The following is a 127,876-nucleotide window of genomic DNA, read 5'->3' as shown; positions in this document are numbered from 1 at the left end:
GAAAGTAAAGTGTTTTCTTGAATGCTGTGAGCTACTCTAGCAAATTAACTGAACCCGAGGAGGGGTTTGTGGGAAGCTCTTGACTTATAGTCAATAGGTCAGAAGCATAGGTGACAACCTAGACTTGCAATTGGCATCTGAACTGGGGAGGGGGACAGTCTTATCGCACTGAGGACTTAGCCTGTGGGATCTGATGGTATCTCTGGGCAGACAGTGTCAAAATTGAAATAAACTGTATGACAGCTGGTGTCACAAAAGTGTAGGTTTTCTAACACAAAAACACAAACACAGAGATACCACTAATGGAGCTCCATCAGCCTCCTGCCCCCAGAATCGTTCTATGAATAAAACAATTCTCCATGTGTTAAGCAACTATTCTTTTTTTGATAGTTGATTTGAAATACTATTTGATATACCTCTCCATTTCTGACATATTTCTAAGTTGAGAAGGGTTAAGAGAAGAAGAAAGAGATAGAAGGTAGAGAAAGGTGTCTATTCTTGTCTAAGATGTAAGTTCCCAAACAGCAGAAATCATGACTGGTACTTCTGTACAGCACCTAGGTTATTTTTTTAAGATTTATTTATTTATTTATTTATAAGAGACACACAGAGAGAGGCAGCGATATAGGCAGAGGGAGAAGCAAGCTCCTCACGGGGAGCCCAATGCGGGACTCAATCCCTGATCTAAGGATCACACCCTGAGCTGAAGGCAGACGCTCAACCACTGAGCCACCCAGGCGACCCGCACCTAGATTATTGAGTTGAATAATTTGGATAACACAAATGAAAAACACCTATGTCAATACAATATCATGATGCCTTCAAAAAATCTAAACTGTAATTAGGTTGATAGAAGGTACCTTTTTTTTTTTTTAACAAAGCAGAAGTTGTAATATGAGCTATGGAATAAATCAGATTTGACACATACACCCAAATAATAATGGCTAAAAATGCCATGCTCTGTTACATCCTTTAATCCACACATCATCCTTTATATGAGTACCTTTACTATTCCCATTTTACAGCTGAGGAAACTGGGCCACAGAACTGTTAGTAAGTGTCCCAACTAGTAAGCTGGGATTTGTATCCAAGCAGCCAGGCTCTTTGCTCTTAAATATTCACTGTACTACCACACATCACACAAGTAGATATACATAATGCATAACATGCATTACATACGTGGATGGGTGTACATATAGACACCTATACATGGAAAATGTACCTATATATCCGTACACACACACACACACACACACACACACACACATAGAGCAAGAAAAAGAGAACCTGAAGGTAGAACCTAAAATCAAGGAATATCATCTTTCTCTGATTTATCCTCCATCTTCTAGGTATAATAGTAATAAGTGCCAATGAAAAGAATTAACATATCACCTAATAAATTAGCATCAGAGTTCCAGAATAAACTATTTCCAGTACTTTGCTTTTTTAAAGATGAAAGACAACTTTGGTGCACACGTACACATGCAACTTGACACAATCAATGAAATGAAGAAAACTGTATCATAATTTACATTGCAGGGCAGCCCGGGTGGCTCAGCAGTTTAGCGCCTGCCTTTGGCCCAGGGCGTGATCCTAAAGACCTGGGGTCGAGTCCCACGCCGGGCTCCCTGCATGGAGCCTGCTTCTCCCTCTGCCTGTGTCTCTGCCTCTCTCTCTCTCTCTTTATGTCTATCATGAATAAATAAATAAAATCTTAAAAAAAAAAAAAATTTCAATTGCAGAAAAATGAATTGAAATCAACCCGCTATTTATCTCCCAGATTATGTCAGACTTTCGCGTGTAAATGGTCTGATCACATGAAAAACACTTGGTGTCGTAAAGGGAGAGAATGAACTGATGGAGAAAACGAAGGTTTTCTTTGGGTAATTACAGGCCGGAGCTTCCAAAGGGCACCAGTCTTAGTCTGCTCTCTAGCGGGCACACTGCACATTTCTGTTCTCTGACCATCTTTTGTTTTCTCTCACCGAGTCTGAGCGTTCATGCACGGTCCCTTAGAACCCGGACAGTGTCCAGAGTCGCCCCCAGTGAAGGGAAACTTGAAAAGCTTCAGCATCTGGGTCGCTTTGCGGAGGGACCCGGACATAGGAGGCCGAGCCCTAGACTGAAGGGCAGGGACCCGGAGCGTAGCCTGCAGCCAGGCCGCGGGTATCCAAACTCAGGTTTCACTTTTTTGGGGGGGTGTAGGGGGGATAAGCATAGATCCCCAAAACATTTAGGTTGCTCCACGAACGTTTCAGCTCCACGGAGCTGCCTTCTATACGGTGACTGAAACGGGATAATTCCGCCACCTTGTGCCCAAAAAGAAAAGATTGCTCGGGGCCCCGTCGTTCATTTCCACGCTAGCTTCTTCCTCCAACCTCACCCTCCTAGACTTCCCTGCCTCCAAGTACCTACCTTGATTTGCAGCTAGAGTCGACCTGCTGTTAAAAATCCAGCGAGTTGGGACAGTATATCTGATTCTGTTTGACTTGACATTCAGCTCCGTTGAAAAACATTTGACTACGTTTTACAAAGTTCCATGGGGATCAAAAGGAGAGAAGAGATGCTCCCAGCCCTTGTTGAGACGATGATTCAGTCAAGGAGAAAGGCGTTCAAAAGACACAAGGCGACTGTGGTAAATTCAATGGCAAAAATCTAAGTAAAGAGATTATAGGAGTTCTGAGGAAAGAGATGAACTCTAGCTGAAGGTAAGAGCAAACATAGAGTAAAATCCATTTTCCTTAAGGTATTATGAATTCAGAGGGGCTGCAGAAGTTCCAACAGGTAAAGGAGGGCCTGAGAGTCAGTAACCTTAAATGATGCTATACATATTTTAGAATTTGAGAAAGATCACTCCACAGGATGGGGAAGTGGTGGTGAGTGAGAGGCCTGGCAGCAGCGGTGGGAGTGGGGCGGGATTCCAAGGCAGGAGACCAGCTGTAAGAGGATCCAAGAACTATTGCTGTAGTCTAGAAGACACATTATATTGTCTCTCTTTTATTTTAAGATTTTATTTTATTCATGAAAGACACAGAGAAAAGCAGAGATATAGCAGAGGGAGAAGCAGGCTCCCTGTGGGAAGCCGGATGCAGGATCACGACCTGAGCCAAAGGTAGAGGCTTAACCACTGAGTCACCCAGGTGCCCTGCATGGTCTCTTCACTCAGTCTTTTGGACCTGCTTTGAACTAAGTAGGTACTCAAGGTGGCAACAGTTTCAAAAACACTATGATGCTTTCACAGAAGCCCAGGTTTCAAAACCAGCTTCCAAAAAAGGTAAACCCTGCTAGTCAAGATATTGATACCTGGAATCACAGCTGTTAAAATATAATACTAGGGGACCCCTGGGTGGCTCAGCGGTTCAGCGTCTGCCTTCAGCCCAGGGCGTGATCCCGGAGTCCTGGGATCGAGTCCCACGTCAGGCTCCCTGCATGGAGCCTGCTTCTCCCTCTGCCTGTGTCTCTGCCTCTCTCTCTCTCTCTGTGTGTCTCTCATGAATAAATAAATAAAATCTTAAAAAATATATGTATGTAATACTAGGGGCATCTGAGTGGCTCAGTCAGTTAAGTATCCAACTCTTGATTTCGGCTCAAGTCATGATCTCAGGGTTGTGAGACTGAGCCCCAAGTTGGGCTTGGCATCCAGTGTGGAGTCCTCTGGAGATTCTCTCCCTCCACCCCTCCTTCCATTCTTTTTCTCTCTCAAATAATAAATAAATAAATAAATAAATAAATAAATAAATATTTCATCTATTGATGAACATTTAGGTTGCTTCCATGTCCTGGCTATTATAATAGTGCTGTGATAAACATAGGGTGTTTATATCTTTTCCAATTAGTGTTTTCATTTTCTTTGGGTAAATGCCCAGTGGTGGAATTATTGAATCATACAGTATTTCTATTTTTCATATAATATTAGATGTCCCAGAGGAAAAGGAGAAGAAATAGATGGGACTGAACAAAAGTCATGGAAAGGGGAATTGGGAACAGAGAGGGAAGCAGGGAATAAAGACTTACAAAAAATTTGCTGAGGAAATCTGCAAAGGAAGAAAACTAAACTCCAATGTAATCTCAAAGCCAGAAACCCAGATGAAAAAAAAAACTAAAAATGATAAGTGGATTAACACAATATCTACAAGAAAATCTACATGAACGTATGCAGTTTTGACTTTACATTAAAAGGACTAGAACTGCAAGTGGACTGTTTTATTGAATGGACAATACTTTATAAATTTATGAGGATAGTGTAGAATAGCATATATGCTCCATATTTAGAAATACAGCTCTTGCTATATTTAATATTAAATAGATCATTATTATGTTAGGTTAATTAGCAATAGAATTTAAACAATTTTAATTTTACAATTTTTATTTAAAACAGTAAGATAGAGAAGCCTCTGAAAGATCTCAGAGAAACAAAGAAAAGATTAAAATGTAATGAAAACTGCTAATGAAAATAAGAACATAACACTGTGTAAAATGGAAGATAATAATGAAAACCGTTTTATGAATATAAATTCAAACATTTCTATGAAGCAGTCCTTTCTGGAAACATACACATCCTGAAAAATCTTAAAACCTGAATATATCACTAACCATGAAAGAAATTGGAAAATGTTATCAAAGAATTACATCCCCAAAAATCCTCATTGCCAAATGGCGCTACTAGTAGTCTCATACTTTCAATGAGAAGATAATTGGCATGATACATGCACTGTGCACTGTTTTGGAAGTAATGAAAAAGATGGAAAGCTGCCCACTTCCTTTTATAAAGCTAAGATGACCTTGATATTAACCCCTTAAAAAGATGAACAGAATAAGAAACTGTAAGACAGACATGACTTATGAACACAAATTGGAAAAATCCAAGCAAATTTAATTGCGAAAGTGCTTAAGATTTTTTTTTTTTTTGCCTTTTTAAATTTGAGTATAGTTGACACACAATGTTACATTAGTTTCAGGTGTACAACGTAGTGATTTGAGAAGTTTATACATTATGCTATGCTCATCACCAGCAAACCTACCATCTGTCCTGCTACATCATTATTACAATATCATTGACTATATTCCTTATGCTGTGCCTTTATTCCCATGACTTATTCATTCTATAACTGGAAGCCTGTATCTCCCACTCCCCTTCACCCATTTTGCACTCCCTCCACCCAAGTCTTCCCTGGTAAATATCAGTTTGTTCTTTTATTTATAGGTCTGATTCTGCTTTTTGTTTGTTTACTCATTTGAGTTTTTTTTTCTTTTTACATTCCACTTATGAGTGGAATCATGTGGTGTTTATCTTCTTCAGTCTACCTTATTTAGCTTTATATAATACTCTAGGTCCATTCATGTTGTCTCAAATGGTACAATCTCATCCTTTTTTGATGGCTGTGTAATATTCAACTGTGTGTGTGTGTGTGTGTGTGTGTATCTATATAGATATACCACATTTTCCTTATTCATTCATCTATTGATGAACATTTAGTTTGCTTCCATGTCCTGGCTATTATAATAGTGCTGTGATAAACTTAGGGTGTTTGTATCTTTTCCAATTAGTGTTTTCATTTTCTTCGGGTAAATGTTCAGTGGTGGAATTATTGAATCATATAGTATTTCTATTTTTCATTTTTTGAGGAACCTTGATAGAGTTTTCCACAGTGACTGTACCAATTTACATTGCTACAGTGTGTGAAAGTTCCTTTTTCTCCACATCCTCACCAACACTTGTTATTTCTTGTCATTTTGAGTTTAGCCATTCTAACTGATGTAAGATGATATTTCATTGTGGCTTTGATTTCTGCTTCCCTGATGATGAACATATTCTCATGTGTCTCTCATCTTATGTCTTCTTTAGGAAAGTGTCCATTCAGGTCTTCTGCCCATTTTTTATTGTATTATTTGTTCGTTTGTTTTTTATGTTGAGTTGTGTAAGTTCTTTATAAATTTTGGATACTGCTCCTTATTGGATATATCATTTGCAAATGTATTGTCCCATTCAGTAGGTTCTTTTTTTGTTTTGTTGATAGTTTCCTTTCCTGTGCAAAAGCTTTTTATTTTGATGCAGCAAAAGTACTTTTTATCATTAGTTTCAGAGGCAGAATTTAGTGATTCATCAGTTGCATATAACACCCAGTACTCATTATATCAAGTGCCCTTATTTTTTTAATTTAATTTAATTTAATTTTTTTTTTAAGATTTTATTTATTTATTCATAGAGACACACACAGAGAGAGAGAGAGGCAGAGACACAGGCAGAGGGAGAAGCAGGCTCCACGCAGAGAGCCTGACGTGGGACTCCATCCAGGGTCTCCAGGATCACACCCTGGGCTGCAGGTGGCGCTAAACTGCTGAGCCACCAGGGCTGCCCTAATTTAATTTAATTTTATTCATGAGAGACACACAGAGAGAGGTAGAGACATAGGCATAAGGGATTCAATCCCAGGACCCAGGATATCTATCACGACCTGAGCCTAAAGCAGACACTCAACCAGTGAGCCACCCGGTTGCCCCCTTCAAGTACCCTTAAAGAATTACTCAGTATGACCAAAAAGAATTTATTTTGGAAGTACAAAAATACTTCTTTAAATAATATTATAATATTAAAATATTAATATTTAATATTATAAAATCTAATTCTGCATCACATCAGTAGCTCCACTCTCATGAAAAAACAATGACATTTTTATTCTATTCAACAAATATTTGCATTCAGTTGAGTTCAGTTCAGATCTGTTAGTCAATAGATACTGTCATGGGTGCTGAGGATGCCGTCACAGAACTTATATTCCAATGAAAGGAAGACAAGCAGTATACATATGAAAAGAAAAAATAAATTATGTTAGATAGTGATAAATGTTGTAGAAAGGATAAAACAGGGGAGGGTGCTAGGAATTGCCATTTTAAATTGGATGATCTGCACTGAAGTGACATTCAGGCAAAATCAAGAAAGTGGAGAAAGCTTACTATGCAGATATGAAGGACAGAAGCTTCCCAAGCAGAATTAACAGCAAGTATACAGGCCCTGAGGTAGTATCCTGCCAGGTATACTGAGGAAAGCAAATATCGTTTGGGTGGATGTGCAAATGGGTAATGGTAGTAGGAGAGCAAGTCAAAGCAGTAGAAGCATAAGACAGAGTCTTATAAACTAAAGAATGAGATAGAAATCTAGTTAGAGATTATGGACAGAAAGTGTAACTCTGACTACTATGGCAGAGAACAGAATGTAGTCTGGTAAAAGTAGAAGCAGGTCAAGTCTGAAGGCTGTTCTAATAATCTAGATGAGGGGTGTGGTGAGAAATGGTCAGATTCTGTGTGTGCAATGAAGTAAACAGAATTTACTGACAACTGGGTATGAGTTCTTTTTCTTTAATTTTTTTTAATTTTTATTTATTTATGATAGTCACAGAGAGAGAGAGAGAGAGGCAGAGACATAGGCAGAGGGAGAAGCAGGCTCCATGCACCCGGAGCCTGATGTGGGATTCGATCCCGGGTCTCCAGGATCGCGCCCTGGGCCAAAGGCAAGCGCCAAACCACTGCGCCACCCAGGGATCCCTGGGTATGAGTTCTTAAAGAAAAAGAACACAAGTGACTTTAAATCTTTGGATTGGGAAACTGAAAAAAGAGCAAAATGCTATTCTCAAATACTCAACACTAATTTCTGATTTTCAAATTACTAGTAAACAAGGAAAACCAGGAAGTAGTATACTTCTAAATATGATAAAGAATGTGTATTTTAAAAACCAATAACTTTATAAATAATGAAATACCAGTGGCATTCAGATTTCATTTTTATTTATTTATTTATTTATTTTTAGATTTAATTTTTAAAACCAAACAGTTTATAATGGAGAAAAATCCAGAAAATACTAAATATCTTTCATAAGTAAATTGAACAAATTATGGTAGAGTTCCATAATGAAATTTTTTAATTTTGAAATATTTTATACTGTGATAAAAGCACACATTAAGTTAACAAAACAGGATACCAAAGAGAATACAAAGTCTGATACCAGTTTTCTTAAAATGTATATAAATATATGGCTGCAAAAAGGACTAGTGGGAAAATGGGTCAATGCATCTGTGATTTTTCCTTTACATTTTTTCTATATTCTTTGTAGATTTATGTATTGAATTTTTCTTTTATTTTTTAAAGTTTTTATTTATTTATTTGACAGAGAGAAAGAGTGCACAAGCAGGGGGAGGGGCAGAGGGAGGAGGGAGTGAGACAGTCTCAAGCAAATTCCACATTTATGCATAACATGAAGCAGGGCTTGATCCCATGCCCCCGAGATCATAACCTGAGCTAGAATCAAGAGTCAGACGCCAACCAACTGAGCCACCCAGGCACCCTGAGTTTTTTTCTTTTATGGAATTTTTTCTTATATGATTAGGAAAACTATAAACATTATTTTGACTAAGAAACACATGCAAATTGATATAAGGCTGACTCTCACATGCTTTTAGTAAGTGAGAGTTGAACAAGCAAGCGAGAGTAAACTGAAATAATAAAGTCTCATCTACTCAAAACTACATCATCCCTGTAAGACCAAAAGTTGGAGCGTCAGAGTGGACTCATTTCCATTAGCTACAAGGAGGCCTGGGGAGGCCTGAGGGGGACTTTTGCACCCATATTCTCTATCCTCAATCTCTCACCTAAAACATGTTTGCCAATCAAGGGACCTTCCTTAGAAGGGATTCATTCCTTTTAATAATCTGGTTCTCTGTGAAGAGAGAACTCCAACACTAAACAGGTCATGAAAGCCAACTCCGAAGGACAACACTACAGACTCACGGATTATTGTTTACAAATTCTGGTAACTGAAATTTCTGTTAATGGGATAGTCTCATAGAATCCAAACCTTTGGGAAACATAAAGTAGCAAACACATCTCAGATCAGCCCATTGTGACCTTTTGCTCCTTTTGCACTTTCAACTTTTGCTTCTTTGGTTCCTTCTTTGTTTCCTTATTACAGTTTCTGTTCTCTTTTACAGAGACATAGGTTGCAGTCATATCCTGTTAGAATGACTGATTTGCACGTGACCTGATGGCCTGCCATAGCTCTAAAGCCACCAGACTATTTTCCATGTGGCGGTGAATGTGGGAAGCCACAGCTACACACCGGGAACAACTTCTGTTTCACAATAGCTTGTCTATAGTTCCGTGTTTGAAGAATGTCTTCTAAATTGACTTGAAATCATACTTTCATCATTTGTTGATAGAGATAATCCACAATTGAAAGCATTCCTGCAATGCCAGACTAATACAGAGTACAGAGGAAGATCTGGACTGACCACAGATTTAGAGGAGACCTAGAAACTGATTCGGGGGTCACTGGGAAGATGTCCATGTTGGTGATTTCAAACTTTGGTTGTGTTTGAATCACTTGAGGAATATGTTAAAAATGAAAATCCTTAGGCCTTATATCCATCGCCTTATATCACAAATATTATTCTATCTACTCGCTAATGCAGTGTTTCTAAGGTTGACTTTAGACCATTGACTCAGAATCACTTCTTTGCTAAAAATACAGCAGCTTTTCTCACATAATACATCTAGGGTGTCAGCGTATATGGAAGTACCTCAAAAAAAAAAAAGGAAGTACCTCATTCTTTTTAAATGGTCATTTCAATACTGGTATTTACCGTCATTTTTTTAGCCAAACACTATTGATGAACATGTCCATAGTTTTTAGTTAATCATTATTAAAACCAGTGTTACAGTAAACATCTTTGATTGTGTATCTTTGGGCAGAGCAGGAAGGTAAATTCTAGCAGTGCCAAGCCTATTTTAGTATCAGAGATACAAAGATGTGATAACCAAGTTGCATATGCCTAAAATCCAATTTTTAGAGCAAGTAGGTAAATACTGCACTTTACAGAAATTTGCCTCTGCACACTTCATCCCATATGCAATATGCTCTGGGGCAGTTAATTCCAACACTGGTAGTAGAGTAGGTCCAGAGAAATCATTTGAAGATCTTTAAAATAAAACAGAACGTCTGGAGCCCCATCTCCAAAGATTCTGGTTCCAGTCTCAGGTGGATGCCAGGAATCCATAGTTAAGGGAAACTTCCAGGCAATACTAATGTACAACCTACAATGTACAAGGTTTGAGAATCAAGTCTACAGTTGAAAACCAGAAAAGAGTCACTAGATGGCAACCTCACTCACTTTTTTTTTTTTAGCACTAATACAAAATTCAGCAGAACACTTGAGAGTCTTTTTTCTTCTCATTCATGTTTAAATTTGCAGACATCTCCTTATAGGAAGTTTTTTTTTTAATATACAGGCAAAAGCCTCTCTTTTATAATGCTCAAACCCCATTACTTTTGAATTCCATAATCAAAACACAAAACCTCTTTTGTTTGAATAATTCCCCTGGAAACTTGTAATCCAGCTTTCATTTGCACACATCTCTCCTATAAAACCTTGAATTTCCTGCTTCTGAAGATAATAGCTGGAATTTATCTTAATGAAAAATATCTCTTTTCATTCCTACTAATGTCTGGATCTCATTAGAGCCAAAGACCAGCTGTACTCTGTTTTGTGAGGCTTAAGCCCCAAACAATTCACATTCTCTTTCTAACTCAGCCTATAAATATGCATAGATTCCTGAAAGGAATGACCTGAGAGGTCATTTAGTCCAGTGCTCACCTAAAGCAGAATCACTCTCTTTTATCCCAGATAGCTGGTCATTTTGCGATCACTTAAATACTTACACTAACAGGGAACTCACTATCTTGCACTTCTGGTTCTTGGCAGAATGATTTATTCTTTTTCACATGGCATCTTTCATGTCTTCTACCCTTTTCCTCAACAAATTAAACACTTTTCAATAACCTTTCATGTGACTCATCACCATGCTTGTGTCTCCAATTAGTTAGGCACAATGCCCACAGATCATCCACACATCTCAGCATACAATGTGACAATTACCTCCCTTATTCTGGCCACTTCCTCCTGTTAATATAGATTCTGTAGCATCTACAAGATGCTATGCCAGTGCTCGGCTCAAAATGCAAGCTGAATTAATACTGTTTTCCTTTGTTTTTTAAATTTCTAATCACATAAGCACTACGCTCTTTCCATTTGTTGTTTGCTTCATGCTTGCTCCATAAGAACCAATACTAGATCAGCACTGCCCTTTATATTATGTTATATAACTTATTTTCTGAATCAAAATACATAGTGTAATATTTATGATAATGTTTTATCAACATTTTTTGAATCTTGATTTTATGATCCTGTATATTAACTGTCCCTGCCATTTTTTTGAGATGCAAATGTCAAGGAGCAAGAATTTCCTGTCCCCTTCAAAGGTCCTTCTAGCTGCACTAGGAATCAATCATATTGACAGCAGAAAGTCAAATTGAATTTTGTATGTATGGGGAATCCACACAGATGTGGAAATTCCAGAGATAGTCAGGTAACAAGAGATATGGGGGTAGGGATCTGGGACTTCAAAGGGAAGGAATGCAATTCACGAAAAGATAAAAAAAGAGTAAATGTTTGGTAAACAAATGTTTGCTGGGCCACTCAGAAACAGTGAGACATAGAAGACTTTGATCAAACAGGTGTAGCTAGGCTCCCCTCTGTCCACCCTGCCTAGTTCATAACAAAATGTAGTTATCTATGGTGATAGCTCTCTTCCTGAAGCAGGTCCTTTATCTCAATTCTTTTTAGGCAGTTGAAGAGGAAGTAAAGAGCTTTTCCTGAACCTGCTGGGTCTGGATTACATTTTAATTTAAAATAATCTTTGTGCCAATGTGGCCCATCTTGGGGCCACCTGCCCTTGGCCCCTTTACAAACATACTATTGTCTTTTAACATTTATCTCAGTTGTTTGTAAGAATTTCAAACAAGGTGGAAGCTAAGACAGTGCCCTGTTGCATGCTAATGTTGGTTCCCCTGTGCTCCTCAGCATTTTTTAAACCCATAAGACCAGTAATACTATTAAAATTAGGATGGAGGGATCCCTGGGTGGCGCAGCAGTTTGGCGCCTGCCTTTGGCCCAGGGCGCGATCCTGGAGACCCGGGATCGAATCCCACATCAGGCTCCCGGTGCATGGAGCCTGCTTCTCCCTCCGCCTGTGTCTCTGCCTCTCTCTCTCTCTCTCTGTGACTATCATAAATAAATAAATAATAATAATAATAATAAAAATTAGGATGGAAAAAAATTAGAATGGCAAAATCAGAATAGTGACAAAACTATGCAAAAAATGGTGATAATGTAGATTTAAAAGATAATAATATCCTCTTTCAAAAAAAAATCCTCTTTCACCATTTTTTTTCCAAAATCATATGGGAAGTCCTTACTAATACAATAAAGCAAAAAGGGGGAAAAGATGTGTATACACACACACACACACACACACACATACACACACACATATATATGTGTGTATATATATATATATATATATATACACACATGGCATCTTTCATGTCTTCTACCCTTTTCTTCATCAAATTAAACACTTTTGGAAGAAAGAAATAAAAAACTTTCTTAAAGATTTTATTTATTTGGCAGAGGGAGAGAATGCACACTGGAAAGGCTATAAGATTGAGGGTTATACCACCACTGGTATGGTGTCAGAGAAAGGTAAGAAGGAAGCTGAGACTTTTGTTTCAGCCAGCCTGTGAGGAACTTCCCCTGCAGTATCCTGGAGACCAAAATGGGAATATATAGATCCACTCCCATCCAGCACCTCTCTACTGAAGTGATGTCAGAGAACATCTAGTGGAGGGTTAGGACTTTCACCACTAACTAGTGCTAATGATGCCACCTATCTATGGTGCCAGTGGAGACCACATGGGAGGCCAGAAATCCCATTGCCTAGAGTAATGTGGAGCCACAGACACACAAGCACTAGATGTTAACAGAACCCATTGGGAAACATGGGCATCAACTCCACCTGACCCTGGTTAAAGTGGAGTCATAGAAAGTCAACAAAACAGAAGTTAAATGAGATACAGAGTCTCATAATTTATTATCAAAATATCCAGGACTCAACTGAAAATCACTCATCATACAAAGAAACAGGAAGATCTTGAATTGAATGAAAAAAGAAAATCAATAGATGCAATATTGAATTGACAAAGATGTTAGCATTACCTAAAAAATAACCTTAAAGCAGCCATCATAAAATGCTTCAATGAGTAATCTATAAACATATTCCAAACAAATAAAAGATGGAAAGTCTCAGAAAACAAATAGAATATAAAGAAACAAATGGAAATTTTAGAACTGAAAAATATAGTAGCTGAAATAAAAAACTCAATAGAATGGAAGAGACAAACAAAAGAATCAATAAACTAGAAGATAGGACAATAGAAATTACCCAGTCTCAATGCAAAGAGAAAATAGACTAAAACAAAAACAAAACAAAACAACCAGAGTCTCAAGGACCAGTGGGAATATAATAAAAGAGCTAACATTTGTGTCATGGAAGTGGAAGAAGGAGATGAAAAAGAGGGCAGGGCTGGAAAAGTACTTAAAGAAATAATGGCTGAAAACTTTTCAAATTTAGTAAACGACAAAATCCACAAATTCCAAACGCTGAGTGAACTCCCAACAGGATAAACCCACAAAACACACAGCAAGCTAGAAAGATCATATAAGTACCTCTTTTCTACGTGAACAGAGCGAAAGAGTCTGATGTACCCAGCAGCCTAATTCTTTAGACTAAGGTCAGTATAAACTTCCTAATTAATGGAGCATTCTGTCATCAGAATTTGAATCTGTCATCAAAATGTAATTCCATTTGTCTAAGAGCGAATCTTTCAAGCAAGGTAATTTTTGGAAAGCCTAAAAAGACAGACAGTGAGGTCTTCTTGTGCCTTGGTTGTTTTTGTCTGTTTGGCAATCAAATGCTTAAATATGCAACAGAATTCTATCTGAGATTGCTTTCACTGTAATATAGTAGTATGGTAGCAAGTTTCTAGAGAAGGAGTCCTGTAACTACCAGCCACTCCTAGGTATTGAGGGCTATCAATACTTAGAAAAACTTAAAAATTGTGACTAGCTGAATTGTTGTAGGTCATTCACATCATGGTTAAAGAAGGGGAAATATTGTAGTCATTTTTCATCACCCTTGAATAGAGTGTGCCAATTTGTGCCATCATTCATATTATACCAAGTTATGTCAATCTCTGTCTACTGTCTTGGTGAATAATTTTCTTGCCATGAAGAAATGGCATTCTCATCTCATAGTCTGATATGGCATACGAATTAATTTTGAAAGATTTTATGATCCAGATTTGAATAAAAGATGAAAACCATATGATCATCTCACTCAATGCAGAAAAGCATTTGACAAAGTACAATATCTATTCATTATTTAAAAGCTCTAAATAAAGTATGATTAGAGAGAACATATTTCAACATAATAAAAGCCATATGTGAAAAGCCCACAGCTAATATCATTCATAGTGGTGAAAACTGAGAATTCTTCTAAGATCAGGAACAAGGCAAGGATGTCCATAGGGCACTTGGGTGGCTCAGTTGATTGGGCATCTGACTCTTGATTTTAGCACAGTCATGATCTCAGTGTCCTGGGATCAAGCCCTGCCTCAGGCTCCATGCTCAGTGGGGAGTCTGTTTGGGATTTCTCTCTTCCTCTCCCACTGCCCCTCTTCCTACTCAAATGCTCTCTCTCTCTCACACACACACTCTCACTCTCTCTCTCTTAAATAAATAAATAAATAAATCTTTTTAAAAAAGTAAAATGTCCACTCTCACTTTTATTCAACGTACTGGAAGTCCTAGCCACAGCAATCAGACAAGCAAAGAAATAAAAGGAATCCAATTTGGTAAGAAACAAGTAAAATTTTCACTATTTGTAGATGGCATAATACTATAAATAGAAAACCCTAAAGACTCCACCAAAAAAAACTACTAGAACTAATGAATGAAATCAGTAATGTTGAAGGATACAAAATTGATATACAGAAATTTTTTGCATTTCCATACACTAATAATGAAGTAGCAGAAAAAGAAATGAAGAGAACAATCCACTTACAATTGCACCAAAAAAGAATAAAATCCCTAGGAATAAGCTTAACCAAGGAGGTGAAAGATGGGTGCTCTGGAAAATATAAAACACTGATGAAAGAAATTGAAGATGACACAAACAAATGGAAAGATATTCCATGCTCATGGATTGGAAGAATCAATATTGTTAAAATGTCCATTCTACCCAAAACTATCTACAGATTTAATATAATCTTTATTAAAAGACCAGCAGCATCTTTCACAGAACTAGAACAAGAAATCCTAAAATTTGTATGGAACCAGAAAGAAATCTTGAGAAAGAACAAAATTGAAGGTTCACCATCTCAGATTTCAAGATATACTACAAAACTATAATAATCAAAACAATATGGTACCAACAAAAAAACAGACCATAAATCAATGAGACAGAATAAAGAGCCCAGAAATAAACCCACACATATATGGTCAATTAATTTATGACAAAGGAGGCAAGAATATACGATGAGGAAGAGACAATCTCTTCAACAAATGGTCCTAAGAAAATTATACAATTACATATAAAAGAATGAATCTGGATCATTTCCTTATACCATACACAAAAATAAACTCAAAATGGATTAAAGACCTAAATGTAAGAAGTGAAACCATAAAACTACTAGAAGAGATTATAGGCAATAATTTCTTTGACATTGGCCTTTGCAACATTTTTCTGGATATGCTTTCTAAGGCGAGGGAAACATAAGCAAAAATAAACTATTGGGACTACACCAAGATAAAAAGCTTTTGCATAGCAAAGGAAACCATCAACAAAACAAAAAGATAACCTACTGAATGGGAGAAGATATTTGCAAGTTATGTATCTGATTAACATATCCAGGTTAATATCCAAAATATATAAACAACTCATATAATGTGCCACCAAAAGAACCCACCCAAATAATCCCATTAAAAATGGGCAGAGGACTTGAGTAGACATTTTTCCAAGGAAGGCATACAGATAGCCAAAAGACACATAAAAAGGATGCTCAACATCAGTAACCACAATGAGATATTACTTTACACTCATCAGAACAGTTAGAATCAAAAAGACAAGAAATAACAAGTGTTGATGAGGAGGTGGAGAAAAAGAACCCTCATGCTCTGTTGACAGGAATGTAAATTGGTACCACCACTGTGGAAATCAGAATGGAGTTTTCTCAAAAAATTAAAAACAGAATCACCATATGATTCAGTAACTCCATTACTGAGTGAGTATTTACCCAAAGAATATGAAAACACTAACTTGAAAAGATATATGCACTCCTGTGCTTTTTCCAGCACTATTTACAAAAGCCAAGATATGGAAGCAACCCAAGTGTTAGATATATGGAAAAGATATTGATAAATATATGGATGTGATATACACATACAATGGAATATTACTCAGCCATAAAATAGAATGAGATCTTGCCATTTGTGACAACATGGGTGGACGTAGAGGGTATTATACTATGTGAGATAAGTCAGACAAAGAAAGACATAATTCACTCATATGTGGTATTTTAGAAACAAAACAAATGAACAAAGATAAAAGGTAAAACAAACAAATAAACAAACAAGAAACAACAGACTGACATACAGAGAGCAAACTAGTGGTTACCAGGCAGGAAGTGGCTGAGAGGATAGGTAAAATAGATAAAGAGGATTAAGCACTGTGTTGAGCACTGAGTCATGTTTAGAAACGTTGAATCATTATGTTATACATCTGAAACTACTAGAAAATTTTGTTATTATACTTCAATTAGTAATTTTTTAATTAAAAAAAAGTAGAGTAGTATGAATTTCATTCATTTATTCAACAAATATCTATTGAGAACCACAAAGATAGCAAGCACTGAGGGTAAGCAAAGAATCCTGTCTTTGGGAGCTTAAGATCTAGGGTAGATAGATACAGGCCATAAATAAATAAATTAAAATATTTGGTATGCTACATAGCGCCAAAATACTAAATTGGGAAGGAAGGTTAAGAATGTGTGGAAAGGGCTAATGGTTTTACATAGGCTGGCAAGGAAAATTCTCAACGAAAAAGTAACTTTTCACTAAAAAGATGAAGGAAGTGAGGAAGTAAGCCAAGATGATTTCAGGTGAAAGAACACTGCTGGCAGAGGGAACAGCACATGCAAAACCAGGATTGTGCTTGCCTAACATGTTTAAGGAATGTCAAGTATGACATATATGGCTGGTGAAGAGAGAGTAATCAGAGTAAGAGAGGAGGTCAGGGATATAATGAAGTTGGGGCAGGAAAGTGCCAATCTATGACATTGTATAGGTCATAGGAAGTACTTTGGCTTTCACTGAGTGGAATGGAAAGTCATCCTCAGTGTTTGAGCAGCAAAGCACCATCATTCATATCTACATTTTAAAAGGGCCATTTGACTCTCCAGTAGAGACTGGTGAAAAGCTAGAAGAAGTGCGACAGCTTCTGGGAAGCTATTGGGACAATCTAGACAAGAGGTGATGGTGGCTTGGAGTAGCAGTGAAATATTTGGATCCAGGGTCTATTCTGAAAGTAGAGAGGACAGAATTTGCTGGTTGATAGGATCTGGAGGATGAAAGGCAGAGGAGACTAAGCAATGATTCCAAGGCCTTCAGTTAGAGCAACGGAAAAAAGGAGCTGTACTTTTGAGATGAAATATTCTGTTGGAAGAGCAGGTTTGGAAGTAGTGACTATTAGAAGACAAGTCTGAAGTGTCTGTGGCAGAAGTGGTTTATGTCCTTCATCTGTCCTTGTGTCCACTCCATTGCACACCTGCCCAACTTCCATTTCCAGAAATGTATGTCTTTGCCTGAGGACAATCTTTTGCCACAGGAGTCTGCTTTACCACCAAAAGTGGCTGGATGTGCTAGGGAATTAATATCCTCCAGAAGCAGTGGCAAGCAGTAACCAACAGGATCTGGGGTATGAATACCTCAGTTCCCTTACCGGGCAGCTAGAATAAGTGAGGCTTGTGTTTCACTCTGGTCCCCAGAATTCTCCCAGCATTCCATTTGCCTAGAGGGTAGCTGGTTTGATAACAAATCCTTTATTGGATTTCTTCACTTCTTTGTCTCACTTCCCCATTTCTTTACCTCTATCTCCCCTCCTCCAAAATAAAACCTACTAACAAAAATATAACAACAGAAAAAATCTGCTAATACTTGAATCCTTTCTGGTTCAGCCAAAATGAAGACAATACCTATTTGACCATGAAAAGTCCATGTCATGGCAGCAGATGGACACTCATCTCTAAGATTTGTGGAAGAATCAGCCTAGGGATATAAATTTGGACGTTATCAGCATATGAACAGTTTGAAAGTCATAAGAGTAGATGAAATCATTAAGAGAGTAAGTAAAATTGGAAAAGCAGTCTAAGAATGAGTTGGAACCTTTGGTCACACTAAAGTTTAGAGGTAGGAGAACTGAGGAGGAATCAGCAAAAAATCCCAAGAAGTAGCAGCCAGGGAGGTCAGAAAAAATCTAGGCAAATGAAGAAAGTATATCCAGGATTTAATAGTATTGATTCTGGGGTCTCACTAAAGATCAAAAGAATCGGGGTCTCTGTCAGCTCACGCAGGAAGTTTGCATTTTTGAAGGCTTATCAGATATTCCTTAAGCATAATAAGGTTCAAGAAATATTGAATCTTAGAAACACCTATCTTCTCTTTCTTCAAGGGGATGGGCGGGGGAGTTTGGTGTAGGTAGCATGGCACAGATAGGTTTTTATTCTTGGTAAGTTCACAACATTATAGGTGGGCATTTATAATTGACTTCTCAAGAGCTCATCCTGCTACTTAAGCATATTGTGTCCTTGTAATTAGAGGATATATATATATATATATATATATATACATATATATATATATACACATACAATTTTGAGTTAGCTAAATATGGATCTTTTTCTCTGTAGTTGAGGTTATCCTGAGTTGATAATCTTAGTTGCTAGGGGTTTCACATTCCTGAACTAGATCATTTACCAAAAAAAGGTGTATAGAAAATCTGCTTCTTTTTAAGACGTGAAATCAGATCAGCTAACTTCAGTTCTACAGATAATTTTTTGCAATATGACTAATAATTATACTAATAAGACTGATTTTTTAAATTATTAGTATTTACACATCCAAGTGAAAACTCCTTGAAATAATCTTCTTTAGAAGCCATATGCTACATTTCTGAAAATCTTTAGAAGTTCCTTCCATATCCATGACAACTACATTTGACTAACATCTTCATTTTTTAAAAGTCTTGATTTTAGAATCATTAATACTTGTACTAATAATAGTTAACACCTTTTCATGATTTCCTGTAAACTGAATGTGTGGCCCAAGATTCATATGTTGAGACTTAACTCCCAATAGAATGGTGAGTCCTTTGGGATGTAATTTGGTCATGGACATGGAGCCCTCATGATGAAGAATTTGTGCCTTTAAAAATGAGAGCCCAGATGCCCTTTCCCACATGTGAAGTTATAGGAAGAAGGCTGTCTATAAACCAGAAAGCATGTTGTCACCAGACACTAAATCTGCTGGTGCCTTGACTTTGGACTTCCCATCCTCCAGAACTGTGATAAATATTTGTTGCTTAGCCACCCAGTCAATGGTACTTTTGTTATAGCAGTCTAAAGAGATGAGGTCAATGATTCTCGTAAACCGACTCTATAGAGTAGTCTTAAGAGGGTTTGTAATAAAATGTTTTAAGTTTAATAGATAAACAAAACTACTTGTAGAATAAAAATCTCAAATGGCATGTTGTTATTAGTAGAATAAAAAAAAACCTATAGAGTTCCCCAAAGAGATAAAGGCAGTTACATAATTTGCAAAGCCTAATACAAATGAAAATGCAGGGCCTCTTATTCAGAAAGCAGAGGATAGGTGTTGTTCAAGGTATTATGTTATAAAGCTGCTCAAGCACATCCTTCCTATCTTACCAGCCTTCACTTACAGAAAACAAGGTCAAAGATAATCATTAATTTAAAGATGGCATCAGCAGAAAATTATCCAAGTTGGGTTCCTTCTGAATATGGTGTCTGTGTGGCAGCACAGGCCACTCACTCATGGAGACAACCTGCCCATGGAGCCAGCCCTGCGGAGATCATTGTTATTTAGATCCTACCAATTTCCACTGATGCACATACAAGTTACAGACTTTGTCTTTAAATTTTTAGTCTTTGTTTCCTCATAATAAAAGAATAAGAAGATTCAGGGTGTCAAGAAGAGGTCCCAGTTAGGGCAACAAAAGCAAGACCTCTATGATGGGGTGAGAGGCAGGGAACTACCTGGAGAAAGCACCTTTCAGGCTGGCTTACTGCGGCAGGCCAGGAAGTTCAAGACATGGAAGTTTATTTTACCCCAAGGTTCCAATTAAACAATAACATTTCCTCTGTTGGTGGGATTCAGCGAACATCCTAAAGGTCACTTTATACAAAATTTCATGGAAACACAGTGGGACAAACCTAGCATCACCCCTACCCACTTCCTATGCTTCCTGTGGCTGTCATGTCTAATTCAATAGACAACCACAAAATACTGGCTATTAAACAACGTAAGGTTAATTTATATTTTCATCATGTTCTAGAGCTCTGCTAAAATACACATGAGTGATTTAAAGAAGTATACCAGCTCTGAACCAAAGTTTCTTTAATTCCGTGATACAGTGCAGTTTCCTATTAGTGCTCTTATCTTTTCAATGATAGTTTTCTCCCTGGGGAAAAACAAAACAAAACAAAACACTTAGTCTTTTTGCATCTCCTGTATCTTATTATAGCACTAAGCATGGGACTAATTACAGATTGAATAGAGTTTAGCTCTATTCTCATAGCTGGAGAAAAATGTGTAGAAACTATATATAAATGTTCTCTTCTCCCCTCCTCCCTAAATGCAGCCAATGTTAAAAGTAAATCTCGAGGTGCCTGAGTTGCTCAGTTAGTTAAGCATCCAACTCTTGATTTTGGCTCAGGTCATGATCTCAGGGTTGTGAGATTGAGCCCCACATTAGGCTCTGCAATGGACATGCAGTATGCTTAAGATTCTCTCTCTGTCTCTCCCTCTGCTCCTCCCCTACAAACCTCTTCCCTTGCTCTTTCTCTCCAAAAATAAATAAATAAGAAAATGAAGAAATAACTAAGTAAATAAATAAATATAAATCTTACCCTTGATGCACTTTCCTGACTACTACAGTACGAGATAATTTACAGTGTTACTCAAATCTGATATATTCCAATGGTGAAAGTATTAGAGTGAGGTTACTATATTTCTAATCCATCAATTTCCAGCCCTACTTATGATACATCATAGATTTACTTGAATCGTTTGGAGATATTTTCTGAAATTCTTGAAAGAGTTTCAAAACAAAACAAATTTTATTTTAATTGATATGAACTACTTAATAGTTTTAGGAAAAAGTGAGGATATCATAAAATAGATTTTTAAGATATCAGGTATTCTTTCCACTTCCAGAATTCTTCTGGAATTTGCTCGTATTATATGAACATTGAGTTGAGTATATGTCAGCTATACTGCCTCACAACTTAGGTCTAAACAATAGGGAACAATATTTTTTTGTGTGAGGAAAACAACAATTACTAAAGTAACATTTATAAAATATAACATTTTAGAATGACCTTGAGGAAGAAACTCTTAGGCCAATGAGCTGAACTTTCCATGAAGCTTCTCAGACAAAAGAGAAGACAAGTTAGTGAAGGAAGAAATTAGAACAGTAAGAACTAAAATTTCCCCAAAGTGAGCATGAGGTAAAAGATTTTCCAGTCACAATGAAAATAGAATTTGCTGACAAGGTCATGATCACATCAGACAGCTCACAACTGGGAACAAGGAATTTGCAAAAAAACAAAACAAAACAAAACATTATTTATCTTTAACTACACTACTTGGAATATTTCCAACTACATCTGGGAAATGCCTGCCTGCCCTTGACCATTATATTGCTAAATTTTCCTTCGTATATCTCTCATTCATTTACCATACTGATGGCACCTTGAGGGTAATAAGGAGTTTACTGACTGAGGTAGCTAACATAGTAAAAAAACTCATAGAAACAGATTAATGGGGGTTTGCCAGAGGCCAGGGGGACATGTAGAGTTGCTCTTTGATGGGTATAAAGTTTCAGTTATGAAAAGTAAGTTCTAGACATCTGCTGTAGAACATTGTGCCTATAGTTATCAACACTATATTACACACTTAAAAATTTGTTTAAAAGAGTAGATCTCATATTAAATGTTCTTTCTTACAATTTTTGTTAAAGGTAGTAAGGAAGCATTCAACTGCATTTAATTCTAGCCATATTTTGCTCCTTTAGCTGATATAATTGATTCAGATATTCATCATTGGCAAGGCATTCCTTATTAAATGAACTAGAACATCTGTGCTCCTAATTTAATGCAAACCCCAATGCCTTTCTGATCTTTGGGGCCTAGCATTATTTTTGAGAAGTCCAACTGGGTATTTATAACATAATCTGATAACACACATTCTTTTATTTAATTCAGTGCAAGAAACCTTCCCTGTCAACCAAAAGACTTTATTCACAATACAATGAATGATTTTGGGTCCATCACTGACAGTGGGAAATGGCCTGTTCATTGAGGGAGGATTCTATTGTTTCAAGATAGTAAATGGAACACGGTTGATTTCTACTCATTTCCCAAGAATGACATTGATTTGCAGCAAGATCTCTGAAGAATCATTTCTCTACCATTAGAAGACATAGCTCCTTCCTAAGGCTAGGAAAACACAGGCTGCCTGGTTCCTTTGTAGATAATAGATTTTTGGACTTCCCTGGACTGATGGCATTCGTGTAGATAGTGTTTAAAACTGCACAAAACACAATTTAATGCCTTTAAGGCAGCTGGAAGGAGCTGAAACACACTTTCTACAGACTATGCAGCCTTAAAGGGTCTGGTACAATCAAATGAACTCCATAACCCAAATAAAGTTTAGGGTTTACAAGGCCTAACCTCTTCCGGTGCTACTTTCAAGGAAATACGATCAATCGTTGTGGCTTCTAAATAATACAGGCTTAAGGAATTATATTATTGAAAGAGTGCTAGATAGCCTATTAGAGCCACATTTCTGTAGCATTTTACACAAGATTGAAAAAGAGCAGATTATTCATCTCAGAGAATTCAATTTCTTGATGACACCAAAGATATTCAAAAGTCAAAACTAGGTAGGTGTCATTCAAATCCTCACTGCTTCTTTAGACCAGTGTCAAAGGGAACTCAATTCATAATCCACATCAGTATTTTTAAATTCCTTTTTCCCATTTCTCTTCATACGTTTCTTTTCTTCCATAGCTCTCCCCACCCCGTCTCTCTTGCCATGCTCCCCTTAACGTTTTCCCTAAAGTCCACTGACTTATTAGATCCTTTTATTCTGTCTCTTCTCATTTTCTTCCATACATAGTAAATTTGAACTTTTATTTATTTATTTTTAAGATTTTATTTATTTATTCATGAGAAACACACAGAGAGAGGTAGAGACCTAGGCAGAGGGAGAAGCATCAGGAAGCCAGATGCAGTACCCAATCCCAGGACCCTGGGATCATCCTCTGAGCCAAAGGTAAACACTCAACCACTGAGCCACTCAGGTGTCTTTTAATTCACAACGTCTCCTCATCCATACTTTCTCCTGTTTTTTGCCTTCCCAATACCCTGGTCTACGTCAGTGTTTCTCAACCTTCTCTTTATTATTGCTTCCTCCAAGGAGACTTTTAGATATACTTTTTCCTAATTCCTTCCCATGAAATTTTAAAGTTATAGATATACCAGATACTTGCTTACATGTTATATCTGTATGTATATATAATATAATAATATAATATCTGTGCTTTATATATGTAAGTATATATAAAATATATTCTTTTATAGGTATTTTATATATATAACATATATAGATATTTTAATAGATATATTTATATCTCTATATAGATATTTAAATATTTAATATCTTATAGATATTTTATATATATATAATATGCCTATAGGGAGGCTTCATATATACAGCATGACTTTTTTCACCCCTCCAAGAACTAATCCTCCCCTTTGGGAACAATATCAATATCATCACAGCTGAGAATGCATGGTCTACAACACAGGTGGGACAGAAAAGAGGAGCAGAAACTGATGGGCAGTTAGTGCCAATCAACTGCAAGTTCTTTTGTGAAAATCCCAATCTACTCCCTTTTTGCCTATTTTTTAGTCACTTGAGTGTACCACTCTAGCGATGCCTGTTTTAGGCAAAACTGTATAATCTGGCCTTCCTTCTTAGCTTCTGTCTTCTTTTGTTTTCCCTGGGTAACTAGTGCCCTGCAACATTTCATTCAAAAATCATTCTTATTCCTGCACCCAATATATGCCTAGGCATTTGGAATCTCACCTCGTATCTATCTCTGGGATAATTTTTGCATGTTATAGACTAATCCTGCAGAGTTGATATATTACTCCTCTGGAAATCATTTGCATTTCCCTCAAAAAGGAAACTATCTTCCCCACAGGTATTAAGTTTTACTAGTGGTTCAGACACCATAGAAAGCAGGCAGGGAGATGGTCTGAAATAAAAGTTTTCTCTAAATATCCCTAAAATCATAAAAGAATAAATCATTCAGGTGACACCTACTCTGACTCTTCACAATACTCAGGATAACTCTCTTACCCATCATTGTTCTCTCCAACAGTATTACCTCTTCTTCTAGACTGGAAGCTTGTAAGGGAAGGGAGAGCATTGTTAATGTCTTTGTAGTCACTATACCATCTAATGTGGTATGTTGCATACTGCTGTCACTCAATGAAGCCAAACTGAATGCCAATTCCATGTATTTCTCATTTTAAGAAGTAGTCCTGCCTGATTTCTGGTCCTCAACCTCTCTCTCTTCTCCTCAGCTAAAAAAACATAATCCCTATTTCTATCTTCTCCATATGCCTAATTAAGATTTCTATGAGAGTCAGCAATATGGTGGCTACACTTTTAAAACTTATTTTTACCTCCAACACATAGGAAACATTACATTTCACATCCTAACCCAAACCACTTACAAATACATACACAGATACACACACACACACACACACACACACACAGAAGTTTCACAAAACAATGTAATGTGGGATGTACCCTGCTAATTTCTATTTTATTTCTTAACATCATAGTTGTGACCCACTAAATCATTCCCAAGACCTAGAGTTGACTGTAATCTGAAGTTTGAAGAACAGCGGGTAGAGGTTGAGAATACCTAAGAGGTTTGAAGTCAGAATTTGAAATGAGTCCAAATTTGGCCACTTTGATGTTAAACAAGTGATTTAGCCTCTATAGGCTTCAGTGTCCTCTCTTTAAGATAGAAGTAACAGTAGTACTTACCTAGAAAGACTGTTGTGGGAGATTAAATAATGCATCCAAGGTCCTTTATTCAGCATAAGACATACAGTAAATGTTAATTCTTAGCTCTTATCATTCACTCTGAAATCTTTTGAGAAACTAGGAAAAAGAAGTTATATGAATGTAAAATATAATACTTGTGTTTCACTCACTATGTCCTTAACTATGTTCCATAATTGTTTTAAAGATGTATTTATGTATTTTAGAGAGAGAGAGAGAGAGAGAGAGAAAGAGCATGTGGGCAGGAGGAGGGGCAAAGGAAGAAGGAGAGAATTCTCAAGCAGACCCTCACTGAATGAGAAGCCCAAAGAGGACTCAATCCCAGGACCCTAAGATCATGACTTGAGCTGAAACTAAGAGTCAGACACCCACATGACTAAGCCACGTAGGCGCCCTTGTTCTATAATTTTATGCCTTTAATTTCATTCAGTAATTTTATGTGTTTTAAATCTTATCTTCTCAGCCATGTTATAACTATAGTTTTTCTCCTACTACATGTCACATTACTCCAGAGCTGAGATTCAAGTACTATTAAAGTTCTTATCCAGCTACTTTTTTGCAAATGATTTTTATAACATGTAAAGGAAAATGATAATATAAAATAGATTAGGGAGAGGGAGAAATAGTAAATTACTTGCAACTTTGCACTATATCTCCAACAATGGCTGAAATTTACCTTAAAAGAAGACTTAGTTTTCATTACTGTAGTATGGAACTTTTCCCAAACAGTAACTTAAAATAAATATGAGAGCCCCAAATCATAGAATCATGGTATTTTTGAGAAGTGCCACTTAGAGTGAAAATGTCTTATGAAAACAAGTACTCTCCACTTGCTTTGCCCTCATAAATCAGGATGCGGTATTCCAAACTGATGTAGGAAAACAGTGAAAACCAGTTTCTGTAGATTACAAAACCTTATATTACTATGCTCAAAGGTATAGTAATTTAGTAATTTAGTAATATAGTAATTTCAAGATTACTTCCTAAGGGAAGAATATGATACTGTATTATACCAAAAATGCATTTTTATGAAAGCATTTTATACAAATAATAATAATAAAACAGTAAAATAAAGCTGATTTAAACAATGACAGAAAGAGTAAAAATCAATAATTATTCATTGAACATCTCAACTAAAAACTGTAGAGGATTAAAATTAAATTTTTGAAGTTACTGCCAATGTTCTTATGATCTTCTCTTTTACAGAGAGCAACTCCTTGCTCTTCGTGCACATGTAAACTTCATTATTGAGTTAAATAAAATGTTGACACAAAATGAGAGACATCACAGAGGAATATATGGTTGATTGAACAGGAGAGGGAAAGATGCTCTGGGTGAAATTATGAAGGGAGAGCTTTCTAGAGTGAAGTTTAAGACTTGACACCAATTGCCTTCCACAATCATCCTTGTGGAAAAGGACTAGCACCATCTACCTAAACCCCTGCTGGAAGGAGTTTGTTAAAGTGTTGAGTATGTTGCATTCGCTATGAACTCAACCCTTGTCTAGACCTAGGACATAATATGACAATGAAATGTTTGAAAATTCTGATAACTTCTGTAGTATACAAATTGGAGAAGAATCATATATTTTATAGTTGGTGGATGCCACTGTGGCATCCATTTAGGATCCACATAATTCCCTCCCTTTTTAAATATAGTAGTTGTGTATTTCGGATTTGAGGTTAGACACATGTTAAAATACGACACTGTCTTTCCTGCTGGATAGCTCAGAACACCCAGTTATAATTATGTAAACACTGAAAAAAAGTTAGAGGAAGTAAGAGGTTTACATATTAAAATGAACACTAGCATTACCAATGGTACGCAAATATAATTTAAATCTATTCTAAGTAAAAGCTCAAGATTTATTCCAATCATTTCTGCCAAATTTTGCTCTCACTTTGTGCTAGAATTTTTTGAGTAGAAATGTCCCAAAGAAAGATTTGTGTTTTATATTATCCAGGAAGATTATTTCTATTAATAATTGTCCCCTGGTGACATCTAGAGCCTTGACCACAGTAATGAGGACAATGGGACTAGTGACTAAGCATTATTATATTGATTTTTCAATTTATCCTCCTTTGATCAAGTTTTCAGGGAATTTCCTGAGGTTAACAACCACAGCAGCCCACCAAAGAGGAAATGATTTGGAAAAATAACAAACCCAATGCTAGGGAGGATAATTTGCAGTTAAATATAGTATGTATGTATCTATAATTACTCTGAAACATCCTTAAAAATATCAATAGCTAGATAAACTAATCAATTAATCAACTAACAACTAACAATTTTTGGCCTTGGAGTAAATAAAAAGCCTTTCAATTTTCTTTTTAATTTAGTTATTTACTTTAGAGACTAGAGTACAACTATAGATGAAGAAGAAACATCAACCCTTTGAAGGTTTAAGCAAACAATTTCTGTGTGTGCCTAATGTGAGTCCACACCAAGAGAATCAACCAGGTGTTCTGGGCAAGAGGTCTTGTATTCACACAGCAGATGCCCTAAAAAGATAGCAGATATATTTTCCTCTAATTGAACATAAAGATATATCACAATTGTGCTCTTTAAAATTTAAAACCTAGAAAGATGAGTTGACGATAAACTCAATATTAACCAAAGGTTAGAAATGTGTTAAAAGACAACAAATTATCTTAGTCCATTAAATATATCCTCTAGTCAGATAATATTTGTATCTTCATGGGCTGGAAAACCAATTGCATTAAGAAGAATGAAGGCAATGCGTTGCTCTCTTTGTAAAAAAGAAGATCATAAGAACAGTGGCAGTGACTTCAAAAATTTAAAGAGCTAATATGAGTTAGTAGAGCTAATATGAATTGTCTATTTTATATAGAGGGCAGCCATTATAAATGGAAATTAGAAGACAGATTTTAGCTCAATAGAGAGAAGAATTTTTTAATTAGAGTAGAACTGGTCTCATAATAGTGAATTCCTCCACAAGTCTATAGGTTTAAGCTAGGAATGCATGCCTCAGGGAATACCAGAGTGGTGATGGAAAATTAAATCAGAAATGCTAAGGATCTGAAATTCTAAGCATGAAAAAATTTTATATTCCAAGTCTCAATAAATTCTGTGAACACAATCTAAAACTTTTAACTCAAGTGAACTTGCTGGAACTCACAGAAATGGACAAAATTTAATACAGGATTATGGGAGAGTCGAAGTCTCATAGGAAATTGAAAATACTTTTTTTTTTTTTGCCAGTTTCTGGATTTGAAATGTTTTTAATCAAAAAGAAAGTGCTGAATATGAGCATGATTGTATTTACTGGTTGGTTTATTTCAAAAGGTATGTTATTCTGTCATTTTTTTGAAATCTAAAAATACCCTGGTCCTTGAATTAATAAAATATTTTATTTAGACACAACAGTGAAGGAACTTGTAGGCTTCACTTTGGTGTAAAAAAACAAAACATTCTGCTTTTGCCAGTTTCAAAATACGGAAAATTGTAAGCAGCGCTCTTGGTCGGGCTAATCATAAGACTCAGTGTTTCTATTTTTCCCCTTCTCTGCACACTGCTTAGACTTGTTGCTTTCCTTTGCTAAATATAGCTGGCTTCCTGCTATTTTCACAGCCGACTGGAGAATTTCATTAGGAAGGTGGAAAGCTAACACTCACTCTGATGAATAAAATGGTCAGCTGATATCGCTCCTTGCTCCAGTGGAAAAATTTACAACAAATAGAGGTGCTGAGAGACAGAATGGAGTTTCATTAAAATGGCCAATTAGCACAATAAGCAAAAGGCAAAAGGTGACAGCCTTCTTCCCACTGTTTTCCCTTATCAGGCAGGTGTTAAAAGCTCTAGTTGAGAGAATGAAAGGGGATGGTCTTCTCTTGCTTAAACCTGGCCTCAAGGATTGATTTCATGCCAAAGCCTTATAAAATATGACTAGCTATCACTCTTCCCTGACTCTATGAATGAAGTTCAGTGAGTCTCGCCTCAACAGAACAACTCTGCAAATTTTCAGGGACTTCTTGTTGCCTACAGAATAAAGCCTACACCCCCAAATCAGACTTCAAGGTCCAGATATATCTTTCTAACCATACCTGCATTTCTCTCCGACATCAACCCTTTACTCCAAACAAAGTATTCTGTACACTTTTTCCCAAACATATCTTTACATCTTACTCATCTTTGTCTCCAATGCTAATCTCATTTATCCCATCTATCCCAATGTACCAAAGTTTGGCTCATATCTCTCAATCTCATCTCTGATTATCCTCCAACTAGAATTCACTGGTCCCTCTATTATTACTTATATATCACGCTCTAACCCAGTGTCCTGACTCTTTTTAACTGACATGGATCATTGATCTAAAGAGCTGAAATTTCTAACTGCTGCCCACTATCATTTGTTATGTTCAGGGTTAAAAGTGAAACTATCCCTCAAGATTTAACAATTACCAACCATAAGATCCTGCATGTAAATTAAATGTCCTCACAGAAATATTGAATTTGCATCCAATTCCTTTTCCCCATCTTATCTAAAGTGGTAGACTACTTTATTAGATTTTATTTCTATTAAAAAATAATACATTATCGTTTTTTAATTATAGAATTGTATATAGCTCATTATAATAGGATCCCATTCTCTGCCTGGCCACAAAAGCTGAGTTCACAGATTATGAACTCTTTATATCAATACATAGAGATTTACTTAATACTTTGTAAAAATCCCATAGTAGTTCATCATATGAATATAAAACTAATTGATCAATCTTCTCCTAAAGGAAATAGAGGGGTTTTCTCCCAGTTTTTTTATTATAAGTAGTGCTTTATGAGCAATTTGTTCACATATTCTTGGAAATTATGGAAATTATCTCTGGGATAAATTACCTAGAAGTGAAATTACTGGCTCATAGGGTTTTCTGCATTTTTAATTTAGAGAGATCTTGCCAAATTATACTTTAAAAACAATACTAACAGACACTGCAACCAATAACTCATAAGTTCTTTTGGTACTTAATTGGTTGAAATGACTAAGTCATAAACTTTTCTTATGACTTAAAAATATTAATGTACCATATTTTTTTAACTTGCCACATAATTTTTTCAGGAAAATCATTTTTAAAGGGTCAATTTTTATTTGCATGTAACCAATACATCATATTTTCATATACATAACTCAATTTTTATTAAACTTCCTTTATATAAAGTGTGTATTTTAACTGCTACATGCTTTTTTTTTCAGAAACACTAAATATCCTCTCATTCACTGGCAGTTTTTTTTTTTAAGATTTTATTTATTTATTCATAAAAGACAGAGAGAGAGAGAGAGAGAGGCAGAGACACAGGCAGAGGGAGAAGCAGGCTCTATGCAGGGAGCCCGACATGGGACTCGATCCCAGGTCTCCAGGATCACACCCTGGGCCAAAGGCAGGCGCTAAACCACTGAGCCACCCAAGGATTCCCTCACTGGCAGTTTTGATGACAATAGTTGGTCTCCACATTGAGAAATGAATATAGTTAAAAGCTCAATGCATAACATAAAAATGAAAACTCGTGTTAACACCTTGTCTAGGGCCACAACAGTTATTCAAGGAGTCAACCGCTTCATCTGCACAAATTATTGTTGCATCAAAACACAAAACAAGTATGATTCTGAAGACCCTGAAAACAAGCTCTATAACTTATGAGACATTAACCACTGCTTAATGCTACTATTGATGTTAAATTTTCATACTGAATTCATTGATTCTTTTCAAAAAACACTGATTTTTCTAGTAATATTTTAAAAAGCTATCTTAGGTCTTTAACCCTCAGAGAACTGGTATATTTAGGCAACTAACCAAAAAAGTAATCAGGAGCATGTAATTTTGTCCACAGTCTCCAAAGGGTTAAGGTGCAGAAATTGTCTAATACCTGTTGTATAAGGCACCCTATTCCACTTTTTTCTTAAAAGAAACTTTCTTTGGTTTCTTGTAATTTTTCAGTGAGTCTATCCTTTGTTTCTTCCATTTTCTCTGTAAGGAGCTCCTTCGTCTCTTCTTCTCTTTCTCTGTAAGGACTCCTTCCAGGAGTCTTGTAGATACTCCTTAACAGGAGACAGTGTTGACATGTATCCCCAACTACACAAATAATTCACAGTGCAGGAGGTTCTTTCCAAAGTCACAGTATATCGGGCAGGTGTTGCAATCTTAAACAAGGAATATGCTGTTAGTGCATTACTACTCTGGGAATTTTTCAGAATGTTTACTACACTGTCAGGTAACCCAAGATGTTCTAGAAAAGGAATGACATTCACTCCATCTTAGGGTATTTACGCCACAGCCATTTCTCGCTGCACAGACTGAAAGACAGCTCTTCTGATGTCACCACAGAGTGACCTGATCGAGCATGGGTTGGGGGCCAGAACTCACAGGGCTCAGGCAGACGCTCCCCCCACCCAGGCCAGTACCCCAGGGCCTGCTAGCCAATGCACCACATAATTAAGAAGAAAGATATTAAGAAGAAAGATTTGGTTCTTATAGTCTAGGAACACATGACGTTAATTCTAAACCCATGTAGAAGTGTCAAGGAGCTTGTTGGTAAAAGTCTAAGAACATTAATTTGAAGTTGTTTTTGAAGACTTGTGAAAAAACTGAGTTTCCTTAATGATTAAAATATGAATAGGGCTTGGTTCTTGTTAGGAGAAGGAAGAAGAGAATATAAGTCTTTTTATTGTCAAAGGGAGATTAAAAGTCAATGAAATAAATAGAATATTACCATCCTGCAACCCTAATGAATTAGTAGATCTAGACAATGTTCATCAATCCCTGTTAACCTCACAAGACACTCAGATAGTATGTACCTCTTGATAAAAATACACAAAACCACCTATGAAATACTCTTGAACAAAAAGTCAAATCTGCATCTGATCAAGATTTAAAGTCTAGTCTCATCACTAATTCACAGAAAACACAGGAACATATTAGACAATACCACAAAGATGTAATCAGCAAAAATCAGAAAAATGACCTATTTTTAAAAACAAACCACATAGAGGGAGAGAAGAGAGAGAAAAAGAACATATACATAAAAAGAGACTTACAGAGGTGTATGGGCAGCATTTGGATCCTGACTCAAACAAACTGTAAAAATAAAATAAAATAAAATAAAATATAAGACACCTGGGAAAAATCTAATATTGACCAGATAATTTTTTAAAATCTTTTATTTATTTATTTTAGAGAGAGAGAAAAACAGGGAGCACTCAAGCAGGGAAGTGGGGTGGGAAAGGAAGAGGGAAAGAATCCCAAGCAGGTTCCATGCCTAGTGTAGAGCTTGATGCAGGACTTGATGTCACCACTCTGAGATCATGACCAGAGCTGAAATCAAGAGTTGGATGCTTAACCAACTAAGTCACCCAGGTATTCCTAATATTAACTAGACAATTCAGGAAATTAATAAAGTATTGTTATCTTCAGGTATTATAACGGTATTGTGGTTATTTTTTGAAGTCTTTGTTTTTTAGAAATACACAGTGAAATATTTAAAAACAAAATTATATGATGCTGGTATGTACTTCAAAATACCCTGGGTAGGAGAAAAAGTGGACTGAGGTATAGAAAAAGTAAAATTGGCTAAAAGTTGTTAATTGTTTAATCTGGTTTAGATGTACATGGACGTTCATTGTATTATCTTCTATTTTCTATATCTGAAATTCTCCACAAACATTCAAAAATCAAAAAGGTTTGCATTAAGATGTTTTTGGAATGTTCCTTTGTAACTATTAATATCCCTTTAAAATAGAATAGCTTTAGGAAATTTGAAGGCTCCCACATAATAGCCACAAGCTCACTCAATACCCAGAGACTTGCTTCCAAGCCTTTTGCCTGTGATTTTAGACGAGAGCAAGAACAGGAGCCAGATGGTATGGAAAACATACTTACATGTGGGTTCATGAACCAAATGAAAGCTATAATTTAAGGGAAAGAACCAACAGTCTTCTTTAGCTTTAAAAATGTTTTTGAACTCAGAAAGGGGCATGTATAGCACTCCAACACAAACGTGTAATCTTTGGCCCAGACAAATGGATGCTCTTGTAGACAATGACAATGTAGAATTTGTCATCTCTTTCACATGGAATTGCTTCAGTTACACCATCTCACCACATCCTTCCTTAGGGGGTCCTCTTTTTCCTCTTTTACTTAATGTACTTTCCACCCCCCCCCCAACCTATACCAAAGGAAAGAAAACATTATTTTCCTTGCCGAACAATTTAAACATATCACAAGAAATCACTCTTTAAATATATAATACATTGGATTGCTTCTGACCAGTCTTATTAATGAAGTCTTTTAGCAGTCAAAGCCCAGACTGACTAGTTTATTGGAAGGCTGAAAATAGTACTTCTCTATAAGGTTACTAGTAGTAACCCTGCTTCCACAGTTTCTTGGTTTATTTTTCAATTTAATCTTAACACTGAGTGACCTTCAAATGTACCCTTAATTTCCATTTGGTCATCATATTACTTCCTCAACTTCTCTATTTCATTAAGTGTATGTAGAGTTCACTAAGAAGTCTTAGAGCCCAAAAAGTATGTTATAAATCTGTGAAAATTACCAACATATTCCAAAGATAGGGATAGGGCCAGGGAAGGTAACCAGGAGTAGTACATGCTAGTCTAATGAAAGAATCTTCCCACAAAGTAATTTAAAGTCTCTACTTTCTTTTAGGCATTTTAATACATATTTGTGCCTATTGGTGAATGAAGTGAAAAAATTATTTCAAACAGTACAAAATTTTTAAAAATTCTAAATTTACTTAATTATCTATGTTATTTTGTATACCACTACCTGCTTATTCCCCTTACATAACAATCTATCAATTTTTTCCCCTGTTCAAGAATCTATATTATCTGAGGAATTTGGAATATATGCTAAGACATTACAAGTGCTAAGAAAATCAGCAGGAAAGGCAACTGCTTCATACAGCTTTTCCTAAACTTACCTGTGTGTGATGTTCCCTCCTGGGAAGATGGAATAGTCATACTTTTCCCTACTCTTTCCAATAAAGACAAATAAAAATTGGGAGCATTGTATATTAAGCATAAGAATACTGGAAGGAGGAAAGAAATAGGCATACCTGCGAGGGACCTTGGGGTCTGAGAAACAACATGGTGATAAGTTTCCTGCATTTTTTTGGTCTCAATATACTAGAATTGGAGCTGAAGAAACCGGCAACCCCAAAATGCCAGTGGACAGACTAATAAGCCCCAACTAAACCTCTTTCTCTCTAACCAAAGGCTAGAGAAAAATAGCAGTCTATCAGAACAGAAAGCTTTCAGACAATAACTGCTCTACTACAACCAAATCCTACAGACAAGTGACACCCCACTCCTACCCACACCAGCAAAGACTGAGCGAGAAGGCTAAACTTCTACCCTTGAAACACTGTAACAAGGCACAGGAATGCTTCCATGAGAGAGATGTCAGAAAAAGCCAATTAGGGAGCCAGAGCTTTCATCCCCATTGGCCTATAAAGAACTCCTACATACTCCTTCCTGTGGTGTCAGTGGGACTCTGTGGGGAATCTAGACTTTCACCTCTACCCAGCAGTAATGAAACACTCTTCTTTTGCCCTGATAGAGTGGCACCAGAGGAAGCCTTGCGGAGAATCAAGATGTCCACTTCTGTCCAGTGGCAATGAAGCCATCAATGATGTTCTCTAAAAACTGCATGAAGAATCAGAACTTCCCAGCAGTAAAGGGGAGCCCCCAACACTTTTCAGAGCCTTCTTTTTATTATATATATTATTATATGTTATAGCATCCAATGAAAGCCATGTGGGGAACCTGAGTTTCTATTTCTACCTGGCAGTAACAGGCAAAGTTTTCTTCTGCTAGAAAAAAAGCCAGGTAGCAATCAAAAACTTTAAAAAGCTAATTAAAACAGAAGATTTGAAAAAGACTCAGTCTCAATATACAGTTTCTTTTTTTTTTTTAAGATTTTATTTACTTATTCATGAGAGAGAGAGAGAGTGAAGCAGAGACACAGGCAGAGGGAGAAGCAGGCTCCATGCAGGGAGCCTGATGTTGTGGGGCTCGATCCCGGGTCTCCAGGATCACACCCCAGGCTGCAGGCGGTGCTAAACCGCTGTGCCACTAGTGCTGCCCCTCAATATAGAGTTTTCAATTAAAAATCACTCATTATGCTAAGAAACAGGAAGATCTCAAACTTAATGTAAAAATATAATCAACAGATACTAACGCCAGGATAATAGAGACATTAGAATTATCTGACAAAGATTTTAAAGCAGCCATAACACAGATGCTTCAATGAGCAATTGCAACACTATTGAAATAAATGGGGAAAAAAAATAAAGCCTCAGCAAAGAAGTAAAAAAAAGAACCAAATGGAGGCACCTGGGTGGCTCAGTGGTTGAACATCTGCCTTTGGCTCAGGTCCTGATCCCAGGATCCTGGGTCAAGCCCTGCATTGGGCTTCTTGCAGGGAGCCTACTCTCCCTCTGCCTATGTTTCTGCCTCTCGCTCTGTGTCTCTTGTGTACACAATGAAATAAATAAATAAAATCTTAAAGGAAAAAGAAAGAAAAGAACCAAATGAAATTTTATTTTTTTTTAATTTTTATTTATTTATGATAGTCACAGAGAGATAGAGAGAGAGGCAGAGACACAGGCAGAGGGAGAAGCAGGCTCCATGCACCGGGAGCCCAACGTGGCATTCGATCCCGGGTCTCCAGGATCGCGCCCTGGGCCAAAGGCAGGCGCCAAACCACTGCGCCACCCAGGGATCCCCCAAATGAAATTTTAAAATTGAAAAATACAATCACCCAGATTAAAAGCCTCAGTGAATGGGCTCAAAAATAGAGTGAAGAAGGCAGAGAAAAGAATCAGTGTACTGGAAGATAGACTAATATAAATTATTCATTTTTAACAACAAAAAGAAAATAGATAAATACATACATGCATACATATGGTCTCAGGGAACAGTGGAGCTATGCCAAAAGTTCTAACATTTGTGTCCACAGAGTCTCAGAAGGGGAGGAGAAATGAATCAATATTAAAAAGTACTTGAACAAATAATGGCTAACCCCCAAATTTGGCCAAAGACATAAACCTAGATTCAAGAAGCTAAAGGAGTTCCACACACGATAAACTCAAAGGAATCCACACCAAGCCATATAATAATTAAACTTCTGAAAACTATTTTCAAGTTTTTAATTCTAGTTAATTATCTTACAGTATAATGTTAGTTTTAGGTGTAGAATTTAGTGATTCATCACTTACTTGAAAAAAAGGGGAAAAAAATAGAGAACTATAGAGAACACACTCCCAGAGGGGAGGTGGGTGGAGGATGAGTGAAACAAGTGATGAAGGAGAAAGAGTGCACTCGAGATCAGCACCACATTTTGTATGGAAGTCCTGAATCACTACATTGTACACCAAATTCTAATATTACACTATATATTAACCAACTGGAATTAAAATAAAAACTTTAAAAAATAACTTCTGGAAACTAAAGAAAAGACAAAGAGAAAATATTAAAGGCATTCAGAGAGAAAAAATATCATTTCCATGTAAGGGAAAAACAACTCTAATGGTAGATGATTTCTCATCAGAATTCATGGGCACTGTATTTTTCAAGGCTTGGAAGAAAGTAACTGTTAGGCGGCCCAGGTGGCTCAGCGGTTTAGCGCCACTTTCAGCCCAGGGTGTGTGATCCTGGAGCCCTGGGGTCGAGTCCCACGTTGGGCTCCCTGCATGGAGCCTGCTTCTCCCTCTGCCTGTGTCTCTGCCTCTCGCTCTCTCTCTGTGTGAATAAATAAATAAATAAATAAATCTTTGAGAAAAAAAAAAGAAAAGAAAAGAAAAAGAAAGATCCTTGAGGAGCAAAGAGGAAATCAAGATCCTCTTACAAAAAGGAAAAGAGAAAAACTAAGAGGATTTGTTGCCAGAAGACATACTCTAAAATAATGACTAAAGCTCTCTAAGCAGAAAAAGAACAATAAAAGAAGAAATCTTGAGATATCAAGAAGGAAGAATGAGGGGCGCCTGGGTGGCTCAGTTGGTTAAGTGTCTGCCTTTGGCTCAGTCATGAGGTCTGATTCTCCATCTTCATCTGCTTCTTCTCTGGTCTGTGTGTATGCTCTTTTTCTCTCTCAAGTAAATAAATCTTTAAAAAAAAAAAAGAAGAATGGGTACAGTAAGTAAAAATATGGGGTAAATATAATTGACTTATGCTCCCCTCACAATTTCTTTTTTTTTTTTTTATTTTTTTTATTTATGATAGTCACAGAGAGAGAGAGAGAGGCAGAGACACAGGCGGAGGAAGAAGCAGGCTCCATGCACCGGGAGCCTGATGTGGGATTCGATCCCGGGTCTCCAGGATCGCGTCCCGGGCCAAAGGCAGGCGCCAAACCGCTGCGCCACCCAGGGATCCCTCCCCTCACAATTTCTAAGTCATGTTTGATGATTGAAGCAGAAATTATGCTTCCACTGAAGATTTCTACCTAACATTAAAAAAAAAAAATTAACACCAATTCTATACAATCTCTTCCAGAAACCAGAAAACATTTCCTAATTCATTACAGACAAAGACAGTACAAAAAAAGAGAGTCATAATCCCTCATGAATAGAGATGCAGAAGTCTTTAACAAAAGATTAGAATAGTATACAGGCAAATAATAATATTTTAAACAGGGAAAGTTATTTGAAATTTTTAAATGGTTTCTGCATATGTTGGATTATGGAATCAGAAGGGTAGACTTGATTAGTCTTTCTACTTTACACTTAATTCAACTAAAATGGCAAAAAATTAATGACTTGCCTAAAGTCAACTGACAAATTGAGGCTGAGATCAGGGTCAGAAGCCAAATCCATAATTTTTCAGGCTAGAGCTGTGTTTCACAATATCAGACTCCCTCTGGTGTCCCTATAAAACAACAAGTTGGAGGAAAATCCTCACCAGCCTCAGGAAGTGGCATTGGGCAGGGAAGAAGGGGTGACACAGCCATGACTCAGAAATGACTGGAGCCTGGAGGGCAGGGAAACCCACCCCTCAGGTGAGGCAATAAGCCACATCCTTGACTATTTAGAAGAGTTCCCCTACTACCTTCCTCAGGAATTTTTCCTTGGCCTAAACTTGTCATTTTTGGTTGAAGCCAAATACCTTTCTGAGAATTTTAACTAGATACCCTTTCCTTGACTTCTTGACCTGCAAGTGTTTCTTAGTTCTCACATTTTGAGATGCCTCTGTGCACCCTGGAGAAGGTAATCCTTTCAGGATATTGACACTATTTACAGGAATAAAGGTCAGGTTAATAATAATGACATAACAAAGATAAAGTGAAGAAAATGACTGAGAAGGATCTAGCACTTGAGGACTTACTCTCTGGCAGGAATTATGCCAAGCTCCTTACATGGATATTTAATTCTCACAACACCCATGAGGTAGGTGCAATTATCATCATCTTGCAGACAGGGAAACTAAGTCTTAGAGAGGCTGAGCAATTTGCCTAAAGTCACAAAGCCTGTAAGTGGCAGAATGCAGATTTGAAGCCAGATGTTCTGGCTCCAGACACTCAAAGTACTCGCTCTGCTGGGTGTAACACCTTTTGGTCATCCAAAAAGTAAATTCTTCTTGAGAGAGTGAACAACTAGTGGCCCTTATTAGGTACAACTACTCCTAGCATTACTAATACTAATAATCATCTTTAAGGAGATAAGGGAAGACTGGAAAGTTAATTCTCAAATGGTTAGAAGTGACCATCTTTGGTTGGGAAATGACCAAGGAGGAGAATAATGGTAAGAACAGAGATACTAAGAAAAAAAGAATCTGATGAAATGATTGGATTTCTAAAGTCATGCTCGCTAGGAGCACAGGCCATTTGAGTATTAAACAGGATGTTTCCAAAGGCATCTTGGATAAGTTTACTTATTTTTTTCTATCTTAAAAGATTCCAAATTATTTTTATCATGAACAAATAGTTGCTAAAGGTTCTACTATATACCTATGGTTAACTTAGGAAAAATAAGGTACAAGATACTAGTAAGAACATGTGGTTCAGAATTAGAAATCCCTGGGTTCAAATCCCAGTTCTGTCCTTTACTTAGCCTATCTGAACCTCAATTTTCATTATCAGTATAATGAAGATATTCATACCAAACTTTATGAGGTTATTTGGATAAAATCAAGTAATGTACATTAAGTGACAAAACTTTGATTTAAGTTAAAAATGAGCAAAAAAAATCTGGGCAACTAACCAAAAAAAAAAAAAAAAAAAGGATTTTAAAAAGGAAGAAAGGAAGAATTAACTGAGGGAATCCTTATAATCATTCATTCAATTCTCTGACAAGTCCATTAACATAATATATGTCATATATCACCAAAAACAATAGTGGGACAACCTTCATCTTCTTTAACACTGACTGTTCAGCACACTCCCTTATTTTCCCAAAATGTGTATTTTGTATGCTATGACTATCTCCTGGTAAACACTAGGAAGTAAAGAACAGTCCTGCCAAAAATAAAGAACAGTCAAGTGTTCTTTTCATCTTGATTCTATCAATGAAAAATGAAGAATTTTTCTCTTTCAGGGAAAAAAATAGCTTCTTTTCAAAAGTACTAGGGAAAAAGGGAAATAAAGTGGTTGTGAATCTTATTTTGATCAAGCACACCTGCTTAGATAGCTTATCTAAATCTTATCTTTCACACTTTGCTGTATCTGAGCTCCCCAACACAACCTACACACACAAAAAGGAATGTATCTATCTTCCATTGATATAATTTCAGAAAAAAAATAAGAAACACTTAGGTCACTTACCAAAAGAACTCAGAATCATTGTTGGGTTGTTTTTGTTTTTAAGTAAACTAATCTCTTGCACAAGTCATCACTTTGTTTTGGTCACATCTTAAAGGATACAGAATGGTAAAAACTACCTTCTCCTCTAGGACTTGAATTGTATTATAGGAAAAATAAACTAGGAGCAGGGGCATTTCCTTTCTCATGCTCAGTTTTTTTAACTGATGGTGAGATCTTGCTTGGCCTAAACTCTTTCCAAAGAAGACAGAGAGCCACCCACATAAAAAAATTTAAAAAAAAAAGAAAAAGGAAAAAGAAAAATCTAACAATTTAAAATTCTTACCTCTCTTTTCCTCATTCAAGCTTAAAATATTACCAGTTTTAATTTCGGTGCTCTGCCTGGTTATTAAATCACAAACCACACTGGCTGGTGAGAAACAAAGAAAGAAAAGATCCATTATTCCAGTCAGACCAGACAGTCACACAAATAGCTCTGTAAAAGTCAACTAAATTATGATTTTCACTCCCTCCTGAGTCGGAAGGGAAAGTTTCTAACTATCCAACTATGCAAGTTCAGGGTAGGAATTATTAACTAAACAAGTAAACAGAGCTTATTTGAAAGAGATAAAAGATCAGCAGAGAAAGTATAGTTGGTTAGGAATGATTTGCCAACTTTTCCTCTTCCAGTGAAAATGCAGTACAGAGCCCAGAGAGCCTGGGATCAAATCGGATTCCCAGACTTGTCTCCTACCCCACATTGTTGCACACCACAGAACACCACACTCTCATTCTGCTCAACTTTGCTTTTACCATGTCTTTCCTTCTGCCTTGCCCTCCTCCCTCATCCCATCTGCTCTCTATGCCTTCTCATTCCTTCCCTGAGAAATTCCCCACTCTCACCCTCTTTCAGCCACAAAGGACATCTCTCTTTCTCCAGTTCTTCCAAAGTATTTTATATTTCTATTATATCACTTACCCTCAGTCTTCCTTCTGAATGTTAGCTGCGGGGCATTTTCCCTATAGACTGTAGAAAAGTCTGAGAACAATGAAATCTGTCTTTTCTCATCCATCAATTCCCTCATATGCTTTGAACATGAATAGTATTGTGTATTTTAAGTTTTCTAATGTTTGTTCTTTTTTGGGGGAGGAGGGGACAGAGAAAGAGAGAGGATTCCTGCTTCCATAATGTTTTCAATCTTGTTTAAAGCACATAAATGCAGAAAAGGCTAATTAATAGTATAAGGGAAGTGCCAAATGGGCTTCCAGACAGATTTATACATACCACACAAACCTTTATTTGTACAAAAGCAAAAGCAAGCATCCCATTGTTAATAAAGGAGTTATTGCTAACAACCCAGGAAGTTCTTAAAGAATCACATAAAAGGCAGTTTTATCTGTTTTTCATTATTTCTCTTTTTTACTTTTTTAGTAGACAGGATTTGGATAGGGAGATGAAGAATGGGACAGCATGTGAGGGAACATGCAAAGAAGATAAGGAATGGGGAGTCAGAGTACATCAGTCTACCCAGAGTGAAGGGTTTACTTAGCGGGGAGTGGTGCTATTTCTCCTGAGGAAACACCCAGAAAGGTCAAAAACAGATTTCTGTCCCCAGTCCTCCCACCCCTGTATGCATGTACACACACACAAACACCTACACCAATAACCTTCCCACAGTCAATACCTCTTCCTTCCAAATGTAAATACCTCCAGGAGGTTTACACATACTGCTCATTTAGTAAAGTGGTTACATCTAATGTGTGTTCTTTTATTAGTAAACTAGGTTTCCTCCCTTCTTCCCCTTACATCACATACTTTTAAAACCAAGAATAAGGCTGGGATAGGAAAGATTAGATGAGAAGGAAATTGCAGTTGCAAGTGACAGGCAGAGGAAGTAAGTAAGGAGGAAGACCCTGGTGTGAGGAACAAAGATATAGGAGGTCAGAGATGTATGGTCCAGATTTCCCTGAACTTCAGTCCAGAAGGAAAAGAGCTAGAAGACCCAGATAAGTTTCATGAAGAGATGGAGACCTCCTAAAGCAGAAGAAACAATTGCCTGGCTTTTCAGGGAACAAACCAAGAAGACATAAAGACTCATCTGGGAAATATGACGTCCACAAAGATGCTCTCTCAGAAGTGACAGAAATGTGATAGTGTGCTGTTATTGGGCAGACAGACTGACCAATTAGCACTTGCAGTCCTTCCCTGGCTCTCAAGTGTATCAGAGAAATCAAGAAACTCCCCTTGATTTTGTCCTCTGCTGGGCCCAGAGTAGGGTCAGAGGAGATAGTTATTCAGAGGACTGGAAGTCTTGCCAAAGGACAGCCATAGTTAATGAGGATACCTATATCCTGTATCTCCTACATACATCCAAGAGACATAGGACTCTAGGACTTATCCAAGATGTGGACTACACAGATGACATGGCAGAGATTCAAGGGACTTATAATGTCAGCAAGAGCCAAGGTAAGGCCACATCAGCCAATGAAGACCACTGGGTCCTGATCCAGCTGAGAGAATAGGTCACAGATTCACCGGCTACATATTTTTTCAGCAGAGGACAACAGGATGTTTAGCATCCACCCCAATGCCTGAGTGGACAGTGCAAGAAATATAGAGAGTAGGGATACCTCCTTTGCTTTAACTAGTCCTGTAGCCAACTATAAATGATGTTATGTGAGAAAAGACCTACTCTTGCTGATCGAGGGAATTCACATATGTTAGTGTGATCTGTGTGAGAGTGTGTCAGTATAGACTTTCAGATGTCTGACTTTCTGACAAATAAATGGATCTCCTAAAAAGAAACTTGTTCCTAGTTCTCAAGTCAGAGATTCTCAGTTAATGACACATGTGAGGTTCAGAGGCACCCCTAACCGCTGGTCTATTACCAAACAAAGACAGAATCCACTCAAGTGGCTATGTATCCAGACCCAATCAGGGTCTGTTAAGTTCACTGTAGTGCCACATTTTGTTATGTCAGTCACTTAATAGTCTGACCCAGCATTTTGCCCAAGTTGCCCCAACTAGCCCTGAGAACTTGTATCACCTTCTCAAAGATAGCAAGATATTGCATAAATAAAAAAGTATTTAAGGAAAGGAAACATGAACTGAGAGTGCTATAGGTAAATTAAAGATCAAGGCCATCATTTCTGTAGGCTAGAAAAAAATCATAGTGTTGGCAAGTATATTCTCCTCGCCTTCAAGTAGGACCCAGATCATTATCCTCCCATCAAACAAAAGCAAAAGCAAACAAACAAACAAAAACATTCTTTTAAGCAACAGCCCCCAAAATGCAAATTTTACCAAAGATTTAATACATAATATTCAGAAGTTGATATTATATACCACACATCAAAAAAGCATAATGGAAATCCCCACTAAACATTTCTATTTTCCTATCAATTCCTTGTCAGATGCCAAGTTCAGGTGTTTTCCCAACCTCAGTCTTTCCACTAGACAGTCTTTAAAACTTCCTCTAGAGTTTCAACTCTGTCCTTAAACTTGCAAACCTAATCAGAAAAATGAAATCCTAAATCCTAAAATGAGCCTAGTGGTAATTGAGCAAGAATCGGTTGCTCTTTCATCATGGTCTCAGAGATTTCTTCCCCATCCCTCCACTCCAAATAGGTTGTGAAAATGTTCACCCCAAAGTCATGGATTTATCCACTTTTATTAAAAGTAGATTAGAATAAATAAATAAATACATACATACATACATACATAAATACATAAATAAAGATTAGATACTGTATAGATTTATAGTTGTATTACAAGTACATGGTTGGGAAGATCCAGGTTTATAACTTAGATACAGAATTAAAATTAGCTAAGTGATTATATTTTATCACCTGCCTATTTCCTGACTAATGCCACACAGATCCTTCTTGCTGGGCCATATACACCCACTACCCTGTACTAAAACCACATTGAATAGGTGAGCACAGTTGTAGATACTCAAGAGCCATTTCTAGTACGGTCTATCCTCTAACTGCAACATTGATTATTTTCACATATACATTCTTCCAGTCTGTATCACATTTTCATTTAAGTCCATTTTAAAGATGAAAATATGATCCAGTACTTAACGAATGTCTTATTGTCTCATCAGAGTCCAAATTAGAAGCTCTATAGAGAAAAACAGAATTTAGGTAATTTATTAGTAATATTATCATTTTCTGATGTGGGGTATTCTTAAAAGTTTCTGGGTTTTGCTCTCAGACAAAGCTAAATTTGAATATGGCTTTTGTCACTTGTTATTTTTTGATCTTGGATTCACAGGTCTCAGAGTTACAAAAAATAATAATAAAACTTATTATTATTTAGAAGAATAACAATAACAATGGTGTTACAATAAAGTGTGTGAAGATTTTTGTGAAGATTAAAGGGATGATGAATTTAAATTTCTTAGCCCAGTGTCTGGTGCAGGTAAGTCAGTATGTGTTAGCTTTTATGAGCCAGGTACTGGGCTAAGCATTTAATGTGTATTATTGTATTTAATCCAGACAGAAACCCTGGGAATTTGGCATTACTACTACCCCATTTTAATTAATGAGGAAGCTAAGGTTTAAAAGATTAAGTAAAATAAACAAACAAACAAACAAATAAATAAAGATTAACTTATCTGGGATTGATTATTAATAAATAATGAAGAGGAAATTTGATGCCAAATGAAATAGGGATAATAATTCATACCTTGTGGTATTGTTGTCAAGATTAAATTAGCAAATCCTATAAAATGGAAAATAGAGTAGTCGTTCAATACATTTTCATTTTCTTTCCCTTTCTGCCTTTTCATAATCCCTGTATTTCACATTCTATTCCATTAAGTAAGAAATTATTCACGTATTCTCTAGTATTGCTACCTTTGAAAACATTATCAACTTTTACCAAGGGATGACTGGGCGTCTCAGTGGTTAAACATCTGCCTTCAGCCCAGGGCGTGATCCTGGAGACCTGGGATCAGGTTCTGCATCAGGCTCCCTGCATGGAACCTGCTTCTCCCTCTGCCTGTGTCTTGGCCTCTGTGTGTGTGTGTGTATGTGTGTGTGTGTGTGTGTGTCTCATGAATAAATAAATAAAATCTAAAAAAAACTTTTGGCAAAAAGTTTTTTTTAGTTGGACTATTCATATTCTCATATAGAGCATGTCAGTATGTATCTACAGCATTGTCAGTAGATAACACACCAAAATAAATGCAAACCTTGAAGTTTACCATTTCCTTATTGTCAGAATAGATATTCAGATAGTAAGCCAAGTAGCAATTTACTCAGATTCAATACATTTCTAATGATCACTAAGTAATTCACAGATTTTAAAAAAATATATTATCAAGAAGATTGATTTATTATTTAGGATTATTTTTTAAAGGCTCACTTTCCTTTTTTTAAAGATTTTATTTATTTATTCATGAGAGACACACAGAGGAGGCAGGGACACAGGCAGAGAGAGAAGCAGGCTCCTTGTGTGGAGTCTGATGTGGGACTCTATCCCAGGATCCTAGGATCACAACCTGAGCAAAAGGCAGATGCTTAACCACTGAGCCACCCAGGTGACTGGCTCATTTTCCTTTTTAACTGTCCTAAAATCCAATTTTCATCTTCCCCCAGATCCCAGGTAAATCCTAGCCTATTTAAATTCTCTTCTCTTGGAGAATCTTCCTTGTCTGAGGTCAATCCCTATTCATAAGTCTACAATGGTTCCCTGCCACCTACTAAATTAATTACAAAATCTTTAGTCCAACATTCAGAGCCATCTATGATCTTACTCATATACTCAAAATGAATATTTCTGCCTTAATCTCACTCCCTGTTATGTGTATCCCACCTTGTATCAAACTATTTCCTCAAACATCCATTCACTGTATTTACTCATGGTATTTTCTTTATCTACAATGTCTTCTTTCCCCATCCCCTTTTTCTATATTTTCCATATCTTCTCCATAAACATTTTGCACATTTTTATTAGCTTTATTCCTTAGTATTTGATAACTTTTGTTGCCACCTTGAACTGTATCTTTTTTTTTCTAATATATTTTCAAATAGATTATTCTTGGATTAAAAAACATTATTGATTTTCATGTCAGTCTTACCTCTAACAAGTGTTCCAAACTCTTATTAGGTCTTTCTGCAATTTCCTACAGAGTATATATTATTTTTAAGATACATTTTTTCAAAAAATAATAATAGCAAACTATTAATAGTAACATACTATTAATACATACAGGAACTATTCTAAATGCTTCTTGTGAGTAAACTCATTTAAATTTACTGAAGTAAATTTTTATTTTTAATCCTGGTTCACAAATGAAGACACAGACATACACAAAAATGAAATAATTTGCAAGAAACCCCAAACCAGGAAGTAAGGAGATTGGGATTCAAAGTCAGTCAAGCTCAAGAGTCCACATTCTTAACTTTAGGACGTATTGGTTGCTTTTATAAAAAATATCCAGGGAATCAGAGAGACTTGGGTGTAGGTAGGTCCTGGGTTTTCTAATTTGGGAAGGCCGCTAGCTCCTCATGCTTCAATTTACTCCTCAGGAACATGAAATGAACAATAAGGACTCTTCAAAGTCTCAATAAGAATTCTTCTAAGGACTCAATAAGAAAGTATGTGATAGCATTTTGTACACACTGTAGCATAAAAATAGTAGCTATGGTGCCATTGTTCCCTTCTCTCCCCAAAGAGTTTTTTTCATCTTTTTCTGTTGAAATCCCACCTATTTGACTCTGAACTCCCAAGAACTCAACTTTTCTCTTGGTAGTTGTCATGTACCTTCCTGCCAACCAGCTATTTGGTACCAATCTAATCTTCCTGATAGACTGTAATCTCCTGGGGGACAGGAACTACACCCCATTTATTTTGGTTTCCCCACAACAGTACTGCCTTGTCTTTTACATAGAATCTGCTCAGCAAATATTTGTTGAAAGAGTTTTTAAATTCACTGGTTGTAAAAAATATAAATACATCTGAGTCTGATTAGTATGAGCTTATTTACAAAACCACGTGATCATCTCAGAACTACAAATTTTTGGCAAGAAAATCAGCTTACTTTGATTTTATACATTTGTAGGTATATATGGTCCAATTACTACAATCCTTTGTATGCTCTACAAATTACAAATTATACAAACTAGCTTCTAGTTTTAAAAAAAAAAAAAGTCCTTCGTTATTTTATGTGAAAATAGATTAATCACAGTGACCTGCCTTGTTTCATTCACTAAGACAGTGGCATTAGTGGAGGGAAATAAAAACAGGGAAGCTATGTTGAAATCATTGTGAGAGGAAGAGAAGCTGTCTCTCTGAGTGGTGCAGCCTGCACTGCATCACGCCCAAAGAGGTTGATTCATTTCCTCCCTTCTCCTCCATCACCTCGAAAGCCTTTTCTCCTTTCTCCACCTCTTCCTGAACCCCTCCACCCTCGCCACTGATTCAGTGAATCACAGAGAGATCACCAAACCAACCAGGAAGAAAATCTAAAGTAGATTTTGGGTTTTTTTTTGGTTTAATTAGAGGAAAATAAAGAGAACTCTTCATTGGGAGGTTTCTATAATTATTAGGAGAGTTGATTGTGATAATTTTTAAAATCTTTTTACCAAGGTATATATACTATAAAGTGCACAAATCATAGTGTGCAATGCAATGAATTTTCACATATATATGCAGGGGTATGTATGTACGTAAACCACATAATCCCATCCAGATCAGAAGATAAAATACTTCCAACACCTTTCCATGCCCCTTCTCAGTCAATAAACACCATCTGCTTCCACAGAGGTAACTATTCTGACTTTTCTCACCATTTGTTTTCCCTGTTCTTGAACTTTTTGTCATTGGACATGTCATGTCATGCCATCTAGCATATATACTTTTCTGTCTGACTTCTTTCACTCAGCATCATGTCTATGAGATTCATTCATATTGTTTACAGTAGCAGGCTCTTTTAATTACTATTTATTATTCCACTCTATGGATTTTATGAATAAAGTTGCTATTATGAATGCAGTGCTATAAATATTCCTGCATGTCTTTTGGTAGCTATAATTGAAGTATCCTTTTACCTGATCTTCCTACTTCTGCTTCTCTACTTCAGTTGTTACCATTCCAAGAATCTCCCTAAGTCAACTCAAACCCTGGCTCCCCACAGAACTCTCAGAGGATCCCCTGCTGTCTATAGAGTTTGTTACAATTCCAAACCAAGCTTTCAAGGATCTCCATGATTTGGACACATCCTACCTCTCCAGGCTTATTTCCTGTCAAATTTCAAGATTTATTACCCTCCCATAGTCTCCAGTCAAAACACACAGCTCACTAATTTTCCACACACACCCTGAACTTTTGTTTAAGAATTTACCAATCCCTCCCGATTCAGAAAGTATTTTCTCACCAATTATAAATTAAGAATAAATATTTGAATCTTCAAAAATTGTTTGCCTCACATTGTTTTAAAGACATCTTCCTGATATGATGTTATGGAGAGGTTATAAAAAATAACAAAACTTAAATGGAATTTTCCATCCAGTTTGGAAGAAGGTAGGAGTATATACCTAGGACAATTTTGTATGGATTTTAAGGTTAGAGATTTTGAGGAATAGTGATTCTGTCACTTTCTAATTTATAATTAAGTAATAAAGAAGCTGTACATCATAGAAGCTAAGAGTAAGAACTAGGGAACCAGATTGTCTGGGTTCAAATCCCAGCTCTGTCACTTTCTAGCTGTAAGACTTGGGCACATTGCCAACCAAACTGTGCCACAGCTTCCTTATCAGTAAAATGGTGATTAGAATAGTACCTTCTTCAGAGAGCTGTTGAAGGTTTCAAAGAATTAACATATGTAAAGCACTGCATCTGACACCTCTTAAGTAATATGTATAACTCAGCTAACTTAATGAGATTATTACATATCAACAACTACTATATTACTAACCTTGTTAACAGAATGCTATTATTCTTGGGGATTTGAAGTCTTGATAGACAAGGAAAATATTGAAGGAAATCAACCTAGCAATATTTTTTGAGAAGGATCCTTCCAGGTGGAGAAAAAATTCTGTAGAGACAGAATAGTGGACTCAGAAGTACCAGTGGTTTGAACAGAGTATAACCAGTGAAATATGCCAACAGTATCAGGGGGCCCGTAGAACAAGAGTTACCAGTGTTCAAGGTGAATTCATGATTCAGAATAGGCATCTCTGAGAGTACTTGTTTCTTTCTGACTAATGGAGCTGCCCATTGTGCAAAGGGCATTGTGCAAAGGTGGTACCTAGCAATTCACACTGATGCCATCTGTGTATCTTGAGACCCATTATCAACTTTAGAGCTTAATCATCTCAGGAGAATAGGGGTCCCTGTGAGCAACATCCAAAGTATCCCAAAGTAATTTATATCTTCTGAAGACAAGTTACAAGTTACTAAGAAAGAGGTTACAGGTTAGTGTTAAGTATAAGTATAATGATTCTTTTTGTATTAGTTTATTGCCATCTCACAGATAAGTAAACTGAGGCAAAAACAAGTTAAATTAGTTGCCTATGACCAAATAGCTCAGAAGAAGCAAAAATTTGATATAAATCTACAAACTTGAATCCAAGACCTGTGTAATTCCAACGCAAAGAGAAAAATTTTTAATATTTTGGTCAGCAGGGATTTGTTACTAGTAACTTTCAACAGAGTAAATGCAGTGGAACAATAAGTTCAGATAAGAAATTCTTCAGTTTTAGATTCAGTAAAACAAAAAAAGGAGCAGAGATCTCAGGGACTATTCTTTCGGTGGCCAATAAGAAATGGAATGTGGAGGAGGAGGAGGTACAAGAGTAACCTTTGCCTTGTCTTTCATGGAAACCTAATTATCTGATGAGAAGGAACAGAACAGGCATCTCAGTGTTGAGGAATGGAGGTGGTGGTGGTTACTGAAGCCTCTAGGTAGCTTTATGTTCCTATTGTCACAATTTTGCCCTTAGAATCCTTCTAGGTTCCATTACTCCCTCTGTGTCTCTACTTCACCAATTTTCCCCTTCTGCAGAATCATTTTTAACACTCAAAAGTTAGGAGTTGGGCAGCCCAACTGCTTCTCCCTCTGCCTATGTCTCTGCCTCTCTCTCTCTCTCTGTGTCTCTCATGGATAAATAAATTTTAAAATCATAAAAAAAGAAAGAAAAACCCTTTAAAATAAGTTATGAGTTGAGTTGATAAAGAGAAAAGATTTGAAATCTCATTTTTAAAAAATCATGACACCTGTGTTTTCTACTTAAGGGTTGGAAATTTTCTCCATAAGCCCTGCTATAACATTTGCTTTAAAAAAATGTTAAAATATATAAACCACATCTTCTTTATCCATTCATGTGGTTTATGTATACAATGGAATATTATTCAGCCATTAGAAATGACAAATACCCACCATTTGCTTCAACGTGGATGGAACTGGAGGGTATTATGCTGAGTGAAATAAGTCAATCGGAGAAGGACAAACATTATATGGTCTCATTTATTTGGGGAATATAAATAATAGTGAAAGGGAATAAAGGGGAAAGGAGAAAAAATAAGTGGGAAATATCAGAAAGGGAGACAGAACATGGAAGACTCCTAACTCTGGGAAACGAACAAGGGGTGGTGGAAGGGGAGGAGGGCGGGGATGGGGGTGACTGGGTGGCAGGCACTGAGGTGGGCACTTGACGGAATGAGCACTAGATATTATTCTGTATGTTGGCAAATTGAACACCAATAAAAAATAAATTTATTATTAAAAGTAATAATAAAAATAAAAACATTTTATCAAAACAAAACAATAAAAATAAATTAAAAATAAAAAATATTAAAATAAAACTTCCTTTTTAGATATCTAAGGCACTATATTTATTCTTAACTTGAATCATCACTTGAAACATTAATCAATCTGCTTAGTAGATCTGTGTTAAATGTTGTGTAGAGCTCATGGTTGTCTTGGATAAAAACACTAACACTGACTGAAAAGGGAGAAAGACACCTAAACAGAGACACCACACAAACTAAATACCCTCTGATTTATACTGTATTGAAGACAAGTGGTAAGAGCATTTTGTGTGGTGGTGAGTGAAGCAAGTTGAGGACATTTCATTTCAATCAGTTGCTTCTGGGTAGAGAAGGCATCATTACCCCCTCTCCTTGATTTGGCAGGAAACACTTCAAGGAGGGAAGGAAGAGTCAGAAAAAACTCATCCAAGGAATAAAGTGTCACTTACAATAAAGTTTCAAGAAGACAGAAGACAATAATTATTTTGTAGAATGGGAACTCTAAGATTGCTTCAGGAAGCAAAGGGGTTGGGTACATTTTATGTGGGGACATCACCTCTCTGAGGGCTCTAATTCCTCTTGTATTCACTGCTTCTACTCCAGGGCTTTATCTCTTTTAGGATATTGGCATTTTCTGAGTAAATTAATCCATTTCCATTTTCCATTATGCCATACTCTGTTCCTGGGTGAGACTACTCTTACTGTATTTCATATTAAAGAATGACAATTTCAGGCTAAGTTAAAATCTCTCTCTTGAATGACCATTTTCCGTATACATACAGGCAACATCTGTTTTATAATTTTCTATTGTTAACTTCCATTTTTATGCATTCAAACACTCTCTTCCCAACTATGTTAAGTTCAGTGAAGCCAAAGAGCAATAATTGTGCTTCTTGGCTGAATCCCCATAATATCTGCTCTATGAATGTTGCATATAATAAATGTTGGTAGCATAGATGTACAAATCCAATTGCCATATTTGTATCTTTCAATGGAAACCCTAATATTTTGCATTCTATTTTTATGAATATTGCTGTTCTCCATATTTCAATCTATTGTTCAGAAAAACAGGCTACACTGAAATGAAATTTACCAAAGGAGGGAGTTCAGTACGTAGAAGTAAAATTGTCCTTCTTATTTTTGGTTAAGACATAAAAGTATGTGTGCATAATTAGGACATATGTAGTATGGAAAATGCTTCAAGTTCCTTTTACAAAGATATTTTTTCCACTGAGAAAAGAAAATGTGTAATCTAATTTCAAAACAGAGAAGTTGAGATCTGCTGGAAGGGAGCATTCATTATTGCAAAATTCACTACCTCTTCAGGATGTCCTGCTATAGAGAGGTGACCAGGAAGTATAGACTCCAAGCCATAAATATTCTCAGAGAACTATGGAGCATCTGCTTTTAATTTGTGCTTGGGTGGCTTATACATCAGACAGGAAAACATCCCTGGTTTTAAGAGGTTTGAATAGATGCCATAGAGTAAGTCCCCATTTCCGAGTGTTTGTTGTCATTTTGGTTAGTGAACTCCACCTACCAAAACAAAAATGAACACAGTGTTTCAGAGGCTCCCCTTCAGCTTTAACATTTAAAGAAAGAAAAAGGGTAGCAAACCTTTTTGCCTGCTCTCTTACACAGATATGTTTTCAACAAATGATCTCAAAAAACATTTTCAACACTTTATATATGTAAACTCTGTAGTTTTTATATATTTATTTAAGTCTGGAGTTGACTTAATTTTTGTTTTGTTGTCTCCTTGTCCTGCTGTGGTTATTGTTGCATTCTAGATCTTTGCCAGATTTGTATTTAACTACCTTAGCTGATTAATGTTCCATTTGATCATTTTTATGATTAAATGCGATGTTTTAATAGCCTAAGAAATGGGGGTAGTTATGTTTGGATCTAAATATAGGTAGAAGTTGCCACTTAAATGAGAAAATTTCACTTACATTATGAGAGGTCGACCACACAAATTCTCTGCAGGTATCAAATTGTTTTCTTCTTGCACAGCAGGTTAACCAATAATTTTGTATAACAATTTCTCAACATGTAGCTTGTGTGAAAAATATCTTTCTAAAAAATAACTGTAATTAACATGTCCTGACCTATGTATATTTTGTATGATTTCCACAAAATATGTCACTTTCTCTAGTCCAGAGAACTCTTTTCAACAGTTCTCTGAAGATTTTGACCTTTATTAACTCTTTATTATCAGAGAACAGTCTTTTATACTGAACTTTTTGGGTTTTTATTTTATATTTATTTTTTTAATTTGCCTTTATTAAAGTTCAATTTGCCAACATAGAGTATAATACCAAGTGCTCATCCCATCAAGTGCTCTCCTCAGTGCCTGTCAGCCAGTTACCCCAACCCCCCACCTGCCTCCCCTTCTGCAACCCTTTGTTTCCCAGAGTTAGTGGAGTCACTCATGGTTTGTCTCCCTCTCTAATTTTTCCCACTCAGTTCCCCTCCTTTCCCCTATAATCCCATTCACTATTTATTATATTCCCTGTATGAGTGAAATCATATAATGATTGTCCTTCTCGGATTGTCTTACTTCATTCACCATAATAACCTCCAGTTCCATCCACATGGAAGAAAAGGGTGGGTATTCATCGTTTCTGATGGCTGAGTAATATTCCATTGTATACATAAACCACATCTTCTTTATCCATTCATCTTTCGATGGACACCGAGGCTCCTTCCACAGTTTGGATACTGTGGACATTGCTGCTATAGACATTGGGGCTGCAGGTGTCCTGCCATTTCACTGCATCTCTATCTTTGGGGTAAATCCCCAGTAGTGCAATTGCTGGGTCCTAGGGTAGCTCTATTTTTAACTTCTTGAGGAACCTCCACACAGTTTCCAGAGTGGCTGTTACAGTTCACATTCCTATCAAAAGTGCAAAAGGGTTCCCCTTTCTCCACATCCTCTCCAACATTTGTTGTTTCCTGTCTTTTTAATTTTCACGATTCTCACTGGTGTGAGGTGCGATCTCATTGTGGTTTTGATTTGTATTTCCCTGAAGGCAAGTGATGAAAAGCGTTTTCTCATGTGCTTGTTGGCCATGTGTATGTCTTCTTTGGAGAAGTGTCTGTTCATGTCTTTTGCCCATTTCATGATTGGATTGTTTGTTTCTTAGGTGTTGAGTTTAATAAGTTCTTTATAGATCTTGGATACTAGCTCTTTATCTGATATGTCATATGCAAATATCCTCTCCCATTCTGTAGGTTGTCTTTTAGTTTTGTTGACTGTTTCTTTTGCTGTACAGAAGCTTTTTATCCTGATTAAGTCCCAAGAGTTCATTTTTGCTTCTGTTTCCCTTGCTTTCATAGATGTATCTTGCAAGAAGTTGCTGTGGCCAAGTTCAAAAAGGGTTTTGCCTGTGTTCTCCTCAAGATTTTGATGGATTCTTGTCTCACACTTAGATCTTTCAACTATTTTGATTTATCTTTGTGTATGGTGAAAGAGAGTGGTCTAGTTTCATTCTTCTGCCTGTGGATGTCCAATTTTCTCAGCACCATTTATTGAATAAACTCCTTTTTCCAGTGGCTATTCTTTCCCGCTTTGTTGAATATTAGTTGACCATAGAGTTGAGGGGCCATTTCTGGGTTCTCTATTCTGTTCCATTGATCTATATATCTGTTTTTGTGCCAGGACCACACTGTCTTGATGATCACAGCTTTGTAATACAGCTTGAAATCTGGCATTGTGATGCCCCCGGCTCTGATTTTCTTTTTCAATATTCCCCTGGCTATTTGGGGTCTTTTCTGATTCCATACAAATATTAAAATTATTTGTTCCACTCTGTAAAGAAAGTCCATGGTATTTGGTTAGGATTGCATTGTATGTGTAAATTGTCCTGGGTAGCATAGATATTTTCACAATATTTGTTCTTCCAATCCATGAGCATAGAACGTTTTTCCATATCTTTGTGTCTTCCTCAATTTCTTTCAGAAGTGTTCTGTAATTTTTAGGGTATAGATCCTTTACCTCTTTGGTTAGGTTTATTCCTAGGTATCTTTTAAAAAAGATTATATTTATTTATTCATGAGAGACAGAAAGAGAGGCAGAGACATAGGCAGAGGGAGAAGCAGACTCCTCACAGGGAGCCTGATGTGGGACTTGAACCCGAACTGAGATCATACCCTGAGTCAAAGGCAGATGCTCAACCACTGAGCCACCCAGGTGTCGCTATTCCTAGGTATCTTATGCTTTTGGGTGCAATTGTAAATGGGATTGACTCCTTAATTTCTCTTTCTTTAGTCTCAGTGTATAGAAATGCCACTGATTTCTGGGCAATGATTTTGTATCCTGCCACATTGCTGAATTGCTATATGAGTTCTAGCCATCTTGGGGTGGAGTCTCTTGGGTTTTCTATATACAGTATCATGTCATCTGCAAAGAGGGGGAGTTTGACTTCTTCTTTGCTAATTTGAATTCCTTTTCTTTCTTTTTGTTGTCTGATTGCTGAGGTTAGGACTTCTAGTACTATGTTGAATAACAGTGGTGAGAGTGAACACCCCTGTCATGTTCCTGATCATAGGGGAAAGTTCTCAGTTTTTCCTCATTGAGAATGATATTCGCTGTGGGCTTTCATAAATGTCTTCTATGATATTGAGAAATGTTCCCTCTATCCCTACACTTTGACGAGTTTTCATCAGGAATGGATGCTGTATTTTGTCAAATGTTTTCTCTGCATCTAATGAGAGGATCATATCGTTCTTGTTTTTTCTCTTGTTGATGTGAACTATCACATTGATTGCTTTACGAGTGTATCCTGTATCCTGGGGATAAATCCCACTTGGTCATGGTGAATAATCCTCTTAATGTACCGTTGGATCCTATTGGCTAGTATCTTGGTAAGAATTTTTGCCTCCGTGTTCATCAGGGATATTGGTCTATAATTCTCCTTTTTTGGTGAGATCTTTGTCTGGTTTTGGAATCAAGGTAATGCTGGACTCATAAAATGAGTTTCCATATCTTTTATCCTTCAAAACAGCTTTAGTAGAATAGATATTGTTTCTTCTTTAAACATTTGATAAAATTCCCCTGGGAAGCCATCTGGCCCTGGACTTTTGTGTCTTGGGAGGTTTTTGATGACTGCTTCAATTTCCTCCTGGTTATTGGCTGTTCAGGTTTTCTATTTCTTCCTGTTCCAGTTTTGGTAGTTTGTGGTTTTCCAGAAATGCGTCCATTTCTTCTAGATTGCCTAATTTGTTGGCATATAGCTACTTATAATACGTTTTCAAAATCATTTGTATTTCCTTGGTAATGGTTATGACTCTCCTCTTTCATTCATGATTTTATTAATTTGAGTCTTTTTCATATTTAATAAGGCTGGCTAATGGTTTATTTACCTTATTAATTCTTTCAAAGAACCGACTCCTGGTTTTGTTAATCTGTTCCACAGTTCTGTTCTCTATTTCATTGAGTTCTGCTCAAATCTTTATTATTTCTCTTCTGTTTGGTGTAGGTTTCACTTGCTGTTCTTTCTCCAATTCCATTAACTGTGAGTTTAGCTTGTGTATTTGATTTTTTTCCCAATTTTTTGAGGGAGGCTTGTATTGTGATGTATTTCCTTTTTAGGACTGCTTTTGCTGTATCCCAAAGATTTTGAACGGTTGTATCTTCATTGTCATTAGTTTCCATGAATCTTTTTAATTTCCTGGTTGACCCTTTCATCTTTTAATAGGATGCTCTTTAACCTCCACATGTTTGAGTTTCTTCCAAATTTCTTTTTGTGATTGATTTCTTCTGTGATTTCTAGTTTCAAAGCATTGTGGTCTAAAAATATGCAGAGGACAATCCCAATCTTTTGGTACCGGGTGAGACCTGATCTGTGACCCAGTATGTGTTCTATTCTGGAGAAAGTTTCAAGTGCACTTGAGAAGAATGTGTATTCTGTTGCATTCAGATGGAATGTTCTGTATATATCTGTCACATATATTTGGTCCAGTGTATCTTTTAAGGCCCTAGTTTCTTTGGTGATGTTCTGCTTAGAACATCTGTCATTTGCAGAAAGTGCCGTGGTGAAGTCTCCTACTATTAGTGTATTATTATCTAAGTATCTCTTTACTTTGGTTATTAATTGATTGATATACTTGGCAGCTCCCACATTAGGGGCATAAATATTCATGATTGTTAGGTCTTCTTGTTGGATAGACCCTTTAAGTATGATATTGTGTCCCTCTTCATCTCTTACTACAGTCTTTGGGATAAACTTTAATTTATCTGATATGAGGATTGCTATCCCAGCTTTTTTTTGAGGATCATTTGAATGGAAAATGTAAGTGTCCTTAGGTCTCAAATGAGTCTCTTGTAGACAGCAAATAGATGCATTTTTATCCAGTCCAATATGCTGTGTCTCTTGATGGGATCATTTAACCCATTCACTTTTGAGTAACTATTGAAAGATCTTAATTTACTGTCATCATATTACCTATTTAGTCCTTGTTTTGTGGATTGTGTCTTTGGGCACTCTCTTTTTTTTTTTACAGGGTCCTCCTTAATATTTCTTACAGAGTTTGTTTGGTGGTCACATATTCTTTCAGTTTCTGCCTATCCTGGAAGCTCTTTATCTCTCCTTCTATTCCGAATGAGAGCCTTGCTGGATAAAGTATTCTTGGCTACACTTCTCATTTAGTACCCTGAATATATCCTGCCAGCCCTTTCTGGCCTGCCAGACCTCTGTGGAGAGAGGTTTGCTGTTAATCTGATATTTCTCCCCATATAAATTAAGAATATCTTGTCTCTTGCTGCTTTAATAATTTTCTCTTTATCTTTGAAATTCGCAAGCTTCACTATTAAATGTTGAAGTGTTGATGGTTTTCAATGATTTGGGGGGGGGGGGGTCCTCTCTATCTCCTGGATCTGAATGCCTGTTTCCTTCCCAAGATTTCGGAAGTTCTCAGCTATAATTTGTTCAAAATACATTGTAGTCCTCTCTTTCTCTCTCTCTCTCTCTCTCTCTCTCAGCCTCTTCTGTAATCCCAATTAGACATATATTCTTCCTTCTCAAGCTATCATTTATTTCTCTAAGCCTTTCCTCGTGGACTCTTAATTATTTTTCTCTTTTTCCTCAGCTTCCTTCCTTACCATCAACTTGAATTCTATGTCACTCACTCTCTCTTCCACCTCAGTAACCCTAGCCATTAGAACATCCAGTTTGTATTGCATCTCATTTAATCTGTTTTTAATTTTGACCTGATTAGATCTCAATTCTGCAGTAACAAAGTCTCAAGAGTCCTTTATGCTTTTTTCCAGAGCCACCAGTAGCTTTATAATTGTACTTCTGAATTGAATTACTGACATCGTATTAAAATCCAAATTCCGTAACTCTGTGGCAGAGAGTACTGTTTCTGGTTCTTTCTTTTGTGGTGAATTCTTCCTTCTAGTCATTTTGTCCAGTGCAGAGTGGCTGTATGAGCTAACTGGGTCAAAAATATCAACCACAACCTAAGTAAAATACACCCTAGATGTTTCTGAAGAGGTCAGAGATCAGAAAGTAAAACAAAAAGAACAGAACAAAACAAAACAAAAGGACCACTAAAGTGAAAAACAAATTTTAAAACAAAGTAGTAAAAATAAAAAGCCAAAAACCAAAAACAAAGAAGAAAAAAGGAAAAGAAAAAAAAGTAAAGAAAAGAGGAAAAAGAGAAAAAAAAATGGGAGGGTGATGATAGTGATGAGGAAGTGGTAGTGGAGAGAGAATGTAGTCTACCTGAGGGGTCCTGGAGAGTGATCCTATTGGTTCTGAGTGTATTAAGTTCTGTACGTAAGAAGATGCTCAGTCCCAAATTTATATAAACCAGCAATACTTGTAGAAACCCCAACATTGACCACCAAAACACAAACAAGATAAAAGAAGGGGGCAGAATGGGAATGAAGAGAGAATATAATCTCACGGAATGAACCAACACGGTATTCCACTTGGTTCTGGGATGTATGTTGGTCGTGTGTTAGAAGGTACTAACTTCCACCATTGAAGAAGCAAAATGAGGCAGAAAAAAACAAAAAACAAAAACCCATGTCTCGTATATCTACCAAAATAAAATTGAATACATCGAAGGAAATTTAGAAGTGAAAAAAAAATCTAAGACATGTAATTGAAGAAATATGAAAGTCATTAAGGAAAAAACTTAAAAATGAAGAGCTGGTAAAATATTATAGTTTAGGTTGAAAAGAAAAATATTAGAAATTTTTAGTCTGATATAAAAATGAATCATAATGGGAAAAGAAAAGAAAAAAGGACCCTATAGTTCAATGTACTATTTTCCCTCAGTCCAGGAGCTTTCCAGTGCTGCTTGTTCAGTAAACTTGCTTTTCCCTTGTATTTCCAGCTGGTCTTCTGGAGGAGGGGTCTGCTGTGCTGATTCTCAGGTGTCTGTGCCTGGGTGGAGATACCCCACTCCTGCCAACTGCTGGGCTCAGTGGGAGCTGTTTATCCTGTGAAGCCTCTGTTCCCTAGAAGTCCCGCCTCTCGCAGGTACAAGGTGAAAGGAAGAGGAAAAAATAAAAATGGCAGTGGCCAGATTTCCAGCCCTGGAGTCGAGCTCCCCACAAGTAACTAACCGCAGTCTCCTAGTCCGCACTGGCCTAGATGCCCCTGGGGGCCAGCATGGATTCACTGATCTACACAATTTGAGGGTGCCCAGCGGCAGGAGAGTTCTCGTTGTTCTGTGCCCTCCCTGCTTCTGCCTGTCCTAGGGGGAAAGCAGGATCGCCAGCTTGTCCACCTGGGTGCCCTGGAATCCAGGGCCCTGTGCTACTGGACCTACACTCCCAGGGACCTTCCTGAAGGGAAATGGGCAGAGTCCCCTCCATCCGTTGCCAGGCTCTAGTGTACAGGCCACTCTGGAGCTGGTCCACCTAACTGACCGGCTTCTCCCAAATGTCCTGAGGGCTGCGGCACTTCAGCCCTTCACCAAGATCCGCCTGTGGTTTGTGGTGTGCTTTCCCCTGGTCACCTCTCCTCCTATAGTGACTCTGGGAATCTGGAGGCTTCACTGCCCCTCCTGCGATTCTGCCCAATTTCCCTAAGTGCTTTTCTGTCTGGGAAAACTCCAGCGCAGATTTTTAAAGTTCCCATTCCTCTGGGGCTGGGCTTTCCTGTCCCGGAGGGTCTTGCCACCTGGCCTTAGCCCGGCTCCTCATGGAGCCCCTTCCCCACTTTATTTGTTTTCACTTATTTTTTGCCTTCCTACCTTGTTAGAAATGAAACCCCTTCTCTCTGTAGTGTTCTGGCTGTTCTCTCTTTAAATCTCAGGTCGTATTTGTAGGTGTTCAGGATGTTTTGAAAGTCATCTAGGAAAGTTTGTGGGGCCAGGTAAGTTGAGGACCCTACTCCTCCACCACCTTGCCCCCCCCCCCACTAACTTTTTGGGGTTTTATTCATTGACTATACTTAGTAATACCTACCAAAGATTCATTAGACTCACTGCATATGCTTAGATGGGTAGAAAATAAAAATGATGCATAACAATTCTAGTCTTCAGAAAGCCTTGTACGGTACAGAGACAAAACTAACATCTATGGAAACATTACAGGACTAGTGATTTCTAAACGATGCAAAAACAAAAATTTTTCAATAGGAAACTGGAAAACAAAAATATTCATGTGATCTGGGGACAAAAAGAGTCTTGGGAGAGTTTGGACTTGATCTGGTCTTTAAACAATGGAGGAGTAGGGTGGCTAAAGGGAAGCTGAAAGATATTTGCTCCAGATGTGAAAGTAGAGAACAAGAAATAGATTTACTGTATCAGAAACAGTGAAAGGCAAAGTTGAAGAGATGAGGGCTTATTCAGGTTCCTGAGAAACTTCTCTGAAAGCTCTTTTATTGCCTGTTTTAACCTCTTTACTCTTGCTGGAGGATCTCCATATTTTTTTCATTAGGGCAACAAATAGCTCTCAATGCCTACATGAGAAAGCAAAATGACAGAGCATTTGGGCTTCCCATATAGTTACTAAACAATGTACATTTTGGAAGTATATTAGTGCCTTCCTCCCTTGTCTAGTCTTTCAGGTGCACTCTGTTTAAGAAAGAAAGAAAAGAAAGGTGGATACATTTGCATGATTAATGATGATGGCCAACCTTTATTTCAGAGATATTTCAGAGATGCTAAGGATAATACCACAGGATGTAGGAGGCATGGTTATGAAGTCGTGGGAGTGATTCTTTCCTAAGCACAGCATAATGTAAAACTTTAGTTGGTTTTGTCACCTTCAAAGTTATCCCCTTGAAAGGCTGTGTGAGTATTCCAATGATGCTTCCATTCTTCAAGTCATTTTTAGAGCCCTTCTCTTTGAACTATTCCAGGAGCCTGTAATGAAATTTTAAAAGGATCTTCTTTCCCAGAGGCAAACCCTCTACCCTTACCTCCTGCTCTCTGCATCTACATCTGGCTCACCTTGCACCCAAATTAATACATCTTCCCTTATTTTGTCTCTAGTTTCTGCTCTGTTCCTTCTTATCTATTAGTTCCTTTCCTGGGTCAGGAAATGCAGGATGGGGCAGAGGATACATGGCCTGACTCTGAGGAGGTATTCTAAATTAGCAAGAAGAGAATGAAGTGAAATAGAAAGAACTCAGAGACATGAGAAAACTAAAAAAAAGGCATAATCTTTACAACCACCACAACCCAAAAATACTTTAGCAATGGATGGGCAGCTAGGGTAGTGTGGGAAATGGGTAGAACATATCAATATCAAACAACACAGGGAAAGCAGCACAAGCACTAGAACTTGTAGTGGGAAGTAATTAGCATTATAAACCAAATGTGATAACAAATATTCATAAGGGAATATTCAGATTCTCAACTGACTCCTAATGTATCAGGTCAATTTCTATCCACTTCCTCTGAAGTCAGTCTATCTCCACCAAACTCCTTTCTAGTTTTGGGGAATGCAGAATTGGAAAATGGAGACTACTGCAGAACCTGAGAAGCAAGAGGAAGGGAAAGACCTGGCAAGAGAGAAAACTGAAGTGAGTAAGTGAAAATCTGGAGTGTCAAAGAGTATGAGATGTGAAAGAATGAGGATCCAAAAAATATACCAAACAGTCCATATGTTGTGTGCATTTTAATGCTTTTCAAGATATGCAATTAAAATCAGATACCTTTTAAACATGTTTGGGTGAGAACTCTGCTTCCTGAACAGAATACCACCCTAAGACTGGACCACATGCGAGGGCTTCAATAAGGTTACAGAAGCAGACACAAGCACTGCATCACACTAGGCCTGTGGGCTCGGAGGTATTCACCTGTGCCCTTCCACAGGGCAGGGATGCAAGGGCTGTGGCTGCTGATCTGGTATGGAAATGGACACTATGTCCTGTCTATGAAAGCTGACCGCTGATCAGAATGCTGAGTAGGCAAATGTCTCAGATGCTGTGACATCTATGGAAGTCCCAGGGCAGGACCTAGGACTAGAAATTACAACATCAATGGTACTCAGTCACCTCCTTCTCTTCTTTAGTGAGCTCACTCAGCCTTGAGGGGGGAAAAATGCATGTGCACCTATGCCTGCTTTCTAATCCTTTCATCATGCTTAACCCAAACCACCTTTTCTGCTCATAGGAGAAATAAATGGAATTTGTTATACTCAATAAGCTTGGAGGTAGAGGGCTTTACACTTTCCACTGCTCCACAAATGAATGGATATTAATGGAGTTTGCGAAGCTGTCCTGTAAAAGCAGACAATTGAGGCAAAATACAAATTTTCTGTTTGTGACTAGAACAAAAACAAAACAGTATGATGTGCTATGTTCTCTTGGGTTTTCTTTTCTTTTCTTTTTTTTCTCATCTGCACTTGCAAATTTTATGTTAACCCTGCAAGAATCCAAATATCCACAGTTCTTTACAGAACGTACTGTCTTCAAACAAACATCGGCTCTACTATTTATAGCTGATTGCTTCAGCACTTGCTTGTCTTGTCTGTTTCCCAAAAGCCTCTTGCCATAAACAAAGCAGATTGAAGATAGATTTTCTGTGCATCTTAAAACATCCCTTTATTTTTTCAAATGCTGATAAAATTGAGCCATTCTGGGAATTTACATCATGAATGTCACAGCAGTTGAAGCACTAAACATGTGACTCACTGTGATATCATTTCTCTTATTTTTTTTTATCATTTCTCTTAGTTACCCCTCACTAACTTTGTTAACTTCTACTAAAGTGTTCTTGGTCAAAGATGCCCTGCAACTTAGCCAGAGCTAATGAATATGTAACTAACCTAAACATTAAAAAGGAAGATTCAGACAAAGACATCATTTAGCCAAAGCCACAGACTCTACAGTCCCAGTTGAAAGAAAAGCCATTTCTGTTGCTCAGTAGTGAATACCTGACATACCTAAATATGTCTAAATGCTTGTGAACAACAATATAAGTGGAAACCCTGGACAGAGTAAAGAAATGGGGACAAGAAAGAATTAAAAACCCATCTTCAATTGTCCATATTTTTAAAAAAGAAAGAAAGTAGAAAATCAAAACCTATTTATGTTGCACATGCAAAAACAGAAGCTGTGTAGGAAGATGGGGTTTTCCTGATGGATGAGAAAATGAAACTTGGCACTTTTAAATAAAAATCACTATATTTTTTCAATACATATCATATTGATAATCAGTGCCTTTTATATAGAATTGAATCAAATCAACAAAACCAAAGAATTCATCACAAATGCAATTAGAGGGAAATATTTGGAAGATCCTCAAAATATAACACTGTAGTTAAAATCAGATATATTTAAGTTTGGAAAAATATTTTAAACTCTATTTAAAGTTTATAAATCTTTTCCTTAATGTATTATGAGGGGAGGAGCTTTTAATGATTTACTTAAAGAATATTATATCTAAATGAGTTAATTTGAATTCTTCCTGAACAGGGATAATCCGTAAGAGTTATGGTGGACAAGTAAGTGATCTACCCAAATGCAGCTACAATAGCCCCAATTTGAATCCTTGTTGCACAATTCTTTAAGCACACCTATCATCTGTTTCCAAGTAAGTCACTATAGTTACAATTTGACCTTAATACCCACTGAGGAGTCATCTGTCAAAAGACTACCGATTGGTTTTTACTACTTAGTGAGCTTCAAAGGCTGATTTTTAAGATTAGTTATTTAGGGAAAAACCAGCTTTTCTTAGCTTTTTGTGCTGTCCATATATGAGGACATCAAGCTTACTCAAAAGGAAAAGGACATGTCTCCTCTTTCCTTTTTATAGGGCTTGGCTTTCTGGTGACCTTGCTCCATTGGATTAAAGTAAAACATTGATATTAGTGAAGCTAATTCAGATAATCTCTTCTTTTATCCTATGATGAAAGAAATTGGAAAGCTCAACTAAGGTTACATTAAATGTTAACTTCTACCAGAATTGAGGCTGCAATGTTCACCAGCAGAACAGGTAAGCTGCATTTTATGAGTTCACATTTATTGGCCTCTACCATGTACAGACATTAAGAATCTGAAATGGTTAAAAATCAACCAATAATTTCTCTTCTTGTATTTATAATGTTTTTGTTCTTTTTATTGTTTTGATTTCTGACTCTCTAACTTAGTGAATCTCTAATATCTTAAAGCTTTAGAATTTTAGACTTGGAAGGCATTATCTAAGGTGGTGGCCCCCTGATTTTTAAATTATGTTAACTAGTAAAAATTTCCCAAGTTGAGTAACTGGTTTAAAGTTGCCAACTTTATATTTTGTCTGATATACTAAAAAACAAGGCAGAACAAACAACGTGTGTGTATGTGTGTGTGTGTGTGTGTGTGTGTGTATAGAGAGAGAGACAGATTTAAGAAACTGGCTCATATGATTGTAGGGAATGGTGAATCCAAAATCTATAGGATAGGCCAGTAGGTTTGAGTCAAAATGTTTAAAACTCAGACAAAATTTCCACGTTGCAGTCTTGAGGCAGAATTTCTCTTTCAGGAAGCCTCAGCCTTTGCTCCAAAGGTCTTCAACAAATTGGATAAGGTCCACTCATATATAAGCAGAGGATAATTTGATTTATTTACAGTCAACTGATGTTGACTTCAACATTTACTGATGGTAAATGGTCATATCTTAAAAAAAAAAAAAAAAAACCTTTACAGCTATATCTAGACTGGCATTTAAATAACTAGGCATCAGTCTAGCAAAATTAGCACAACAAATAATTATCAGTCACAGAATTGATTCACTTGGTTGGTCAGGTCTTCTGACTTCCTATAGTACACATTCAATCCTATTCCCTTGGTCCCAGCTCCACCTCAATTAAGTTAATAATACTCCTTTTATATGCCATTCAAGGTAATTACAGGATTAAATTTAGAGGATTAAATAAGATTATTTCTATATTTTAAACCCGACAATACCAAATACATAATAAGACTATAAAAACTAAGGCTTATTTTATGTCTGTAATGATTATAAATTAAGATTAGAACTCTATAATTTTGTACATTCTCATATTGGAAAGCAAAGTAACAGTGTCAGGCAACGCAGTAATTGTATCAAAATCATCAATGATGCAAAATCAGTGTTTTAAAATTATTTTGTAATCAAGTTAATAAAAAAGCATTATACCAAATTTTGTGGAGGTAATTATCTGAAAAAATAAAAAAATATATTAAAAATAATCTATGTCCAGTTAAAAGATTTAAAGGCACTGTTCCAAAATATTAGTTATAACTGATGGTGACATTATGGATAATTTTTTCCTTTTGAATTTTCCTGAAGTTGTTAGCCTGAAGTTTAACAATGTTCATATATTTTACTTATTGTCATCATAAGAATCAACTATATTTTTAAACCTAAAGAATAAAAAGAAATCTAATATTATGTTTGTGTCAGTATGTTATGTCCACATGCTCTTAAGTTTTCCTAAATAACACAGTTGTATCCACTCAAATAAGTTGACATTTTCATTTTGGTTTCATCTTGATTGACTGGTTTGATGAAAATCCAAATCACATGCCAGGGAATAAACTCATTGACCCACATAAGCCTGTTCCCTAAAAGCTTTTTAAAAGTGTATATTTGTGTTTTACAAACATTTGAGAAGTAATAACTTTGGGAAGAGGGGAGCAGCATCCCTTGACCAACATTTGTGTAAAATGCATGTGCCAGAAATTATAACGACAAAAAAAGAACTTTGATGTCAAACATTTCAACAAATTATACTCTGTACTCTAGAAACACTTTCACTGGGAGGAGACCATCAATTTGAGTGGATGTGTACTTTTTGATTTTACAATGCAATGTCGGCAGATTATTTTGAAAGTGTGTGCAGCTGTGTGAGTTTTTAATGTTTAAACATGAATAATAAGTGTCAAGTTTGTTTTTAAGCTAATAGAACTTAGATATCAGATAGAAAAATCATGCATTTTATTTCACTTCCCATAAGTTAATTTTACAAAGAAAATTAAAAGCTAAAACAACTGAAGAATTAATAGGTAAAGAAAAATGGAAGTTAACAGTGTCAAATTCTGATCTGGCTTCAACTGGTATTAAAGAGCAAACAGTTGGTTGGCCCTGTAAATAGAATTTTAGATCGCAGTAATGAACAGCCTCTATGAGAATTATATGGGTCTGGTTTTTAAGAAGTATTATTTATTTTAAATTTTATGACAATTACATACAAAGATAAGGGACATAAAAACAAAAGTACAATATTGTAACAGCTGGGATTTCAAAAACATCCCAAATTGGCTTAAGGTAAAGAAGAATTCATTGGTTCATACAACTGAAAAATCAAGGAGAGTTTTGGCTTCCAATTGTAGCTTGATCCAAGAATCCATATGATGTCATAAAGACTTGGTCTCTCTCCATCTCCTAAATTTGCTCTTCTTCATTTTTAATTCTGTCACTGAAAGTCCTCAATTGCAAACAAAAAACCAACTGTGGTTAGTTTAAGCAGAAAAATTAATTTAATTAAGGGATTTTAGCTAGCTCATAGCATTATCAGAAAGACTTGAGAACCAGATTTGGAGACTTGTAGTCTGAAACACAACACCAAATCATATTAAAACTCAGCCCACTGCAGACACCAATGCCAATACAACTGGACCCAACAGTTCTAATCCCAAGCACTGGGAACTCTTGCTAGAATCACTGCTATTGGTGCTTCTACAGATGGGATAAAGCTGCCAGTGCCTTCTCAGAATGGAGTCCTTTTTCTTGCCTCACTGGCTTCTGAATAAAAGTCTGGCAACAGTGGGTCCAATTGCAGAGCTAAAGAGCACATGTATCCTGGGACAAGAAAGACTAGGAAGGTAAGAATCCAGCTGTTACAGAGGAAGCTGGTCTTGTGAATTAGGGAATTCTTCAACATAGGAAAATTGTTCAAAGATACTGAGTGGCCAGAAAGAATAACAAATATATGCCACTTGTTTTTTATTCTTGGTATTATATGCTTCCAAATGACTACCAGCAGTTCCAGAATTACATCTCCCCAAGTTCATATCCTACAAAGAAAATGACTGTGCTATTCCCAGTAGACATGGCAAAACACTTTTCTCCCACTGGCTCTGATAATGCTTCATGCATGCACAACCCTGAACCAGCCGGTCACAGGAATGTGCTGCTTTGATTGACTAGCACTAATTACATGCCCTTCCCTGGAGCTGAAGCTGAAGTTAACTCCAGTTAAAGCATTTGAAGGGCTTGCTCTGAGAGTAGAGAAGATATGGCTCCCCACAGAGAAGTTGCAAGATAGTTTCCAGAAGGGTAAATGGACGAAAAGACAAGGGTGAGAAAAGTAACAGATGTTTCCCACAAATATGTTGATATCCATCTTAATTTCCTAGCCACACAAAAAAGACCAAAACTGTCTGGCCAGACCATGTGTTCTGATTAGAGTGATCTTTGGTTATTCTGATAATAATAATCACAATTAATAGTAATAACAATATAAACCTAACATTTGCGTGGTGAGAGAGAGAGAGAGAGAGAGAGATATCTTCTCAATAACCTCGTGTTGTGTATTACTATTACAACCATTTTATGAATGAAGGAACAGAGGGACAGGATATTAAATAATTTGCCCAAGTTCAGATATTTGATTGAGTGGAATAACTGAGATTTGAATCCAGACAGTCTGACTCCAGAATCCATTCTCTTAACTACATACTAAAGATTCTATAGAATCTGTCATTGGTGATATTTAAGAAGAATCTAGATGACTCCTAGTTAGGAAGATATGAAAGGTATTTTGCTATTTGAAAGATAATTTACCATCTTTCTCTCCTCCTCCCAGTAGGCAGGTCAAATGGAGGGAATTGTGTAATTCATGTTTCCCAGGCTGACCAGTTCATCAATATGTCGTAGATTCTTGCAAGGAAAACTACTTCTGTAAGTTTGTAGCCTGTCTGGGTATTAGCAGTCCCAACTAAAAATTGCCTTAGAATGCATTACCATTGGCCAATGTTTACCCATGTCCACATTTCCAAGCAGCTTCTGTAGTCTGGGGCTGCTCAAAGATCTGCACCTACAGGCAAAAATGCTTTGCTAACCTGGTTGACCAACCACTCATTCCTCTCTCACACACCCACCTGATGTCAAGGAGGAAATACAAAGCTTCCACAAGCCTCTTACACAAAACTATTAGTCACAATACAAATTGCACTTGAAAGACAATCTAGTACCAATTAATTTTTATTGCCTCTGCATTTCAGTGTAGTAATTTATACTTTTTTCTAAATTGTTCTCATCATGTTAAACATTAAACCTGAAGCAGCAAAGTTAATTATGTTCATATGTGCTATGGGACAGATATTGCTGTCTCCTACCCAAAAATCATTGCCTTCCATTTCTTCCAGCTGGAGGAGCCCTTTTCTGTGACAGAGGCTAAAAATATCAGATTCAGTTATTTCTGCTATAACATCATTATTGGAAATCCTAGGTTTTTGTAAGATTAGACCCTAGAAGTAACAGGGTGTTCAGCATTAGCTAGAGCTACTCAAGATACAATAAAAATGCATTAAAACAGCATGGACTGTTCACTTACGGTTCATGCATTTTTCTCTCTATATATTATACTTCAATAAAAAGTTACTTTAAAAAAGAAAAAAACAATATGGAAAAACACTGTGGAGTTCTGAGCCAGCGAGACTGCTGATAACATGGGGGTAGAAGTGGAAGCTGCCACAGGCTTAGAACTATATTAAGCTGGAGGATAAGGGATGCCTCTCTAGGGAGAGATCTCTCAGTGCAGGTGCTTATTTTCAATTTTATTTTTAAAAAAGTTAAAAGAGCTCCTGTCTATACACTAAAGACTTTTACCTTTCTTGCTGAAGGTTATTAATACTACTCCTTTGTTATATCATCACAACTTCCCCATTGTATTGACATTATTCTCCTACTTACCAATGTGTGTGCGCTATTTCATTTCCTAGAAATGTGTGTTGTCAAAAACAAACTGTACTCACTCTCTCAGCCTTCCTTGCAGCTGAGAATGGCCAGGTGACCTGGTTCTGACCAATGAAACCCCAAGGGAGACTTTGCTTAGATACCCCTAGGTAGAAAGCCATGCCATCCTTTCCTACTTTCACACTTTGTCACATAAAGATAGAACACTTGGAGTAACTGCTGCCATTTTTTTTTAAATTTTTATTTATTTATGATAGTCACAGAGAGAGAGAGAGAGGCAAAGACATAGGCAGAGGGAGAAGCAGGCTCCATGCACCCGGAGCCTGATGTGGGATTCGATCCCGGGTCTCCAGGATCGCGCCCTGGGCCAAAGGCAAGCGCCAAACCACTGCGCCACCCAGGGATCCCGCTGCTGCCATTTTATAACCATGAAGAGAATCATTGCTATCACACTGCAGACAGTTAAAAAAAAAAAAAAAAAGCAGGAAAAGAGGCTGGGTCCTTGATGACATCATCAAGACACTGAAACAACCCTGGAACTATTTATATCCAGTCCTAATTTTTAAGTCACTTTTGGTCTTACACACTTAACTTGAGGCTAAAAGCACTAATCCCCTACCACATCTTAAATAGCACTCATATACCCACTGTATTAGTTTCCTAGGGTTGCTATAACAAAATACCACACACTGGATGCCTTAAACAACAGAAACTGATCAATGCTTTAACTCTCAATTTACAGGAAATATAGATGTGGAGGACTGATAAAAGACACCATAAGGATTCAATTAGCAAAATCCAGGTTGTTAACAACATACCAGACCAGTACTTATTTTCAACAAATAAGTTGCAGGGCTGAGAGTGCAGGGGGTACATGGGGAGGGGCAGAAGAGCTAGCTTAAAATAAATGAAATGGAGACCAAAAAACTTAGAAAAGATCAATGAAAGTGAGTGCTGTTTCTTTCAGAAGATAAACAAAATTGATTAAAAAAAAAAAACAAAAAAACCTTTAGGCAGACTCATCAAAGCAAAGAGAGAAGACCTAAATAAATAAAATCAAAAATGAAAGAAGTACAATCAATAGCATAGAAATATAAAGGATTATAAGAGAATATGAAGAAAAATTATATGGTAATAAATTGGGGGGAAAGGATAAATTTCTAGAAACTACAATCTCCTAAAACTGAATCAGGAAGAAATAGAAAATTTGAACAGACCAATTACTAGTTACAAAATTAAATCAGTAATCTAAAAACTCCCAACAAACAGAAGTCTAGGACCAGATGGCTTCACAGGTGAATTCTACAAAACATATAAGGAAGAGTTAATACCTATTCTTCTCAAATTATTCCATAAAACAGAAGGAAAATGTCTAAATTCATTCTATGAGGCCAGCATTAGCCTAATACCAAAACCAGGTAAAGACACCACTAAAAAAGAGAACTACAAGCCAATATCCTTGATTAACAGAGATGCAAAAAACCAACAAAATACTAGCAAACTGCATTCAACAATACATTAAAAACAATCATTCACCATGATCAAGTGGTGTACGAGCTGCAAGGACAATTCAATATTCACAAATTGATCAAATAACAAAATGAAAGATAAAAATCCTATGATCATTCCAATCAACACAGAAAAAGCATTTAATAAATTTTGACATCTGTTCACTGCAAAAACCTTCACAAAGGAGGGTTAGAGGGAACATACCTCAATATAATAAAGGCCATATATGAATAACCCTCAGCAAACATCACCCTTAATCAGGAAAAACTGAGATCTTTCCCCCTAACATCAGGAACAAGACAAGATGTTCATTCTCACCACTTTTATTCAATATAGTACTGGAAGTCCTAGCCATAGCAATCACACAAAAGGCATCCAAATTAGTAAGGAAAAAAGTGAAACTTTCACTATTTGCAGATGACATGATACTATATATAGAAAATCCAAAAGACTCCACCAAAAAAACTATTAGAACTGATACCTGAATTCAGTAAACTCACATGATATACAAAATCAATGTATAGAAATCTATTGCATTTCTATACACCAATAATGAAACAGCAGAAAGAGAAATCAAGGAATCAATCCCATTTACAATTTTACCAAGAACCATAAGATACCTAGGAATAAACCTAACCAAAGAGGTGAAAGACCTGAACTCTGAAAACCATAAAACACTGATGAAAGAATTAAAGAAATGGAAAGACATTTCATGTTCATGGACTGGAAAAACAAATATTGTTAAAATGTGCATACTACCCAAAACAAGCCACACATTTAATGCAGTCCATATCAAAATATCAAAATACCAGTAGCATTTTTCACAGAACTAGAACAAACAATCCTAAAATTTGTATGGGACCACAAAATATCCCGAATAGCCCAAACAATCTTAAGAAAGAAAAGCAAAGCTGGAGGCATCACAATTCTGGACTTCAAATTATATTACAAAGCTGTAGTAATCAAAACAGTATGCTACTGGCACAAAAATAGTGCAATGGCACAATAGAGAACCCAAAAATAAACCCATAATTCTATGGTCAACTAATTTTTGACAAAACAGGAAAGAATATCCAATGGGAAAAAGTCTCTTCAACAAATAGTGCTATAGGAAAACTGGACAACAACATGGAAAAGAATGAAACTGGACTACTTTCTTACACCAAACAGAAAAATAAATTCAAAATGGAAGAAAGACCTAAATGTGAGACTTGAAACTATGAAAATCTTAGAAGAGGACACAAACGGTATTTTTTTTATATCAGCCAAAGCAGATTTTTCCCAGATATGTTTCCTGAGACAAGGAAAACAAAAGCAAAAATAAACTATTGGACTACATTAAAATAAAAAGCTGCACTGTGAAGGAAATAATCAACAAAATAAAAACCAACCTTAAGGATGGGAGAAGATATTTGAAAATGACATATCTGATAAAGGGTTAGTATCCAAAATATATAATAAAGGTATACAAATCAATAATCAATATCCAAAAAATAAATAATCCAACTTAAAAATGGGCCAAAGACATGAACAGACATTTTTCCAAAGAAGACATATAGATGGCAAACAGACACATAAAGTGATGTTCACCATCACTTACCATCAGGGAAATGCAAATCAAAATTTCAGTGAGATATCACGTCATACCTGTCAGAATGGCTAAAATCAACAACACAAGAAACAACAGGTATTGGAGAGGATGTGGAGAAAAAGGAACTCTCTTGCACTGTTGGTGAAAATGCAAACTAGTGTAGCCAGTCTGGAAAATGATATAGAGGTCCCTCAGAAAGTTAAAAATAGAACTAACCTATGATCCAGCAATTGCACTACTGGGTATTTACCCAAAGAATACAGAAACAGTAATTCAAAGGGATACACATACCAAAGGCAGATGCTCAACCACTGAGCCACCCAGGGGTCCCTTTATGTTATCTTTTTTTTAAAGATTTTATTCACTTATTTGAGAGAGAGAGAAAGAGATTGAGAGAGAGCACCAGCTGGGGGGAATGGCAAAGGGAGAGGGAGAAGCAGACTTCTGCAGATCAGGAAGCCTGATGTGGGGCTTAATCCAGGAACCCTATGATCATGACCCAAACCGAAAGCAGTTGCCTAACTGACTGAGCCACCCAGGCGCCCCATACTATCTTTTTAACCCGTCTGTCTAGGGGGTTATCAAGTTTATTAGTTTTTTCCAAAATGTTGGTCTTTGTGACACTTCTTAATGGTTTTCTAAATAATTTCATTAATTCATGCTCTTACCACTATTTTCTTTTACTTGGGGTTTTATGTTTGTTATTGTTTTTGTTTTGTTTTTACTGTCCCTTTTCTAATTTCTTGAGATGGATGCCTAGGTTTTTACAGCCTTTATTCTTTTTTAATGTATGCATTTTATGCTGTACATTTCTATTTTTTAATGTACATTTCTATTTTTTTTTTTTTTAATTTATGATAGTCACAGAGAGAGAGAGAGGCAGAGACACAGGCAGAGGGAGAAGCAGGCTCCATACACCGGAAGCCTGATGTGGGATTCGATCCCGGATCTCCAGGATCGCGCCCTGGGCCAAAGGCAGGCGCCAAACCACTGCGCCACCCAGGGATCCCTGTACATTTCTATTTAAAACAAAGCTTTAGCTGCATCCCACAGGATTTTTTTCAGTTATGGTAAAAAGCACACAACATTGAATTTACCATGCTAACCATGTTTAAGTGTACAGCAGAGTAGCATTAGTTATATGCATATTTTTGTGCAACAGATTTCTAGAACTTTTTCATCTTGCAAAAGTAAAAATCTATACCTATTGAACAACAACTCAGCTTTTTCTCCTCTTGCCTCTGGCAACCATATTCTTTTTTTTTTAAGAGTAAATTTTCTTTTCTCCCCAGTTCTATTGATATATAATCAGCATATAACACTGTATAAATTAAAGGCATACAATATAATGATTTGATATATGTATATATTGCAAAATGATAACCACTTTCTGTTTTTATGAATTTGACTACTTTAGATAGCATAAAGTAGGATCATACAACATTTGACTTTTTGTGACTGGTGTATTTTACTTAGCAAAATGTCCTCAAGGTCCATGCATATTGCAATGTGTGACAGGATTTCCTTCTTTTTTAAGGCTGCATAATATTTCAGCATATGGATGTACCACATTTTCTTTATCCATTCATCTGTTGATAGCCATTTAAGTTGCTTCTACCTCTAGGCTATTGTAAACAATGCTGCAATGAACTTGGGCATGAAATTATCTCAAGATCTTGTTTTTTAATTCTTTTATATATACATCTAGAAGTAAGAGTGCTAGATCATGTGATAATTCTATTTTTTCAGGAACCTCCATACTATACCATATTTCAATTCCATCATCACTGCACTTGGCTCCCTTTTTTAAAAATGATTTTATTTATTTATTCATGAGAGACACACAGAGAGAGGCAGAGACACAGGCAGAAGGAGAAGCAGGTTCCCTGTGGGAGCCCAATGTGGGACCCAATCTTGGAACTCCAGGATCACGCCCTGAGCCAAAGGCAGACACCCAACCGCTGAGCCACCCAGGCTTCCCATGAACAGGGTTTCCAATCTTTCTTCATCCTCAGCAGCACTTACTACTTTTGGGGTTGTTTGTTTGTTTTTTTAATTTGTGTATCTTCTTTGGGGAAATGTCCATTCAAGTCTTATATTCATTTTTAAATCAGGTTATCTGTTTTTTTTGTCGTAGAGTTTAGGAGTTCTTTACATATTCTCAGTATTAACTCTTCATCAGATATATGGTTTGAAAATACTTTCTCCCATTCCACAGGCTGCCTTTCAATCTGCTGATTGTTCCTTTTGCTGTGCAGTAGCTTTTCAATTTGATGTAGTCTGCTTTTGCTTTTGTCACCTGTGCTTTTAGTGTTGCGGCTAAGAAATCATTGCCAAAACCCATGTTATAAAGCTTTTCTGCTATGATTGCTTCTAGGAGTTTTATAGTTTTAGGTCTTAGGTTTAGGTATCTCACAAGTTTTCATACATAATTTTTTCATTGCCATTCAGTCAAATTACTTTCTAGTTTCAATTGTGATTCCTTCTCTGCACCATAAGTAATTTCAAAGTTAATTTCTTAATTGCAAAACAATTGAGTATATTCTAACTGAATCTCATCAAAAAAGTATGAGTTTCACTAATGTCCCCTTCCATCATTTAGCACGAGCTAGATTTAATTTTGACCTCCTTAACTTTGTAATGGTGCCAAAACTGCTGTTCAGAATCTTTGCTTTTCAGTTGCCTTTTAAGGAATCGGTAAATCTCCCTAGTAGAATCTCTACATAGTATTTTACTTCTTCACTGCTATTTTATTTTTTTTTTATTTTTATTGGTGTTCAATTTACCAACATACAGAGAAACACCCAGTGCTCATCCTGTCAAGGTGGAGGGGAATGGGTGACGGGCACTGAGGCGGACACTTCACTGCTATTTTAGTTCTCTGATGCCTATAAGCTGCTATTATTTTTAAGATTTTGTTCAGATAACCTAGTTTTTTCCCGTGGGTAGGTTGATCCAAATGAATTGTTCTGCCATTTCCAGAAGTAGAAGGTTTTTAGATGAAATAGATAGATGATAGGTAGATAGATGAGAAAGAAAGAAAGAAAGAAAGAAAGAAAGAAAGAAAGAAAGAAAGAAAGCAGGCCTAATACATAGTTTACATTGCATGGTTCTTCAAAGATTATGTGAATCTTCTCTCCTGCATTTTGGCAGTAAAATCTGCTATCCTCATGAATGATGTGGGTATACATGGAGGAAGGTAGTATAGATTGACAAAAGGATGAAATTTTACATTTGGGTTGTTGTGGTGCAGAGCATATAGAAACAGCAGAGGCCCTGAGAACTTGCAGAAATCTTGGGGAGTGCTTTGGACATTCTCAAGGAAGGCTTTTATTTTGTTTTTTATTTATGATAGTCACACACAGAGAGAGAGAGAGAGAGAGAGAGAGAGAGGCAGAGACACAAGCAGAGGGAGAAGCAGGCTCCATGCACCGGGAGCCCGACGTGGGATTCGATCCCGGGTCTCCAGGATCGCTCCCTGGGCCAAAGGCAGGCACTAAACCGCTGCGCCACCCAGGGATCCCAAGGAAGGCTTTTAAAAATGTTTCTTTAATTGAAGTATAATTAAATAGAGTTTTTATGTTAGTTTCAGGTGTACAATATAATGATCCAGTTCTATACATTACTCAGAGCTTATCACAGTAAGTGTTCTCAAGGCAGGCAGTCTTTCTTAAGTACTGAAGGCAACAGGGACCTCTGGATGGCAATGGGTTCAAATACAAAGAATTATGCAAATATCACACTACTTACTTCCTCACCTGTTCTTTATCCATGTATTTTTTTTATTCTTTTGTTTAGAGTTTGTAGTGATTGTAATCTGTATTGCAAGCGCAAGCACAAGAGCAAGGCAAAGCTAGAGGTAACAGGAAGCTGAGCAGATGCCAACTAGATTAATGAAAAAGCAAGGAGGATGTTGCTAAGTCTCTTTCTGTCAGTTTCAATAAGCCAACTTATTTTAGCATTTAATAAAGTCTTTTTATAGTTTGGAAAACACTTTATTATTAAATTTTCTGTGGGAAAGGTAACTTTATTATTGCTGCTCTCATACATCCTAGTGCTAAGTTCCTTTCTCTCGTAGAAACATCTGTATTACTCAATTTTTATACTCTTATTATAGCAGAACAGGCTACACACTATAGCAGTGCACTGTAGGAGAAGTGACGACTATCAGATTCCTTTAAAATTGTCTGGACTGGACAGAAAACATTATAATAGGCTTAAATTGTTTCAACACTTCTACCGGAAGAGTCAGACTGTCAGAAATAATATGTGGTTTGACCAGAGAAACAAAAAATTGGCAGACTTATACTTGAAAAAAAGAATAAGACTTTCACAAAACTGAATAAGCCATACATTAGAACATATTCAGAAGATGCCAATACAAATGCACTTACTCTTCCTTTCCCACACAGAAAATAATCTGTTAATATATTTATCACTATAATAAAGTTACTCTGTTAACATGATGCCTATTGCTAAAGACTTAATTATTTATTCACTATGCTCCAGGAAATACATGTTCTATGAGATGTTGATAGAATTCTCAAAAAAAAAGTATTTTCTATCCTAATCAGTTTAGGTAACAATACATAGTACATCTGCCTCCTGGAAACTCACAAAGTACATATTAAATGCTCTTGGAATTCCTACAGCGAAGAAACATGCTTAATTCAGCCTTTAACAAAGTTATTTTGGCCACTAAATCATGAAACTCTTCCAACATCTTACTGAATTGTTCAGCGGAATGTTTTTTGGGAAATGGTAATGTAATATCAGGAAATAATTAATTTCCAAACTGGAAATGATTAAGAAGATAAGAGACCCAGCATTATTTTTCCAGGAGTTTTGGGTCTGACATAAATTCAAGGTGTACTTGAATGTCCCCCTCCCTTATGCCATTTTATCTCCCACAACAGTTTATTAGTTTGTTTGTTTTTTTAAGATTTTGTTTTTAAGTAATCTCTATATCTAACAGGGGGCTCAAACTCACAACCCCTGAGATCAAGTCACATGCTTTATTGACTAAGCCAGCCAGGTGCCCCCATTAAAATTCAGTAAACCAGAGGGTGAATGGTATATGGATCTCAGAAGTCACAGATGCTGATTTTGCCACTAATAATTGTGAGACCTTATCAGTAACTGATAAGTTCTATAAGAAGAGTTAATATAGGATGATGTGATTGTATTTAGATTACTACTTTTATTGAATGGGAAGGACTAAGGAGAGACTGAAGTGGTGACATTTAAACTGAAATTTGAATTATAGGCAGACAGATCTTTGGGATGAGATCTCAGGAGACAGGTTAGTGAGGGGTCTTAAAGTGGCTGAGTACAATGGGTGGTGATTCGAGGTTAAGATAAAAGATCACTTGGAGAAGGTAGGTAGAAACCAGATCAAGTATGGCTTTGTGAACCATGCTATTTGGGTTTTATTTCAAGTATAATGAAAAGCCACTAGAATATTCCAAACATGGAAGCAACAGGATCTACCCAATTTATATTACAGAATAGTTGTAAAGATTAAATGAAGTGTTATATATGAATCAGACCACACTTAGACCAGGTATTTGAGGAGAATTTTTTAAAGAAACTTTGCCATAAGTAGGTCTTAGGAAACAAACCAGAAATAGTTCAGTACCCATGAGCTACTAAAAGAGGGAAACCATTACAGTCTAAACCTGATGGGAGTAGCTATCCAAGCTCAGAGAAAGTAATTTTGTGGAGAATGCCAACTGAAATTCAGGGAAATTGATACAGAAAACCTGCAGCCCTGTGAAGGGAAGGAGGCACAACGTCACTCTCCTCTGTCCCACATTGGCTGAACCCAACCAGGAGGCAAAGAAATCCATTGATGAAGAACTGCACAGAGAATAATAGGAAGAATGGAGAATGGAGCCAGAGTTGCAGCAGAAAGGAACAAGCACACTTCACTCTTTTGCCTCTCAGCATCCATGCTCATTCTTTGCCTAGGTGAAAAATTTGTGTTCCCAATCAGCTACCACATCATCACAGTTTGGTCATATCACCACTTGCAATCTAAAATGGTAGTCACTAGTAGTGTTCTTCATAAAAGGAGTGGGAGGAGACATGGGGAAAAGAAGCACTTGTCATAAGACAAAGCTGCTATGATCTCTGCTTCGGTAGCTGGATAGTAGGCTTAAGTTGTCACTATAGTGACTTTCTTCCAATTCTCATTCCATATTTTCCTTGTTCTCTCAAAGCATATTAGTTGAATAGTTTCTCAACCTGGTTGCCTGAGTCAAATCTTTAGTCTTGTAGGAGATGAGTCCTTTGATGGCCCTATCTTTATTGTGTTACCAGGGTTTTTTATTGCCAAGAGTCATGGAGTAATAGAGTCCTAAGTAGCTAAGAGCCCCACTTGTGTTCCACACAGCAGTAACTCATTTCCCCTGGGTAATCAAGATCATTGTCCCACCCAGTACAATAACCTCTTCTCTGTCTATTGCTTCGTTAGCCTAAAACTGCCACTGGGCAGTTTCTGTTTCTAATGCAATGGAACTCTTAATGAATTCTCCAATGGATGGATTCCATACTCTAGTACCATAAATTCCATACTCCAGTAATATACATTTACTGAGACCAAATTTGCATGGATAGGAAAAAAAAAGTTCCCCATATACATATTTGGTATAAAAGTTGGAAAGTCCATTCTCACTTCCAGCCCTTGGACTCTGCATAAGTGGTTTACAGTACTAGGGTAGATGGTTCCTTATATTGGCACTGTCCTTGTAGGATTTATCTCCTGATGGTGCCAGAAGTGAGCCTTCAAATGCCATTCCATGGCTCCAGGATACTGACCTGAATATCATGATTTGGTTTCATATTGAGAGTTCAGCAATGCCTCTGCTATAGGCAGATTGCACCCACAGTGATAGGGTAGATGAATTAGGCTTGATGAGAGTGTACCATGTTGGAGAGTCCATGCACAGCCTCCATTGCAGGCCCACTTGATATGCCTCCACTGACCAATCATGTGAATGGCTAGGAGAAAAGGTTGACATTCTTAGGAGGAATAATCTTAGCCATTTGATTATTGAAAGCTTTTCTTCACTATTGGGATACCCTCTAATGGGCATCTACATGGAACACACCTATCTTTCCACCTTGTGCCCATCCTGGGAGGCCTACCTACATACCTCTCCCCCAGACCTTGCCATCAATCTTCCTATTTTTCCTTTCCAAAGCCTTAACTGCTGGCTTATACAGTTTATGTAAGTTAATTCTTCAGACTATCCTTCTACTTTAAGTGGATAACCAGATGACTGTCCAAAATTCTGCCCACTGAGAAAATTTTCTCTCATCATTGTCTTTCAGTGCTGCCCCTAAGTGAGGCTGTAATACATTACAGCTATCCATTTCTGTTTAATGCCCACATGCTATTCATTCATAAGCCAGGCCCATTCTTTTTCCTCTTCCATCAGTTGGTCATAGAGAATTCCCTCATGAGACTATAGGTGTAGTCTGTGGAAAATGCAAGAAAGCAGTAAGAGCAGTTGCCATGGGACTCAGCCACTTGTTCATGTGATTTAATTTTGTCTTTTGATTCTCCTAGGCCCAGTCTCATTTATACCATTTTCATTTTATACTGGAATGGTGTGACATGTCTAAATCTATGGTGTAAACAATTATATAACACCCAGTTCATAATTAGCAGTTTGGGTCATATATTACTCATATTCAAAGGTTGAATGTTCAGTTTTTGCCAGGCCAAACCGCAAGCTAAAAGGTGGTTTTCAAGTGGATAATAGCTGTCAGAAAGTTTCCAAACACCTAATGGCCTACACTGTGAGCTTTCCAGAAGCTCTGTATGGTATCTCTGAAACAAATGATTAACACCATTGGATCTAATAGGCCATTAGCGTAAGCAGCATAGACTTGCCAAAGAGCTTTTAGCCTTTTTTGCATTTCTAGCTCCAAAAGCCTCACAGGTCTTCCAACAAATGGTAGAACCAGTATCCCCATAGTTATATATACAGCTTCCTGGACCCAAAGAAACTCACAAAATGCTATGCTCATTCTTTGTGGTGGGCCATGCAAGATGCAGAAACTTATTTCTCAATTTAGAAGGGAGATACCCAATATACCTAAGATGTCTGGATACATAGAAACTTCACTTAGTGGGGATCCCTGGGTGGCGCAGCGGTTTGGCGCCTGCCTTTGGCCCAGGGCACGATCCTGAAGACCCAGGATCGAATCCCACGTCGGGCTCCCGGTGCATGGAGCCTGCTTCTCCCTCTGCCTGTGTCTCTGCCTCTCTCTCTCTCTCTCTCTCTCTCTGTGACTATCATAAATAAATAAAAATTAAAAAAAAAAAAAAAGAAACTTCACTTAGTGACAAATCCTTGAAATCTCTTACCCTCTGGAACATGCGTATTTTAGGAAGTCATGGTAGGTACTTGATAGTTCCTGCTCACTAGGTCCATTAGTATAATTTCACTAAAGCAATGCAGTAGCGTAATGGGCTTTAGAATATCAAGATGATGAAATTCCTTCTGAACCACATTATAACAGAGATGAAGTGAGTTGACATAGATAGAAGGCAGATCAGTATTCTGCTATCCGTAACACTTGAAAGCAAATTGCATCTTGTTATTTAGCTGATAGAGATGTCAAAAAAACATTTACTTGATGAATAGCTATATACCAGGATGGGGGCTATGTTTATTTGGTGTTTTGGTGAAGATACCGCATCCAGAATTGCAACAACAACTGGCATTACCATATTGTTATGTCTGTGAAAATCTACAGTCATTGATAAGTAGTAACAAACAAATAAACAAATTTTAATGAATTTCTCCCACCACTAAATGGATTCATTAGCAAAAGAATGAAAAGGTCATTTCCTCAAATAGAAATAATACCTGGCCTCTCTTTTCTAAATGCTGGGTTCTCTTGACCAGGGAAGTGTTAATAGTTTGTGGCTTTCAGGGCTACAATGGGAATAAAGTAAATTGTCCCATTTGTGGATGGTGGGGGATGTTGGGATTTGAGGTCAGAGGGAGATCTAGTCTTACACCAGGAGAGACCTGGATTCCTTGAATTTAAAAGGATGAATAGGAAACAGTTTCCTTAAGAAGCAGAGTTCAATGCCCTATCCAGGGCAGCACCCTTGAAATTGCCAGACTTCTGAATGGAGTGGCAGCGTGGATCTGAGACAAAACCACTAAGTACCTTTACATCACACAGTGAAGGTGCTGATGGCCAAGCTTGGCACAGAAGAGCCAGTGAAGTTACCCACCTGAAAATAAATGTTCATAGAGCTTGCACATTAGCATCTCAGTGGTGAGTAGGGTAGACCCAAACCAGAAGCCAGTTCTTACACGATCCTGAGAGATAAGAAAGAAGAATCCATGAAAAATTATTGGATTTGGATGTCCCATTATCCAGGCAGCTGAGACAGATAACATTTATTTTGTAAGATTCTTAAAGGTACTTTTGTTCTAGTGTGTATATTTATAAAGAACATTGAAGCCGTGATGTAAAAGTACAAGGAAAGCAGAAGCCTAACTGTATTCTAACAATGAAGCAAGCCTGTTGAGGCTAATGCAGAAATGAGCTTCTACCAAAGGACTACACTTCATTTTCCTCTATGTAAGTCTGTCACTCTTGCTTTCATGCTCTGTTCTCGGAAATGTTTTTATAATAGTCTTAACAGTCATGTCAACATATCAACCTTTAAATATTGTTATAAAGGCACCACTGTTGAAAGACTATTCAATGGAGAAGTTGCTGCCCTGCTTCTTACATCCTTCCGATAGAAAGTCAGCAAAATTTTACTTTAACAAAAAATAAAACTCGAATTTTTCTTTCATGTAACGTTTTCACGAGGAATAATTTTCAAAATCACTCTTGCTTTGAGAATGGTGCTGCTCACTCTATCAATTCTTAATTCAATGCAGACTTCTCAACAAACAGGAGTAATTTGCCTAAGGTCTGTGGCTTTCTATATTATTCTAGTATGAGACAAAGAAAGCATTCTCTGCTTGCCTTTCCCAGTTGCATAATGGCTGAAAAAACTATGAAGAAAATTTTCTTCAGCTTGAAGTTGGAAGCTATGTTTCCCTGGATTTTTGAAACACCTAAGCATTACATATTTTTGGCAAAGTCAATGGTTTTTCTCTAGTTAGCAAAACAAATGGCACGTTATTTATTTATTTATTTACTTATTTACTTATTTACTTATTTACTTACTTATCTTTATTTTTAAATTTGAGCATAGTTGACACACAATATTATGTTAGTTTTAGGTGTACAATTTAGTAATTTGACAAGTTATATGTTATACTGTACTCACCACAAGTATAACTACCACATATCACGTTACATCCCTATTATTGCTGACTATACTCCTTATGCTCTGCTTTTTAGTCCCATGACTTATTCATGCCATAACTGAAGGCCTGTGTCTCCGTCTCCCCTTCACCCATTTTGCCCAACACACCTCCCCCCATCCCTCTGGCAACCATTTGTTTGTTCTCTGTATTTATAGGTTTGATTCTGCTTTTTGTTTATTCCATTTTTTTAGATTCCATATATGAGTGCAATCATATGGTATTTGTCTGACTTATTTTACTCAGCATAATACCCTCTAATGTTTCCATGTTGTCTCAAATGGCACAATTTTGTCCTTTTGGGGGCTGTGTAATATTCCATTATGTATATTTACCACATTCCCCTTAACCATTCATCCACTGATAAACACTTAGGTTGCTTCCATGTCTTGGCTATTGTAAGAAATGATGCAATAAACATAGGGACACATTTATCTTTTCAAATCAGTGTTTTCATTTTGCCTTGGTGAATACTCAAAAATGGAATTATTGGATCATATGGTATTTCTATTTTTAACGTTTTGAGTAAACTTCATACTGTTTTCTACATTGGCTGTACCAATTTAAATTCCTATCAACAGTGCACAAGGTTTCCTTTTGCTCCACATGCTTTCTAACACTTGTTTCTTGTCTTCTGGATTTTAGCCATTCTAACAGGTATAAGCAGATAGCTAGCTCACTGTGGTCTTGATTTGATTTTTGTGATGATTAGTGGTGTTAAACATCTTTTCATGTGTCTCTTGGCCATCTATATGTCTTCTTTAGAAAATATATATTCAGAGCCTCTGATCCGAATATTTTTCAAACAGTTTTTTTTAAACAGATTGTTTGGTCTTACTGGTGTTGAATTGTATGAGTTCTTTATATATTTTGGTTATTAACCCTTATTGGATATATCATTCGCTAAAATCTTCCATTCAGTAGGTTGTCTTTTAATTTGTTGATGGTCTCCTTTGCTATACAAAGGCTTTTTATTTTTATTTTTTTTCAAAGATTTTATTTACTTATTCATAAGAGACACACAGAGAGAGAGAGAGAGGCAGAGACACAAGGCAGAGGGAGAAGCAGGCTCCATGCTGAGAGCCCAACATGGGATTCGATTCCGGGTCTCCAGGATCACACCCTGGGCTGAAGGCAGCGCTAAACTGTTGAGCCTCCCTGGCTGCCCAAGGCTTTTTATTTTGATGTAATCCCAATAGTTCATTTTTTGCTTTTGCTTCCCTTTCCTTAGGAGACATACCTAGAAAAATGTTGCTATGGCTGATGTCAGAGAAATCACTGCCTGTGCTCTCTTCCAGGGTTTTAATGGCTTCCAGACTCACATTTAGGCCTTTGATCAATTTTGGTTTGTTCCTGTCTGTGGTGTTAGAAAGTAGTCCAGGTTCGTTCTTTTACAGGTAGCTGTTCAGTGTTCCTAGCACCATTTATTTTTTTTTAATTTTTATTTATTTATGATAGTCACAGAGAGAGAGAGAGAGAGGCAGAGACATAGGCAGAGGGAGAAGCAGGCTCCATGCACCGGGAGCCTGATGTGGGATTCGATCCCGGGTCTCCAGGATCGCGCCCTGGGCCAAAGGCAAGCGCCAAACCACTGCGCCACCCAGGGATCCCCCTAGCACCATTTATTGAAAAGACTAACACTATCCCATTGTATATTCTTGCCTCCTTTGTCATAGACTAGTTGACCATATAAATGTGAAGTTTCTAGCTTATTCCATTGATATATGTGTCTATTTTTGTGCAAGTACCATGCAGTTTTGATTACTACAGCTTCATAATATGTCTTGAAATCTGGAATTCTGTTATCTTCAGCTTTGTTCTTTCTCAGGATTGCTTTGGTCATTTGGGGTCTTTTGTGGTTCCATACAAATATCAGTATAATTTTTTCTTATTTTACAAAAAATGTTGGTATTTTCATAGAGATTGTATCGAATCTGTAGACAGCTTTGGATAATACAGACATTCTGACATTGTTAATTATTCTAATCCATGAGCATGGAATATCTTTCCATTTGTTTGTGTCATCTTCAATCTCTTTCATCAGTGCTTTATGGTTTCCAAAGCACAGTTCTTTTCCCTCTTTCATTAAGTTTATTCCTAGGGATTTTATTCTTTTGATGCAATTGTAAATGGTGTAAATTTTTAAAATTTCTCTTTCTACAACTTTATGGTTAGTGTATAGAAATGCTACTGATTTCTGGGTATTAATTTTGTATCCTGCCACTTTACTGAATTTATTACGTCTAATAGTCTAATAGTTTTTTGGTGGAATCATCAGGATTTTCCATGTAGAGTATCATGTCACCTGTGATTGGTGACAGTTTATCAATTTGGATGCCTCTTATTCATTTTTCTTGTCTGACTGCTATGAGTAGGACTTCTACTACTACGTTGGATAAAAGTAGTAAGAATGGGCATCTTTATCTTGTTCTGACTCTAAAGGAAAAGTTCTCAGTTTTTCACCATGGAGGATGATGTTTCATATGTGACCTTTACTGTGTTGAGACACGTCCCCTATAACCCCATGTTGTTGAGATTTTTTATCATAAACACTGAATTTTGCCAAATGCTTTTTCTGTATCTATTGAGATAATCACAATTTTTATCATTTGTTTTGTTGATGTGGTACATGACCTTGCTTGATTTGTGAATAATTGAATCATTCTTGCATCCTAGGAATAAATCCCACTTGACTTTGGTAAATGATCCTTTATAATGTATTGTTGTATGAAGTTTGCTAATATTTTGTTGAGAACTTTTGTATCTATATTCATCAGAGATAATGGTCTATAATTTTCTTTTTTTGTGGTGTCTTTGTCTGCTTTTGGTATCAGGGTAATGCTGGCCTTATAGAATGTACTTAGAGGTTTTCCTTCCCCTTAAAGTTTTTTGAACAGTTTGAGAAAAATAGGTATTAACTACCTTTTTTTTTAAGAGGGAGAGAGAGAAAGCAGGGGGGGGAGGGGCAGAGGAAGAAGGAAAGAGAGAATCTTAAGCAAGTTCCATGTTGGAGCATCCTAGAGCATGGAGCCTGATATGACTCAATCTCATGAACCTAAATCATGACCTGAGCCAAAATCAAGAGTCAGATCCTTAACCAACTGATCCATCCAGGTACCTCAACTCTTCTTTAAATGACTTGTGAATCCCTCTGGTCCTGGACTTTAATTTTTTGGTAGTTTTTTAAATTACCAGTTCAATTTGGTTATTTATAATAGGCCTACTCAGATTATCTATTTCTCCCTCATTTGGTTTTGGAAGATTGCATGTTTCATGAATTTGCCCATTTCTTCCAGGTTGCCTGGTTTGTTGGCATATTACTTTTCACTGTACTCTCTTATAATCCTTTGTATTTTTGTGGTATCAGTTGTTAATTCTCTCTCATTTCTGATTTTACTTATTTGGTTCTTATCTCTACTTTTTTCTTGATGAATCTGGCTAAGGATTTGTCAATTTTGATTCACTTTTCAAAGACTCAGCTCTTGGTTTCATTGATTTTTTTTCCTTTTTCTCTTATTCTTCTTTTAATATCTATGTCATTTATTTCTGCTCAGATCTTTATTCCTTTTATCTACTCACCCTGTGCTTTCTTCTTATTTTGCTAGTTCCTTCAAGCATAAAGTTAGACTGTTTATTTGAATTTTTTGCTTTTTGAGATAGGCCTGAATTGCTATATACTTCCCTCTTAGAATTGCTTTCACCATGTCCCAGAGATTTTATACCATTGTGTTTTCATTTGTCTCTATGTATTTTTTTTATTTCATCTTTGATTGCTTAATTGACCGATTGGTTGTTTATTATCATGTTGTTTAATCTCCATGTGTATGTGGAGTTTTTTTCCAGTTTGTGTGTGTGTGTGTGTGTGTGTGTGTGTGTGTGTGATATTTCTAGTTTCATACCATTGTGGTTGAAAAGATGCATGATATGATTCCAATCTTCTTAAATTTATTAAGGCTTGTTTTATGGCCTAATATGTCATCTGTTCTGGAGAATATCCTATGTGTACTTGAATGTGTATTCTGTTGTTTTTGGATGGAATGTTCTATATATATTTGTTATGTCCATCTGGTCCAATGTGTCATTCAAAGACATTGTTTCCTTATTGATTTTCTATCTGAATGATCTACCCATTGATGTAAGTGGAGTGTCAAAGTCCCCTATTATTGTTGTAGTACCATCAAGTTTCTCTCTTTATGTCCACTAATATTTGCTTTATGTATTTAAATGCTGTAGTGTTGGGTGAGTAAATATTTACAATTGTTATATCTTCTTGTTGGATCAGTTCCTTTACCATTACGTAATACCCTTCTTTGTCTCTTGCTACATTCTTTGTTTTAAAGTCTATTTTGTCTGATTTAAGTATTGCTCTCCTGGCTTCTTTGTTACTCCCATTTTCTTAGTGAATGTTTTCCCATTCTTTCACTTTCAATCCATATGTGTCTTTAAGTCTGAGATGAGTCTCTTAAGGCAGCCTATAGATGGATTTTTTTTTAATTCATTCTGCCATTCTATGTTTTTTGACTGGACCATTTAGGCCATTTACATTTAATGTAATAATTGATAGCTATGTATTTATTGCCATTTTAAAAATTTGTTTTCTGGTTGTTTTTATAGTTCTTTGCTCCTTCTCTTGCTCTCTTTCTTTGTTATTGATGAGTATTTATAGCATTTTGTTTGGCTTCATTTCTTTTTATTTTTTGTAAATCTATCATAGATTTTGGGTTTGTGATTGCCATGAGGAATATATAACATCCTACATAAATACCAGTACATATTAATTTGATCATTTAAGTTCAAACACATCCTTAAGAAAAAAGAAAAGAAAAAAATAAAAAGAAAAAATCTTTTTCATCTTTTCTCCCATTTCTTCCTTTTTCCCCCTTTCTCCACATTTTTGTATATATTGCCATATTTTACATCTTTTAATTCATATTTTTCTTATGTCTAATTATGGCCATATCTCTTCTACTTAAACATTTCCCTTTAACATTTCTTGTAAGGCTGATTTGGTGATGATAGACTCCTTTATCTTTTGTTTATCTGGGAAACTCTTATCTCTCCTTCAAATCTATATAATAACTTTGAAGTGGCACCTTATTTAACTCAATAAATGTTAATACTGGAAATCCTTTTACCTGTCCACATTCTTGTCTTAGAAGTTGAAGTGTTAGAAATACCTAGAGAATTTTTCTTGTTCTAGACCAATGAACACTTAGCACAAACATATTAAAAAATACAGAACTGTCCAAAAAACAATTCTATAAAAAGTGTTTTTAAAATCATAGTGCAAGATATTCATGAGAATCCAAGAACATTTAAGTCATGGCCACAAACTACTCGAGTAAGAGCCATGCCTTCCACAAACATCTGAAAACCTGGCATCAACGTCATTACATGGCACATGCTGGGAGATTCAGAGGTTTAAGGAAAAATGAGAGACTGGAAATGCCAAAATAGCCTCTGTAAACACAGTTTCTTTAATTTACTCCCATTTGTTTTCACTTTTCCACTTGTGGCCTAATAATGATGTAATAGAATCTGAATACATCATTCATCAAAATGACAGGTGAAGGTTTTTCCAAGGTTTGTGATTTTCAAAAATTAAAAAAATTAAGCTCTTAGAATATTATACTCTGGTGGCTTCTGTAGATCATAAATGTTCAAAACACCTAGAAATAGTGTTTTCTAGGATGTTTTCCAAAAATGCAAGAGGTTTAGTCCTTGATACCTATTAAAGGAGTTTGCCTTTTAATACATTTACAGCTTTTTCAAGCAATAATATATAGGCTTGTCATCTGGGGCACCAATGCATTACAGCTGCACATAAGCAGGTCTATGCGTTATTTCTCCCAGGATCCAAAGTCAGTGTTGGAAAAGTTTTTTTCTTCCTTTCAGCCAAAATTTGAAGGACATAATATCCCTTAAATGTTATAAAAGAAAAACTACCACCCAAAACAGCACAATGTAAATCATCAGTAGAGGAGTTTTTAGATCAACTACCAATAAGGGAACTGAGTGAATAGGTAAAATATGACCCATTAGGGCTCTTCTATGATTTTTTAAAATTATAAATCATCCTAAATGAACTTATATTAGTGAAATGTATTAGAATCAGCATCTGATGCATTATCACCCCTGGCTTATTAGCCAAAAAATGAGATCCTCAAAGTTTACTTTGGTGCTAACAATATAAAATGTACCTTTGGTAGGTGGATACAGGCTACTTCCTTCTTTTAAATATTTATCTTCTTTGTAAGTACTCTTGTTGGTAAGTAGAGTATGTTGCAGGTTTTTAAACAGTGTCTTTACAAAGGAAAAAGACTTTAGTGATGATGGTAGTAGTTGATTAGTGTTTTAGGGAGTTTTCTGTTTTCTCACCATGAATAGTAATGTTGATTCAAGTTGATGTAAGACCCACAAATAACCCCAAGTTAGCAAATATTTTCTGATTTAAATGAAATAATACAAATTTTATTTTTTCTGAATGGGTGACGTAATTCTCTGAAATTAAAAAAAAAAAAAAGCAGACACAAAATTTCAGTTTCTCAGTGTCAGCACAACCATACCCTGACATCCGCCTGCAATCCCTGATCTCCTCCCCCCAAAAGCGATTGTATAAACCAGCTGTTACTGCATTGAGGAATGCTAACTTACTCTAATTCTCCATCTCTGGCCACATCACTCTTGTTAAGTGTCTCATTCCTGTTGATAAATAAGTAAGAAATGTAATCAAACTCAACAGTATGTCTCTCTGGTGGGGGAAGGGAGAGGAAGAATAGAGGGTGTGCTTCTTCCTACCAGTCTGTAGCCAATCTGAAAAGTGTCAATTGGTTGGTGACTTGGTTGGATTGTTTGGTTTACTATAAAAGACTTACTAAAAGGAAACTAAAATATTTTTCCAAAGTCAAATAATATTATGGATTGGAGAAGCCTGGTCTGGGTAGGCTATCGACTTCAATAAGAATGGCATGCCTTTGAGAAAGAGCCCTAACTTTTCAGAATCATGTCTGTGTGGTTCTAAGAACAGACATATGACCCATGCTACTTTCAGTATTGCCAAAACAAGTCTAAATTAAATCAAAACATGTCCACTTACTGTGTTCTTCCAATCTAATATAAGCATTTTAATCAAGCCAATAGCAGAAAGAAGTACAAGTGTAACCAAAAACAGTACTTGAACAACTTCATGGAACAAGTGGTATGAGAAGATCTAGGAAAATAATTCAGATTAAAAGCTTACCTTCTTTCTCTTCCCAAATTCAGTAACATGGCCATAGATCAATACCAAAGCTTGTAAATTCAGAGAGAGAAAATAGAAAAGTAAACAACAGTGGGCCAAAGATGAGAGGTAGAAGGAGTGATAGTAATTGAGATGGTTGATATAGGAAGTAGCAACCCCAGGGCACAGAGAAAGAAATGTGATACTCCTGCAGAAGATTAAAAGGGCCCAGAATTTGAAGCATTAGGTATTTTTGGCAGTGGGATCAAGATGTGAGACTGAATCCAACTGAGTAGTTGAAAGCCTATATGGAAGAAACAGATACTTTCCTCTACTCATTCTCCTTACCACCGATGCAACCATTGTGTAGACCAGAGATAGTTCCTGAAGGCACGCAATCAGAAAAGCTCCAGATTTGGAAACATTGGCTCGAATGTGTATGGAGAAACTTGAGGCTGAAAATGAGATTAAGTAAAGGCTGTATAGCGAACTATAGGACATCATTGCCTTCTCCCCTACTACCACCTAAGAAACTGAAGGACTGCTCTCCCGAGAAATTAATTGGCCATAAAGAGAAGAGCTGGAGACACAGATCCTGAGGAAGGTCCCAAAGAAAACAGCTCAACCTTAAGCCAAACTACAGTGATAACATCCATTAGAAAACAAGCCCAACCCAGAGACCGAGAGTGTTCAATTAGGGAGGCAGGGAAGGTGTTGATTAAGAGCTCAGACTCTAGAGACAACTATCTAAATTCATTCATGCCTCTGTTTGGCCTTGAGCCAATATTTCATGTTTATTCATGCATGAAATGGTGATAATAATGGTTTCTTCTTTGTGGCTTCTTCTATTGTTGGGATCTGTATTAGTTTTCTAGGGCTGCCATAACAAAGTACCACACTTTGGATGGCTTAAACACCAGAAATTTATTGTCTCTAGGTTCTGGAGGCTAGAAGTCCAAAATCAAGTGATCAGCAGGATTGATTCCCTCTGAGGCCTCTCTTCTTGGCTTGTAGATGGCTCCCTTCAGTCTGTATCTTTACATGATCTTCCTTCTGTATGCCCCCAGGAAGTAGAAGTGACCTTGGGTATAGCAGCTCTCCCCAGCAACTGTCAGCACTCAAAGAGGGGCCCAACTGAGAACAACTGCCAACATTTCCAGCAGCAGGGGATTGAGCACTTCTCTTCCAAAGGGGGCATGTGGAGGGTGGGAGGGGGATTCTGGTAGCATAGTGCTTCATTCACTACAGATTTCTAGCCTTCTTTTGTCTCTTCATTCATGTAAAACATATAATTTATCATCTCTGTAGTTTGATTATTATGCATTTTGTTATCTCATTGTCTTACTTTCTCAGGTTTGGAGAATTAATTCTCTAACTATGGAATGTTTTTATTCTATGTGTATCATTTCCTCATGTGATTTATAAATTTTTCTTATAAACTAATCTTCATCAGTTCACCTCAGAAAGGCCTGAAGAGATATTTTACAGTATCTACTGTTTATCTCTATATGTTTGAGTTCCTTCTTGGTTTCTAGTTATCACAAATTTTCCTTTCTTGATTTCAAGTTCAGGTCCATTTTATCATTTGTTTTTGTTGTTAGGTTTTATCCAACATTTCTGTGTCTGCAGTGAGATGAGATTCTTCTCCTCAGTTTTGTCCCCAATAGCAACAGAAATTCTTCCAGAGGAGGGCTTGATAGCAAAACAAAAATCATTTTCAGATTGCTAAAATTTTTTCAGTCATGTTAGCTGTTGCTTTGGATTTGTTTCAAGAATTTGAAATCAAAGAAAAATATATAATAAAATCCCAAAAGAATAAGTATTTAGTTAATATAAACTTTTGAAAATTACTAGATGCTACTAGATCAGTTATAATACCATTATACATGGCTCCTTTGACATTTATCTTAATGTCACTGGTGTTGCATCATCTATGAATTTAGTTTTTACAGCCTAAGGCACTTTGTGATTGAAAAAGCTTTGTAGTTTCTCTTTTGATGATGTTGTTGATCAACCTAATACTGCCGAAACTTTTCTTGTCAGAAGAGACACTTGTATTTCATATCATAACAAAATTCATGAGAAGAATGGCCACAGTCTTGTTAATCTTTTGAAACAAAAATTTCCATTTAAAACTTCAAACCTGATTTGTTTCAAGTGTTTTTTTATAATATCAATTTTATTGTGGTTCATGACAAAATCGTACATTCATTAAAGATTTTAAAGAAATTACATTTTGTCAGTGCATGCATGACATACCAAGTTGCTCAGAGGATTTTATTTTTATTGGAAACCTATGTGCCATCCCTATTTGAACTCCAGCAGGACTGGCCACATAATTTGCAGAGTTCAGTAAGAATAATTATGGGGGTCTCCTGTTGAAAGAGTATTAAGAATTTCAGTGTAACAGCAGCAGGACATTAAACCAAATGTGGCAGTGCCCTTTTAAGCATAGGACCTTGCCTGACTGCACAGTTCTAATGCCCTGATTCCGGGTCTCCTCTGCCAGGCTAAGCCCAGCATATGAGAAGTCTACAAATTAGCTTTGTATTAAACACGAGGCAATGTTAATCAGATGGCAGATTATGAAGCGATTCAGGAAGCAACCATTTTGGAAGATCATCCAATAACAGAGACACAAACAGAGAGTCAGAGGACAGAGAAAGGGAGTAAGAATGCAAAACATAGTCTATAACCACACAGTTACAGAAAGAGAGAGAACTTCCCATGACCATGCATTATATATCTGTTTTCTCAGTTAAAAGGAGGTTATGATTCTAGAGAGGCGTGGTGTATATTAAAAAAGAATAAGAGCTATCTCACCTATTTGGCCTTGATATTGGTAGGAATGTTTTTCACCATGCATGCAATTTTGACCTGATTAATTCTTGCTTCCTCCTTCTGGTCCCTTGCCTGATATCACCAAGTGAGGCTGAATGCTCTTCCGATGTGCTTTTATAGTAATGATGTGCTAGTAAATGTTTATATTTGGCTCACCAACGGGAAAAATTGGACTTGCAGCAATTTCAGTGTTATAAATATTCACCATAGCTAGTATCACCATAGCTAATTTTGAACTACTCATGTGGTATCACTGAACTCAGAGTTGAGGAAAGAGGCACAGTAACACATCATTATATGACAATTCCACCAAACAGATACAATAGATGTAAATAACTTCGAGAGCCAGATAATTAGGAAATGATGAATTTTGAGCATTTATTACCTTTGCTTTTAATATAATTCATTTAATAGCAAGTTTAAATATTTTTAATTTTTAATAATGGTTATATTTAATAAGTTTTCAAAGTCCCTAGAAATTTAATAATCAGCTCTCCCAAACAGATAAGAAATAGTGAAAACATACCACTCTCCATAGCATCCTGTATTGATCTTAAAATAGCACCTACTATTGTTTATTTTAATTGCTTGTTTAATTGTCTGTCTTTCCTCATAGACTTTTTACCTGATAAAGGCAGACTCCTAATTTGCTGGTAAGCTATCATGGTGCCTGCCACATAATGCTCCAGAACTATGCGATGAATAAGCAAACAAAATGAAGAAATGAATGCCACAAATACTCTGCGGGGCCACTTTCAGTACCAGCTGCCACCAGCCTACTCTGTAATTTGTATGCCATTTTAAAGAATCAATTAAGCATCATCTAACGGATATCCAGTGAGTTAAGAAATCTATAGCATGATAGAATATAAGTAAAGATATTACAGTTGAATGAATACAGAGTCACCCATTCATTTGGCAAAGATTTTTTAAGCACTACCATCTTCCAGGCACTAGTGATAAAACAGTGAACAAAAGGGGAAATGTCCTACTCTCATGGTCCTTACTTCTAGTGAGGGAGACAGACAACAAATTAATTAATTAATGTATAACAAAATTTCAAGTGAGGATAAGTTCTGTGAAAAAGAAAAAGGAGGAAGAGGATAAAGAGTGAGAAGTGCTAGTGTGATCAGTAAAGCTCTCTTAAGAGAGCTTTGAAAAGAAAAAGGAGGAAGAGGATAAAGAGTGAGAAGTGCTAGTGTGATCAGTAAAGCTCTCTTAGGAGAGCTTTGAACTATCTTGAACAGAAGCTTTCTCTTCTGTTCAAGATACTTGAGTGAACTGAAGGAGCTAGCCATAGGAATATCTAAAGAAATATTCTGGGCAAAAAAACTACAGATACAAAGATGCTATGCAAAATTAGACAGAGTATGTTGGACAAATGGCACAGAGGTAAGTATGCCTGTAGTGGAGTGAGCTAGAGATAGACAATACGGGCACCTGGGTGGCTCAGTAGTTGAGATCTGCCTTTGGCCAGGTCATGATCCTGGGGTCCTGGGATCGAGTCCCACATCAGGCTCCTCGCAGGGAGCCTGCTTCTCCCCCTGCATATGTCTTTGCCTCTCTCTGTGTGTCTCTCATGAATAAATAAATAAAATCTTAAATAAAAAGATAGATAATATAAAGACCCACGTATAGGTCAAGGAAAGAATTTGGTGTTATATTGTGCATATGATGCCATTCTGTTGTCAGGAATACACTTTAAAATATTTCACCTAAGCAGAGTGTGTATGTATGTGTGTGTTGACTTTAATCCACACCCTTGGGGCAGTTAGTTAATATTTATAATACTCTGAGCAGTAATTCACACTCAGGTGCTTTAGGTATTTGGAAGACCATAATCAGGAGTCCACATTCCAGAGTTGTTTCAGCAAGTGTTTCAAATATCACCATCTAAATCTCCACCAAAAAAAATCCTAAAACAGCATTAAGGATATTAGAAGTAATCTTGCATTGCATGATTGGTAATATGCTAGATTAGTAAATACATTTAGTATTTACTAGTAAATACATTTAGTAAATACATTTAGCTAGAAAGTCAGTAAAGCACTAGTGCCCTTACATGAAGAAAGTGTAAAAATCTGGCAGGCCCAAGATATCTGACATTTACAGGACAGAGCTTTTGACCTGGAGCTCCACAAGGTTCAGTGTCTCCCCATCCCCTCTCATGCCTCACTGCCATGGGTATACATATACACACATAGGCCTAACAGAAGATTCTGTTACCTGATCCTATTAGAAACTTGGCTCATCCTACATTGGAATAGTGACATGGCTGCCTTAAAGTGAATCTTGTGATGTGACAAAAGGATAAAAAAGAAATGAGATTAAATAACTGCTTTTATACCTGTTTGCTAGTACTTGTTCATACATGCAGCAGAATTCTTCTAAACATTCCCAATATACCTAGGGAGGGAAGCTATGGGAAAGAGGACATGTAACACTCAGCCCACCTCTAAATACAAGTGGTAAATTGTATGGAAAACATTAGAAGGATATTGAGCCAGGCAGTGACAAGCCCAGACTTAGTGGGGCACCTGGGTGGCTCAATTAGTTAAGAGTCAGGCTCGTGATTTTGGCTCAAGTCCTGATCTCACGGGTCAATGGATCAAGCCCTACGTCCGTTCTTCACTCAGCAGAGAGCATGCTTGAGATTCTCTCCCGATGTCCTTCCTCCCACTTGAGCACTCAAGCATGTACACATGCACACTCACATGTTCTCTCAAATAAATAAATAAATCTTTAAAAATAAATTCTCTGTTAGTGTTACAGTTGCTAATTTTTGAAGACTTTTATGTGTCCAGTAGTAATTAGCCCATAGATTTCAAACAACTCCATAGAAATATGATTATTTTTTCCCTTCTCTGAAGAGAAAAGTTAGCTGAATAACAGTATCAAAACATGAGTAACTATAGGGTGATGTGGATGTTCAGTGGAAGACCCATGCTTTTGAGCACTCTAACTTCTTCCAAAATTAAAAACATTTCACATTTTAGTGTTTTTTTTCTGTAAGTGAACTTAAGATTTGTTCAGTACAAAGTTATTTACTCCATTATTTCATGCTTTACAAGAACCTCTCTCCTGTTAGGAAGGCTCAAGTGGTAACAGCAGAATGTTTCATTACTTAACCAAAAAGTGAATAATTACTATTAAAACACTTTTTACACTCCTAGAATCTCTCTGTGATGAATTCAGAAAGGGCTCAACTAGGTAGCTGTGGCTTGGGGTTCTTAGGTGGTAGTAGGCAAACAGTGGCTGGATGAAGCTGGTGTGATTAATGGGAAATGGAGCAGCTGGGTGATGGTCAGGCATCTCTCTCTCTCTCTCTCCCTCTCTCTCTACTACCCTTCCTTCCTCCCTCTCTCTCCTCCTTCCTCTCTTTCTCACTCTTTCCCTCTCTTCATTTGGTTTCATGGCTTCTTCATGTTTCCTCTGTCTGAGCTAGTTTGGACTTCCTTACAGCATGGTGCCTCAGGCCAGAGGGACTGCTTATATGGCAGCTGACTTCCTTGAGAGCAAATCTGCCAAGAGGATATGACAGAAGTATGAGGTATTTCTACGACCTAGTCTCTTTGGCCACATAGCATCACTTCTATCATACTCTTTTGATCAAAGTAGCTGCAGAGTTCCTCCAGCTTTGAGGAAAGGGAACTTAGATCCCTCTTTTGATAGGAGGCATATCAAGATCACACTATAAAAAGAATACACAGGATATGAGATGTTGTTGCCATCTCTGGAAAATACAATCTGCAACACAGAAAAATACTTCTTTGAGGTAGTCTTCCAATGGGTAGTCTATCCATTCATCTATTGATGGACACTTGGGTTGCCTCCATACCTTGGCTATTATAAATAATGCTACAATAAACATAGGGATAGATATACCTTTATGCATTAGTGTTTCCCCATTCTTTGGGTAAATATGTAGTGGTAGAATTACTGGATCACATTGGAATTCTAATTTTATGAGGAACTTCCATACTGTTTTCCACAGTGGCAGCACTAGTTTGCATTCCCACTAATAGTGTATGAGAGTTCTTATTTCTCCATATCCTTGCCAACACTTGTTATTTCTTGTTGTTGTTTTTTTTTTTAATTTTAGCACAGTGGCAGCACTAGTTTGCATTCCCACTAATAGTGTATGAGAGTTCTTATTTCTCCATATCCTTGCCAACACTTGTTATTTCTTGTTTTTTTTTTTTTAATTTTAGCTATTCTAACAGGTGTGAGGCAATATCTCATTTTGATTTTTGAGTTTTTATTTGCATTTCCCTGATGATGAGATGAGTGATGTGGGGCATCTTTTTGTGTGTCTGTTGGCCATCTGTATGTCTTTGGAGAAATGTCTGTTCACATACTGCCCATTTTTAATTAGATTATTTTGTTTTTATGGCGTTGATGTGTATAAGTTCTTTATATATGTTGGATACTAACCCTTGACTTGATATATCATTTGTAAATATCTTTTCTCATTCAATAAGCTGTCTTTGTGTTACTTTGTTATCTTGTTGGGGCTGCTTACACACTGCCATGAGTGTGGCACCGCTTGGGATGGATTCCTGCAGAGGCCAAGTTAGAGGGGACAGGTCCATAGGAGACTGTAGGGGCAGGACATGCTGTTAGCAGGCTAGGCAGAGAGTGTTCATGCTGCACTGGTTCCTGCAGGTGTCTGCATATCTCATCTGGGGTGTGGGGTAGGGAAATGGTGCCCACCAGCCCCTTTCGGAGAAGTCTCCCAAACATCCCTGCCCCCTCAGTACATATTCTGAGATTAGTAAGTAAATCTTCCTTCATATCCTAAGTGTTTTTTCAAACTGCTATTTCTATATTGTATCTCAGTGTGGTTGTTTGCAATTCTGTCTTTTTAAGAGGAGAGACTCAGTTTCCTATTACTCTCCACCTCTCCCAGAACTGAGCCACTGATTTTTACAGTTCCAGGTATTAAGTTCTACTAATCGCAAAAACCTCAAAAAATTAAGCCTTGTGATTTTCAAAGCCAAATGTTATGGTGATCCTTCTTCCCAGTGTGGGTCCTCCAGGCCTCGGGTGCCTGGTGTTGGGTCTGCTCCACTCTCTTCTTGATGCTTATCATGTCCTTCCCACCAGTGGACAGTCTCAAGGGTGACTTTGTTTTCCTACCATGTCATCTTCCATGAAGGAAGATGGCCCTTCCTACCATCTTCAATGTGGCTTCTTCTCTACATGTAACTGTGGAGTCTGTTCTGCCAATCTTTGGGTCATTTTCTGGGTTATTTACATGTGGTGGGTGTTTATAGGATGTAGAAGCTATCTATGTGTATCTGTGAGATGAGGTGAGTTTAGGATCCTCCTACTCTGCCATCTTCCCCAGAAGTTTATTTTTTATATATTTATTCTGTTTTGTTTTAATAAAATCCAGTCTAGAAATGCAATGTATTATTAATTAATCCCTTCAATGCCATCACTTTCTACACCTATTGGCAGGTGTAATGATAATTATAGAATTAATCAAAATAACAAAATCAGTTTTCAAAAAACTCCATTTTCTGAGCACTGGAATTAGCTATGGTTTCCCCTTAACTTCATTTGCTGTGAACATTATTGTAGATATTTTTTACTCCTATAATCATACAACTTAAAAATAAGTCCAAATATGGAAAAACTAGACTTTTCGCACCAACTGATAAACGTTTGGGAAGATAGTTTTCCTTGCTCTGTCGAACTGTTCTTATGGGAAGTTCTGCTAAAGAACCATGACAATGAAAAGGGAATTCAACTAATATTTCTAGGCCAGTATACTATTATGCTTGGGTTAATAATTACAGGGAGAATTATTCACAGGAAAACATTTTGTTCAGAAATTAACTTCTTTCACCCAAACTGCTCGAAGCATAAAAATTGTCATGTGGATTTTAACATGTTATCTGACTCTATTTCTTACAAAATGTTCAGTGCAAGCAATGACTAATTATAGCACTTGATATCTAGAATTTCTGAAACATTAAGTTGAGAGAAGTTAAGACAGCAGAATCAGTGGCTCAGCTCTGGGAGAATTGGAGAGTGATAGGAAACTAAGTCCCTGCTCTTAAAGGAGGACTCTAGGTAAGAGGACTCTATGCTTGCCTCATCCCTGGAACACAGCGAGATCAATACCAAATCAGTCTGAATACCTAGGAAATCAATTTGAGGACCGAGAAAACAAAGTGCACAACTAAGGGAAAAAAGAGGCCACATTGTGGAAGGCAGGAGATATAGAGATGTGATTTGGGGGAGAAGAGAATCACCCATGCTGCAGAAGGGAGTGAGCCCTGATCAGAGAGAGAGGAGGGAACAGAGTGCAGGGTATTGCACAAGAAAAACACTTCCCCAAAACCACTGATGGGGAAAATGAAAGGGGCTAATTGTTCAAGTTTTTACAAAGAAGGGGCTGAAAATCTGAAGTTTTAGAAGTCCAGGCCATTGCCAGGTGGAGTCTGGTGGGCATAGAGGTACTCCTATGGAGAAAGAGGGCAGAGGCCTGGGAGTGGACAGCATGGTCTAAGGATCCCCTGAATTACACTGGGAGACAGTTCTTGAAGTGCATTTGGGAGAGGTGGCACTGCCTCTTTGGGGACAAAAAAAGCCATTGGGCACCATTGAGCTGCCCATTCATTAGCTTATGAACAGAGATGCCTGTTTAGGGCAGCTAACCTGGACATCAGCTTTATGCTGCACTTTACCATAAACTTCAAGCCCTTAGTCATTCATGTGACTGCCCTTCTGGGACAAACTGGCACCAGCTAGTGCAGCAAGACCTTCCCCCAAAGGATCAACATGGATCCCCACCATGCCAGGTTTTGAAGTCCAGTTGGCATGCCTGAGATAAAACACAGGAACACTGCACTGCTGTGTGTCAGACACAGACAAGGTGAAAGTAAGGATCTGAGAGATACCTGGGACAAATGAGGGGAAATTATTCACTCTTCCTGAACAGTGATAAGTGTGAACTCCCCTCCCTAGGGATGAGAAAGCAGGCTGACACCATTTACCCCCACCCACCACCCATCAGCACCATGGGACTTCCGTGAGCAGCATGGCACCCCACAGTGGAAGCTTGAGCCACTTAGATCAAGCCCTACCCCCCTGTGCTCTGTAGGTAATTCTGAACTAAGGCAAATGTGCCTGAGAATCATAACAGCTAAGGGCCTCTCCCTTAGAAGATGAGCACAACCCTCCCACGCACACACCGCCTGCACACACCAAGTCTACTGATCATAGAGTGGTGCAAAGCTTAAGCTCTATGGGAATAGGATCTAGCCTCTAGCCTTTTAATAAGCAGACCAAAATGCACTTAGCTGAAACTTGCTACACACTGTAGACAAGGCCCAAACACTTCCTACTGTAGTCAAGGAGAAACTCTGCAGAGGATTGATCTGAGGGAAAAAGCAGCCAAAACGCAATAGCAGAGTGTACACTGCATCCACCAGAAACACTTCCTGAAGTACCAGGCCCTGGATCATATAGGACATATTCTTAATATAGCTATTACTCCTAGGAGCAGGAAACATAACAGGCTTTCATAACACATAGAAGACAGAGACCTAGACAAAATGCCAAAATGGAGGAATTCACCCCAAAAGAAAGAGCAAGAAGGAGTCATGGCCAGGGATCTAATCAAAACAGATACAAGTAATATGCCTGAACCAGAATTTAAAATAACAATCATAAGAATACTAACTGAGCTTGAAAAAAGTATAGAAGACACCAGGGACTTCCTCACCACAGAGATAAAAGATCTAAAAACTAATCAGGCTGAAATAAAAATTGCTATAACCAAGACGCAAAACCAACTGGATGTAATGAGCACAAGGATAGAAGAAGTAGAGGAACAAATTAGTGAGATAGAAGATAAAATTATGGAAAATAATGAAGCTGAAAAGAAAAGGGAAGAAAAATATTGGGTCACAAATATAGATTTAGGGAATTCAGCAATTCCATAGAGCATAATAGCATTCACATCACAGGGGTCCCAGAAGAAGAAGAAGAGAGAAAAAGGGGCGGAAGGCTTATTTCAGCAAATTATAGCTGAAAATTTCCCTAATTTGTTGATGGAAACACATCCAAAGCCATAGAACTCCCATCAAAAATCAACAAAAGCAAGCCAACATGAAGACATATCATAGTAAAATTGGCAAAATACAGAGATAAGGAAAGAGTCCTGAAAGCAGCAAGGGAAAATGAAACCCTAACCTACAAGGGAAGACTAATAAGTTTAGCAGCAGATCTCTCCAAAGACACTTGGCAGGCCAGAAGGGAAGGCATGATATATTCAATGTGATGAATAGGGAAAATATGGTCATTTTAGATCTAGAGACACCTGCAGATTGAAAGTGAGGGGATGAGAACCATTTATCTGCTGATGGACATCAAAAGAAAGCCACAGTAGCCATACTTATATCAGAAAAAGTCAATTTTAGACAAAAGACTGCAACAAGAGATGAAGGAGGGCATTACATTATAATTAAAAGATCTATCCAACAAGAAAATCTAACAATTGCAAATATTTATGCCCCCAACTTTGGAGCACCCAAATATACAAATCAAATAATAACAAAAAAGGAATTCATTGATAATAATACAATAATAGTAGGGGATTTGAACAGCAATGAACAGATAATCTAAGCAGAAAACCAACAAGAAAGCAATGGCTTTGAAAGACACACTGGACTAGTCATTCAGAATTTTCATCCTAAAGCAGAAGAATGCACATTCCTTTTGAGTGCACATGGAACATTCTCCAGAATAAGTCACATACTGGGTCACAAATCAGCCCTCAACAAGTACAAAAAGATTGAGATCATACCTTGCATAGTTTTAGGTCACTACGCTATGAAACTTGAAGTCAATCACAAGAAAAAAGAATGGGAAAACACAAATACATGGAGGCTACAGAACATTCTACTAAAGAATGAGTGGTTTAATCAGGATATTAAAGAGGAAATAAAGCAATACATAGAAACAAATGAAAATGAAAACACTTCAGTCCAAAACCTTTGGGATGCAACAAAAGCAGTCATAAGAGGGAAGTATATAGCAATACAGGCCTACCTCAAGAAGCAAGAAAAGTCTCAAATACAAAACCTTATAAATAAAGAAACTAGAAAATGAACAAGAAAAAAGTCTAGGGCCAGTAGAAGGGAAATTAGTAAAGATTAGAGCACAGATAATTGATATAAAAACAATAACAACAACAAAACCCCAGAAGAATTGATAAATGAAACCAGGAGCTGGTTCACTGAAAGAATTCATAAAATTAATAAACCCCTAGCCAAACATATCAAAAAGAAAAGAAAAAGGATCCAAGTAAATAAAATAATGAATGAAAGAGATCACAACAAACACCACAGAAATACAAACAATTATAAGAGAATATTATGAAAAACTATATGCCAACAAATTGGACAACCTGGAAGAAATGGATAATTCCTAAAAACATATAAACTATCAAAACTGAAATAGGAAGAAATAGTAAATTTGAACAGACCCATAACAAAGAAATAGAATCAGTAATCAAAAATCTCCCAACAAAACAAAAGCCCAGGGCCAGATGGCTTCTGAGGGGAATTCTACACATTTAAAGAAGTTATACCTATTCTTGCCAACTGTTCAAAAACATAGAAATGGAAGGAAAACTTCCAAACTCATTCTACAAGGCCAGCATTACCTTGATTCCCAAACCAAAGAACCCACTAAAAAGGAGAGTTATAGGCCAATATCTCTCATGAACATGGATGCAAAAATTCTCAATAAAATACTAGCAAATCAAATCCAACCATACATTAAAATAATTATTCCCCATGATCAAATGGGATTCATTCCTGGGCTGCAAATGTAGTTCAATACTTGAAAATCAATCAATGTGACATACCACATTAATAAAAGAAAGGATAAGGACAATATGATCCTCTCAATAGATGCAGAAAAAGCATTTGATAAAGTACAGCATCCTTTCTTGATAAAAACCCTCAACAAAGTAGGGATAGAGGGAATAGGACTTAACATCATAAAGGCCATATATGGAAGACTCACAGCTAATATAATCCTCAGTGAGGAAAAACTGAGAGCTTTTCCCTAAGGTCAAGAACATGACAGAGATGCCCATTCTCACCATGGTTGTTCAAGATAGCACTAGAAGTCCTAGCTTCAACAATCAGACAACAAAAAGAAATAAAAGGCATCCAAATCAGCAAGGAAGAAGTCAAACTTTCACGACTTACAGGTGATTTGATACTCTATGTAGAAAACCCAAAATACCCCACCAAAAACTGCTAAAACTGATACATGAATTCAGGAAAGTCACATGATACAAAACCAACATGCAGAAATCTGTTGCATTTCCATACACCAATAATGAAAGAGAAATGAAGGAATTTATCCCATTTACAATTGTGCCAAAAACCATAAGATACCTAGAATAAACCTAACCAAAGAGGTAAAAGATCTGTACTCTAAAAACTATAGGACACTGATGAAAGAAATTGAAGATGACACAAAGAGATGGAAAAACATTCCATGCTCATGGAAGAACAAATATTGTTAAAATGTCCATACTACCCAAAGCAAGCTACACATTTAATGCAATCTCTACCAAAATACCACCAGCATTTTTCACAGAGCTATAACAACAATCCTAAAGTTTGTATGGAACCACAAAGACCCAAAATAGCCAAAGCAACCTTGAAAAAGAAAGCAAAGCTAGAGACATCACAATTCCAGACTTCCAAGTTATGTTACAAAGCTATAGTCATCAGAACACTATGGTATTGGTGAAAAAGCAGACACGTAGATTAATGAAACATAATACAAACCCAGAAATGGACCCACAACTGTACAGTCTACTAATCTTCAACAAAGCAGAAAAGACCATCCAATGGGAAAAAGACAGACTCTTCAATTAATGGTGCTGGGAAAACTGAACAGCTACATGCAAAAGAATGTAACTGGACCACTTTCTTACAGTACACAAAAATAAATTCAAAATAGATGAAGGATCTAAATGTGAGATTTGAAACCATCAAAATCCTAGAGGAGAACACAGGTGGTAATCTCTTTGACCTTGGCCATAGCAACTTCTTACTAGATACATCTCTGGGGGCCAGAGAAACAAAAGCAGAAATGAACTATTGGGACCTCATCAAGAAGTCTTCTTCAAAATGAAAGAAATAATTGCTAAAATTAAAAGGAAACCTATGGAATGGGAGAAGATATTTGCAAATGACATATCTGATAAAGGGTTAGTATCCAAAATATATAAAGGACTTATCAAACTCAACATCCAGAAAACAAATAATCTAGCTAAGAAATGGGCAGAAGACATGAACAGACACTTTTCCAAAGAAGACATACAAATGGCTAACAGACTCAAGAGAAGCTGCTCAATATCACTCATCCTCGGAAATACCAATCAAAACCATGAGAGATACCACCTCACACCTGTCAGAATGGCTAAAATTAACAACACAGGAAACAGCAGATGCTAGCAGGGATGCAGAGAAAGGGGAATCCTCTTACATAATTGGTGGGAATACACACTGGTGCAGCCTCTCTGGAAAAACAGTGTGAAGATCCCCAAAAAGCTAAAAACAGAACTACCCTACAACCTAGCAATTGCACTTCTAATAATTTACCCAAATGATACAAAAAATACTTACTCAAAGGGGCATATGTACCCCAATGTTTATAGCAGCATTAAAAACAATAGCCAGATTGTGTAAAGAGCCTAAATGTCCATTGATTGATGAATGGATAAAGAAGTTGCGGTTTATACATATAATGGAATAGTATCCAGCCATCAAAAACAATTAAATCTTGCCATTTACAATGATGTGGATAGGTCTAGAGTGTGTTATTGCTAGTGAAATACATCAGTCAAAGAAAAGCAAATACCATATGACTTCACTCATATGTGGAATTTAAGAAACAGAACAGATGAATATAAGGAAAGGGGAAAACAAGAGAGGGAGGCAAACCATAAAAGACTCTTATCTATAGAGAACAAACTGAGAGTTGCTGGAGGGGAGGTTGGTGGGGAATGGGGTAGGTGGGTGATGGGTACCGAGGAGGGCACTTGTTGTGATGAGCACTGGGTGTTATATGTAAGTGATGAATCGCTAAATTGTACTCCTGAAACAAATATTACACTCTATGTTAACTAACTAGAATTTAAATACAAACTTTTAAAAAATTAGCATGAATGGAACACTCCAGCCCTGTGGGGTGAGAATGTCTTCAAAACTTGGGGTGTTTTAGTAAAAGAAAAATCAGGATGGATCCTTTTTCATTTATTACTTTTAGTGCCTGGGTAATAAGAACAGTATCAAAGGTAATGTTCATGTGAAAGCAGAATCAGAGATAATGTTGACATGGTCACCAAGCTGTGGGATGACTCAAAGAGGATAGCGTATCCCATTAGCAGAACTCTCCTTGATCTTCATCCAAGAATTCATTGGATCCTCATGTGTTTATTCTGTTTCATTATTTTATCTCTTCACTCATTGCATAGTAATCAATTCAAATCCTTGCTATGCCACCTACTCATTTGTGTGAACATGAGAAAGTTACTCAGCATTCCCATGCCTCCATTTTCTCATCCGTGCAATGGAAATAATAATATGCTTCTCTCACAGACATGTTAGGAGGATTTAAGCATGTAATTTAAAAATTTACTAATGATTATGTTTGTTGTATTATTGTATTGTATTTTAATATCACAAGGTGTTGTGATTATTGTTTCCCCATCATGATGACTTTATAAAAAAAGGAATTCAGAAGAACCACATAGTACTCACCAAGCAGTTAACTTAAATATCTATAACACAATAATGTCTTATTATAGAGACATTGATCCAAAATTCCAGTCCTAGTGACATTTTAACTGGCCCTTAATGTTATAGCTAAGAAATGTATAAAGGAAAATATCAACAGAATCAAAGGTTTTGTTCCTGAACTACCCTTCAATCTATGTTTATTTCCTTTGGACGCTGGCCATTTTGTTTTACTCTCTTGCCTCTCCTCCTGGGTTTTTCATCTTAATTCACCTTTTGAACTATTTCTTGGTTCACAATGTTGCATTTGTTTCCCAAAACTTTCACTAGCTTTCTGCTTCCTGGAACAATGTCTCAATAATTTACTCTCTTTTGGCATTGACCCAGGACTCCTTCCCTTCAGTGCCTCCCACCAACTGCTGTGTACCTCCTCCTGCTGTGTATGACCTTGACTGGCATGACTCAATTCTCTCCTTGCTTAAACCAGGAAAGGCTGGCTAAGGAGACTTGCCAATGTGTTAACTGATGTTGATCAGGACGGGAAGGTAAAATGAAAACTTAATAAGAGTAATCTTGGGGGATTATGGGATTAGAGATAATCCCCCAAAAATATTTCTTTAATTTTTAAAAGGGAGGAAGAGGAACATAAACAATGACAGACCTTACAGTATCCAATGTTGAGAATTCCAAAATCTTATGACAGTTTCAAAAACAGAAGTTTCTTATATCTGTTATTGGAGGGACATCAGGACATGGCAGACGGTAGGTCAAATTCACATTCAGTCAGTAAACAGCATAGAACTAAGGTGCTGCATGAGGCCTTGACCTATAACCTCTCATCTATCTAATATGTTTAATAATAGCTGGATACCTTTTGTTTGGAAAAAGTCCTGAGGCTGATATGTTAGCAGCTGACAAGATATTTCCTCTGAATTAACATCTCTACAAGTTCTTATTGTAAGTCAAGTGAGCAAACTCAAGAGAAAATGCAGGAGTTCAAAAAGGAAAACGGGGTATCTCAGCCAACCTCATCCATCCAGTGGCTCTGCAGGAACTTTAGGACAAGGAGAATAAATAATGGATTCTTCTGTATTATGCACAAATATCGACCAAATCAAACCATAGAACTTATTCATATTATAGGTGAAACTGCAATCTTAAAACTTTCACCTGAGCTATATTGCTTTAAAAAATGAGATCCAAAAGTAGATAACATTTTGTTTGGAACATACAGAGTATTTAATAGACAACAAGGTTGCTCTGCTTTAGAAATAGAACTGAGAGGTGCCTGGGCAGCTCAGTCAGTTAATTGTCCAACTCTTGGTTTCAGCTCAAGTCATGAGATCATGACCCACATCAGGCTCTGCACCAGGAATTAAGATTCTCTCTCTCTCCTTCTGCCCCTCCCCCTCTACTTTCTCTCTCTCTCTAGAAAGAAGGAAAGAGAAAAAGAAAGAAAGAAAGAAAGAAAGAAAGAAAGAAAGAAAGAAAGAAAGAAAGAAAGAAAGAAAGAAAGAAAAGAAAAGAAAGAAAGAAAGAAAGAAAGAAAGAAAGAAAGAAAGAAAGAAGGAAGGAAGAAAGAAAGAAAGAAAGAAAGAAAGAGAGGAAGGAAGAGAGGAAGGAAGGAAGGAAGGAAGGAAGGAAGGAAGGAAGGAAGGAAGGAAGGAAGGAAACTGAAATTTGGGGATTGAGCCTAGCAATGAAACAGAAGAAAAATTGGGAGATGTCATGCACTGAATTGTGTCCTCCCTGAAATTCCTATGTTGAAGCCTTAAATCTCAGTACCTCAGAATGTGACTGCACTCAAGATACGACCTTTGAAGAGGTAATTAAGTTAAAATGAAGCTGTGAAGGTGGGCCTTAATCTCTTCTGCCTGGTGTCAATAAAGAAGAGATTCAGACACTGGAGAGGTACCAGGGATGCAATGTATGCACAGAGGAAAGGCACAGTGACTGTCTGCTTATAGTAGGTGCAGTTTGGATATCTTCAAGTCTCCAGTCTCCTCTTTCTCTAACATCTGTATTTATTGAATTTTTAGTTTTTACCTCCCTCTTGATTCTTGCAACTGCAGTCCTTTTCCTAAATCACTCTGCTCTATTATGCACACTGCCCTGATTCCCTCACTGACCAACAACACAAAGCATTTATATTTAGCAGACTATGCCAAAGTTTGGAGTTGCACAGTCTTAAACCAATGCCTTGTGTGTTTTCTGCCCTTAAGGGCCCAGAGGGATTTTGAAGTGCCTAGAAAGTGAACCTTAAGTAGATAGGAAGAAAGGAAAATGTTTAATAGTTATCACTTGACATATGAGTTTACACTGAATCTCATATTAAGGCACTACTGAGACTGAGCAAAGATTCCTTCTGAAAAGGTCCAATAAAGCAAATAGTCAGTATTGTGTTGATTTAACATTAACAGAAAACAGGAGCTTGGGTAATATGTGTTGCATCTGTGCTCCTAAAATTAACAGCAATTAATCCTGATTAGACTAGTGTCTCGATACTCATCTTTGTCTTGATAGATTGCCATACAATCAAGAACAAATATCCTGGTAAATTGATGTGAAAGATACTGGAAAGAATGAAAGTAGCCTGAAAAGTTCTATCATGGATATTATAAATACCTCAGTACCTAACATGCAAAACAAACTACTATGGAACAGGGCTACTTATTTTAAAATTTTCTTTCCAGTCATCTAAAGAAGGATTTCTACATAACAGCAATAGAATTTTCCATCTGGTGACCAGTTTTTGAAGGATGAATTTTAAAAATATTGTTGAGTTTTGTCTCTAGTAATTACTATTCTAAACAACTGACTTTTGGGGTCTCAAATACTAATCTTTTTATAATTATAGTCTTTTGTCAGTTTCAGTTAGGTTTTCTAGTGAAACTCCCAACTTTTAGGCTGGGATTTGGATTGCACAATTTTTGGTCAATTCAGCAAAATGTACACATGTGCTGTGGTGAGGGTTTCATCTTCCTAAGGCTATGCTTATGGGCAGGAGAAAAACAAAGTGCTCCAGTGAATAAACTGTCATTATCGCTTGGTCATAGTCAACTTTCCTAGACCTCTGTTTCACTACTCAAACAGGAAGTTCAAGAGACGACAGCTTTCTTCACAAACCTTACTTTGCATACTGGAAAAAAAATTGCATAAACTGAAACCAAAAATAACTGCTTGATACCTTCTTCAAGTTACCTTCCAAATTATTCCTTATAACAGGAAGCAAACTGTTGATTTTATTTACTAAGGAGCATGCTTTCCATGATTTTCTGAAGAGGTAAAAATAAAAGATTTCATAATAGCCAAATTTGAATGCAAGTATTTTGGTAATCAACACTATGAGCACAATCTATTACTTTAATATATGTAGCATTGCATGACATTATATTATATATTTATTTGTTAATTTATTTACATTTAGCCTTGCCATTTGAATTCAAACCCCTTTATAGGTTTTATAGTCACTTTATAATTGAAAACCTTAGCAGAGTTAATAAAAAAATATTTTGTGACTACTTTGGGTAGTACATTACTTACTATTTTTGTCTGTAGCTTTGATTTTCCATGATTTTCAGACACAAGAGTGAAATATGGAAGGCATAGTAATAAAGATACTTGGCAAGATCATATTTCCCTCAGGGTGATGGAATTACAAAAAGATGCATTTTTCAAAAAATAAGTGATTATCTTATATTGGGTTTAAACCATGTTTCTAAATGTAAATGCATTCATAAATTTTGTTACATATTATGAACAAAACCAAAGTTTAAGTAGAAATATCTTTAGTTGACAATTACCTTTTATGATCCAAGCTCTCCAGCAATTAGGTAAAAAATAATTATTGCATTTTATGCATTGGACAGAGTATGCTAAATTATAGGGGTAAATCTACTGTATCTGATCAAGCAATATATTCCACCAAAAAAATGATTTTTAAAAACCACTTTGACCAATGAAATTAGATGTACTAGCCAGGCTCTCTTTTTTTTTCTTTTTTTGGTGGGGAAACAGAGGGGAGTGTAATGGCCAATGGTTTTGTTGGATAGGCAGGGACTTAGAAGGAACATGATTAGAAAATTGGAGACAGAGATATTTGGGAACAGGTATGTGGATAGACCTTTCTGAATGGGAAAAACTGTGAAGATGTTTGTGTTCCATATGAATGCTTATCAAAAGGCAATGCCAGAGAGAAGAATCCTAATAATTAAGGGGATAGGATGACCTGTTCTGTGGATACTAGTCATCCTCATTCCCCAACCACCCCTGATATTGTCCAATGGGCTAATTAACCAAATGACCATGGTGGCAGGGATGGAGGTTATGCATGGGCTCAGCAAGGCTAATGTGACTATAGCCACTGCTGAGGGCCTGATCTGTCAGCAGCAGAGACCAACACGGAGCTCCCATATGGCACCATTCCCCAGGTGATCAGCTAGCTATGTGGTGACAAGTTTATTACATTTGATACCATTTCCATCACGGAAGGGCAGTGTTCTGTCTTTATTGAAATCGACACTTATTCTGCATATGGATTTGCATATGGATTTGCTTTTCTCTCTTCTGTTCTGAACATTCACTGAGTTGCAGTCAAACTGGCCTACAGTCAGCTGCCTCAGTACCCACCACAGGTCCTCTCTTTTCTTAGGGACTTTGTACATGTTGTTCTGTCTCTCTGGAATATTCTTTCCCTTGCTTTTATAGCCAGTTCCTGCTCATTCTTTAGGTCTCAGCTTAACTATCACCTCCTCAAAGAGCCTTTCTTTGACCATACTATCAAAATAACTTATTTGCAATTATCAAATCTGTTTATCTAGATTCATTTTTGTATTTTTTTTCTTTCCCTCCAGTCTCATCCAATTGAAAGGGAAATGAGATGTTAATTATCATGCAAAGGAGCACACTTAAAGTTCTTTTTTTTTAAGATTTTATTTATTTATTCATGAGAGACACAGAGAGAGAGAGAGAGAGACAGAGACACAGGCAGAGAGAGAAGCGGGCTCCCCACAGGGAGCCCAATGCAGGACTCGATCCCGGGACTCCAGGATCACACCCTGGGCCAAAAGCAGGCGCTAAACCCCTGAGCCACCCAGGGATCCCCCAGCACATTTAAAGTTCTATGGTAATTTGGAAAAGAGGCAGTACTTCTCTTGGGATGACCTAGGAAATTTTTGCAGAAGAGCTACTGTTCCTCCCATTATAGTAGAAGAGACAGCATTCCTTCTTATATAGGTGGGTCATGCAACTGGAACTTTCAGGAAAAAAGGAATAGTTGTCCCATTGAGTCCATCTTCCTATCCTCTATAAGCTTTATGCTGTTGCTGCCCATTTGTCAAACTTCATTGCTTTTACTATGTTCATTTTGCCTCACCTCTGCTAATAAGCCAATTATCTTTTTAAAGATTTTATTTATTTATTTGAGAGAGAGAGCACAAGCAAGGGGAGCAACAGAGGGAGAAGGAGAAGCAGCACTTTTCCCCCTCACTCAAGCAGGGATCCCAATGTGGGGCTCCATCTCAGGACCCCAGGATCATGACCTGAGCCAAAGGCAGATGCTTAATGAACTGAGCCACCCAGGTGCCCCCTAAAGATTTTAAAGTAATCTCTACACCCAATGTGGGGCTCAAACTTACAACCCTGAGATCAAGAGTCACATGCTCCACTGACTGAGCCAGCCAGGTGCCCTCATAAACTAGTGACTAAGAAGTTGTAGTGAATCATATTTGCCTCAGCTGCTCTAGGCCCTTCATCCTTCTGAGTGCCTGCAAAATGGTAGAGAGTCTCACAGTAAGAGGGAGTTCAGAGGCAGTGATGTGGTAGCAATTCCACAGAATATACAAATAAAACCAGGAGAAAGGCAGCAAACTGGGCTTTGGAGCTTCCCACTCATCTTCCTTCAGGACTGGGCACACAGTGACCATTATCTTACTCACAACCATGTGCTCTTATTTCTAGTTCTGTAAATGTTGCTCTAAGGTCATCTTTAATACATGTTCTGTGCTACCATGGCACACTTGAGTTGGTGAGGGCATTAAACTATTCAAAAACCATAGATGTTTCAAAATTCTAAAGAGGAGGGATTGGTGTCAAAAACACAGCATATATTTGGCATAAACTACCACAGGTAGGTCAATGGATTCACTGTGCTCAATGTTTATGAACTCAAAATCACACTGATATACTCCTATCATTTCCTACAAGAATTATATGGCCATCCCCACACTATCATGTAAACTTGTTCCTGCCAAATGAATTGGGTGAGATAGAACACCAACTTATTTGAGCCAATAAGGGTTAACTTTGTTCTGGAGAATAAGAGTATTATCCTAAGTTCCCTAAAAGTATATGCATGATTTATTTACACTTTCCTAAACCCAGTTGCACTTATAAATAGTGCTATTTCAATCTTTTATTTCCAGAGTTCTCGTACTGAAAATCCTACATGGACCCTATCAACCATCAAAGTCATTATAGCAGGACTTGGTCAGAGTCTGCTACAAAACTGGTGACCCAACAGTGATAGTGACAAAATGGATGTTCACTCAGAAATGTAGCTGGCAATCTTCATTGCTGGGTTGATATTTGTTAATATGAAGATTGGAACCACTATCTGTCAGAAGGAAGAGAGAGAAAAAAAAAAAGAAAGAGAGAGAGAAAGGGAATAGGAGAGAGTGGGAGAGAAAGAAAGTTTCTATCAGTTGTTTTCTACCTAAACTATGTTTTAAAGTTCTTTTTACACTTATGGAAAAGGTGATGCTGCCCCTTAAGATAGTGCTTATTTCCCTAAGCAGCTCATAAATTTCCATCTGTCAAAAAATGTCATTTGACTTCAGGAAGTTAAAAACCGTCAGGAAACAAAGGGTACATAAGCTGAATAATAGCAGTTTCACACCTACTGTTTCTTGATATATTGTCTATCTAAATGCAGTGACTTTATTCTGTTGCAGATTTTCCAATCTCAACTATTCTGCTTTATTGCTACCGTAACATATGGTCACATGTCTCTTCAACATGTATGTGTAGAATGTGCCTGAAGAAATGAATCTCTCTGTTAAATGTTTTACTGTTGCTTCCTGTTTGCCACATCTCCCTGCTGTCACCGTGGGGATTTTTTTGTCTTCTTGTAAGGTGGAACGAATTATGAACCAACAGGATTGCTTACGCTTAATATGGTATATGACTTTATGCATTTATCTAAAATGTGTTGCCCATACTTTGAATCTAATACAAGCTCTAAAATCACAGGTATCATCTCTGGCAATAACAATATTTAACCTTTATTGAGGCCTTACTAAGTTCCAGATACTGATTTAAGTTTAAGTTTTACGAGTATGTTGAGTCCTCACAACACTATGTAGGAGGTGCTCTTTCTGTCCGTATTTTACAAAAGAGGCCCAGAGAGGTTAATTAACTAGCTCAAGATGCCTCAGTTAAGAAATGAGCAAAGCAGCATTTGCACTGAGGCAGCCTGACTGCAGAGCCCTTGGTCTGAAAGATGATACTATGCTGCATAGCAGTAATGCCTTGGAACATTTAAGAAAGGACTTGTCTACTTTGTATTTGATTCCAGAAAGCAGTGAGATTTATGATTTACACAAATCCTACTTCACAGTTTGACCTTTTTTAACAATCAGCTAACAAGGCCCTTAGTTCACCAGATTATGAGTAAGTATTCTGGAGTAAGGCATTTTACATCTATATAATAAACCAAGGACATGTGATCGCCTCCACCCCTCCAGCAGGTTTGTGCTAATGCTGTCCATTTGTCAAGCACGCTGCTTTCACTATGAAATATTGTCCTTTCCTTTGCTGCCAAACAAAGTTCACTAAGAGGCTGTGATTACCACTATTCACAATGTATATCATAAACATTCATTTATGATATGATCATATGGTTTAGTATTTCACACAAGCATCTGCAATGTGTTAATGAACTTCAGCGTTCAGAGAAACATTTCTGAGAAAGTAGATTTTTTTAGTCTCTTTTTAATCAAAATTATTGCCCTTTTCAAAGAAAATAGTTATGTTATCTGATTCCATATCATCTTCCTGTTTTCCCTTACCTCAAAATTTCCTCTTTTCCCCCATTTCATTCAGCCTTCCTTTATTCTCCTTTTCCCTTACATATTCACTTTAAGAATTATTGATCTAGAAATGATACCAACTCCTCACTATTAAAAAAAAGAAATTATATATGTTCACAAAATAAAGAAAAACTTGGTTTGAGGCAAACCACAGATTCATGCTCTACTACCTAAAAATTCTCAGGAATCCTCTGCCCCGGAAGACCCTGAGCAGTCTCTGATCCTTGAAACACAGAAAGCACTAGTGGTAAAGGAACAGCTGTTCACTTGTTTATTTGAAACTCCCTGAAGATGATGTCCAGGAGTGAGAAATACGGATCCTTGATATCTGAATAGTCTCCTAAACACTCCCATGTTCCCAAAATCTAACTGGAAAACTAGAGACCAACCACTTCAAGTACATATAACAAAGAATTTAGCTCAGGGAATCAGTACCACGGAAGATGGAGGGCTTGAGAAACAAATAGGCTCCATGAGGTGACAGCATCAGGTAGCCACTGTCCTCCTTAAATCAGAGGAAGGAAAGAGAATGGCAGAGCACAGGGCCGGGAGGCACGAGGTGAATGCAGGGGCCCCAAGAAAGGTACAAGTACTGTCACAGATGCTGCTGGACACAGAAAGGGGTGGGGGGAAACCCTGGTTTCCCTCTTCTTCCTGCCTGCCTCTCTCCTGTCATGGCCATCCATTGACTAAAGGTGAGAAGGCTCCGAGGGCATGGCAATGCAGCCTTCAGTGTCATTCCCTCTGATCAACAGCCAAGCATGGAGAATGTGAGGACTGGCTCTGACAGCAATAAGGTCTTGGATGGCACACTACAATTTTCTTCCACTTTTCTGTGGCTACACAGTCATCCTTTCCCCACCAGAAGGCTGTTACTCAATCTAAAAATATGGAAATTTAAAACTCATGCAGTCACTAATTGATCAGTCATCCAACTATGTTACATCACTGGGATAAACTTCAAGGAATATTGTGTTTTAAACAGAAAAAAATCTACTAAATCAATGTACAAAGGACTTGACACAAAGCTCTATCTCTGGGACATTTATTAAAATTTAGTTGCAGATTATTTCCTTATTGAATTTTGTTTTTCTATTTTCCTGGAATATAGTCATAAAGTGAAATTTAGCAATCTTATATTGGTAAATCACATTCTGCAAAATTATATTACTTCTTTATACTTCTACAGAGATTTTTCAGTGACTATTTCAGAAGAATAGAAACAATGATGAGGACTCAAAGCAAACAAAACCCTTCCAAACTATTTTTTTAATTTCTCAATTTTCAAAAATATTCTTCTCATAAGCATCCATTATAGCTTATAATTTTAAAAGCTGTAAGGATGTTAACACTGTCCAAAATATACAAAATTTTGAGAGCTAAGAGACATTCACAACATACTGATCTGTTTTTATCAGATTTGGTATATTCTTACCTTTAATAATCCTTCCCCAAAAAATCCTATAATAAGAACCAGCGAAGAAAGGCTTTGAGTTTCTTGAAGGCAAGAATGGAAACTTGTTTGATTATGTGTCTCCAGTAGCAGGTGCAGTGCCTCATACATAGCAGGGGTGCATAAATGTTTGTTGAATGGATTAGTCCCTGGGTCATAAAGAGAAGAATAATGGTCTTGGGGTCTGGTAGACACTAATGAAGCAGGAAGTGATCCTTTTAAAATTCTATTTTCCTATGTAATCCTTCTGCTCAAGAACCTACACTGCTTTTTTCATTGACCATATGAAAGAGTTTTAGATAGACTACAGGACATCTAGTTAAATGTGTTTCAGATAAACAGTGAGAAATTTTGTAGTGTATGTCCAAATATTGTAGGTATAAAGTATGTGCATATTTGAGACATACTTAAACATTGTGTATTTGAAATTCAAATTAAATTGGGCATCTTATATTTTCATTTACTAAATCTGGCACCCTCACCAAAGGATTAAATATAAATTTCTTTTATCATGGTTTAAAAGTGGCTGAATTACCAGAAATATTTAGTAGAGATAGCCACTCAATGAAGTTAGCCAGGCATCACCAAAGAAATTAATACCCATAATTCTTACAGTAGTTTTTAAATTTTTAAACAATTTTTCTGTGAAAAATTTGGTTTTGAAATAAATAAATCATCCAATAAATAAATTTTTAAAAAATCTTTGATGTTCAGAACTATTTTGAATCCTGATCCTGCAATTAAGTTACCATATAGCATTGAAAAGCCAGTTTTCCACTCCTGTAGTGGAAAGCCACTACAACTTTATAAAATGATTCTAATTACTTTCCTATCATGTTGAGAAAAAAACAAAGAGCTAGATTAAGCTATAAAAGTTCCTTTATATCATTTCTTCTCATTTCTCCATAGAAATAATCATTGCTAACTGCTATAGTTTGAATGTTTGTATCCTTCGAAATTCATGTGTTGAAACCTAATCCTCAAACTTATGACATTAGGATTTACAGCCTTTGGGAAAGTGCTTAAAGTCATAAGGGCCCTCATGAACGGGTCTCTTTATTAAAGACACCCCAGAGAGCTCCCTCACCCCTGTCACCATGTGAGGACATAGCAAGAAAATGGCTGTGAAATAGGAAGTGGGCTCTTACCAGACATCAAATTTGCCAATGCCTTAATCTTGGATTTCCCAGCATCCATCACTGTGAAAAATAAATATTTGTTATTCATGGAGTGTGCCTGCTGTGATGAGCACGGGGTATTGCATGTAGGTGTTGAATCACTAAATTATATACCTGAAACTAATATTACACTGTATGTTAATGGAGTTTAAATAAAACTTTAAATAAATATTTATTACTCATAAATCATTCATCCAGTCTATGGTATGCTATCACACCAGCCTGAATGGATAAAGACACCATTTGATTTGTATCATTCCTATTATTTTGTATGCATTTATATACACATATATATATATGTATATATGCACACACTATATTTTTTTTAATTTTCTTTTTTTTTTCTTTTTAATTTTTATTTATTTATGATAGTCACAGAGAGGGAGAGAGAGAGGCAGAGACATAGGCAGAGGGAGAAGCAGGCTCCACGCACCGGGATCCCAACGTGGGATTCGATCCCGGGTCTCCAGGATCGCGCCCTGGGCCAAAGGCAGGCGCCAAACCGCTGCGCCACCCAGGGATCCCACTATTTTTTATTTTAAAAAATGAATTACTATTCACCTATTACACTGAGATTTTCATTTTCATTTAGTCTTGGATGTCTACAAATACTTTTATTTTTTAAATTTTACTAAATATGCAATACCACATGTTGTGACCAGCAGACTCTAAAATGTAACTTCTGTGATCCCCAACTCCTGAAACTCATGCCCTGTGTAAAACCTTCCCTTTAACTGTGGGATGGCCTAAAGACTTGTTCTAACAAACAGAATAGGATAAAGCGATGTAATGTCACTTTCATCATTAGGGTGCATAAAATATGACTTCCATTTTGCTAGCAGACTTTAATTGCCTTTTAAGCTTCCTGACTTTGATGAAGCTAGCTGTCATGTTGGAGAAGAACTGGGGAGGCCCCCAGCCAACAAACAAATAGGAACTGAGGCTCTCAGCCCAACAGTCCTCAAGGAACTGAATCCTGCCAACAACCATGTAGATTGGAAGCAGATTCTTCCCCAATCAAGCCTTTATAGGAGACTCCAGCCTTGGCTTGCAGATGTATGAAGACTCTGATGCAGAGGACCCAGCTAACCATGCCTGGATCCCTGACTCTCAGAAACTTCAAGTCAATAAATGTGTGTTGTTTTAGGCTGCTAAGTTTTTGAGAATTCTGCTATACAGTAATGGATAATGAATCCATAGATGATGCAAAATTTAAAAGCCATTAAATTTAAGTCTTCTTCCCTTTCCCGTCCTTATCTCCAGCCAATCAGATCTCTTTCCGGGAGGCAATTGCCTGCCTGTTACAGGCATCAATTAAGATCATCAATCTTAGAGCACTTTAAATGCTTAAAGGATAATAAATAAAAGTATTAATGTCATTATTCATACTAAAATTCCCAGATTTACAAATGAAACTAAAACCTTTGAGGAAAGTAAGAACAATAGGAATAATTACAGAATTTTCTTACATGGGACCAAATGGAAACAGCAGAAAAAGTGACAGATAAATGTCAGATGAACCCATGTAAAAAAGGATATTTATATCTGGCAGAAATTCCAAGGACATTTACAAACTGCACCTACTGAGTTATTGCTTATAACCAGAAAGAGATCACTGAGTCATTAACCACTTATCTTTAAAATCATTGATTCAGTGTCCTATGCTGACCATAAAATAGAGCATTATCAGGATGAATGAAAACAAAACAGAAAGCATTGTATTGTGTGGTTCAAAGCCAGGTCCGTGCATCTGATACCACGCATGGAACACTGTTCATCACACCACAAAAATGACTTGATGTAGCCAGAAATGATAGGGTGGGAACTAGGGTGAGAGTCTGACTCATAGGCTTGAGTTAAAGAATAGACTAAAATATGAAAGATCTTTCATCTGGAACAGGTGTGGGCCCTTTTCTGTAAATGGGCCAAATAGTAAATATTCTAGGCTTTGCAGGCTATATGGTTTCTGACCCAACAATTCAACTTTAGTGTTGCAGCCCTATATAAATAAATGGGCAAGGCCATGTTCCAATAAGACTTTACTTACAAAAATAAGATTTGGGTGGTTTTGGTCCAAGAGCTTACTGACCCCTTATCTAGGAAATGAAAACAAAGGATAATCAAGACAGCAGTTTGGCACCAGATTAAAAGACCCAGATGCCAAGAAGAAATCCCCTAGCTCATAATGCCAATTCCAGTGCTGCTATCTGAATACACTGATTTGACTACTATGGAAGACATTGGTTTTTATCTGAACCAAAATTTCTGCTCTGACCTCCAGTCTTAGCCCATCTAGAACCTGAGTTGCCATAGAGCTAAAATAAAACCCAGGCAAGAACACCCCTTTTTTCTCCATGCCTATCCTCTTAGCATCTCTCCTCCAGTTTCTTGGGAGATTCTAGAACTAGAACAACAGTACCAAAATGGGAAATGTCATCCTTAATAGCCCAACAGATATATACAATCTATATTTTAACTATATTGACTGAAATCAGTGTTTTTAAGCATTTGATACCAAATTATGTTGTTTCAAAGCAACTAAATTAATATTTATAAGCCAATGTATAGAACTGGGCATTTTATATTTTATACAAAATTTATCCCAACACTTATAAATTGTATTGATTTCTTAGCATTCTTCCCCAAATCTCTTAACTACTTATTATAAGCCTTTATGTTTCATGGATTTTTATTTTTAAAAAAAAGTCAAATCCTTTGTGTGAGAAAAAGGATCTACACACATCTAGCCATGTGTTCACACATACCTGGCACAATGGGACAAAAGTTTAACTGATTTTATTTCCTGGTTCTTCTCTTCTGGCCCACATGGATAAAACTTGGGATAGAAGATAGAACCACAAGAAATAAATCAGTTGCCCAATTTTATACAATTACCATAAAACTAAAATGTGTTTTAGGAAAATTAACTTCCTGTATATAGGGTTTTATCCTTCTTCTTTAAAAGAAAATATTTTTCATTAACTAACAGCCCCAAAAGTTAGACTGTGAGATTTAAGTGAAAGTGTGTCAGTTTTATCCTAAATTTAGAATACCACCAACTCTGAGATACCAGCTGTATTCTTAAGAGACCAACCTTGATGAAGCAAGACGTATGTTTGAAAACTTACTAGAGGTTAAGACACCGCAATTTTACTTGTGTCTGAACCAACTCCACATAAACAAAAATAAAGTGAAACCCCAGTCTGAGATGCTTTGCCACTGTCTAAAAGCAGAAAAAGGCCCCTTGCCTGACCCCAGCCTCCACTTCCTCCCCAACCCAGACGAGTGGGTGTACCAGCTCTGCTGATATGTCCTACGTGACCTCTTTACTTCACTAAGAACTCTGGCTAACCCTCCAGCCAAGCTATGGGAGACCAAAAGACCACCACAGTTGGGTAATACCAGTGAGATATACGGGACAGGGTCAAAACTCAGCTCCCCACCATAAACAGTTTGTAATATAATCCACCTTTCCTCTAATTATAGTTATCTCCATATTAGAAACTATGGTAGAGTGCTTTAAAATTCTTCAAGTGCCTTAGAATTTATCATCCTCAATATTTGATCTAGTAAAAGTCACCTAAGACTAAAATTAATCTATAAATACATTCCTTTCAGAAAAAAGAAGTACCTGACTCTAAGTTTTCAAATATTAACTAGGTAGGTCAATTTTAACTTCATCTCTACCTTGCCCCATCTGGCCCCTGGTGAAAAGCAAAAGGTGCTCCAAATAACAAGTGGCCTAATTAAGAGATAAAGTAAATGATGCTGTGTGAATAATGAGAAGTTGCAAGATGAGTTTATGACTTATTGGGAGATAGCTTAGCCTCTCTCTTCTCAGAAGCAAGCTAATTTAACAATATTTAGTGGAGTTTGATGTATAGCTGAGATAAAGTCAGACTCCCTGATTTCCAACATTAGACACTGTCCACAAAAACCAAGGCCAATTCTCTTCTGGTAAAAGTAAGGAAAAACAAAAACAGGACCAAGAGAAAACTACTTTCCTAATTACTTAAAATATCTCATTTCGGAATTAAATGAGATGATACACCATCTCCTTTGGGAGCTAAATGAGTCACATATTATATAAAACAATCAACTCCAATTTTAACATATTAGTAATTCCACATGGACTAATTTAGGGTTTCAGGAATGGGGAAGCAAAAATGAATACAAAATTCTCTATATAGGTAGAAACTATAATACAGAAATTATATGTATAAAGTTATGGCACCATGATGTAAATCCAATCTCCTGAGTTTAGAATCTGGAGCCTGACTGATAACATTCAAAAATTACAGATTGAACATGTAGTGTAATGTAAGGGGTTGCATTAATTAAGGTAACACCTCCTATAACTATAAGAGCTATCAGGAACTTGAAGCCATAGAGGACATCTCCGGTTCAAATAATATTCAATACCAGGGCTCCTAGACAGCAGACAGCTCAAGCTATCTCCTCTGTGGGTCTTTGTCCTCCAAAAATGTTCCACGGTCCTCTTCATTCAGCCAACAGGTGAGAAGGAAGACTACAGAGGAGGTAAAACGAACCTCCTAGGCACTATAGCCTGGAAGTAAAATACATCATTCATTTATATTCTGTTGACAAGAACTGGTCATATGGCCATGCCCAGATGCAGTGGAAGCTGGAAAGTAAAGTTTCAGTTGGGCAGCCACTTCCTAGGAACTACTCTAGAAGATGAATTTTTGGTGGGCAGCGAGCAATGCCCATCACTATTATTTTGGTAGGTGCTATAATGAATCCAAATGTAGCAAGACATAAGGCTATGAAATTGTGCCTTTGAATTGTTCCTTTGTCTAGGTATATGGTGACTGTTACAATATGACAAGCAATTCATTCAAAGTTTAGCTAATCAAGACAACTAATATTTTAGGTCATTGTATGTCTTAAGCATGAACCTAATGATATTAACCCACAATCACTAATCCGTGTATTTTGAATTGGTGATTCTTAGCAGCATGAGATTAGCAGAGAAGTATTAACACTCTCTGACTGTGTGGCTCATAATCATAGCATGACATTAGCTGGGTGGCATGTGGATATATAAAGCTCTGCATTTTTATTAGATTTGAGCCTATGAGAAACAAAACTATTCACTCTCAGCAAAATTTCTCACCAATATCATTGTAACTTATAGCTTTTATTGTATGCTTGTCTGTTTTCAACCAAGTTTGGTCGAAGTTAGACGCTTATTCTTTTGATTCACATCTTAGAAGTTAATCTCTAAAAATCAGTTCCTCCTCTGTACTGTGTCCTAGCATCCTTTAGAAACTTTTTCCAACCAGGGATGCCTGGGTGGCTCAGCAATTGAGTGTCTGCTGTGGCCCAGGGCGTGATCCCGGGGGTTCCGGGATCGAGTCCCATATCAGGCTTCCTGCATGGAGCCTGCTTCTGCCTCTGCCTGTGTCTCTGCCTCTCTGTCTCTCTGTGTCTCTCATGAATAAATAAATAAAATCTCAAAAAAGAAAAAGGAAAAAAATTTTTCCAACCTAGGCAGGTGGAGCTAGTCACTCCCTTCTCTGGGCCTCTACTGACCATGTAAATATATACTCAAAGGCTTTTGCAAGGAGTGAATGAAATCATGTATATAGAAGTGACTGCACAGTAAATGGCTTCCATTGAATTACCTGAAAAATTGAGATCCTAATACTGAATTCATATACTTGTTAGGAATATTAGACATAATGTATATTTTAAAATCTAGAATTTATATGTTTTCCATGAAAACATTATTACCATTATTATTATTATTATTATTATTATTATTATTTTGAATATCTCTTAACAGCAAAGGCAGAAGTTCTGGGCTCACTCTTTCTTACCATAGAAAAGGTAAATACTGAGGATATAATGATTATGAGGACGTGTTTCTTAGGGAAAAATCAAGCAGTAGAAATTTGTTACACATGAATGGGTAAAAAGAGGACAAACTTTGATTTTCGATAACTCTTGAATTATTTCATCTCAAACAAAGTGAAATTAATAGGTTGTCTACACCAGTCACATCTACAGATGCTTGGAGATGAAGAGGATGTGAGTGTGGGAAAGAAAAATCTAAAGACATCTCCAGATTATGGAGAAGTTTGATATTCTCCATCTCTTTGGCAACAAAATTGCCCCCCTAAAACCACAGGCAGCATTTTCCGGGAAAGAAACAAGCCAACCTCTTCAGTCACTTTCTCTTCAATCTCCCACTCTTGGTATAACAGAATCTAAAAGAAATTCATGTGACCCACATTGAGAAAACACCCCTAGAAAACTCATATTTGGGGAGGTAAGGATAAAAAACTCTTAGAACCCTAAAGATTGACTCATTAGAGTTATATGTTGAAAGTGGTTGACCTCTTTTAAAATATATATATTTTCACTAATATAATAATCATTATTTATCTATGATTTAAAATATAGCAAAAAACACATGATAGTTTACATTAAAATATCTCAAAGACTCTTCAATTCTCACCTGACTGCCAGTCTATTAGAGAATCTTTGTGTCAAAATCTTCTCTTTCTGGCTTTTATTTATTTATTTTTTTTTAAATTTTATTTATTTATGATAGTCATACAGAGAGAAAGAGAGAGAGGCAGAGACACAGGCAGAGAGAGAAGCAGGCTCCATGCACCGGGAGCCTGATGTGGGATTCGATCCCGGGTCTCCAGGATCGCGCCCTGGGCCAAAGGCAGGCGCCAAACCGCTGCGCCACCCAGGGATCCCCTCTTTCTGGCTTTTAATCTGAACTTCTCTACAATCTCAAAGCCAACTCTATTTCTACAACTCGTTTGCCCTTCCTGTTGCAATGTCAGAATTTTACTCCTCATGAATTTTAAAATCACAGAATTTTAGAGCCAAAGTTGCCCTTAAAAATAATCCAGATTAGCTCTATTAAGAAACATGAGACCCAGACAAGCCAAAGGCTTGCCAGAACCCTATAGATAAGGGGGAAAGATCCTGGCTCTTCAGATTCTGCAATGGCATTTTTAAAATGTGTATAGTATACAGTCCCTCCTTTATCTGAAGGAATACATTCCAAGACCCCCAGGGATGCCTCAAACTGCAGATAGTACTAAACCCTGCAGACATGCTATTTTATTCCTATATTTACTGACCTATGACACGGTTTAATTTAGAAATTAAGCACTATAGGAAAGTAACGACAATAACAATAAAATAGAACAATTATAACAAATACTGATATGAGAGCTTCGTGAATTGGTCTCTCCAAGTATCTTGTACTGTACTCACCCTTCTTGTGATGATGTGAGATGATAAAATGCCTGTGTGATGAAGTGAGGGGAATGACATAGCATTATAACATAAAGTTAGGCTACTATTGACCTTCTGACTACTCATCATAAGGAGGATTATCTGCTTTCAGATGCAGTTGTTGGTGGGTAACTGAAACTGCGCAAAGCCAAACTGCAGATAAGGGGGGATTACCATTCAAATTACTCTGAGAACCCAGCAGTTAGTTGTTCTTGCTCCCTGGAGCGGATGCTAAACACGAATGTTATATGCAGCTTCCATGGGATTAAGTACTATTAAAGGTATGCCCCTAACTCACTTGTTCCTCAAACATTTACTAAGCTGCTAACAGGAAATGGTGGATCCATGATTAAGACCAAGTCCCTCCTGGAAGAATTGACTTGTTAGTGTAAGGAGACAAGCATGTAACAGCTATAAAGTATCATAGGTGTGCTAGATTATGGGCAGGGTGCATTAGGGATACAAAAGAGGAAGTGTCTACTTCTGTTTAGGTCAAAAAAAGCTTTATAGGGGATGTCTTGATGCTTAATGTGAATTAAGTCTGGAAAGAAAATATTTCACATGAAAATGTTTCACAGGCAGGTGTGGATGGGACTGGAGGGATATTCTAGGCACTCTGGGGAGCTCCAGTTGGCTCTGTGTGCTGTTGCATGAACAGTATAAAACAGGGAGTCAGTGAAAGATATGGCCGTAGAGACAGGAGAATGCCAGACCTCAGAGGACCTCACATTCTGTAAAAAATAGCATTCACCTGGCCAGCCCTCTTTGAACATAGGAATCTTGCCTAATATTCTAATACATTCTGCCCGATAGTGACTTCTACTAGGACCTAGAGGAGATATTCATTTTTTTTTTAGAGGAGATATTCAATTTGGTACTTTAAAAAGCATCAGAAAATAATCAGGAATGACTCAACTTACATAAGAATTCTATACATTTTGCAATAGAGTTCATTTTTTTCATTCACTGCATTAATATTTGTTCACACATAAACGAAGAGATGAGCATATCATGGACTTTCATTTTATTAAAAAATTCAAACATTCAAACATAGGGATCCCTGGGTGGCTCAGCGGTTTAGCACCTGCCTTTGGCCCAAGGCGCGATCCTGGAGACCCAAGATCGAATCCCACATCGGGCTCCTGGTGCATGGAGCCTGCTTTTCCCTCTGCCTATGTCTCTGCCTCTCTCTCTCTCTCTCTCTCTGTGTGTGTGTGTGTGTGTGTGTGTGTGTGACTATCATAAATAAATAAATAAAAATTAAAAAAATTCAAACATTAAAGGATTTTAATTACTAATTATTTTAAATTATATTTTTAAAAACATAAATGTTATGTCATGAAATAAAGACATTAAGGTAGTTCTTCCTTAATAGGAACTGGCAAGAAGAATAAAACAAGAACATCTTAGCCAAGTGTGGCTAGAAAAATAACTGACTCAGTTGCTTCTTCTGTTGTCCAGTTTTTGTCATCTTCAGATTTTCATCTTCTGTGCTATATTAAAATGGTCATTTTTTCATATTCACCCTATAATGGGTTTTCTACCAAAAATTACTCAAACATCAGATTTTAAATAAGAATTCTCATAAACCAGTTTTGAAGAATGCTTTTCTCCCCTTGAATACATTCTGCAGAATGCTGATCACTGGTTGTTTATTGTGACACAATGCCTTTTCTGTACTAACACAGGCCTGTGCTTCTAGACTTTCTATTTGTACATTTCTGCAGCTTTGTACAGATGCCTCACCCCCCACCCCACCCCTGCTGCCTTTGGGTCTTGTCTGATGACAAGCTTCTGTATTGTTCACCATGTTGCTGCAGGTACAGGCTTCTATGCTGCTGTGATTTCCACTATATTGAACAGAAAGAGAGACTTCCTGTTTGAGCCCAATCTCCAAATACCCACCCTACTCCAGTGTAGACACAGGGTCTCCGCCATATGCTTTTCCCTGTCCATAGTCCCACTGAATTTAATACGTAACTGGACCCTCTTATTCTCCTTGGCTACACAGTTCCAAATCTCTTAGTTGATTTTCATGAATAAAAGTCTCCCTGAGGTTCCATGAAGGTAAGAATGGTGTCCTCTTCAGAAAAAAAAATTAATAATTTACGTCCACTTTAAAGAATCTATCACTTAAAGAGTATTGGAATGCCCTCAGAGTTGGTAAAAATACTTTAATAGAAAAACACTATGCAATTCTTGAGTACCAGCAGATATTAGGTATCAATATATGATACACTATGAATTCGAGCCTAGTACACTGAATTGATAAGCACAAACTATGTGCTCAGAATTTCTTAAGGATGGAGAGTTGAGTGGTTAATCGCTAACAATTTATTGAATATTTATTTACTCTATAACAATTCTATGTGTCTAAAATGAATTTTTTTTCTGTTGTCTTAAGTGAAACTAATGTTTGCCAATAGTAAGATCATTTTTTCAGGAGCTGAATTTCATTATTTAAGTTATTGAGCAATAGGATAAAAGTTTTATGGTGTTTGTTTTTACAATTTCTGAAATGTCCCAATTTCATGTCTGTCCTTAAAAATAGTACCCTCTTATTTCCCACCCTTGTCTCCTTTCCTTTAATAAGTAATGCCCCTCTTCCTTAGGCTATAAATGAATATTGTAGTAGGCTTCTGTTTAGCTACAGTTCCTAACTTCACTATGGCAGATTAGTGATGCTACAAAGATATCAGATTTTTATTTGAATGTTGATTCAGGGAGAAAAATAATTATTTGCAGAGCTGAAAAAATTTAAATGGTTGATTATATCTTACTAAGAAGATAGTTAGAAATATCCAAATAAACTGGAAGTCAGCATTAAAAAACTCCACAAAACAGTGACATTTGGACACTTAAATTTTTCCATTATATGAGCCTTTTCATGTCGTTTAAGAAAAAAATACAATGTTCTTTATATGTTCCCATATGTCCTCTTACAGTGTCTATATATATTTTTTAAGGATTGTATTTATTTATTCACGAGAAACAGAGAGGGAGAGGGGCGGAGACACAGAGGGAGAAGCAGGCTCCATGCAGGGAGCTCTACACTGGACTCAATCCCAGGTCTCCAGGATCATACCCTGAGCTGAAGGCAGCGCTAAACTGCTGAGCTACCTGGGCTGCCCCAGTGTCTATATTTTATAATCATAAATCACTCTTTGCATTCCAGATTAACAACTAAACTTTTTTCTTTCCACATAAGAGATTTGCAAAGAATTTGATCAATTTGGCATTTTGATTCTAAAAACCAAGCATTAGCCTAAACAAGATCAAAACTGACCTAAGTCATTTAACACATTAATTCTGACAGCTAAAAAAATCTTATTCGGAAAAAATAAGCAGCATATTTGATAACAAAAAGCAAGAAGAAAAAAGGGGATCCCTGGGTGCCTCAGTGGTTGAGCATCTGCCTTCAGCCCAGGGCATGACCCTGGAGTCTCAGAATCGAGTCCTGCGTTGAGCTCCCTGCATGGAGCCTGCTTCTCCCTCTGCCTGTGTCTCTGCCTCTCTCTCTCCCTCTGTGTCTCTCATGAATAAATAAATAAAATCTTAAAAAAACAAAAAACAAAAAAAGGCAAGAAGAATGAATCTCTTCAAAAGTCAGAATGACATACTATCCATTTCATCCTTTGCAGAACTGCCTCCCTAACAAATCACTATCTTTTCATCTCTGAAGCATTCCAGACACATTCTTTACCTGTGAATTCACAAGTCTTTTCTCTGAGTGAGATCTCGGAATCAGTAACCTTTTGAGCAAGTGTGGGAAGTGGGGAAGGAGACAGCATGTCTACCTGGGACTGCTGAAAGCAATGACAGAGCAGAACAGGAATGTTCTGTGTAGCGGAGCATTATTGGGAACTATTTTCTCACCTGGCTTTCCGAGAAATGGAAGGCCGCACAGCTGTTTCACTGTTCTGTCATTAAATATGCGAAATGTCCTATCCTGCCGGAAGGAGAAAACAGAACCAGATTTGTGGTCTGAAATCCCTTTCAGAAACGCTGCCATCGTGTGGCACTTTGGAGCTGGAACCGGAAGAGTCCTGCGGTAGGTCATCTGGTTCATCTGGACATGGCTAGGCTCCAGCGAAATCTATTCCTATAACACTCTAAGTTGGTATTAAATCATTCCTGTGGGCACAGAGTAAACCGTAGTGAGTCCTGTGGAAATCTTGTTGTTTTTAGAATTTGTGAACTTCCCCCTACTAAATTGACAACATGACAAATTTATGTGGGTAATACGTTTAAAGGGAAAAACAATTTTTAAAAGCAGAACTAAGAAATATGTTCTGAAACTCTATAACCTGATGCTTTATGTT

The 127,876-nt window shown here is 37.0% G+C and overlaps 1 protein-coding gene across 2 annotated transcripts; it reads right to left on the bottom strand.

The window, feature by feature from the left end:
* Nucleotides 1-20,616: 20,616 nt before the first annotated feature.
* Nucleotides 20,617-127,632, bottom strand: LOC140598421 (uncharacterized). 2 transcript variants are annotated; one of them, XM_072754958.1, is made up of 9 exons: nt 127,431-127,632; nt 116,241-116,291; nt 115,075-115,241; nt 81,618-81,705; nt 40,495-40,578; nt 32,438-32,477; nt 25,372-25,488; nt 24,670-24,717; nt 20,617-20,701 (listed from the first exon to the last, which is right to left on the bottom strand). In XM_072754958.1, the coding sequence occupies exons 1-7, from the start codon at nt 127,621-127,623 to the stop codon at nt 25,452-25,454; spliced, it is 660 nt and encodes a 219-aa protein (XP_072611059.1). In that variant the 5' UTR covers nt 127,624-127,632; the 3' UTR covers nt 20,617-20,701; nt 24,670-24,717; nt 25,372-25,451. The 2 variants fall into 2 exon arrangements, with proteins under 2 accessions (XP_072611059.1, XP_072611058.1); XM_072754957.1 differs by lacking the exons at nt 20,617-20,701; nt 24,670-24,717; nt 25,372-25,488; nt 32,438-32,477; nt 40,495-40,578 and adding an exon at nt 76,332-79,360.
* Nucleotides 127,633-127,876: the final 244 nt, after the last annotated feature.

This window comes from Vulpes vulpes, chromosome 4, assembly GCF_048418805.1.
Source record: "Vulpes vulpes isolate BD-2025 chromosome 4, VulVul3, whole genome shotgun sequence".
Taxonomy (NCBI): Eukaryota; Metazoa; Chordata; class Mammalia; order Carnivora; family Canidae; genus Vulpes; species Vulpes vulpes.
This window is presented reverse-complemented; position numbering and strand designations above follow the sequence as displayed.

Bases quoted from the DNA above. Each gene is read 5' to 3' on its own strand.
- LOC140598421 (XM_072754957.1), bottom strand. From the start codon at position 127,623: ATGAACCAGATGACCTACCGCAGGACTCTTCCGGTTCCAGCTCCAAAG. The intron at 116,292-127,430 runs GTGAGAAAATAG...TATTTTTCACAG, and splicing joins TCCATTTCTCGGAAAGCCAG to TGATGGATGCTGGGAAATCC. The intron at 79,361-81,617 runs GTGGGTAACTTC...CTTTTCTCCTAG, and splicing joins CTATGAACATTTATTTTCAG to CCATTCACATGATTGGTCAG.